Below are 121896 nucleotides of genomic sequence, written 5' to 3' on the forward strand. Positions count from 1 at the left end.
TTGAAATAGATTTGGGATCGGCAAAAACAAGCTGCCTCACAGGTTTTATCTCTTGCGCTCCTCTCTTCTCCGTCTCTCTCTCTCTCTCTCTCTCTTGCTCTCTCTCTCTCTATCTCCACCCCCCTGTTTTCATTTTCGTCTATTTTTTTCTTTTTTTTGATCATAACTGGTTATGCTCCTCTCCTATGCTTTCAGGCGAGATAATTTTTTTCACTCTCTGACCCCTTGTGCTAACCTGGATGAAAGTTAATGGGCCAGAATTAATCTCCACATAATGCAATTAAACTATACATTTACTGCTTTTTTACCCATGTCCTTGGGGAGGTTGTCTAATTTAATGGACTCTTAAAATAAAAAAAGTGGTGTTTCAATTCACAAATATGTAAAAGCACAAATATATAAAAGCCTCACTTAAATGTTCTGTGTGTGCGTTTTAAAGGTCATATGATTATTAGGTCATGCATCATAACAAATCCTGTTAAATGTGAAGTTTGTGACTTGCACAGTATCTGTCATCATTTCCTTGAAATAAACAAGTGACAAACAAAAAGCAGATAGCGGTGATGACGTCATTCTTTCTCATAGTCATTCACTGTTATTTGACCAGACGGGGAATTCCAGTAATGCTTGATTCGCTCCCAAAAAGTGAAGTATAATGTTTATAGTAACAGCATAAAATGACCAAAAACGTATAGGTTGAGTGTTTATGCTTCCACCTTTCTCGATTCAAATGGAGAATACCTTTTAACCAATGCTTCCTTTTTTCTATTTTATGTTCCATTTGCTATGAACAGGGAGGATTAACATAAAACCTTTTTCAAAGTGACTACAAGAACAAATGGTGTATCTGATATGGGATCTCTCTTCTGTTTTCCTCTCTTGTTTGTACAGGAGAGGCATCAGCCCTGCGAGACTATGCAGCCAACACCATGACTGAGTTCCTGGGTATGTTTGGGTATGATGACCAGCAGGTAAGGGATGAGCTGGCCAAGAAGATCAGCTTTGAGAAGCTCAAAGCCGCTACCTCAGACCTCTCCTCCATGAGCAGCGAGGAGGCCTCGCGGCGTGCGCGCTTCTCCAAGTACGAGGAGTACATACGCAAACTCAAGGCCGGTGAGACCCTGCCGTGGCCCATGCATACTTCCCCACCGAAACCAGATGACCTCAACCCCAAACTGTCCATAGACAAGAGTGCTACTATGATCCAGGCCACCGGGAGCCTCCCTGGGGCTGAGGCTCAGATCTACCCCTCCACCCTGGAGCCCAAACAGCCTGGAGGAGCCCAGCTAAGTGCCCCTCAGCCCCCCAACCCTTCTCACATTCAGAACATGGCCACCCGCGCCTCCAAATATGACTTTTTCATCCAGAAGCTGAAGATGGGCGAGAGTCTGCGGCAGCAGAACGGCAACACCTACAAGCGTCCCTCCAAGTATGACCTGGAGAACGTCAAGTTTCTGCACCTCTTCAAGCCCGGTGAGGGCAGCCCCGACATGGGCGGTTCCATTGCCTTCAAAACTGGCAAAGTCGGCCGTCCTTCCAAATATGACGTCAGGAACATCCAGAAGCTGATGCCAGGGAAGCCTGAGGCGTCGCCGATGCCCGGCGTCCTCTCCGCAACGCCAGGAACACCGAGCCCTCTGCCGTGTGTCCCTACTGTGGCCACACCTGGGCCTGGCATTGTCCCGGGACTCACCATGGACCAGACAGGACACTTTGGCTTCAACGCAGCCGATTACTTAAAGTCGGCAGTGTCAAGCTTCTCCAAGACTGACTCCATCACCACAGGCACCGTGTCCTCTGTCAAGTAAGTGTGTCTGAACGTGCTGCATATAAAATCTGTGTGTGTACAGTTTACATGGAGGTGTGTATATGACATATGGAATATAGTATATGGCATACTGGGGAGCCAGATGAAAGAGTGCAATATATTTCTTCTTTAAGGTTGTGTAATCAGTGCTTTCATTGACAGTTATTAAAAGTATGTGCTTATTTAGAGAAATGTTGTGAATTATTGCACCAGTGTGTGATGTATTGGGTCTGCACCAAGTGCTTAGAACAACTCATACCTCCAATCAATAAATTATTAAATCACATAAACCGTCGTTAAAACCTCCAGTTTACAGCTAGACAGTGCATATACCAAGCTCAGATGTCTGTGTACTCCTCATTGATTGTCTCTCAGTGGAACACCTTGCAGCTAATGTGTGCCTCACATACACTTAACTGCCACCATGAGTCAGTTAGCCCAACGCAAAGGTAATTGCTACCTCTACAGCAGCCAACGCGAATGTAGTGTGAAATAGCGCGTGGCGCCCAATAGATCCGCAACATGATGAGTAGCGAAGGCACATGAAGTGTTTACTTGCCGTGGCCCTCCGCCGAGACTGATTTAGCACAGTCATCGCAAAGTGACTGACTTCCCTCCGTTCGGCTGGGGTGTAACAACTCTCCCTTTAATTACTTTGGAGCCGTGTCTAACCTCCCGGCGAGTCACACGGGCTGACTCAATGCCGCCTGCCGAGTGCACTTTAAAGCAAGCAAACAAGGAGTTTGGGGAGCTAGCCCGAGCATCTTGGCACACTACCACCAGGAAAACAGCTCCTGGAGCCTGTTTGATTGGTTTTTGACCTTGTCTCTCGTTAGTCAAGGCCTATCAAAGTCCCTCAGTTCAGAGCCCTCAGGCAGCTCTCCCTCAGGCTTTGGCCTTTGACAGGCTGGGTCTCAGCGTCGCCGCGTGCGCCAGGCTAACTAGCTTAGCTCTGGTGCTCATCGCTGGGGAGGACATGGGAGGGATTGCTACTGTAGAGTGTATGCCAGCGCAGCCTTCCCCTCTGGGCCAGATTAACCCCAGGTCACCCCCCTGTGTGGAGCCTCTCATGAGGAGCTAAATGCCAGCGTTGCTTCTGTCACTCTAAAGGTACTGTAGGACCACTGTCAGTGCCATGCAGAGAATGGCATCCGCAGGTGACACAAGATAAACTGCTCTTCAGCATGTTTACCGTGGATAGAACTACTTATCTACAAGCTCTGTGAGCCTGTAGATCTGCTATTTTTGCCAAATGTTCTGCTGTTACGCAGAATGTTCCTCTATTCTTGCTGAACGTTTGCCTATTATAACAGAATAGCCTATTATACCCAGAATAGGAACGCTAAGGTTCATGTGGTTAAGAGCAAAGGGTCCTCAGAGATGACCAGAAAAGACCTTTTCAGAGCTTTTCTCCCCACATCCCCATTATCCAGTTTTGCATATAAGCACTCACCAAAATACCCCTTAAAAGATTAATGCTCCCTTCGTTGGTCGGGAGACCATGCATCAAAGTGCGCTCCATCGCCATCCTCTGATTCATACGGCATGTGAAAACGCTGTTACGCTGCAAAGAAAATGTATATTGATAGCCCAAAGTTTGGAAGCGCCTTGTAAGTAAATACTGTGTCAGTGTGTTTTTATTAACAACAGGCAGCCCAGCCTCACCATTAATCCTGTCCTCTTTTGTGTTTTTCTGTCGTGTTAGGAACGGCCTGCCACCAGAGAAGCCCGCTGGCGATGACATCAACCTCTACCAGAAATATATCGCCAGGTATGCAAATCTCTCCCTGCGCTGGAAAAATACATCCAACATGGAGACAAACCGGTTTATTCAATTAATGGTGTTTTATTCACGTGATGTAACCAGATAGCAGAATGGTATGAGGATGTTTTGTGTGCTATGAGTGAATTAAAGAAGAGGGGTTGAGTTTAGAGAGGATGTATGTAAAAGAATAAGAGAGGCGAGCAGAGTAATGGTTTGATATGGTGGCGTAGGGTTGAAATAAAAACTCAGGACAGTTGTCAGTGATTGAGACAGAGGGGATATGAGCTTAGAGTCCATGTTCTTCTTGTGTTTCTCAATCAAGGTGAGCAGGCTGATTGATTTGAGAGGCAGCCACTCACACCAACTGGGATAAAACAACAGGGGAGGGTGGGAGCTGAAGGAGGGGGGGGTCTTGCATTTCAATGGACAGTGACACACAACAATCAACGATACCCCCCCCCCCCCTACACACACATACACACACCCTATATTCCAGCTTCATTTGAGCTGCCACTAGAAAGGTGATTATCACTTGTTTGTTTATTCGGTTTAAAAAGAAAGAAAAACCGACATTTGAAAAAAGCCAAAGTGGCTTTGGCGTTAATGATTATTTCTCGCAAGCCGTAACATGAAGGGCACAAATCAAAGCCCTGGCACTGACAGACACAGGCACACACCACATATCCTCCTCTGCACGTGCATGCATGCGTGCGCGTGCACACACACACACACACACACACACACACACACACACACACACACACACACACACACACACACACACACACACACACACACACACACACACACACACACACACACACACACAAACCTCTTCCTTGGACTGATTACATTTTGCAAGAAGATTTAATTAAGGAATTTTTAATGAGGCTTCTGCTGGCACTGCCAAGAACTGTTTTGATATTTGCGCTGCATAATGCATAAAATTTGTCTAAACATCTCGGCAGTTGATGCACGGGGAGGCTGCAGATAAGCCCAGATACAGTTTCAATTTCCGTGTTGGGGTAGGGAGGGTGAAAAAAAATATGTGAGAACGGGAAGAAGAAGAGGAGGGAGGGGAGAAAAAAATAGAAAAGGATGGGCTTGTAAAAAGGGCAAATATGGATGGGTAAATTTGGTGGTGCGGCTGGGGGGGAAGGTGAGGGGTTTAGACGGGAGAAGGGAAGGGGGGAGATTCATCTATGGAGCTATGGCTAATGAGTGCATGCTTACGCTAAAAAACAGCTTTGTAGATCTGTTCGGCTCACCGCCACCACCTCCACGACCACCAGCCCTGTGAGAAGTCTTTATCGTCACATCGCACCACAATCTAATGTTTTAAAGAGCTTTCCTTGGTACTGTTTAGTCGCAGTTTTTCCTCTTTAAATGCTTTCATGCACCCACTATTGCCTCGGCACTTTGATCTGCGTGTCTCTATTGTAACGGGAGATGCGCTGCAATCTCTGTATCGTGGCGATATTAATATTTAATCTGCTGCTGAATAGCAGCGGCCCATTAGGCCCCCTGACGCGGCAAGTGGGAATTGTCCAGAGGCAAATTGATACAGCTGGGCAATGAGCAAAGGGGTGGGCCGCAGTCCCAGGGGGGCTCTGTGTGTGTATAGGTGTGTGTGTGTGTGTCTCTGTGTGTGTCTGCAACTCTGCATAGGCGCATAAAGAGAGGAATAGGGCTGAAGAGAGAGAATATTGATGCTGGGCGACATATGTTAGCTTGCTTGTATGGGTGCATAGACATGTAATGCTACTTATTTTTTGACATTTTCTCCGCAGGAATCGTGCAACCTTCCAAAAATCCCTTCTACATCTACCAACTTGTTCTGAACCCCCCACTCCCCGGCTACACCCCCACCCACCACCCCACCCTAACACACAACCAACTTATAAAAGGTAGTGGATTTGCCATTCAATTAGCTTAATGAACTGGGCAAAGTGATCTGTAAATGTAGCACTGGGATAATCCTAACAGCCAAAAAAAAAAGAAATGGAAAAAAATCTATTACTTAGCCCCTTTCCCCCTCTCCTCTGCTCTTCAAGCAGATGGAACTCTTGGCAGCAGCAGCGCAAATGTTTATTTGTGTGTTTTGAGTGGTAATTGGAGAGTTTTTAACAGTCATCATCGTCAGGCTTATAATCAGGCCCGTAAAACGCAGCCGCGCTGTACTCTCTTTTTTATTTAACTACTGTGGAGCCAAGCTGGAATCTGTCTTTTGGACTCCAGACTCATAGAGTGGTGGGGTTCAGTGGGTGAGTGTAGACAGAGCTACTCCAATATCTCCATAGGGCTAACCTTTTTTTCTGTGATTAATGCACTGTGGTTAACCTGGGAGAACTGTGCATTGATTTGGCATGGTTTTAAAAGTGAAGGTAAATGAAGGAATCATATGTGTGTGTGTGTGTGTGTGTGTGTGTGTGTGTGTGTGTGTGTGTGTGTGTGTGTGTGTGTGTGTGTGTGTGTGTGTGTGTGTGTGTGTGTGTGTGTGTGTGTGTGTGTGTGTGTGTGTGTGTGTGTGTGTGTGAGAGTGCATGCATGCGTGTCAGTTGTGGAATAGGGTTACAGTTTAAGTGTCTCTACCCGTTGCTTTGGAAGTAAATTGAGCTAATTTGGTTGAAATTGATGTGACGGACAGGTAAATTGTTGTGGCAGTGTGGAAAGCAGAAGTTGGCTTGAAGGAGTGCAGTGGTAATAGCAACAGATTATGCACAATAGTCCAAGGTCAGGAAGTGTTTCCTTTGTTTAATGTGGATGTGTATTAATGCCATTTGAGACTTACTGTGATTAAGGACTATATTATGGTGTGGGTATTTGTTGCTTTGAAGTTGAGATGATGAAAATGAATTTTGCACTGTATTTGCTCACTTTTGGTAACTGGAGGACCCTTGACTTCCAACATTATGTTTTATTCTATGCTGTTGAAATTGATTAATTAATGAATGTATTAATTGTATTTATTACTTAATACAAAACTGTAACAGTATGCATACACATGATAACTCACTATGATATTAGCTTGTTGAGCACCATTACTACTTCTATTGTTACTCTCACTTTTTCAGTGAGACTAATGCATATTTATGTTTGCCCTGTGACTGTTCCCAGTGCAAGAACTGTTGCAGTTTGATAGGAGCTGGAACAGTTCTGAGGGGCAAACAGGCTTTTGAAAAAAGCAAGTGTAGTGGAAATGCCCTTGCTCTAGAGAATTAAATCCTGATTGCTCCAGTGGAGTTGCTCTGACATTACCAGGTTAAATAATGTTTAAAAAAGAAGTAAATAAATAAATTAAAGTAACACCATTTAGTGTTTTGTCAACCTCAGTCTTTAGCTGGCGCAACTGTGGAACGTCTCCTGTCACTCTGTTTTCAGGTTCTCTGGAAGTCAGCATTGCGGACACATGTCCTGTGCCTACCAGTACAGAGAGCACTACCACTGCATGGACCCCGAGTGCAACTATCAGGTGAGCAATGTACATTTATATCGTTCTGGAGTAGCTTGCATGTTTTATATTCTCTAGGCTCAGAGGCTGGCAGTTCAGATTCTTTAGGCCTTGTTACTTGTCAGAATGAAAAATGGGATTACGTTGTGATACGGTAAAGTTGTAGCCTCAAGGTTCATCGCCCTGCAAGTGGATGTCCTAAAACCACCTAGCAAGTGCTTAAGAAGAGCTGTTCCGTGATATCAAGGTTAGGTTTAAGATGTCTTCATAAGTCAAGAGTCGCATTCATGGCTATCACAACTGTTGAGAAGAGGACTCGTTAAGCCAAGTAACTCATGGCAAAGGGAAAATGGCTAGACAGTAGGATACATAAATGCTGTATAAATAATGTGTTATCTTTTCATCTCTGGTCACACCCAACAAAGGTTTGTTTAGATGAAAACCTTTATTTGATGTTGGGTTTGCTGAACAGGTTCTGACTGTTGGCACTCATTCGGTTTCAGAGCAAAGGCTTGACCCCCCCCCCCCCTCCCCTCCCCTTTTTGTAAGCTGATTCCGGGCACAGTCAGCCTCTGACAATCAGTCTTTTATTTCAGGGGTTAATGGTAAATATGCTTGAAAGATAGCTCAATTTTTCTAGGTGCTGTTTTTTTTTCTGAAGACATCTGCCACTGCTAGGGGGCCTGGTTTTAATCCCCTTTCACGTTATTAATCTTGTCCTGGTCCCGAGAGTTGTCATGGATGGCACAGGAAGGAGAAAGAACACAAAGCATGTCATTATACAAGGCTCATGTTTGCTACAGCATATGGCGTAAAAGAGTTAGACAAACACGGGTAGATTTGTCGAAGACGTCAAAAATCCTTGCACAACCAGTCCAGAACTGTGCAGGTGCTGTGTTTTGTCTTATGTTTATTTTCCCTCGGTTCCTCTCGATTTTGTGAATTAAGGCATCTCCAACCGTAATCTTTGTCTGCTTCTTATCAAGAGAGATTACCGCTCGATAAATTATGTTTATGTGTCGAGGAGCGTTGCAGATCTGGGGCTTCATTTTCCGCACTTCACAGCTTGATGAGACACAATCTGGGAGGAATGCAAAGGAAAAATCATTTCATGTCATTAGATGAGAGTGTTAGTTCAGGTTATCATGGCAATTTCCACGCTCAAGTCCACATTTCTCACTAGCTTTGTGTCACATGGAAAGCGCAGATATGCTCACGCAACCCCAAGCACTCTGGATGTCAATATAAAAAAAAAATAAGTCGAGCTGAGATGAGCGATTCTCCTTTCAAAGCGATAACTCATGAAATGTTACATGACACACACTCCTGGAATATTACCCCACTGGCAGCCTCGGGCCGATTGGCTGAGTGCGGACATTCTCCTTTCATGGGCCTGTGTGTGTGAGAGTGTTGTGTGCATCTTGCCACACTAGTGGGAATCCTAAAATAAATGTAGCAAGTGGCTCCCAACCTTCATCACCACTCAACTGAAAATGAGCTCTTTTTCCCAGTCAGCTCTCCATGGCCTATTTTGGATGCCACGATGGATCGAATGTACTCTGACCGCGGTTCAACTTATCCACCTTCCTACCTACTGCCTTATCATTGACCATCAGCATCTAGAACCCCAAACCTGGATCCAAGCTCAGTTTTGTTTTTTCAATGGGGGAAAAAACTACTCAAAACGTCATGGTCCTTCATTGATGATTAGTAAAACGCACAATGAAGTGTTTAGCCTAGTGAGAAATGAGATTCCTCTGGAAAAATAAATAAATAAACGCCATTGGGACATAGGCCAAGGGCAGAGGAATGAACAGCTGTGCGGGATTGTTACTTTTTAAGTTGTGCGCTGGTGGAACACACGACACAAGGCAATTACCCTACTTTGTACAGCAATTAGCCGTGTTTTAGAAAGGGTTCTTTCTGATATTTTTTCACTTAACTGAAGATAAATATGGATTGTAGACGGCACTGTCTCATTGATTCGCACTTCTCCAGTTACAGTCTCAGTAACATCAGCTTAAGGCCAATTACAGCCGATTTGGTTGCTGTCGGTCTCCGCAGAGTGACTTTTCTGTTTTCCCCTTCCTGACTCCTGGGTGCAGGAGGGATTTTTTAATTTTAGAAAGATATTCTTTCATCATTACAGCAGAAGCTGGCACCGAAAGCAAGCGTTAATGCTTTAATTAAAAATGGAATCATATCTCAGCGAGGGAATTAAAAGGGAAAAGGTTTTTTCTTGGTTGGCTTGTTTGTTTATTTGTTTGTTTCCGTTGTGTTCCCTTTTCTCCATGCGCACGTCTGAAAAACCATCTGCACGGAACGCTATTTTTTCCAAAGCCAGAAACATCAGAACTGTGATCTTGCATGTCAAGTAATCCATCTTAATTAAAACAAAATATATGAAGTACGGAGGGAATGTCAAATAATAAAAGGACAAGTATTAAGGGAAGGAATGTACTAGCTCATGTAGAGACCCTAGAGGCTCCCCTAAAAAAGCACCAGTTCTCAGATAGATCTCGGACCCTGCATTTGGATCGGTCACTGCTTATTTGAGAAATGCGGAATAAATCAGTCACAACCGAACCTGTCACCTTTAAAGACATCCTGGCCCTCTCTCCGTTGCAATGTGTACAGCCCGATACAACTGCCAACTGGCTCCCGCGCCTTGCAGCTGCTGCTTCTGCGGCGATAAAGTAGACTTGTTGCTGATTCTGTGACTGGTTCAAATAAACAACAACCTGTTGCTGTACATTTTTGTCCCCCCTCCCTGACAGAGGTTTACCAGCAAGCAGGACGTAATCAGGCACTACAACATGCACAAGAAGAGGGACAACTCCCTCCAGCATGGCTTCATGCGCTTCAGCCCCCTGGATGACTGCAGCGTGTACTACCACGGTTGCCACCTCAATGGAAAGAGCACCCACTACCACTGCATGCAGGTAGATTACACAGCCTCATTCATCCCCTACCTCTCCTCATACATTCATACATACACGCAAACACACACACACTCATACACATAAGCCCATGAAGCCCCATGTACACACACACACACACCACGTGCACATTTCACTTGTACATGTGCAAATGCACATACAGTACGTAGACATAAACATATGGCCACTTATCCACAAGTATTACATACCCATGACCCATTGTCACTTATGCAGATCCAAGGCTTCTTGTGAAATGGGATTTTGCAGGGTCATGCATAATTCATCAATGTGCATTCCAGAGCCACAACACAACACCGGATATACAACATAGACTGTGGTCAGTTCCCAGTGGATTTACTAATATGAAACCGAGTGTATTGTCAGTTCAAGCAATATGCCAGTATATGGCTCAGGTTGTATGTCCATAAAGAGACTAAAGCCTGGTTGTGTGCCCATAAAGAGCCTAAATACAAGTCAGTTGAGTTATTGTTTGCGCCAATGACACCATTTAGGGGCAATTCAAGATGGCACGGAGTAAAGCGGAAAAAAAAGTTGGAGCGTTGGAGAGCATCACATAGTTGATGCCAGGGACTGGGACAACCAGGACACTCAGGCATAACACATGAGCTCTTGGATGGTAGAGAGTCACACGGTTTTAAAATACATCTATAAAAGGGAATTGCAGCCCCTCCACTTTTTCCATTAATCCCAAAATGCGTTTTAAGAGCAGTTTCACCCGTTTGGCGAAAGGCGTTCTAATATAAATAAAAGGGGGAAATTAAAAGGCCGAACACACGTGAGGCCACTCGTGTGTCCCCCCACCACCTCTTCGCTCTCTCTCACTCCTTAATTGGCATGGATAAAATTCAGTTAGGTGTTTATATAAACTTCACATTTTTCATCTTTTAGTACCAAGCGGCCAGTTGAAGATTATTCCCCTCCTCCGGATTTGTTTAATTTTTTTTACATCTGCTTATTTTCAAGGTGTCATCATGCCGAGCTTTCTTACTGGCAGGGCAGCAGCCCAGCGCAGGATGACCAGAGATATATTCTTCTTTAAACCCCCCTAACTGCGTAATTGTTATTAAGACGTTTCAGCCCTTGTTTTAACAGTGCCTGAGAACCTGCAGATGTTGGCATCGGCACTCTTGATTTACGGGTGGGGGGAAAAAACCAGAGTGGCATTTTTTTCATTGTTTGACTCAATATGGAGAAGTTGCCCCGTTTGTGCGGGTGAAAAGTGCCAGGGATGATATACAATTGCTGCTTTTAATTCAAACATTTGCAGTTTTTTCTCCCTGTGTGCTGGCTCTGAGGTCTCCCAAGTACAGAACGTTTTAAACTAAAGAACATGACATGTCACATCCAACTCCCCTGCTCTCTTTGTCTGTGTGTCTCTCTCTCTCTCTCTCTCTCTCTCTCCCTTTTAAATGTGTTCTCTCAGTTACAGTAAAGGTTGCGGTGACTTCACTATAACTCAAATATGATTTTTCTTTTTTTAAATTTGCAAATGTACATAGGTAGTTTCAGCCACATGCTACCTGCTGTGACCACTGCCTCTTTCAGTCATGTTCTTCCTTCTTCAGTATTTTTCCGTGTCACAGACTCACAGTCACAACATTGTTTCCAACTCGCAACTTTGACTCATATGACTTGAAACTCTGTGTTTATGAGGTATACAGCCCTGGTGCACTTATAACCGCGAGATTAAGGGCGAACATGAGAAAGCGTCTTAACTGCCAGCCACTTCTAGGTCACTAGCATCATTTTAACCACACTGTACTCATTTCTCAACAGCTCATATACTGTACATCTACTAACCTAAACATGTTGCTTTTCTGTAAGACAGCTATTCTTAAAGCATTCTTAACATAGTGAAGCATTGTGAAATGTATGCCCTGGGACGTATTTTTTTCTCCATCTTTCTCTTCTTTCTTTTTTTTTTATCTCTGTTCTGCAGGTGGCCTGCAACAAAGTATACACCAGCACATCTGATGTTATGACCCATGAGAACTTCCACAAGAAGAACGCCCAGCTCATAAATGATGGCTTTCAGAGGTTCCGTGCCACCGAGGATTGTGGCACCGTGGAGTGTCAGTTCTACGGACAAAAGACAACCCACTTCCACTGCAGGTGAGGGGGCTGAATGTACCTTGATGCTTTTCAGCACCTGTCAGTGATGCTTGGTTTATGTATTGCTGTCCCCTAGTTTGCCTCCAGCTCGATCTACTATCAAGGTTTTTCTCATGGCTAGAACACCAGTATGTAAATCTGAGCCGGTCTTTGCAGCTGTGTCTCATTATGGGATGGATGAATGTAGAAATTATTATTAGCACTTATTGAGGATAGCTTTGGTTAGGTCATCAAACTAAAGTGGTGGAATGTCAAATCCATCAGGCAATGGCTGAAAGGCATGACATTTCAGTGAGTTACTGGTGTGTCACCTAAACCCCTTAGCTATCATTCCTCCATTGAGAAGTATTTGAATCATGTGTCACCGCTTCATGACTAGCCAAACTACTACTTACAGTACATGCTTCTTGTCCAACAATGTTTTTCCCTACTTTTTCTATGCATGCTTTCCTCAGGCGCCCCGGCTGTTCTTTCACCTTCAAGAATAAGTGTGACATTGAGAAGCACAAGAGCTACCACATTAAGGACGATGCCTACGCCAAGGACGGCTTTAAGAAGTTCTACAAGTACGAGGAGTGCAAGTACGAGGGCTGCGTGTACAGCAAGGCCACCAACCACTTCCACTGCATCCGCTCCGGCTGCGGCTTCACCTTCACCTCCACCAGCCAGATGACCTCCCACAAGCGCAAGCACGAGCGCCGCCACATCCGCTCATCCGGTGTGATAGGCCTGTCCACCGCCTACATGACGCACAACAAGGATGACCCCGACGAGTCGAGCAACGATGACCTGATGGACTTTTCAACGATCAGCAGCAGGAACTCCAGCCTGAGCGCCTCTCCGACCACCCAGCAGTCTGCTACCGTGCCCCACCTGCTGGCCACGCACACCACCACAGTCTCATCGCCCTCTCCGTCTGGCCACGGCCTGAAGTCCACGACCTCGCTGCAAAATGCCAGCCAGCGCATGTCCAGCCTCCTGGCACAAGCCCTGCCCAGTAACATGCCCGTGGCCCTCGCTCTGTCCAACAGTGCCCTGGCAGCTTCCAACCCATTCTTCCCTCTCATGCCCAGGCTGCCCCTCCAGCTGCCTCACTCGGCCGCCAGTCTGATATCGGCGGTGTCTGCCGCCTCCCACTCCATGCCCATTGACTCGCTGACCATGGGCTGCTCCGCGGGAGGAGTGGGGGCCGAGGGAGCCATGGCCTCTACGCCGACCACCTTCTCCGCCTCCTCAATCATGGAGAAGATCTCAGCTAGCAAGGGCCTCATATCGCCCATGATGGCCCGCCTGGCAGCTGCTGCCCTCAAGCCCTCCCACCACAACCCAGACACAGGTTAGTCATTTAATTTGGGTTTAGGCTCCATCAATGTGCAGCCACATGGTGATTGGTTTGGCTTTTTCCTACACACACGAGAATCATAATCTGTATTCATTCAACCTTTATTTATTTTCTCGGAAATACATCGAGGGCAGAGCCCTCATTTTCAATGATGCCGAGATTACAAAAGGCATAATACAACATTGTAATAATATTGAAAATAAGAACAGCAGCATAAAACAAGTTATATATTGTGAAAACAAGCAAAGAACAGAGTATGAAAAAAATAATAAAGACATGTTAATTAAAACAATGACAATTTAGAACATCTCCTTGACTTAGTAAATTATACCTTTATTGATCATTTACTATTTTACTCTATACAAAAGTCGATTCTTTATTAATGCTACAATTTGTTTTTACGTTACACCACTATAATGCTGTTGTCGTGCTATTTTCAGTCTTATCCATATGCAAACATAACTCATGCCAAATACATACATTTGTCCATCACTGAATTATGTCAGCACTCAAAGAGAAAGGAAGCCAATTCCCTGTCAAATTCGCATCTTTGTTCATGTACCTACTGCACTCCAGCCAGATCCAAGAGTGCATTCAGAGGTCACCGCTATCACTGTCCCACAGTGGAGAGAAAGAGAGAGAGAGGGAGACAGACAGAGAGAGAGAGAGAGAGAGAGAGAGAGAGACCGGGGCTTGAAAACTGCCGCTTTCTGGCTTTGAGGGACATACTGGAGGCATGGTCCTCTGCTCTGGGCTTGTTATTGTGGTGATCGTTTGTTAGATATCCCACAATCCATTTGCAGATAAATGCGCTGACAGGGGAGAGTAGAGCCTGTAAAAGTCTCTTACGGTGCTCACAGTGCGGGGGGGGGGGGGGGGGCTCCCGGGGCTCGTGTGTCGAACATGTTTCCTCATCACTGGTCTCTTATCTGTGCCTGTGCTCGTTCCGAGCAAATGGAGGTGGAATGAAATTAAGTTCAGAAATTGCTTGAACAAAAAATGTTGCTTTTTTTCTCCCCTCCTCCTTCCCCTCTATGCAAACTGATATAAAAACAGAAATCACTCAGGCAGAAATGAGTCAATGCAACCAGATCTGAGAAAGTGGCTGTTTTTTTGTTTTTTTTTGGTTGCTTCTTCTGTGAAACAGGAACGCACTCGCACACACCTATAAAGAATCATTTAGAATTTTTAGAAACCCTTTGTTTCTCACAAAACACATATTTAATTTAGCGTGAACACACTTCACATGAGCTCCCCTGTTTCATTCACACACTGCCATTTGTGTCTCAGTGTCTAAAAGAGTGCAATACAGATAGAGGGCAGAGGAGTTTGAGGTTTTTGTTTCTCTGAAGTTTCTCATGTTTGCTTCAAACAACATGTGTGAACAGGACATTTGGGGCTAAATCGAAGAGGAAGTGGTTTTCAGCGCTCAGTTAAAATGATGTGAGAAAATTGTCAGTTTGTTTGTGGCTAATTTCAGATCAGGTTGTTTGTTTTATTGAGGAGGGTTGTGAAACTTTGCCTCTAATAGGTGAACTGTATTCTTGTTTGTATTTTCCATCTCCGCTTTCACTGTCTTCTCAGTAGAATTTTATATATTTACTGTATACTGTATATATATATATATACACACACACACACACACACACACACACACACACACACACACACACACACACACACACACACACACACACACACACACACACACACACACACTGTACATATTTTTTTTACCCAGAAATCCATGCATCTGAAGGGTTACTAATTAGAGGCATGGTACAGATGATCTTTCACAAGCTCTGTATCTTTTCCGGAGTAATTACACAGTGGTACAAACATTATTCCTGGATAATTTCCAGAAAGATGCCGCTTTGAGTTAAACTCATTTGTTCTCCCTCATTGGGAAACGGGTGAAAACGAAACATACAACTGTAAAACTGATTTTATTCTACACTATAGTACCGTACACCTTAGCGTGCCAATTTTCTGTTTTTATAGCCGGTTACACTAAGAATTCCATGCCTTGACTTTGCCTGGTGGTTGTGTGTGGAATCATCATATAGTGAGTAGTTGCTCTTGAAATAATGGGCTCTCATTTGGTTTTGCAGTTGATGTAATTGCCAGTGACAAGGCAGGGTTTTGTCTGGCTAGTTAATTTTGGGTGGCCCTTTTATCGGGCCGGGCGGGGTGGGGGGTGGTAGGGGGCTGTCGGCGTATGACTTGGATGGAGACTTAGTAAGCATCCAATGACCTCAAACCAGACACAAGACTGTGTGACTATTCCTCTCCCTTGACCCCACCCTCCATTAGCCCCCCACCCCCCCATCTTCACCATTATGAGACTAAACCGACAATGACACTGACACATCCCCATCTCCTAGCGTTCAGCTGACATGGCCCAAGACTGGCTTTTCCACTCCTATTCTGCCTGATATGTCTCTGGGTCATCTTATAGCATGGGGGGGGGGGGATTTGCATTTCCCCCTACGTAGGCTAGTCTTGTTCTCCTTTAGCAAGAAAAGAACAGGGGCCTCACCAGGCTGAGGGCCAAGGGCACACACTTGGTTGCCCATGACCTTGCCTGTCACAATTCCTCATCACCAGCCCCCCATTTCCTAAACAATATACCCCCAACACCACCACCACCACCACCACCAAACCAATCACGGCTGATGCACTCCAGTCTCCCAATGGCTGAGAGGCTACAGCAGGTTCCTCTGTCCCTCCTCCCTGACTATTATTTTTTTCTATTTTAATAAAACTCCACTTACTGTCTACCAAAAGCCGAGCTTTCTCTGTATAGCCCCAGGACAAATTAATATTTCAATCACTTGGGGATTGGGGATGGTGAGGGTGGGGGCAGGACTCACCTTCCTGTCAGCATTTTCTACCCCACCTCGTTTTCCCTGCCTCTTTATTTATTTAATTTCAGCACTCCTCTCCTCACTTGCGGCGTCCGCTGAATACCTATTCAGAGGAGAATGTGATCGAGAGGTCATGCTATTTGAACCAATCTGATTGGCTGTCAGCTCCAATCTGACCAACATAGCCCCCCCTGTTCCTCGTGGGCATGCTCAGTGGCACTGCCTGCCGTCCGTTGTCACGCCAACGAGGAGCCGGGGAAGGGGTGGGGGGGGGTTGACCAATCTTAGACTGCCACTTTCCTTCAGCATTAGCATCTCACTTAATGACCAGTTAAGAGGCAGCCCAGCAAATGAGTTGTGACAAGTGCTGCAGAAAAAGGAGTCTTTTTCCCTCATATATCCCGCCTCTCAATCACCATTTAAAAGGCTTGACGGCCTGACATAATTTGGCAATAATTATCACTCTGAGTATTCTTTTCGGGCCAGGACAGAAGTCAGATTGGATCTCATCACAGGCTAATAATGCTGACCAACAATAACTTTGTTTTCTCTCGTCTCTCCCCGGTGCGGTCCTCAGGGAACGGGCAGCATATCTCGGCAAGCCGGTTCAATCTGGTTCAAGTGAAGCAGGAGCCAGTGGAGGCCCCCTCCCACGACTCCATGCAAGAGCACAGCCTGGACCTGAGCAAGAAAGACAACAGGTATGAGGACCTGGGGAGTTAAAATGCTCTGATGGAATTTTGAAGACACCGAAAATCACTTCAGTTGCCCAGGACAGTAGCCATGGAAGTAATGTTCCTCATAAAATGAATGACCTACTCACAATGGAATGATCAGTACAGTGGGACAATAGAGAACAATACTGCACACATTTTCTATATTTCTTACTTCGTGTCTAATTTTTTTACTCTCAGTTGTTTTAAATGTACATAGGACTTAAGTAAAAATACATAAAGGAATACAGTAATTAAGAAACCTTGATGGATTATATGTATATTAAAGGACCATTTTTGGCAGCTTATCTGCATTGCTTTGTCAAACCCATTACAGTTAGATAAATTTACATATCAATTTATGATCCCCATCAACATATTTCTCAATTTCTGTATGAGAGGGATGTTTACCTAAATCTCAACTCCAATCTTCCCTCTAACTTACAGCGGATCTCATTTCTTGAGAAGCCAGCATTTTTCTTCTTCATTATATATGCACACCTTCCGTGATAAATAGTAATATTTACTGTTCTCATGCAAATCTTGACTAAACATTGTTCATTTTCCTTGTTCCAGTAATGAATCAAACGGACACCCTGTACCGGGGAATACATCTCTTTTATCCTCGCTTATGAATAAGGTAAGATCCATCCATCAAAGCTTTTCATCCCAAGACAAATTAGCGGGACGCGGAGGGGCCTGTTTGTTTTTTAATGTTTCACCGCTAATAAGATGAGTTTGTATCATTTAAATTTTCCAGCCATTTTTCATACAGTGTAATTTTCACAGCACCTCTCACAAATTAATATAATGAAGCAGGAGCCGGGTGCCATGCCAGATATATAGAGATGTTTGTTTTTTGATGAGCTGTTTTGAACTTGCCGTCCATTTTTTTTTATCCTCCTTTCTCCTTTTTCTTCCCTGGGCTCGCTCTGTATTTATTTATGGAGTTTGTAAATTATTTGATTAAAAAGTCAGCAGAGAAAAAAAAGAGGAAGCCATCACCCTCATTTTTTATCACGGGTAAATGTTAGCGTAGGGATCTTTGAGCGTGTGTGTTTTTGTGAAGATTAAAGTGGACATTGTTTTAATCATACATCTTCTTTGACTGATACAAATGTGCCGGGTGGTTTCCATTACCTTGATGATTTAAAGACAGATCAGCCTCTATTTTTTCCCCCTCTGGATGGCTAACTGGCTGAGCCTCCTCCTACACCAATCTCTCATTGCCTTTGACAAGTGTAGTTGCTTTCCACAAGGCAGTTGTTGAACCTCCGTCCTACAGCTTTCGTTGTAATGTCAGCCGTCTTTTGGGGGTCCGGTTCTGAGATGGCGCAGCACTCAATTGCCCTCTGAGGATGCTTGGCACAATGGCACGTGCTCTTGGCTTGTGCTCAAGGCAAAAGCCCGGATGTTTGTCAAATGCGGCTGAGCTTTTTTGCTTTGCCAAGTCATTGTGTTTGTGTGTGTTTGTGTGTGTGTGTGTGTGTGTGTGTGTGTGTGTGTGTGTGTGTGTGTGTGTGTGTGTGTGTGTGTGTGTGTGTGTGTGTGTGTGTGTGTGTGTGTGTGTGTGTGTGGTAACGCAGGCACTGACATGTGCCTTTGGGTGTGTGTGTCTAGCCTAACCTGTGCTCAGCTGTTGGTTTTCTATGCTTTGTGTTTCTCCAGATGTCACAGGTGAACCCTGCCCTGTTCAACGCCATGAACCTGAAGTCAGAGCTGGAGGCCGGCCATGGATCTGCTGCCTCGGAGGCACAGCAGTATATGTGCCGAGTCATGAAGAGGCCAGACAAGCCCTCTGAGATATGGCGGACATACTTGCGCAGGTACTGAAAAACAACTGGAAGGAGCTTTTTACTCACTGCTAGGCTTTCATTCACTTATCACACTGACAGTAGTGTAGTTATTTCAGTGGGGAAAAAAAGACACAATTACTTGCACTGCTGAAATCGGAAGCGGTATGCCTAAAAGATCTGGTTGAGTAAATGCTATTCTTTGTCACTGAAAAGCCCCACAAAATGAAGAGAATCTTGTATTGCGTTAGGGGAATTTAAGTAGAATGACTTACTCCTGCAAGGGTTTGCTGACACATAAGTGGATTTTCACCCAAGCGCCCTCTTGGTATTCATTATTTATCTGAGTATGAGATGTATTTTATTTACAGCATTTCCATGTTTCTACCTCTCTGTTAAGGTTTGACACAGAGGACTACTGCGAGTCTCAGTGTGATTTTCTGCACAAAGTGCATTTCCATTGTTTGGTGGAGGACTGTGGGGCGCTCTTCAGCACTGTGGATGGAGCCATCAAACATGCTAAGTGAGAAGCAACAGTTTGTCTCATAGCTCGATTACCAGCAATGGCTAATAATAGCACTCTAGAGCACAGTTCAGCTTTTGGCTTTATTGATGAAACTGAAATTGAATTCCTGCACTGTCCTGATTGCACAAAATGTGAAATACATTAAGAGTGTTATTACCAAATGAGTTTTCATACAATTCATTCACACCAACGTTACTAAGACAAAATACAGCTACAGCTACTATTCCTGTACAGCTAGCATTGCAGCGTTTTACTGTCATATGAAGTCATTTCTGATTCCGAGCAGGAAAAAAAGATTCTAGCCTAAAGTATCATTGTGTTTTCCTAGCTTTCACATCCGATCCAAAGTGAAGACGGAGGAGCATCCCTTTGGCGAAGCCAGGGAGTCTAGAAGCGACGGAGCTCTCCTCCAGCCTGCTGCCCCAGTCTCCATGGCCAGCAACCCCTCCATGGACATGGCCAACCTCACCTCCACTGGTGGTTACGGTTCCCCTCCTCCCTCCTTGCTGGCCTGGAAACAGCTGACGGGCAGCATCCCTCACATGCCCGCCTCCATGCCCAACCTGCCGGCCAACTCCCCCCTGGCCACCACCTCTCTGGAGAATGCCAAGCCACAGGTCAAACCTGGCTTCCTGCAGTTCCAGGAAAAGTAAGAGAGACATCCATGTCTGTTGCATGGTGGTGTGCCATTATCATTATTGTTCTTTTTCATTTGACCAAATCTAAGGTTTTCATTGTGTGCTTCCAGTGATCCCTGTTTGGCCACTGACTGCAAGTACTGCAACAAGTTCCACTTCCACTGCTTGTTTGGGAACTGCAAGTATGTGTGTAAGACCGCTGGCAAGGCCGAATCCCACTGCCTGGACCACATCAACCCCAGCAACAACCTGCTCAATGTCCGTGACCAGTTTGCCTACTACTCTCTCCAGTGTCTCTGTCCTAACCAGGTGGGCTATGGCTGATAACTTGAGCCTCAGGCTCTGTGGGCTTGGAGCTGAATCACCAAACTGTCATATCGCAGAGTTTTTCTAAGCATGAAGTATGCTATCTATTAGACCTGTATTTGAGGTTATTTGACTCAAGGCTTTCACAATCGCTTCCTGCCGTCTTCCATCTCCGCTGAAGAAGACAGTCGACTCACCCCCGTAATGCCTGTTTATATGTCAATGATGTCATTTTGACTGCCGCATTCTCCTCTCAGAAAAGGCCAATTTAGCTGATATTACCCAATAAATCATTGTCACACGCACAGTAAACAAGGCTGTCTGGAATAGGGCAAAAATCAGGGGAATGCTTCGCAAATGAAACCTAAATGGCAGCCCCCCGCCTGCTCTGGTGAGCCCGTATTTGGAAAACCATTTAAATGAATTCATTAATGTGTCGAAAATCACCCCTCTCACAAAAAGAGCCCCTCTATCCTCCTCCTCCTCCTCCTCTAGCCTACCCACCTCCTGAACTGAGCGGATCTTATTTGGCCCACTCCTCTGGGAGTCAGGGCCCGCAAACAGATGGCAGTGTACAGAGTAGACATGTTAAGTCTAGACTAAATAATAAAGAATTGTCCTGCTTAGATATACGGGACCCTCCCCAAATGTGCATAAAGGAAGGATTTGGAAGGCATTCAAATGTTTATTTTGTAATTTTTTATGTTCACGATGCAGTAGTATTGTAAACTTTTGACATAATGATCAGATATCAATCACATCCTGACTTGCCACATCTATCAACCTTCAATCATTTAATTATGGTTTTCTACTGTATATTGTTTGTATATTTAAGTATTGGCAAAATTCTAAAAAGGGAAGACAACAAATTCAAAATGTAAAAATCTAGTATTTTGGAGTGCAGATCTCTTTATTTCTTTGTGATCACTGCAACCAGATTACACACCCTATGCTCAACCATTTAGCCACTTAAGCCCTATTTTATACTTAGTCATACAACAGGGTTACAAGAAAATAGCTGATCTCATCTCAACATGTTTGCTTGTAGATACGCTATCTTCGCTGTTTTTGAAAATGTAGATTTATTTTTTAATGTCTGAAAAAGTTTGCCTATAATGACGTCCCCAAAATACGGAGCCAGGTTTGAAAGTGGTTAAATGCATTAATTGATGTTTGTTTGAAACTCTTTGTCTTGTCTTGTCTTGTCCCACTCCAGCACTGCGAGTTCAGAATGAGGGGCCACTACCACTGTCTGAGGCCAGGCTGCTACTTTGTCACCAACATCACCACCAAACTGCCCTGGCACGTCAAGAAGCACGAAAAGGCAGAGCGCCGCGCCGCCAACGGCTTTAGATATTTCACCAAGAGGGAGGAGTGTGGCAGGCCTGGTAAGCACCGCAGACAAAGTGGTTTTCATACTATGAGTTGTCTTGGTCACCCTGTCTTTCCCCACTTATCTCTGTCACTTTTTTCCTTTATTGGTACCCTGCCTCACCCGCCTTCCTATACACACACGCATACGCACGCGCCGCACACGCACGCACGCACGCACACACACACACACACACACACACACACACACACACACACACACACACACACACACACACACACACACACACACACACACACACACACACACACACACACACACACACACACCCCCACACACACACACACACACACACACACACACACACACACACACACACACACACACACACACACACACACACCAGCACCCATTTCTCCAGCTTTTGATAATGTTTTGCCAATTGGGAGATATATGGGCTAAGGGTGTGAAATCAAGAGAGATGTAGATTGATTTTGTGGTGGATCTTCTCTCTATGTTTACAGAGGGAGAGAGGGAGATGCTCCCAGTGTTGGCAAATGCAATGTCACGCTATCAGAGCAATTCACATGGCATGAAACAAGCCTGGCTCATGCACCTTTTGTTGTGAGCAGTACAGTATGTATGCACCTTGCATTCTGTGCCATCAAGTCCCACCGGTTTTCTTGCCTATGTGCTATAATGAACAATAATGTAAAAAAGAAGGGCCATCATATCTAGGCTGTTTTCGTCTTCGTTTTGCCCCTTCCTGAAATGAGCAATTAGGTTTGTGTTTGTTAATTACCTGGCTTGTCTGGCTTAGCCTGTTGTGAAGCTGCACCTCACAGCCTCCATTGCCATCACACACAAATTAAAAGTGATCTCCTTTTTTTCCCTTTCAGGCAGTTACACAAGCTTTTCAGGGCACGCACACACACACAGACACACGCGCGCGCGCACACACAGACACACGCGCGCGCGCACACACACACACACACACACACACACACACACACACACACACACACACACACACACACACAGCAAACAAAAAAGCGGGGCCTAAACAGCTGTTTTTTGTCTCCAGCCTGATCTGCCTGGCTGTATTGTTTGGGTTGGGGTGGGGGGTGGGGGGGGTGGCTGAAGGGATTACCACTGCTAGCACTCGAGTCATAAAGAATTGATGGGTTATACCAGTATCCATGGCAGCAACATTAAACTGAACACAGGCGATGATGTTACCTGGTTCCTGTCTCACAAAGGGCCCTCCATGTTGCGGGGGTTACTGTTATTTGCTCAACTTTGCGTGTTTAAAACATTGTGTGTACAAAAGCTATTTGATGACACAGACGTGTTGTGCCCTTCACTGGGTGTCATGGTTACTGACATGCTAGCACCTGCCCAGCATACTACTCTTTCAATTATTTCTGCCTGCTTTTATATAATGGTATTTGATTAACAGGCACAAAAAGGAACATTCATTTAATTTAAAATCATAAAGCAATTAGAGCCAGAGCGGTTTAAAAACAGGAGGAAAAGAACAGAAGAATATGAAACAGACGATGCCACTGTAGAAGAACAAAAGGAAGCGGCGACAATGGAGAGATTCTGAAAAATGAATTTAATATGGGAATAATTGTATATTTACTTTGGTTTGCAGGGGTGTGTGCATTATTGGCCCACGGAATATGAGAATTTATTTATGTAAATTCCTAATTGAATAAAGCATGTCAGAGTAATAAAAGAGCTCCACAGGTTTAGTCCACAGAAGCCCAGACTTGCTCAGTGTGACACTGGAGTGATCTAATATTCCTCCTACGTGTAACACTCCGAAACACTTTGAAATGCGATCCCTCTTTTGTCCCTGGCCTTGTCAACATGTCAGAGTGGCATCACGACGTAAAACATCTAAAAGCATTTCCTTTTGATTTTGATCTCATCACACTTTGTCACACTGTCACTAACTGAGTTCGGCTGCTTTCACATACAGTACGTCACAGTTCAGATCAGAACGAAGGCTGTGCAGCCAAGTTTGCAGGTTAAGTGTGAGTTGTTTACCGGTGTACCCTTTGTTTCTTTCTGTAGGCTGCAAGTATAACCAAGTGAACAGCCATTTCCACTGCATCCGTGACGGTTGTCAGTTCTCCTTCCTGCTCAAGCACCAGATGACATCACATGCTCGCAAACACATGAGGCGGATGCTGGGGAAAAACTTTGACAGGGTTCCATCCCAGGTAGAGTACTGTGATGCATTCAATCAGTGTCATGCCCATTTCAAAAGGGAGCACTTAGATTGGGTCTTAACCGTATGAACCCTAGTATCCCTATTCTGGGAATGTCATAATAGGCAAGCATTCAGCAAAAATGTAAGAACATTCTGTAAAAAATAGAAGAACATTCAACTGCGTTGTGAGCTTGTAGATCGGCTGTTTTCGCTATTTGACGTACATCGAAGCATATCGCGGTATCGTGGTTAATTTGTTCATTGTACATCAGCAAGAAAAAACAGAGTTCCTTGCACACCCATGACAAATGTGACAGACATGCCTCGTACAGTAAAGTTAGTAGATTCTTCATTTTTCACCATGCTTCCTGTTCTGCGAGTCACGTGTTATAAATAAGAATAACGAGCACCATGGTTGGCAGTTTGTAAAGTAAAAGAAAATACCTGTCATAGCCTGTCACAGCAGTCAACGACAAATGAAACCTGAAATGGCTTTGATGAAGGTTTCTTTTTTATTGTTAAGCTCTGTGGTATGTACAGTATGCAGAAGAGAGGTGTGCACATGTGGTATTTCTTGTTCTATTTGTTCCATTTTGAACATTTCACATACTGTAAGACAAGCTCTTAGGAAAGGTTGGTGTTGTGTGAAGAAATGTTGTTTGCGTGCCTGCTAGGAAACACTTCATTAGTCATTTTGATGGTGACTTAAATCATACGACGGTTATTCGTTCCAAAATACTGTATATCCATTTACTATTTACTCTGGGAAAAAGAACATGATATTCATTGATCAATATCCAAAAAGACACATTGCATGCTTACTATTTTGCAATTGCGGGACTCAAAACAACAAATTTCATTTCGATCAAGTTCAGCACTCATGTTTAACTTTCCTTCCGACAATCCTTGTCATATTCACTGTCTTATATGTGTTTTAAATGTGTTTTAAAGGTAGGGTAAGTGATTTTGTTGTTGTTGTTAAAATAAGTGTTAAATGGCACTGTATTTTAATCATTGCTAGTATGTGTTTGTTCAGTACAGGGGTCTCTCCAGCTCTTTAGTCAACAGAAAATGCATTTTCGGGTTGGGATACAAATCCCAGGAGAGAGAATTCATACAGGATACAGGATAAACAAGTGAAATTGGAAGTGATGACACAAAGAAATGAGCAGACAAACCACAACACTATAAACTTGAAGCTGATAAATGGGTACTCTCTCCTGATTAAATGAAATTGGCAACCCACCTGAAAATGTATTTTCTGTTTATTAAAGAGCTGAAGAGACATGGAGACCCCTGTTACTGAACAAACACTCTATAGCAATGATTACTATCAGAATATAGTGCTTTAACTTTTACCCTACCTTTAATTGTTGCACTTTTTGTAATCTCGCCAGCATTGCAAATGAGGGTAAAACCTCAATCTTATTTTTGAATAAATAAAGTTATCAATCAATCAATCAGTCTGTATGTGTTACAGTTTTCAAATATCTAAAGCTCCTTACGTGACGAATAAACGATCAGAAAATGCGTTGTGAATATTTCACATCAAACTATTAATTTGATAATGGATACAGGTTGATGCTTTTATTGAAAAGCTAGGTGAGAAATGGACCTAATGTCTGACAATAATTCTGTCTCTTTATCGCTAGGTAATATCTGTGTTCTGTGTGGATGTAATCATGACACAAATAGCAGTTAAATTAATTTAAATCAAGCTACCAGTTTTACCAGCTACCTTTAGTTTGCAATCAAATGATATACTATACATGAAATTGAAATGACAATTGATATCTATTCCTTATTATGATGATGATGATGATGATGATGATTACATTAATATTACTATTAGATATACTATATATTGGTACAATCTACAGTATAGTGTATCTGGCTTTGCCCATGCTAAACACACTGTGCCCCCTTATGCCTCCCAGATGCCCCATGGCCAGAGGGGAGATGAGATGCACATGTCCGGCATGTCCGGCATGGGCGGCCCCCACAGCATGACCTCAGGCTACTCCAACATCATGGATGAAACGGATGACTACATGGACTACATGGGGGGCAGCCCCCTGGGCCTGTCCTCTGAGTCCTCCAACCAGGACCGCAGCTGCACCAGCACCCCTGTGGGCAACGAAGGATCCCCTGCAGGTTAGTTTACAAATATAAGTGATATATGGTCTCTTTTTTTTGTGTGTGTGTGTGTGTGTGGAATGCTATTAAATTGTCGCTGTTGGGTGGAAACCTGTATGTCACTATGTCCAAAACATTACTTTTCAGAAAGAAAAAAAACTGTAGTTATTATTTAGTCACAACTCTTGTTAATCATTTTGTTAATCAACTCTTGTTAACCACTTTCACTTTCTAAGTACAAAAACCAAAAAGGGAAAATAGGCGATCTAGTTCAGCTCACAACCTGTCGCATGGTGACGCATTGTAAGCTTGTAGATCAGCTATTTTAGCTACTTTTGCGTGACACTATTGATTACTATTCATTTACAAAAAAACATAAAGTTGAATAGATGCAAGGTTTATGCCCAACGCTGATGATATTGGACCTTAAATGAGTTTAAAAGGTAGATCTAACTAAGAAGTCATTGTCAAAAAGGAAACCGATTTTGGTTACAATACATCATTAGTCAATTAATTTTTCATACGTCATAATCCATGGTGAAATATTTCCAGTGATTGTTACGTCCGTCCAGACGTGTTATCTCACAGGCTATATTCTGCATCATGGAATTTAGTTTAAAATGGTTGGATGTCACAACAATGCCATATTCCTATATTCTTACAGTACACGTATGCATCTCGGAAAATACATGTCTATCTGCTTGGTCAGCCTCACAAACAGTTTTGAGTTATTGCACTGCAAAATTGAAATTTTCTTTCACCCCATAATCCTGTACTGTGTGAAACTGTGATGAAACGATGACATTCAGCTTAATGACTTCTTTAAACACTTTAGAGTGTTAAACAAAGGTCCTATTTCTTAAACCTATTGAACAGACACACATTTTCTTTTTTTCTCAAAATTCATCATTTATTTGATTTTTCACATTTCTCCATTTGTTGCTAATAAAATCCACTACTCTCATCATTGTTGCTTTGGCTGGTTGTTTGGGTTACTTGTCTTGATTGGGCTTCATTTTGTATCATTCTCTTATCTTCCCCCCTCTTTTTACTTCCCATCCCTGTGTGTATGATTGGATCCTTTGTGTTTTGTGTCTCCCCTCTATGTCTGTCCTCCTCCACCTTTCCCTGGTCAACCTGTCTCTCCAGGACAAGGCTACCCCGTCACCACTTCTTCTGCTTCTTCCACCCCTGCTGACACTAGCGCTCCCCAAAACGCACCTCCTCCTCCACCTCCTCCACCACCACCACCACTTCCTACTTCTATTCTTGCCCTTCATCCTGGCTTCCATCAGTCCCAGGCCCCATCTCTCTCTCCCGCTCTTCTCCGACCTCCTCTTCCCTCACTCCCGTACCTCCTTTCTCCATCCTGTCTGTCATACTCTCTGCTCAGCGCCTCTCTGGGAGCCACTCGGAGTGTTGTCATGCCAACCAACACACCAGCTTTCAGCCCCATCATTGCCACTCCGTCTCCGGTTAAAAATGACGTCCCTATAGTACAGGATGCTGCAGGTACTTATCCCCGGTGCAAATCCAACACTGCACCCTGTCATTCTCAATCTGAGTCCAGTACTTTATTCTACTGTCTTATCCAATATTCTATGACAAATATTTTATGGAAAGCCAAAGACTTCCAAGCATGCAAAAACTGAAAACACCTCTTGGGAAACAAATCTAGGAAAAGTGCATGCTTACCTGTGGTGGGTACAGTAACACAGGACAACATGTCACAGAGCGAATTTTATCTAATTACATCATGTATGCGTTCGTCTCACTATAAGGTAGCATTTCACTTTATTGGAATTTACTGGGCTTTGGAGTCAGTGCCGTAAATTCCAGCACCTGTAGTCCCAAAGCCTTGGCCTTGTTTAGCCTCCATTAACAAAGACTGCATCACCGGCCTCTTATTTTAATCACGCCTCAAGTTTTATCGAGGCCTACTGCTTCCTGTCATGCAGAACAGGGATCACATCATTAGCAGTGACCCCAGGGGTGCTGGAGAAGGTGGGCACCCCTCGTAAAAAACAACATGGAGATAAGAGTGGGCAGTTAAGACCAACAGCTCCGCCTCCGTTTGGAGGCGGTAGACACCCTGTAAAAGTGTCATGTTCCTTTTAGCAGCGAAGCAAATCTGTCATTTTCCCCCTCCTTTAATCTTTGTGGGAATTAAGAATCTCACTGCTTACTCAGCCATTAGCCACTTCTGGCTGAGTAAGGAGGCAACTGCTTGTTGTAGTTAGAGTTTGCACTGTGCTCTGATCAGTCATGTTTGTCTGACGTGCTTACTTTTTATTTGTTCCCTATTTTTAGGCAATACCATCTCCATCCCCACGGCAGCTGGCGCCAAGAAACGCTTCTGGATCATAGAGGACATGTCGCCCTTCGGCAAACGCCGCAAGACGGCCTCGTCTCGCAAGATGCTGGACGAGGGCATGATGCTGGAGGGTTTCCGCCGATACGACCTGTACGAGGACTGCAAGGACCCTAGCTGCCAGTTCTCCCTGAAGGTCACCCACTACCACTGCACGCGCGAGAACTGTGGCTACAAGTTCTGCGGCCGCACCCACATGTACAAGCACGCGCAGCACCACGACCGTGTGGACAACCTCGTGCTGGACGACTTCAAGCGCTTCAAGTCCTCGCTGAGCTGCAACTTCCCTGACTGCCAGTTCTCTGGCAACAGCACCCACTTCCACTGCCTCCGCTGCGGCTTCCGCTGCACCGACAGCACCAAGGTGACGGCCCACCGCAAGCACCATGGCAAACAGGACGTGATCACCGCCGCCGGCTTCTGTCAGTTCAGCTCCAGCCTGGACTGCGAGGTTGCCGACTGCAAGTACAAGCTCAAGTGCTCGCACTTCCACTGCACCTTCCCAGAGTGCAAGCACACTGTGGTGGGCATGTCCCAGATGGACTCCCACAAGCGCAAGCACGAGAAACAGGAGCGAGGAGAGCTGCCATCCGTGTCCCCCCACCAAGAAGTGGCGCACCATCTCGGTGGCGCCATGTCAGCGATTCCCACGGCTTCTCTGGGTCTTCCCTCTCCCGTTGGCCTGCATGGAATCAGCCACAACCACAACCACAACCACCACACCAATGCTCCTTCCATGCTCTACCCGCCGGTCAGCATGCACTCTGAGTATACCCACCCATACCCATCGTCTTCACTCAGCCTAGACAGCTCTCTCAACCTGGGCACAGAACACAGCAGCTCCCTGTTCTTCCTGAAGAATGCAGTCGGCCTGGGCCTCAGCGACTCACTGGACCTCAGCAAGAAGATGCACCACAACTCAACCATGGCAATGGCCCATGGTCCAAACCCTGCATCCCCACCGGGGCTGTCGGCACCGCAGGATGACACCACAGGCACGTCTGGCGACGCCGAAGATGACATGTCGCCAGAAGAGGAGGCGAACCCGGAGGAGGAGGAGGAAGAGGAGGAGGAGGAAGAGGCAGAGGAGGACCTCAACACTGACTCATATGAAGATTCAATGCCTGAGCCTGACGGCGAAAAGGACAATGGCGAGAGTTTCGATGCTTCCGTTAACCACACTGACGCTTCCCAACTGGAAAAGGCAGAGGCTGATGACCCATGAAAAAATTATAATAATACAGACTTGTAGGAATTGAAGATGAACCCTGTGTACTAGGAACAAACAGAAAATAAAGCGGCCTCATTTATCATGTTCATAGACACTTCATATGACAAAAAAAAACCCGGAGAAATGACGGCCCAAAATGATTTATTATGATGTTTACAAGATGACCAACATTATTAATTCAATTATGCATTAAAAAAAAATAACGGAGACACAAAGAATTAGGCCCTCTTTTACACACGGGGCAGCAATGTAAACATTTTACTACACATCAGTCTTTTTGTGTGCGTGCATGTTTGACTTAATTTATTTTATTTCTGTTTTCACTTTTTTGTGTGGAAAAAAGAAAACAAAAAGAAAAACAAAATATCTCTATATAATTATATATGTAAGTGTGTGTGCGTGTGTGCGTGCGTGCGTGTGTGTGTGTGTGAGGATGTTGATATACAAAAGGAAATAGCTGGTCCAGTCAATATGAACTGTGGGGCCCTGGTATAAAAAGGGACATGGATCACTAAGGAGAAATTATGAAAGAGAATGTGTTCAAACATTTGATCATTTTTCTGTAATATTATTATTATTATTATTATTATTACTACACATTTGAGAGCAAAGGGTTAGCATTTTGCTTTAGCCTGTGCCCATCTCTCTCCAACGTTTTGCAAGGTATTTATTGTTATGTTCTCAATGAAATGTAGAATTGACCAGTGACTGCGCAGTCAGTCTCAGCTGCAGATGGGGCATCTACTCGCACCTCATGAGCAAGTTATCAGTGTAAGCAGTCCTCTCTGACATTCTGCTAGAACCTGTTCAACTAGCACCAAAAACCAAGCTCTCCCCCAATGTAATTTCACCCCCCCCCCGCCCCCTCTCTTTCCCCCGCCCACCCCTGTTGAGGAATCAAGTTTTGTGTATGGATAGTGCACTTTTCTATTAGCTGACGGTGACGATGACTATAGATACACGGATCATATATTAAAAAAATATATTTTTGTTACCGTTTTGCATCATTGCATTGACCGTTTTCGTTCCATGTTGTGTTGTTAAGTGAGATGCATATCGATTTGTAAGAGGGCGAGGTCATGACTGATGACCAAGTGGGGGGGGGGTCAAATGGACCGGCAGACAGGATGACTCATTCAGATGCGACGTGGGATGATAGCGTCAGGGAGCTTGTGATGTGTTTGAAAATGTACAGACCCAAAAACATTGTTTTTGTTTTCCATTCACTCTGGCTGTGGTTGAGCTCCTCCTATTGTAAAGATGAATTTATGCTCCGTCGCATGACACCATCACTTGATGACAAGAACCGATTTGAAGAGCTGAACTGAAAATCAATTCTTGTCGGCAAGAGACGCCATCATACTATGGAATATAAATTAGGCTTAACGGTTTTTATTTAATATTTATGTGACCTTCCAATGAGACATTTTTAGGGTGTTATTGCACTTTTTAGGTTCATTTTTACCTTCGGAAGAAATATGACATATATCTTTTAACAGGGAATTTTGCTTTAAGATGTTTTATTTCACTTTTTTTGTTTTGCTTTGATGCACAAATAGATGTTAGTGTGACAAAGAACTGTTGTTCTGTGGTTTATTTAAAGACTGGTTTTTATTTGCTTCTGTCATTGGACGGTATAAAAAAATGCAAAAAAAGGGGGGGAGGCGTGCTGAAAATATGGCGACCTGTCAAGAAACACTAATATGAACTGTGATTATAAATCAATTCTCAACAAGATCATGGCAATGCTCAGATAATGTAGAAACTAAATTACCAACCTGTCAAAAACAGAGGTGTGGACGGACATTGTAGGCCTAATTATGAATTATGTCCTGAACTTGGCTTTGGAAATACATCTTCATAATAGGGAAATAATGTGTGTTAGATGATGATTCTCCAGATATTGTTTTGAGAATAAGAAAAAAAAGGTTGTACAGTATTTTCCTCTGTAAAAAAATAACTATATGAACAAAATGCTCTTTGATGAACAGCTTCCTTTAAAAAGAAAACCATAAAAAGGAGAAATGAATAATAAAAAAGTAAAAAATTGAAATAGCCTCACCATAGTTTGCTTGTGTGCTTGGAATTGTATTTGTATCTTTTTAATTTAAAATCCTAATTGTTCCGTCTGTTATTCTGGAAGAAGTTAGCAAAAACAAGTTAGGACCCTGTTCATATACCGTAGCAATGGCACCGGAGATTCTTTGTTTTGTTTTTGTTTTTATTTTTTTACTTTGATACTTTTGCATCAAAAAAAACTTTCCTCTTTTTTGCAGACAATATTTAAAGCTCATACTAAAACACACTGATTTGCATTTCTTCACAGATGTTTCTGATTTATTTAACAACTTGTTTTATTCATTTTTGTCTATGTGATTTTTGCGTGTGCATTTTGTTTTTAATTAATTGGAATTCTTGGTTTATATATATTTACTTTGCTGTGGGCAAGCCTCGTTCACAGACTGAAGTGTCTCCCCGGACTCGATTGCAAGGCAGTGCATCACTTTATTTGTTTTGTTTCTTTATAAATTGACATGGCTGTTGGGCTGGGAGTCGCTGTGCACTTGAAAACCGTTTATGTGTGTGTGTGTGTGTGTGTGTGTGTGTGTGTGTGTGTGTGTGTGTGTGTGTGTGTGTGTGTGTGTGTGTGTGTGTGTGTGTGTGTGTGTGTGTGTGTGTGTGTGTGTGTGTGTGTGTGTGTGTGTGTGTGTGTGTGTGTGTGTGTGTGTGTGTGTGCGTGCGTGCGTGCGTGCGTGTGTGTGTGTGTGCGTGTGTGCGTGTGTGTGTGTGTGTGTGTGTGTGTGTAAAATAGCAGGATTTGTAAAAAGTTGAAAATAAAGAAACTATAATTATTCTAATGATACTGCTTGATAGTGCTTTAGCCTGAGGACAGGTGTGGTTAGAGAGAGGTGCTACTGGCTGACCCAGGTTAACTATCCCCAAATAGATGCAGCAGGGCATGAGGTCACATTGGTCAGGTGGTGTGTGTGTGTCTCAGTGGTACTACTGAAGGGGTTTGACGGTGTGTGTCTGCCTGCTCTCCAACCCCTGAGAAAGAGACAGATAAATGGCCACTGTAACAGCCGAGACCCGAGGAGCTGCTCTGGCTACTGAGAGCTTTTTCATTACATTGTGCAGCTCTCCTCTGCTTCGTTCCGTTAGGGATTTCTTACAGAGAAGGGCTCATCCAATGGGTTCATCCCAGAATTTGAAGCAAAACATAGAGGGAATCAACAATATTTGTTGGAGGAGTGGGGAGGGTGGGGGACCCGAACCATTACAGTATGGTCTTGCCTGAGATCAGGACTGGGACCGTTCAGCTGAGCCTAATTTGTACTTGGTCGTAAAACTTTTTTTTTTTGCGTTTTTCACTTGAAAGTCTGTTGTTTCCGGCGAGCGACGCGGCCGCACAACAAACTATAAATTAGACTTTACAGGTCTGCCACTGTTACCACCAGTACCAAGATAACTTCCTGTGTCTCCTTTTTTCAATGTTAACAGGGCACTTTTATTTTTGTTTCTGGTTGTTTCTTTTTTCACTTAATCCATGTGCTCTGGGTCCTTCACCTCACCCAGTGGCCAGCATGCTGGTTCTGTCTGTCTGTCTGTCTTTGCCCCAGTCTACAGCTGTTCCCGTCCTTCCTCCACCTCCTCCTCCTCCTTGTGATGTTTCTTTAAATAAATAAAAAAAACACGGGTAAAGGCATCACCATCTGTCAGCCAGCTGGCATCCTGTATATAATCTACCAGGAAAAAAAGAGAATAAACATGAAAATTATATTACACAAAAACCAGACGGAAACGACCTCCAAATCCTGCATAGGCTGCTGCCTGAAACGACAGATCGTTTTACTGTTTTAATTAAGAGAGGGAAAAAAGGGATGGTCTAAAAAAGAGTAGGAGGGAAATAAACTAAGATGTATATCCCCTGCTAACAAAGTGTGATCTGAAAGCAGCGGACTGCTACAGTGTAGTGTATAAACAGAGCAATGTTTTAGCCTCTGTGAAACATATTGCACTTTCGGACTATAAGCCATCACCAGTTCGCAGTCAATTTGGCAAGATTCACAACCATGACAAGGAGGCAAATGAGACATTTTGTATGAAAAGTAGACGAAGCAGTTGAAAAAGTAAAGTCTTCTACTTGAATTTGCTGCCCTCAGCACTACTGTTCATGCTATTAATATTGCATATTTCCACTTGGATACAGTGCTGTACGTCTTCATTGTGCTATATATTTATGTTAATCTTTTGTTTGTGCATGTCTTATGCAAAGATTGAGCTTTTCACTCAATGAAATAAACACAAACTGAACAAAACGTAGGCCTGTTTCAATGTTGCTGTTTATTTTTTTAAACACCTTGATTTCACATATGTCAGCGTATAAGTGTATTGATACCATTGAAGAGTTTACATCATACTGTTTGTGTGTGTGTGATACGTGCGTGCAATTTTGTGTCTGGTATGTGCAGGCGTGATGTGCCCTGGGTTGATATGACAAAAACAGGTTGAGTGACGGGTTGGGATGGTTATAAGGCAGCAAGAGAGGGAACAATCATGGCTAGGAACACACACGACAGGTGTGTGCACTGCACATGTGGTCACATGATGCCTATGAGGCAGATTAGGAACCAAACAGATGAAGCTCTCCTTAATGGCAGCTTTTATTAAGTTCACAAGGGGAGCAGGCATGGGGGTGTGTGGGCAAGACGAGAAGCAGGTGCGGCTGGGTCTAGATATTGTACAGACGAACCTGAAAAGATTGTGGTCACTGGAATGATTTATGGAAATTTGACTGTCCCAACCTCATTGCCTGCTTATCGCCCAAGTCTTCCGTAACAGCCATAAAGGAACTACTAGGAAACACACAAAGAAAGTCCCCACCAAGAAATTAGCCAATCACACTGATCATAATATGTTTTAAAAAAATAAATAAAAAAGAGCTAGTGCAGCTGTGTGTTTATTTTGATAAAGGACTATTTGGTTCTCAATGTTATAAGATGTGTTTTTCTCTCTCAGCACTACAGTTAGTCCATCTCTCCTCTCTTCATCATTGCCCTTTGCAATAGACGTCCATTTATCTATTTTTGCATGTTGAAGGGCTTATTTTGGAAAGACCTTGGTCACACGGTTAAAAAAGAGGGCAGTGTGAGAAAGGCCATTGGTAGCAGCTGTTGCTGCTGAGACACCCCTGAGGAAAGAAAGAATTGGACGCACATTCAGCCAATTTAACATTAACGAGACCTTATTGAAGGCAGGGCCATAGGAACATGCAGCTTCTCTGTATGTGGCTATTTATCTATGCAGCTGTTCTAGTGCATTGGGTTAAAGTGAGATTAAGTTTTATATATATATATATATATATATATATATATATATATATATATATATATATATATATATATATGATATGTGTGTGTGTTGTGAGATTGTAGATCTGCTATTTTAAAACAGCCAATGTATACAGGGTTCAAATGGTTAAACTTATTTTGATGCTATCTTACAGTAAATGCACAAAATCTCTGTAGTTGACATATCTTGAGAACCGTCTGACCGACTTCAAACTCGGCACGCACGCCGGCAATGGCATTTATATGCCTGGCCTCGGCGTCAAGTCGGTCGGATAGGCCGTTGTGCAGAACGTGAATCGAACCACTGAGTGTGAATAGAAAAGCTTAGAAAAGCTGCAGCACCAGCAAACATTGAGGATAGGGAGGAGTGGAGTTGAAGAAGATCTATCTATCTATCTATCTATCTATCTATCTATCTATCTATCTATCTATCTATCTATCTATCTATCTATCTATCTATCTATCTATCTATCTATCTATCTATCTATCTGTCTATCTGTCAAATTATACTACCTATAAATTACATATGGTATAACACTTTGTGATGGGGCCTGACATCCCTGTCACAAAGTGCTGTGAGAGAGGTCATAAGGGGTCAGAAGGAGTCAGAAGGGGTCTGAGGGGTTAACTACTACAGTACATACAGTAGCATGCAAACTATTTGGTATGCATACAAAATAGTACTACATAGTATGCACTATGCATACTATAAAGTATGCATAGTAGTATTATAGTCGTACTATGTAGTATGCATACTATGTAGTATGTACACTATGCATACTATGCAGACTATGTAGTATGCATACTGAAATTATTTCGCTTCAGAAAATGACGTTGGTGTCCTTTCCTTAATTTAACTTCCTTGATGAAGCCACGGAAGTGCACTCTTCTTCCGGGATTGGCTCAGTCCACGCGCCAGTCAGGCGTCATTGACGGCGAATTCATAGACTCTACACTACAACTGCCAGTCCGTTACAGAACTTCCAGCACCTGTGTGAGGCACTCTGTCCTCCCAAGTGATGCTGAGGATCTTCTCAGAGGCATCTCATATGGAAGGCCTCCAGACCTCTGAGATGATGGCTGTAGATGGTCCATGCTCCACCCTTACAGTAATGTGGAGATGCATCACTAAGCTGTAAATCTTCTTAATTTGACATGTGTCCGAGGGGGAATGGGATCGTTTTCTTTCAGGGAAAAAGCCTGGCAGATTGGCTGATAATAAGCGGGAATGGTCCTGTGTCGTGTGATGAGGGCTGGAACACAGGAGAGACGGGGTTCCACACAGTTGTAAAAAGCATTCCCAAGAGTATGCACTCACTTTGGTTATGAAGACTGAGGTTGCTGTTCTGGAAAAGCTTCTCCTTAGACAACCAAATTATTATATGTTGAGGCTTGTTTGAGTCAGTTTTGAATCTCATCATCCATTGTGCAGGTGTGATGGAATTTATTGTCGTACAATAAAGTATATAGGGCTTAAGTGGTTAAGAACATAATGTTCTCCAAGAGCTTGTCAATATTGTCCCTGGAACATTGGCTTTCAAAACATACTTGGCTTGAAAACACATTCAGAACATCTTCAGCCGTGTGCTGAACACATTGAGCCAGAGAGTCCTTCTGCATTTTCACTCTGTACTCTGCTTGGCTTTCAAAACATAATTGAAGAGTATGGGATTTGAACACATAAACTCTATGGCCACTTCTGCCCTCGATGACTTACTTGCTGAGTCCTATGTGACGGTGTTACTGTTTGTGTGAATAGTGTATTTTTGTTATCTATAAATCTTCTAAATGTCAAACTCTTTTCCTTGTTTTGTTATGTGCTGTTTGTGATTGTCTTATGCGCCACAACTGAAGATGCGTATGTATTGTGGTCATTTCCAAGTTTGTGTACATCCCAAGATGTCTAATATAATTTCACACAACATGGAAGGAATCATTGAAAAATTACACAAAAACATGGAAACTCCTCAGATTGAAGAACAGATGAGGGAAAAAAAACAAAAATCACTGCAGGAGCGTCTGTGTCTATGGAAGAACCACTATTAAATACATCCACAGGAAAGTATGAGAGGTTGTGTGATGAGATAATTTCAAACATCAAACAAAAGTTGGTCTACAAGATCTGAAAAAAAAAGAAAGGAGAAAAAAAAGGTTTTCCACCCCTTTTATATTTTCCACAGTTAAAGCAAACCACACCAAGAAAACTAGGTTGTTTTTAAGATTTTCAACATAGCAACCGCTGGTAAGAGTGGGGATACTGACTTCAGCCACTATGATTTCATCCATTAATAAATGTATAATTATGTTTTAGGGGACATGTCTTGAATTGTAACATACAACTTCTATATATGCTCACTGTTTTTGAACCATCAGATCTTTCCTTTTGTGTCACACCTGTGCTTTATGGTTCAGGTTGGGTTGCATTTTTTCTTTGTTTTTCATAAACACACCTTACATGCAGGGTAGAGGAGCTCGGAAACTTTTCCATTCAATGTGAGTATTTTTTCTTTCTTTTTTTTTCCAAAGACATCAAGATAAAACATTCTTTTCACAGTTTTACTGGAACATTCTGTGCGTTCATTAACCTGCCATGTTGTTATTCACTTTGAAAAACCAGAATAACTGGATATAATTCTGGCCTGTTCAAACAGAGAAAATGTTGAGCAAACGTCCCTAAAGACAGTGAAAAGAAATCTTTCTGTCAGCTGCAAGTTGTCAAAATGTATCATATAGTTTGCAAATGGTTTCTGTTATTGGTGATACAATATGTTACTGTGGCAACTGTGATGTATAAGTCAGTAGCTTTCATTTTGGGCTTTTATGTGCTTGATCAGACTGAACATGAACAAAGAATTTGAAGATAGGCTACTGTACCTCAGAATCACAAGACCTGTGTTTATTATGTTTATGCTACAGGGATGCAAGTGACAAAAAGGACAATGCAAAGAGTTAAGGCTAAAATATATGTTGTTGTGGGGAGAAGTGCACGTGTCTATATTGCTAAGTTTATATCATTGTCCACTACATAAGATCGTGCAGTCACACTCAGAACTGACCGCGTTTACTGTTTTGGACTTGGGAACAAATATAGTTAATGTGTTCTCCTCAGCTCTGTTTGAGCTGAACACATTTTCAAAAGGGGGGTTGGGTGTTATGTTGCAGCTAGGGGGATTTTATTTGGTAAACACTCAGTTGTCAGCTCACAAACCACAAACACAATCCAATGGAAAGATTAGTGTTGCGGCCCCATAAACAGCTTTTGAAAAGTGAGACACTTGTCAGCCCTGCTACATAAATGTTTACGGAGAAATACCAAACATTGTGTTCTGTTTGTTTTAGTTTGCCTGAAGTTTGCCCATCACTACATATGAGTCATTCTCAGTGTTAAACAGGAGTTTGCCAGCAGAACAAACAACTAGTAGTGGACAGCAACCAGAAACAAGAGTATAAAACAGTTAATCCAGGCTGGCACGTGGCCACATGGCCATTACCCTTCAAGTAGTTTGCTTTAAAAAATATCAGAACAGAGTGGGAGTGTTTCATCACTGTATCTAATAAGTCTTTCCAAAAGCAGAGAGCTTGGAGCTAAAAAAAATCTAAGCGTTCTCAGAGGAGAAGCCGGTGTGCACAGTAACATCTTCATTCCACTCAGTGTTCGAATGTCGGGTCCATTTGGTTACATTTGTACACTCTCCGAGTTAAACAGACACTCTGGACTTTACAGTGTAATTCTCATTCCAGTTGAATTGCCACAGTGCAGCACCACTCACTGGCAGGCAAGGCCCACTGCTTTCTTGGCAAACGGGCAAAGTTCTTAAGTGCTAAGCTGTAAATTTGCTTAATTTGACGTGTGTCCGAGGGGGAATGGGATCGTTTTCTTTCAGGGAAAAAGCCTGGCAGATTGGCTGACAATAAGCGGGAATGGTCCAACATGGTGTTTGTGTCGTGTGATGAGGGCTGGAACACAGGAGAGACGGGGTTCCACACAGTTGTAAAAAGCATTTGATGCTGGCACCCAGCTTGTATGACTCATTGTTACAGTATGTGAATGCTATAAAAGCCAGATCAGAGTGATTCCAGTGTACAGTTTGAAAATGATGATTTTTCTCTTAAAGTGGTTTGAAAATCAGGACCAGACCATTAACTAGCACTTTGCACACAATTGTACATTTTTGTTTCCGCTAATGAAAAAAATAACCTTGCGGAAGGATGAACATTGCCAAAATACCGGCTAGTCAAACTAACTGGAACAAACTGTAATTGTGGGTTAATATGGTCCTGTTTAAGACCAGTTCAAACACTGGATGCCTTTTCCCAGTAGCCTACTTTTTGCGACTAAAATAAAATCATATAATAAAAAGGAGAAAAGAAAGAAATAGTAAAGAAGAAAGAAAAAATCACATACAAGAATAAGCTCTTGGTACATTGCTGAGGGATTTTGTAATGCAAATACATGAAATAGTTTTGGTTGCCTCTTTTTTTAATGGAGGCATATTTAAAATAGATGACAATGACGTCACTACTGAGCAGCTGTGGGGTTGACTTGTTTGGCAAGAGTGGATAGACTGCAATTGCAATAGCAAAGTGTAATGCATATCTGATAGTGGCAGCATTTTAAATATAGCGGGGGGGTGCCTTTAGACCTCTCACCTCCACTATCTCCACTCCACTGCAGGGGGTCCTTTAAGGTCTAGGTCAGGAAATATCAGTTTCGGAATGCAACAGTTAATCAAACTAATCGATTATTAAAAATAATTGATAATCAGTTTTAATAAAACATTTGCTTTTTGGCCATAACAAGGCTTCAGTATTTAATCAGAATAATCGATTTGGTAGATTAATACTTTTTTTTATTTATTACAAAAACAAACATGCTTCTTAATTGTTCTATTAATTGGAAAAGTAATCAATAGAATAAACACTGCGAAAATAATCCATAGATGCAGCCCTATAGTTTGTGGAGTCATGGAGGTTTGTTTTGTGTCAGGTTAGGTTTCAAGTGGTTACATGAAACCTAACGTTCCTATTCTGGGCCAGACATTCGACAAAAGTAGCAGATCTACATTTATTTACCCAGGGTAGTTAGCTGAGCACAAGTACTCATTTTCAGCAACGCCCCGCACTTACAGTAGACACACACAGACAGACACACACATACTGTATATGCATTGTGAGCATATATATCGGCTATTTTCTGCAAAGATTTGGTGTACACTGTAGAGGGAAAAGAGGAGGGGACTAAGTATAGACCCGGGGACCCATGTCAACTATATAGTTTTAAGTGGTTAAACTCCAGAAGTTCTACTTTGCAGACGTCGTACTTTTTTCTTCATCAGAGTGACTGTGAGTATTACCAGCCCCAGTGGCCACGACAAGAGCCTTTAAAAAGACCGGTTTCAGTGTCACAGCTGCGTCCTTCATAAAACGGAGCAGGGCAACAGGTGGGGATGATGTGTGTGCTAATCTTCCACATTATGGTCGTTGATAACGGACACTTGGCAACCAGCTCAGTTAAAACTCAGTAATTTAATATGGAATATATCAGCAATGTGACATTTGTACCATGGAAGAAGCAAAGGTTGGGAAGATTCTGTTGATGCTAATAATAGAAATCCTCCATCATTCACTTTGGGTTTCTGTTACCAAAGGAATTTGGTGAGTGCCACAGCCTTCCAAAACAAGACATTGGGTGACCAGTGGGGGATTTTGGGATTATTTTTTTCTCTCACGCTCCTTCTCACTAAGGGCATGAAAATGTGGATTGTATTTCGCAGTGACAATCCATGCCAATTTTGGAAGACAAGGTCGCACCGACCATCCTTCTTTACCCATCAAACCGAGCACGTGTCACATGGTGGGTGGTAGTTTGGCCCTCTAGGCCGGGCCAGCACAAAAAGTGATTCAACAACTATGATTAGAGAGCTACAGGGTCAAGTCAGGCTGAGACAAGAAAATGAAATGAATGGTGCAGTAACTACGATTTCTTTTAACTGATAAATGGGTTTAAAAGTGTTTAACTGGTAATTGTTTATCCCCCAAAATCCCCAAAAGGATAATTTGACCTTTGGGATACACAAATAAGTCGGTGTGTCCAAAAACGTAGTTACTGCACTTTGCCTTTGTAGGGCAGACTGGTTTTGTCGTCTCACTGATCATTGATGTTGACTTTTTAGACACATTAGTAGCGAGAGCAATATTATCGGCATGTAGTTGAGTGTAAACAATGTTTGTCCTGAGCTGGGCCCACTGTGTACAGTACTCAAGCCCCGGCAGTTTATTGCCACATCAACCAAGGTTGCACGGAATTTGTCTCGACATTAGGGACACAAGGCAGGACATTAGGGACACACAATACATGCGGGTTCATATACTGTAGGTCTACTGTGTCTTCTGCACAACACCACCACTAGAATGCACATTCAAAGCAGAGAATGCATGAAGATGTAGAAAAGGCACAGAAAAAGCTTTGCTCCATCCCCCACCCCACGTCCCGCCCCACCCCATCCCCCGACCCCTAACACACACACACACACACACACACACACACACCCCGTCTCTGTCCCCCCCTCCCTCTCTTGCCTGCCTGGCCGCTGGCATGCTTCAGGTGTTCCACAATCAGGCCCTGTGATTAGTCTAATTTGCACAAGCGTTGGGGCGAGCGTCGCACCTGTTGCCCCTGCGCCGCCTGCAGCCGTGGTCCTTCAACGGGCTGACAGGCCTACAGCACAGTACGACGCCTGGATAATCCATTCTGCTCACAACAGCAGCGCTGCTGCTTTCCGCTGGTACAGGACAAGGGGTCGTTTTTCCCCCCTCTCTTCCACGTTCTCATATCCGCCGCCATGCTTCTGATGGCTCATTACTGGGCCATTCATAAATATTGCCAGCCACTATCCAATCCCCCCCACCACCACCACCTGCCCCCCACACCACCACTTCCAGGGGCTTTGGTGGTTGAAAGATTTATCTTCCTCTTTTACGGCCCACTATTGTTTTCACAAGGCCCCCTCTCTCACCAGTCCCCCACCGACACCTTCTCTTACCTGCCAATGAGGTGAGTAAAGCCTTCCGTCTATCCCCCTCAAACATACAGCCCCCCCCCCCTTCCACATGACAACCTGCCCGTTTATGTTTGCTCCATTTGGATTTGAAACAGGGCCAGGAGAAAATCAAGTGACACGGGCCACACAGCATGGAAGGGAAGGGGGTGGGAAGGTGGGGGGGAATGTGATCCCACTCGATTGTTGAGAGTTTATATAACGAGTGATGACAAAGTGCTTTATGACTTTGCAGTGTTTGCTGGGCCCTGCGACGGGAGGCCTTATACAGGCAAAGCCCCCCGGTGACCTTGACTTGTCAAACGCTCTCATTTTCACCAGGAAGGAGTCAGTGTTCAGCTGCTGTTAAGGACTAGCGAGCAAACTGCTTTTAGACAGTCAGCTACAGCCTCTGGAGGTGACCCATGCTTACCTACGCCATTCACATGTGATTCAGTGAGATATTGATTAAAAGCCCTATATACTTTGTTGTACAATGAAGGGCGACAATAGGCGATCTACAAGCTTGCGATGCAATGCGTTGTGAGCATTCAGATTAGCTATTTTCACTATTTAAAAGAAAACAAAAAACGATTTATACATTTTATATTTGAAAGAAAATATATAATGACATGCCCAAAATAGGGATGCCAGATTGGAAGGGGTTAAAGTATCGGCCGGAGTCAGAAAATTTAGATGATAATAATTTGCTGCATTCAGTATGTAGCACTGCTATAAAAGACCTACAATGTGAAATGTGAAACCACACTACAGGATTTGAAAAGGATCTGAAAACTTCAAAAAGGCTAGCTGTACTGTGGCTGATTTCCATTGCATAAAAAGTCCAAATAAACCTATTCCCTAGGCAAAGAAACAATAGCCGAATCCTTAGCTATTTTCAAATGATATAGCTGCAGTGTGACCTGTTGGTCATGATAACATCAGTCCAAGAATGGATTCCCTAAGAGTAAAGGGATATTTCCAGAGGGGTAAGGCCTCCACAGGCCTCATGACACATCAAATCTGACATCAAAGTGTTCCAATTCCGCCTTCTCAAATTCTGCACGCCACATGCAGCTTATCTCAAAGGGAAGAGGAAGGGAAAGAATTCCACCACCATGCCCCCTTTCTCCGCCGTCTATGACCTTTTCCGATGCAAAGTTTTTAGGGGACACTTCCTTTGTGAGACGAGAGCAGCGCTGAAGTTCTCTGGGAGCCAATGGAGTGGTGGGTGGAAGTTAACCGTTTCCGTCACCTCAGTCAGAGTGATGGAGAAACAACACTGATCCAGGTTCAGCCTTTGAGGGTTGAAAGCTCAAGGAATTAAGGCCCCCACACTGTTTGCCTTGTTGCACTCTCTCGTTTTTTTCCCCTCTCGTCCGCTTCTGATGCAAGCCAGACACTTTGCCTGTGACTGTCACACTTTTAAACTAGAAGATATCCCTTTCTCAACTCTCAATTCCTATCCCGAGCTTCAACACCAGAGTAGTGCAAAAATGCCCTTTTTGTTTTTGTCAATGCTCGAATGCTGCTTCAGCTTTTGGTTCTCTAACTAATGCCGACTCCTGGCATAGGATACAACAAGCGACATCAGTCGACCGTTTGTGCTGTGTGAAGAGTGTGAGTATCTTTTCAACATCCTTACATCCGATGTCATTCCCTGAGCTCGCGACCTCAGTCTGTGTAGTGAGGACAACAAAGTCTGGTGTGTAGCCCGCTTACACAGCATGGAGTTTCAACCAGTAGTGCTCATGCATGCCGTATGCGTTTGTGTGTGTGTGGGGCTAGACAGGCCCATGGTAGCCCTCTGACTGGCTGCAGTGGGCTAACAACCCTTGCATTGATCCAAGGAGACACTCAGCCCTCTAACCTGCTGAGTGCTCAGTTCCAACGAACAATGGAGTTCAGAGCGCGTCAATACACTATCCTATTGAGTGCTCTCCGTTTAGCAGCAAGATTGATGAGGTTAAGGCAGCTAACCAGAGAGCCAAATGGTGTCAAAATCAAGGTTCCGCTTTGGGCAAACAAGTCCTCTGTGCAGTACCAATGTTGGTACTACTTGCTGGGCAATACTCAAACTCGGTTCTGGACAGGAGTCTTTTTTTTATATTTGCAAGTGTGACTTGTGTTTGCAATGGTATGCAAACTGCAGAGGATGTTGACTGGTGTGCCTTCCCTCTAAAGATGGAGATGAGAATGGGAGATTAGGATAGAGGAGGCTTTCTGGGCAGGAATGCATTGCAAATCCCATAAGACACTAAATGATGTACAAGTGCATTTATTACAGAAGGCCCCTATAAATCTAAGGTTGGCCTGAACTCCAGGGAGAGGTTAATGGATTACAAAGGGATGCCGTATCGAACCTCTGAGAAGTTTATACACCTCATCAATATGTGAAACGCTATTGATCATTCAGACCTTGACAAATTAAATTCATAAACTTGATAATGCATTGGAATATTCAGAATGCCCCGGTATAAGAGAAATTGCCATTTTTTCCTATGCAGCTTGTCTAGCATCAGGGTTTATTGATGTGATCCTTATTGGCAAATCCATAGAAAATAGCATAGTGCTTATTCTGGGAAAACAATTGAGTAATATGAGATTTGAACTACAAAAAGAAGGGGAAAAAAAGAGAAAAAAATCCATCGTCTCCTATTCACTCATATTGAAGATGTAACTAGAAATGGGCGCTCTGCGGAGCACACATCTCCGACAGGCTGGGTTGCTCACCCAGGGGTGTGTCATGGGTTGCAGCCGTCAGGAGCCGAGGAAGCTGCGGGAGGATATAGCAGTTCCATGACGCGTTATTATGGATCCCACCGCAGCTCCAGGCAAACCCCGCTGTGATTGGTCAGTAGTCGCTGTAACTGACAGTTCTCATTTTTGCAACTATGCCTAAACCTAACCTTAACCCTAACCTCAGTAAAACTATGCCAACCTCAGTAAAACTATGCCTAAACCTAACCCTAACCCTAACCTCAGTAAAACTATGCCTAAACCTAACCCTAACCTCAGTAAAACTATGCCTGCCAGGGAGCCAATCAGACAGGTAAGGCGGGTCTATATCCTGGAGCGTAGGTGGGATCCATAATCACGTTTCATGACAATGGTTCAACTTTTTGCATTTGGGGAATTATGGGCATCACTTCCTTTTTTCAGTTATTTGAGGGATCAAATCAGTCAACACAACTATGTGGGAACACAACCTGACAGAAATCAGAAAGGGTCACATTAATCTGCCTACAAGATCTCCCTCCAGCGATTCAAATGAATGACCAATGCTTCTTATCAAGCACTGAAATCACTTAACAAGCACCATTTAACCCCCATGCAGAGATTCAGGTGTCACAGCAGCAACAGCAGCCTGTCAGAATGAAACACAGGACAGGAGTTAGGCTACAGCTAAGAGCAAGTGCTCATGCTCATTTCCTGTTGTCAGTCAATAACAAATAGCCTACACAACCTGACAGAAATCAGAATCAGGGTCATATTAGTCTGCCTACTTTCTCTACAAGATCCAATCTCTCTCACACAGCTGATTCAAATATTGCTAATGATCGATTTGAGTACTTTTTCCACCACTGCTGACTTGTACACAACATTTTTGAAAACGGTTATTCGAATAATCAAAAAGAAATACATAAATAAAAAATAAATTGAAATGAACACCCAGAAAATAGCCAAAACTGAGCACATTTCGATCTATAAGGCCAAATCTCATTTGAAAAAAAAAAAAAAAAAAAAAAAAAATATATATATATATAGAGTATATTAAAGCCAATTAAAATCTTTATACTATTGGAATCTTACACACCTGCTCCCAATAAATTACATCACCACAGCGCAAAAGTAGGTCAAATCAACCAATCTCTCTCTCTGGGAGCGACAACGAGAAACAGTGAATGTAGGTTTTCATAGTCATGGTCGCTTGTTTCTCTCACAGAATCTGGCAACACCGAGAGCCCTCGCTCTGTGTTGTTGTCACACTTCTTCTCTGCTACATGGCTACTCCCAGTCAGCCAAAGAACTGAACATGTCCGGTCGGCTCTGGGTCGGCCGAAAAGGTCCCGACGGACCACCCGACAGACCCCTAACCGACTGGACGACGATATCGAACGCTTCCCGACGCCAAGTCGGCCCAAAATCGGTGCGGTGGAGAGCTGGCTTAAAGGTCCCTCAATATCTGATTCAAATTTAGGGTAAATCAGAAGATGTGTTCATCTGCGGGAGGCCCCTCCCGCAAATATGGTGACAATGGTCATGGCCTATATGGAGAGTTTCAGCATGATCCAAGGTAATGAGGGGTGGGGGAAAAACGTTTTGATTGTACGACCTATGGTTCAAGAGTTAAGGCTACTCTCCACCGCACCGATTTTGGGCTGTTGGCGTCCGGAAGCGTTCGATATCGAGAAAAAAATCCATCGTCTCCTATTCACTCATATTGAAGATGTAACTAGAAATGGGCACTCTGCGGAGCACACATCTCCGACAGGCTGGGTTGCTCACCCAGGGGTGTGTCATGGGTTGCAGCCGTCAGGAGCCGAGGAAGCTGCGGGAGGATATAGCAGTTCCATGACGCGTTATTATGGATCCCACCGCAGCTCCAGGCAAACCCCGCTGTGATTGGTCAGTAGTCGCTGTAACTGACAGTTCTCATTTTTGCAACTATGCCTAAACCTAACCTTAACCCTAACCTCAGTAAAACTATGCCAACCTCAGTAAAACTATGCCTAAACCTAACCCTAACCCTAACCTCAGTAAAACTATGCCTAAACCTAACCCTAACCCTAACCTCAGTAAAACTATGCCTGCCAGGGAGCCAATCAGACAGGTAAGGCGGGTCTATATCCTGGAGCGTAGGTGGGATCCATAATCACGTTTCATGACAATGGTTCAACTTTTTGCATTTGGGGAATTATGGGCATCACTTCCTTTTTTCAGTTATTTGAGGGATCAAATCAGTCAACACAACTATGTGGGAACACAACCTGACAGAAATCAGAAAGGGTCACATTAATCTGCCTACAAGATCTCCCTCCAGCGATTCAAATGAATGACCAATGCTTCTTATCAAGCACTGAAATCACTTAACAAGCACCATTTAAACCCCATGCAGAGATTCAGGTGTCACAGCAGCAACAGCAGCCTGTCAGAATGAAACACAGGACAGGAGTTAGGCTACAGCTAAGAGCAAGTGCTCATGCTCATTTCCTGTTGTCAGTCAATAACAAATAGCCTACACAACCTGACAGAAATCAGAATCAGGGTCATATTAGTCTGCCTACTTTCTCTACAAGATCCAATCTCTCTCACACAGCTGATTCAAATATTGCTAATGATCGATTTGAGTACTTTTTCCACCACTGCTGACTTGTACACAACATTTTTGAAAACGGTTATTCGAATAATCAAAAAGAAATACATAAATAAAAAATAAATTGAAATGAACACCCAGAAAATAGCCAAAACTGAGCACATTTCGATCTATAAGGCCAAATCTCATTTGAAAAAAAAAAAAATATATATATATATATTAGTGATGAGCGGGTCGACCCGTAACCCGCGGGACCCGCGGGTCAACCCGCGGCGCGGGTAGGTCGAGTCAGGATTTCAGAGAAAATTATGCGGGCTGAGGGTGAGCGGGTCAGCCGCTCTCCACGAAAAAAAAAAAAAAAAAAACTATTTTGACCAACATGCTTGTTTATTCAGCCCATGACAATGTTGTGCTACTGTAGACATATAAAGGGACTTTGGGTACTTAAAAGAGCGCTATATAATACATATATATATTCCCACCGCGGGTCGCGGGGCGGGTTGAGCCATAGATTTATATATGGGTTCGCGGGGCGGGTTGAGGCGGGTCGCGTTCCGTCGCGGGTTGGGGCGGGGCGGGTCATGAAAAAACCCGACCCGCACATCACTAATATATATATATAGAGTATATTAAAGCCAATTAAAATCTTTATACTATTGGAATCTTACACACCTGCTCCCAATAAATTACATCACCACAGCGCAAAAGTAGGTCAAATCAACCAATCTCTCTCTCTGGGAGCGACAACGAGAAACAGTGAATGTAGGTTTTCATAGTCATGGTCGCTTGTTTCTCCCACAGAATCTGGCAACACCGAGAGCCCTCGCTCTGTGTTGTTGTCACACTTCTTCTCTGCTACATGGCTACTCCCAGTCAGCCAAAGAACTGAACATGTCCGGTCGGCTCTGGGTCGGCCGAAAAGGTCCCGACGGACCACCCGACGGACCCCTAACCGACTGGACGACGATATCGAACGCTTCCCGACGCCAAGTCGGCCCAAAATCGGTGCGGTGGAGAGCTGGCTTAAAGGTCCCTCAATATCTGATTCAAATTTAGGGTAAATCAGAAGATGTGTTCATCTGCGGGAGGCCCCTCCCGCAAATATGGTGACAATGGTCATGGCCTATATGGAGAGTTTCAGCATGATCCAAGGTAATGAGGGGTGGGGGAAAAACGTTTTGATTGTACGACCTATGGTTCAAGAGTTAAGGCTACTCTCCACCGCACCGATTTTGGGCTGTTGGCGTCCGGAAGCGTTCGATATCGTCGTCCAGTCGGTTAGGGGTCCGTCGGGTGGTCCGTCGGGACCTTTTCGGCCGACCCAGAGCCGACCGGACATGTTCAGTTCTTTGGCTGACTGGGAGTAGCCATGTAGCAGAGAAGAAGTGTGACAACAACACAGAGCGGTGTTGCCAGATTCTGTGAGAGAAACAAGCGACCATGTCTATGAAAACCTACATTCACTGTTTCTCGTTGTCGCTCCCAGAGAGAGAGATTGATTGATTTGACCTACTTTTGCGCTGTGGTGATGTAATTTATTGGGAGCAGGTGTGTAAGATTCCATTAGTATAAACATTTTAATTGGCTTTCATATAATCTTAATGTATTTTTTTCAAATGAGATTTGGCCTTATAGATCGAAATGTGCTCAGTTTTGGCTATTTTCTGGGTGTTAATTTCAATTCATTTTTTATTTATGTATTTATTTTTGATTATTCGAATAACCGTTTACAAAAATGTTGTGTACACGTCAGCAGTGGTGGAAAAAGTACTCAAATGTTTTACTTAAGTAAAAGCATCAATGCAATAGATACTTGGATTTCATTGGATCAAATCGACAGGAAGTGGAAAACACACAGCCTAGGAAACAGGTGAATAAAATAGGGCTAAAGTGGTTAATGTATGTTTTATTATGATTTATATCTGCAAAGTAACTAGTAACTAAAGATTTCAAATAATTGTTGTGGAGTAAAAGTATAGACAATTGGAAATACTCCAGTAAAGTAAAAGTACCTCAAAATTGTACTTAAGTACAGTACTTGAGTAAATGTACTAGTTACTTTACACCACTGCACGTCAGTGAATAAAAAACGCTGGGAACATCCCTATTTACGAGCGACTTTGCAGGGAAACAAGCCCAAAGTTTTTTATAATAAGCAGACCTGGCAACGCTGGCAGGCTAGGCTGAAAGTTATAATGCATTAGCACATCAATGGGCACGTCGGCTGACAGACTAAATGCCAACTTTTGCCAACCGAATACCAGTCTGTTGCAGTCTGAAATAGTCTGAACTAGTCTGAAATAGTCTGTTTGGTGGAGAGTCACCTTAAAAGACCGGGGGCCTATTTCACGAAAGCAGAATTAGGGGTTAAGCCTGGATTTAACACCTATCCTGGCTTAATTTAGGATTAGCGATGAATCGGTTTCATGAAATGAACCAGAGTGGTGCAGTGTTAAGCAGAACCTTTTTTGTATTGTTTTTATTTTCTTTCTTTCTTCACCGCCCCCCGGCCTTGCACGCAGAAGGTTCTGAGTTCAAAACCAGCAAGGACATCTTTCCAATTTTTACCTGGCGCTTTTACCAGTGAAAGATTTGAATCTAATCTTTCAGTGAAGACCACGCAAGTGAACAGAATAAGTAAGAACCACTGTGGTGCAGTGGTCTAGATACAGGGCTTGCGTCTTGGTAGCTCAGTTGGAAGAGCTCTTGACTCTGAACAACAAGGTCATTCAATCGACTCCTGGAACTGGCAAATCAGCATGTGAGCAATCTGGCTTCCTGGGTTCTACTGCTGTAACAGGGATAGACTCCTGTGTTCTTGGCTGTTGCTGACAATAAGCCCACTTGTAAAGTGCATGAGCCAAATGTCTTTAATTAACTGGGGGAATGACCCATCACGTTCATGTATGTCAATGTACAAAGCTTAGTGTGCTTGGGTATCCTACATACGTACACCTAGTAACCCCATTCATACTTTAAAATGTTCATCTTACTGTGGACATGTTGGCCTGAAAATGAATCTTGAAATGTTTCATAGTTTTAGAAATATACTCCTTTAAAAGTTCAGAAATGTATAATGGAGATCGATGAGGATTTTGGCACCTAAAAAAAAAACTCAAAAGAACTTTCACCTAGAAACTCCGTTCACAATTTTAAAATTCCACCTTACTGTGGACATGCATGCTTGAGATTATTTCTTTGAAATCATTTGTAGTTTTGCAAATATTTAACTTTAAGCGCCCAATGCATTGTCAATGCGGCAATGGACATTTGAAGGGAAACAAGTACAAACTTTGGCAGGCTACTAATCCTATATACTACTTACACCTAGTAACCCAATTCATACTTTAAAATGTTCATCTTACTGTGGACATGTTTGCCTGAAAATGAATCTTTGAAATGTTTCATAGTTTTAGAAATATGCTCCTTTAAAAGTTCAGAAATGTATAATGGAGGTCGATGGAGGATTTTGCCACCTAAAAAAAACCTCAAAAAACCTTTCACCTAGAAACTCCATTCACACTTTTAAAATTCCACCTTACTGTGGACATGCATGCTTGAGATTTTTTCTTTGAAATCATTTGTAGTTTTGGAAATATTTAACTTTGCCCAATGCATTGTCAATGCGGCAATGGACATGGGGGGACGTGGGAATGACCCATCACGTTCATGTAATGTCAATGTACAAAGCTTAGTGTGCTTGTCTACTGTCATTACCACTAGTTGTGGTATAGACTCTATAGCCGTAGAACCATTTACAGTCACAATCACATTTGTCATTGTGTAAAATGATCTAAAACACAGCATGAGCACTTGTTAGTGTCAGATTACTTTTGGTCAAAGCGGGGATCGAACTGGCGACCTTCGGATCCATACTTCCCCTTCTTAGAAACGCTAGTTTTAACATTTCAGTGCTTTTTGAAAATATTCAGATACATTGGTTGCAGCAGGATTTTACATGAAGCTGAGTTAGAATTGCATCCATTCCCTTGCTTTTTCTCAAAATTTCTCTCCTTTTCCCTTCTTTCTTCTCTTTTTCTTCTTCCCCATTGTTCCCTCCCTTACAATTCCATGTTCACCAGCTTTGGCTCAGTTGGTAGAGCACTTGACTTCAGACCACAAGATCATGGGATTGAATCCCAGCACAGGAACCTTGGCATCTGGGCAATCTGGCACCTAAGGGTCTACTATCTTTTTTCGCCTTTATCATAAAGGTTGCTGGACAATATATAGAGGATGAAATGCATAATTTATTAAATAACATAAAGGTAATACCAAATACATTGTAAAAAATGAGAGACATGACGCTTTATTAGCAAGACTTTTATCTATCTATCTAGTCTTTTATTATATTATTCCTCATTTTGCTGGTTTCCCCTTAAACCCCTTTACTGTTACAGAGTATAACTGCCTTAGAGTCTCTGCTGATGATGTGGCCATAGCTGAATGGTTCGAGAGCCTGCCTGGCAAGCTATAAATACCAGGTTCGATCCCAGGCCTCAGTAATGTGTTAGTGTCCCTGAACAAGACACTTAAAAGAATAGTTCACCCAAAAAATACTTATTTTCTATCAATTACACACTCCATGAAGCCTTGAATTCGTGGAGATTCTTTTGTTTTTGACACATTCCTGACCACAGACTCAGACATATTGGTTGGATGCATGGCGCATATAATAGGCTATCGCATTGTAGATTAGTAGGCGATAATTCCAATATTCACTATACACTCCTCATGTTTAAGCCTAACTGAATTATATATTTATGGACTTGTATATAAATTGTATATATTTTTGGACGACTTGTGCATATAATTTGTCGGCAATACTTTGCCACGCTTTCTCCCTGGGTCCATTTATTGCGGCCGTGTTTCCTTTCTTGCTTATTATACATTTTACTTCCTCTTATGATTCCGGGGAGACATCAAATTTCTCTTTTGGGTCTTGAGTCAAGACCCCGGCTCCCGGGGAGACATAAAATTTCTCTTTTGGGTCTTGAGTCCCGCCTGGGTCTTGACTCAAGACTCTTTTGGGTCTTGAGTCTTGGGACTCAAGACTCAAGACGTGGTTTCCAAGATTAGCTGCACGCAGACATAAAGACACTCCTGCACAGACACACAGAGGCGCAGGTGAAAACATAATCTCCACCTCCTGGCCTGTCAGAGCTAATGATAGCTCAGATTCAAGATAAGATTTATTGAACTTCGGACAATTCAGAATAGATGTAGGTTACTATTGCAGGTCTGCTACAACTCTGTTCTTTTAAATCAAAGCTGAAGACCTTTCGGTTTGCTGCAGACAAAACCAAAACATTCTGCATTGTAAATGTATTATTTTTCTGTTATTTTACTTGCTTTTATTTATATTTTTCTATTGCTTCATTACTCTCGTCATAATGTCTTAATGTTTTATGTATATCACTTTGAATTGCTTTGTTGTTGAAATGTGCAATACAAACTTGCTTTGCCTTGCCTATTGCTCAAATCTAAGCTGTCAAAATTAAATGTGATTGATATTAATCAAATTAATCCTCCTAGTTCATGACATCCCATTTATGGTACTTTAAAAATCTCAAGTTTAATTTATACTCCATTGCGCAAGGTGTTGCTTGCCAAAAAGTCAATGCTGAAGTGTTATTCTCAACAACTTATTTGAAATGAATGTGACCAAAACAGCTAGTGATAAATGGGATTTATTACAATTACAGTATATACATTTCTGGTTGATATCAGACAATTATAAGCAGGGTACAGAGACACTTTAGGACCACTTCTTTTCTACTTCACTATTCCCCCTCATCAGCCAAACTCAGTCGTTCATAACCAAATCCAGTTGTAAACAAGAATAAACAGTGAAAAAACATCTCATTTTACAGTATTATGTTCTATTGTCAAGTCATCCTTTACACAGAAAATAGGCGTTTGACAGTGTGCAGGCAGGGTATACTGTGACTACCGTCACACGCAAGTGTTCAATGTGCCTCTAGTTGTAACTGTACTAGAACAGCATAAAATGTCATTAGAGTTCTCCTCAATCGTGGACTCTTTTCTCGTCAGCTGGAGACCGAGTGAGTAATTCAATATGAGCATTCATTTGTTGGTTTCAGTTTCAATCAGGGGGTATTCACTTTTTTTCAACCCCTACCCTCTTCCGCCTCCACACTTTGAGCCAAGACCAGGCACACCAAAAGAGAAAAAAAAAAAGTTCTGCAACTTCCATCTGTGGCAGCGCTCATTGTTTTTACCACAGTTTAATTACAAAATATTGGCGGCGTTTTGCGTAAAGATTGCTCACTGTGGGAGGCCCCTATATAATTTGGACCGGAGGGTTTGTCACGGAATATAATATAATGCAACAGGGCTTTCGGTATTAGATTTCCGCTTTTAGCCTCCTTGACATTTCAAGCTGCATGAACTAATACATCTGTTATTTGTTGATCATTTGATTATTAACATACTTCACAAACCAAATCAGCTGCCCTGCTGGAGACAGAGATGCCGCTGAGCAGACAGCCTGGGCTTTTTCACCAACCCCCCATCCCCCCTGCCCACGCACGCATGCATGCACGCACACTCACACAGGCATACACACACGAAGGCATACACACACACACACACACACACACACACAGACACATACACACACACACACACACAATTCAGCCGTCAGTGAAAAAGAAAGAGTGGGGGAAAAGAAAAACGCATTTATCTGCCACCCCTCCTGCTTTGAGTGTATGAACACAGTCTGTGACACCGGCATGGAACAAAACCCGTCATCACATTCTAATCTCAAATTTCAGGGCTTTTATTTCACCCAAATGCCACTCTGCTGGCCTTGTGAATTATTGACAGACTGACACCAATGCGAAAGGACACATAAAAGAGGCTAAAAGCTCCATGCCCTGGAAGAGCCTGTCCTCTCCTATTGCCGCCAACAGGGAAGACAGGAGCTGTGCTAATGATTCTCTGGAACTTCATGGTGACTCTGAGGCTAGGAAGCACCTCCGTATGACTCCTGACCCAAAACTGTGGTACACAAGCGGGGTTGGAGACGTGCCATGTACTGTACAGCTTCTTTGGTCTGTCACTACTGCTAGCTCCCTGTATTCGCTGTGGCGCTGCCAGAGGCTCAGCAGCATGTGTGGCTGATCAACTCATGAGAGTCGCCTGAGACGATGAGGTACTTGCATACAGGTTCTTGAAAGTAATTTTTTTTTGTGTGAATATTGCTCGTTCATTTCTCGTTCCTGCTGAAATCCCACATTGTGTGTGGCTTTTCACGCTGAAAAGTAAATTGAGGTAAGCTGGGTGTCAACTAGGTTGCTTCACCCCCTTCCCACCTCTGCTCCTTTTTGCTCTTGATTAAAAGGTAATGATAATAAAAATAAAACATTAATTGGGGAGAGAAAATTAAATGAAAAACAAAAACAGAACACAACCCCCCCCCAAACAAACAAACAAAACAAACCGATAACATGAAACTGAGAATGATTCACTCAAGAGGAGCAAAAGTGAAACCAGCGGGCTGAAATGAGAAGCTGTGTCACAGTATTGTTGACAGTTCTAATCCACCTCGCTCTCATTGCTCGCCCCCTCAGGCCTCCTCAGTTTGTCCACCGGCTCGTTGATCTGTCCATCCCCGCCACGGCGGTCCTCCGTCTGCATGCTCAAGAGCTCCCCTTCCTCCACATGGCTTACATCCTCCTCCTCCTCCTCCTCCTCTTCATCACCATCATCATCATCTTCCTGCTCCTCCTCTTGCTCCTTCTTCTCCTCCTCCCCCTGCACCTCCATTCGGACCTGGTCTTTCAGATCCAGGGGGAGCGTGGCTCCCAGGCACAAGCCGCCGGCGTGTCCGTTGATGCCGACGTGGGCGCCGTCGGGGTCCCCCAGGGCGTCCTGGGGGCTGTGGAGACCATCTTTGATGGGGGAGGAGCAGGCAGACTCATTACTTACGGGGGAGATGTCGCTGCTGCTGTGCGTGTGGTTGACGGACGGCGGGCTGGAGGCTGGCTTCAGGGGGATCTGCCACGATGGGATCTTGGGAACAGAGGGCGTGGCAGGGAACTGCCTCCTGTGTGGCAGAGACAGGACAGGAGGACAAACATGGCTAGAATCAGGCCTGATCACAATGTCACCAAAGCAGGGGTCATCAATGTGTCCGTGGCAAATTTTAGATATTCTTTTTGTTTGACATTTAACATTATAATGTTGCCATTTTGATCATAAGACCCAATTACTGAATGTCAGTCTCCAGGTTTTCTCCAGAATATGTATGACACTGATACTGACACTATACTATATGGCACATTAATTAGGAGTCCACTAGGACGGTGCTTCTCTAACTTTTTTAGACCCCCATAACAAATGGAACCAAATGGACCCGTTAGGGTCCATTTGGTTCCATTTGTGCACTCTCAGAGTTACAGACCTGTAAAGGCTATAGCTCTTTATGTGTTTCTGGTAATATTATTGTCCGCTCATTTGTATGTCCATGGCAAAAATAGAATTTTGACAAAAATGTCCACCACAAGCCAGCATGGCGATGACCCCTGCACCAAAGCATTGCTGTGATCAAAGTGCTTGAAAGTACACAGCATATAATCAGCAGTAACTGGGCGTATTGCGGCAAGACAAAGAGCCCCTGTTCAAAGTAAGATGTTCAAATGAGAACAGAACATACATGTCTTTTTGTCCCTAAATTGCCAGATGTTTGTCACACCTGGTAAAGATGGTCTAAAATGTTTTTAATTGCATCCTCTGCAGCGTTTTCAGATCAAAAACTCAAAGCTGTATCTTAAAAGGGATCATTGCCGACGGACTGAATAACAACAGTTTACAGCGGTTTCGGATCATTTGAAGAGAAGGGGAACCAGCTTAGTGACAGATGGTTGTTGTGATTTACCCCATCACCAGAGAAGTAATTGAGGGAGACAGGCAAAAGTGTAGAAAGCAAATGACCTGAAAGGCCTTACTGCTGATTAGGATGTACAAGACAAACAAAACGTGCTCAACCCTACTGTTCTATGGCAATTTTCTGACTTTTGTCAGTTTTCTGACATAAACCATTACTTGAGGCTTCATTAGCAGCAATGATACATAATCATGCATGCTAATGGCTAGTATAAATCAGGATATCCAAAGTAGTGACAGACGGTACCTGACTAGATTGGGCAACCGAGGCGAAAAGAACGGGAAGAATTCTAATACGATTCAATGAGACCTTTGACAACATGACCTCCTTTAAACCTGGCATTAGCATGCATCTTAAAAATGTAGAATTTTATTATGAAGGTGCGTTTCATATTCATACTGTATGTATTCAGCTACAGTATAATACCACCATTACCTACTTACCAATATATACATATTATATCTTTTTGTATTTGTGCCTCTATTCATTCAGGACTGACTACATAAAGGGTCATACCAGGTTGGAAGGTTCAAGGTTCAAATGTATTTGTCAGCAATACCAATTACAGAGTTTGAAGGTTTTGAGATAAAGCAAAAGTGCCGAAGTTGAGATGAATTGGACATGCGCGGAGGAGGGATGAGGGGCATATTGAGAGAAGGATGCTGGAGATGAAGCTGCCAGGCAAGAGGAAGGCCAAAGAGGAGGTTTATGGATGCAGTGAGAGAGGACTGCAGGAGGTTAGAATGACGCTGATGGGTATTAGCCAAAAGAAGAAGAGTATTTGTACCTCTCTTTCGACTAAGAAATTATGTAGTTGCATTTTAACACTTGTGTGCAATTGTGGTTGACAGCATTGATGTACAATAATTGTACTTTAATATGCCATCTATCACAATTGTACACATTTGTAGCACAATTTGTGAGTTATACTCTCAGGAAGGATGGCGTGCTCATGTCATTGGTACACTATACGGCAGGGCTACTCAACTTAAGATGGCTCAGGGGCCACTCAGCAAAATACCAAAAGTCCAAGGGGCCGCCATAAAAATGACGGTCCTATTTTGGATTTTTCGATTTTGTAACGCACAAGAAAATGTACATTTTGACATCATATTCTTTTCACTGTACCAGTTTATTTTGTGTTGTGTGTATGTCCAGTGGCAGACACCTATCCTGGGCGCACGGCAAAGCCGCGCGGCCGTGAAAATTTGGGGGTCAAACCCCCCCAAAAACCCGAAATGCATAGAAAACTATGCATTATACCTGTAACAACTGACGCACCTGTATGTATGTCTGTCTGTTTGTTTTTGAAAAATGTTTTAGCAACCCATATATTTGAACGGAAATGTATATTTTTATCCTGTGCTTAAAAAAAAAAAAAAAAGGTTTTTTTTTTTTGACCATGAGGGGGCCGCCAAGACGCTGCGATCGGGCCGCATGCGGCCCGCGGGCCGCGGGTTGAGTAGCGCTGCTATACGGTATATATATATATATATATATATATATATATATATATATATATATATATATATATATATATATACATATACACACACACACACACACACACACACACACACACACACTCTGCACATTATACCATATATATGTATACGTATATACTGTACGTATGTGTGTGTATATATATACTAGAGGTTTGTGTGTAATGTAACATAATTTTTTTATGTCATAACCCCTTTAAGGTGAATTACAAAAATGATTACAACACCCCCATTGCCTTGTTTCAATTGTTTGAAATGCATACATACTAGAGATGCGCGGATCGCGGTTTTAGCCGTGGTTGCCGCAGTTAACCGCGGTTTGGGTGGATTCGGGTCAATCAAATATAATTATTAATTAATATCGGATAAACCGCGGGTGAAATATTGCGGTAAATAAATTAATGACATCTAATATATCTATCCATAAAATAGCTAAATCTCTGCGTGCTTGTGTGAGTGTGTAGAGCAGCCTCTGTGCGATGCGATCACAAAATGCATTGATTTAGCCTATGGAATGTCGGTGCGTCTTTCTTTTTTTTAAACCGGTGAGTGCGCTCTGTATGTTGGATGACGCATGTATGTTGGATGCCTGTATGTTGGATGCCTGTATGTTGGATGCCGCACGCAGAGTCTGTATGTTCAGCGCAGCAGAGCAGTGCGCTCTGTATGTTCAGATGTTCACATGAGAGGCCATCCGCGCATCTCTAATACATACCGTATATAAGATTAAGAATGTATGCTTACGTTTTCAGAGGGAAATAATAAAGTAACTGTGTTTGGATCTGTCAGGCACATTTTCAATACCAGGCAAATAATTTGTATGTGGATGCAGAAGACTCATTTGAATACAAAGGTTAATAGTAGGCCTATGTCTGTTTATTTGGCACTGGACACAATTGAGTCAAATACATCACGTTAGACATGGCCACCCGGAGGTTGCCTAGCATTGTCCTATTGCTCAGGGATGTGATCAGGAACTTAAAAAACAAACAAAAAAGGAGGAAAACAGTGTCTCCCGTACCCACATTAGATATACAGTAGACGATCTAGGTAGATCTAGTTACCTGCTGAGCAGTAGGCCTTTCAAAGAAGCTATCTCACCCTTCAGCTCTCCAACGGTCTGACTGTCAAGGATACGGTTGGTTGCAGAGGATGCCTGTGAGATGGAGTAAGTGAGATAAAGGTTAACAACTTTCAACCTGGCGCCCCAATTTTGGGAATGTCACTATAGGCAATAAAAAAAAAAATACATATGAAATTAAAATAATTCATAAAAGCTCAAATATATCTAAGTAGATCTGCTATTTTTGCTATTCGTTGTACGACAAATTATATAGGGCTTAAGTGGTCGCGCACGCACGCACGCACACACACACACACACACACACACACACACACACACACACACACACACACACACACACACACACACACACACACACACACACACACACACACACACACACACACACACACACACACACACACACACACACACACACACACACACACACACACACACACACTTTGTTCAGGTAACATGGATGTTTACAGTAGAAGGTTGTGGACATGTTCCGCACTTCTTTCACTGTTTCTTCTGCTTTCACTTACTGTAATTGTAAAATGAGGAAACAATTTGTACAGAAAGAGAAAAAAAAGTTTTGTTTGAGGGTAAACAAAGGTAAACAAATATAGCAGATGCAAATCATAGATACATGATCTTGTGTAGTCATCAGTTACCATAGTACAACTTCACAATAGTCTGCCTATGAGGCTGCATGTTATGACAGAAAGGAAGACAAACAGTCCCAGTACTGTCATCTTTACGGCCATCATTACTCAAAATGGCTACTGAGAGTGAATCATGCCATTTTTACATAATTTTCCATACCGCCTAGGAAAGATTAGGGCAGGCCAGGAGTTTTGGATAATGGCCTCATCTTGAACAATGGTATCATTCATGAGGGCAGACCTTAACTTGGCAGTTTGTTTTGTTCTTTTTGTCTTTTATCAAAGGTGAGTGTTATCATTGCACTTGGCATAGCATGAATTGCTACAGGGGAGCGACGGCTAATTGTCACATCACGCAAAATATTTGAATGGCAAATTGCCGTTGAAAATCCGTCTCTGTGGACTTTTATTTTTCCGGGCAGGGGCATCAATTGTCAGAGGAAAATATAAGCTGATGTGTGTTTTGACGATAAAACGCAGACAAATGCAAAGGTGATGGCAATGACCTTCTTTGTTAGTGTGCAACTCGCGAGCAAACTCTCCGGGAACACAAACGTGTGGCATATTAAGTGGGCAGGCGATTGAAAATCCACACAGAAAACTCCTCAGTTTTAATTTAACTCTGAGAGCATAAAAATGGACCCGCAAGGACCCATAAGAGAACAGGATTTTACTAGCACATTCTGGTAGCGTGTTTTTCTTTCTTTTTTTTTCTTTTTCCAGACGGCTGATGTTCAAGCTGATTGCACCTGCATTCCTCTATCCCCTTCCCTCAGTCTATTCCTGAAGAAAAGTACAAAGCTGGCTGGGAGAGAGCAGGGAGAGGACCAGGGGGAGGTGAGGCAAAGGATGGGGTGGGGGTGGGGGGTTGTTCTCAGGATAAAAGAAAGCTAAAAACTGTAATTAAGACTCTCCTGACTCACCAGAGGCAGCTTGTTAGGAAGCGCAGACCCCCTATCGAGGGGAGAGGGATAACTCGGACTCTATCGCTTGTAATTAAATCTAAGAGAAATTAATTGAATCACATCTGAAAGGGATCAGACTCATTTACAGTGGAACGAAGGAGGGAGGGAGGGAGTGGAAGGAGAGGAGAAGTGAAAGGAGAGAGAATCGCAGAAGAGCCGGCAGGGTGGAGTAGGTGAAAGTATTTGGCTTCTTATCAGCTCCTAAACCTGCCTGATTAAGACAATGTTTTTTAGAGGTGGCGCAATCGAGGCCTGGTGAGGACACTCTTATTACAGCCTTCACCTCATTAGAACCATTCTAATCCCTCCGCCTCCCCAAGGCAGCCACATAATAAGGCTGGAATCTGCCTCACTCTCATTTTACCTTTGGAGGGGGGGGGGGGAATAATTGCTCCGAGCAATTCCAGAAAAAGGGGAGGACATTGAAAACGGTAGTCTACATGGTTACGTCATGAACATGGCGTAACACTTGACATAACATGAAAATGTGGTTTCATAAAGGTTCATAATAGATTTTTTTTTTGTTGATAGATAGCAAAAGATTGCCTTTCTACAAGCTCACATCTCGTTGCCTTGCAATGCGTTGTGAGATTGCAGATTGGCTATTATATCTTATTATATTATACATAATTCATAATATATTTATAATATATTATATATATATTGGCTTTAAGCAGAGGCATGGATCCAGCCGATCCACAGGTTTGGGCAAACAGAAATCAGCCTCACCTTTATAATCCGTTCTTTCTATCTATCTATCTATCTATCTATCTATCTATCTATAGTATAACTTGTTTGAATTCTCATCTATCTCAAGTATTCTAAACATAATACAAAACAAAGATGGCAGCATTTGATAAAAAATATACAATTATTTAGAAGAGTATTTTAATTTTAATATTTTAAAAGAGGATGTTAGCCTAGCCTGTAAGATTGGCAGTAATATCCTTTTTTTTTTACAGTGTAAATCCACAGAGATTCCTGTTAACTGGTGTAATAGCATTGTAACTAATATGTCTCGGGTGGTTGCCTGGATATGATAGGGGTCAGACCCTTTCGGCTGCTTAACTAAGCGCTTCAGGGAAAAATAAATAAATAAATATATATTACAAGCACAAAAAAAGAGCCTCAACTCCAGCAGCACCCAAGGACGGCAACGCACATCCAGCTAAATGAAGATAAATGCCTATGGACCATTAGCAACAAGATAAGATCTTTAACAAGCCTTGTTTAAGAGTGTCTGAAGGCAAATTAATTCACAGTTACTCTGCCGGCAGACAGTGTGCTTTTGTGTAATGCATGTATATTTATGATAGAATTAGTTTCAAAAGGAAATTCCCAGAGGAGCATTTTTGAGTGGAAAACACTGGTACAGTGCAATTGATTTCAGTCTATTTATGCACTTTCCCACTGGCAGTTCATCTCGCGCAAGCAAAGAGAGGCGGGTTTCTAATCTTCTATGTGCATCCACTAATAAAGAGAACTATCAAGCAGTTGCGACGGCGGGGCAAACACTGTTAACTGGCAGATTTGTAATGATAATGGAGCAGAAATAGACTAGGCTGTTTAACATTAGAGACGAATCAGCCCGAAGCAAATTCATCCTTTAGCCAGCCATTTAACATTTAACAGCAGTGGTAAGAAGCAGCTACACGATAATACTCTTAAAGAAGTCATGATTACAGAGAAAAATGGCAAAAGAGTCAATTTGTCCCAGCCCCTGGAGCCTTATACGCACTGTGTGCGTGTGTGTGTGTGTGTGCAAATGCAAGTCAGGCTGACTCTCTAAACTGACTTCCATAACGAGGTCCCCAGCTTGGGGACACTGTACGCACACAGCAATTCAGTGGTTTCCTAACTATAAGAAATGTTTACTTAGCAGCCGAGGGAACAGAAGTCTCCATGTGTTTTGGGTTAAAGGCACATTTCCGCGTTGAGAGGTGTAATTGCCAAGCAGCGTGGCGCACTTCGAGCGATGCGGCGAGGCAAACCAGAAAGCCACGAACGACGAATGATAAGCAGCTCCACGGCTCCAACATGTGTTTCTAATCACGCGCCCCGGGACCTGAAAACAATTTCCCAATTTCCCCTATGGCCCGAGACAACAGAGGGACCTTACGCTGCCTCACAAGGAAAATTTAAGATCCAACACTATAGCTATAAAGCAGAGTTTATGATTTGTTTAATGGGTGTTTTGATGTGAAATATACTTTTTATACACTGCCGCCGTCCAACAAGGCACTCATGGCAAATGAAGTAGACACTTTTTAATCCAATCTGTGTATCGTGATGAAGAATGAAAAGAAAAACATCCTTCGTTGCTCCGTGCCTTAGAGGTAGCTCATTGTTTAAAGTGGGCCTTGTTGCTTGGCTGAGCGTGAACCTTCAGCATGTTCCGTTTTAAGTCTACGTGGGTTCAATTAGGGCGTTGTTCCCACGCAGACACACACACTCACACACAGCTGATGTATGCCGACACTCCTTTCAAGTCAGTTTAGAGGAACTGTGTGCCGTGTGGGGGAGAACAGCCTAAACGGCGCAAAATGAGCTATGAGTCGTCAGTTTTTGATGAACCTCATCCAGGAGAGAGATTCATATTTTTCTTCCCCGTTTGGGCCAAAGCAGATGTGTTCACATATGTTTTCCTGCAGGATCCAGATGCTATACTCAAACACCCATGTGCTTAACAAGCTGTGGACATAAAACATTGTCTAAGATAGACTCTTTTCCAAAGCACTTTTTTAGGGCCCAGGAGCATAAAGCGATTTATGACTGCTGTTATAAAAAGCAAGCAACATTTCATCCTCTCACTTAAGTTGAGCAGCATTTGATGTGGTGCATTTTAAGACAAGTCCCCTGGACCTAAACTGTTATAATCCTGAGCAGATTATGAACAAGGCCAATAAAAATCAAGGTGAGGATGAGCAGTATTATGACTGAAAATGATGATGCCATGATAAGATGCACCATATTGTTTTTGATGGTGTATAATAAGGCTGTCTATCTTAGCTGGTTATGGGTGATGCAGGAGTTTCCAATACAATTCAAAGAAGCCTGTGGGTGTACTATAGTTAATGGGGGGATTTGACCTAACGACCTTCCTGTTAACGAAACGTTTCGAAACTCATGAATACTCAGGGTGAACAACAGTTCAAACAACAGATCTTAACACGTTTATAATTAAGGCCAGTGTATATGTTTTCACCAGTTTCCAGGGCAATTAATTTTTTTTATGGATAATTGAGTACAAAGCAAAAAACTATATTTGTTTTTGTGTAGCCAAAACCAAGCCCCCAGAACCCAGAGGTAGCAGTGAAGCGCATTGGACATGCTGGCCATTCATAGGTACTGCAGCTTAAAACGACTGGGGCCACTAACATGTAGCCTGGTTCCAGACGAATCTGCCATTGCGAGAAATAAAATGTTCCTTGGCAGATTAGGTCTGGCCTTTCTCAATACAGATTTTATGTCTCTCCCTCCGAAGTTGTGAGGGACCAATCAGAGCCCAGTATGCAAATGTGGGGCGGGTTTATCACCAGAGGCATTTTTTTTATTTGCCCCTCGGAAATGCAGGTTCCACACAGAGATTCCAGACTAATATCTACGCAGTGATATTAGTCTGGCCATGCCAGGCTCACTAACATGAACGAGCGAAAACGGTTTCGACCAATGGGCTCGACTCACGAGCTTGCGCACGGGGCTGCGCACTGAGGTGACGCAAAACGCATCACCTCCGTGACGCAAAACGTGTCACAGAAGCCCCAAATAGGCCCGCCCGTCACATTTCCCAACCCGGAAGAAGGGGTGATTTAGGAGTATGCGCTGGGTGAGCAACTCAATGCAAGTGGATGGGCGGGGATTTCCGGTGCCCTCTCTATTATTTTTAACTCCATGAGCCAAACAGGCAGAATCCTAAAGAAGTACAGCTAGTAGCTTCTGATCCCTGGGAACTGTGAGGTAATGAGAAGAGGGTGCCGAGTTGATGATGAGGTGTTATTGTTGTTACCTCTGCTGTAGTCAGTTCCTGGGACAACTCTCGAATCCTCTGCTGCTGCTGGACCAGGAGCTCCTGGATCGCAGCCAGGGTCTGCTGGAGCTGGTTCACTGTGGACACACACACACACACGCACGCACACACACACACGTTGGATTTCATTAGTTATGAGTACTTCCATAGAATAAAAGTAATCGACATCCCCAAACTCTAACTCTAACCCACAACTCTACATTTCCATTGAATAAAAGTAATCGACACCCCAAAACTAACCCTAACCCACAACACTACACGCTTGCCTAACCTTTAGCGTTTATCCAAACCTAAGTATAACATCTAGACCCGATGCCTAACCCCAAAATACATCCTCCCACAGTGAGGACCCGGCACAATGTCCGCACAACTTTTCATACTCTTCCTACATACATCATGTACAGTATATCCTAAAAATGCTGGAAAGCACACGCGCGCGCGCGCGCGCACACACACACACACACACACACACACACACACACACACACACACACACACACACACACACACACACACACACACACACACACACACACACACACACACACACACACACACACACACACACACACACACACACACACACACACACACACACACACTTCTTCAGTCGCAACAATGTTAGACTGCCAACTTCACAGTAAACTATCTTTTGTCAAATACTTTGACACAAATTCCCACAAAAAGTGCCTCATGTTCCTCTGTGACCCAAGAGTGTGATCCTATCTCCAACATCTTTGTCCTCCACATATAAATAATAAATAAATAAAAGATTGAATACCTACTACTCTTCTCTTAATATCATGTTTTCCTGCCCCTTCAGAGATCAGTTCTGATGTTTGAACTCCTTACTCTCGCAGTTGTTGATTATTTGGAAATGAAGGCTCGTGATACACCTGCACTTGTTCCAAGTGTTATAGGAGCATCAGCTGAATGTCTGTCTAAAATGAATGAAATCCACATGCAGCAGGATTAAAAATATTTATTTCTGACCTAAGGTCTAAATGGGAAACAGAACACTTTAGAAGTGTTGGAGTTAGTTTCATGTCATTGATCAAAGCTATCCTCCAAGAATTGTAATCAAAGCTAATAACCAGTAACTTCAGTCTGAGCTTTTTGGTCACAGAAGCGTTGGAGGGGTGGGGGGCTATTTTTGAGCATAGGATGGAGATATTAATCTTTAGTGTCTGAACTTAAATCAAATAACAGTCTCTAACCTTCCATTATCCATCCAGACACTGCCTTCTAATGCATCTTAAGTCCTTAAACGATCAACAAAGGGAAAAACAAAGGCTCTCATTTGGGAGGAGGCTGCCAGACAAAATGTCCCTCCTAATCCCAATAAATATTGCTCTTTTTCCATTGACTTTGAAGATTGAATTAGTTCAAGTGTTGGTGTTGGAAGAGGGTGTATGATTTCAAATAACACCGGGCACAGTTTGTTGCCCCCTGCTTCCAGTCACACGCGTATTACCAAACAATGCATTAAGTTTCCCCGAGCTGATTGTATTACAGAAAACCAATAAACATTCATATAAATCATGGGCGTGTAAAGTGTTAAATCAAGCCTAATAGGATTAACATCAACATATATTGTGGCGGTCCACTGCTGCGGGTGTTGGCCCCAATGGTTAAAAGCCTGCAACCGACTGGATGGGATGAGAGGAACCCCTCCTTCTCCGATTAACCTGAGTGCAGGACAAAGGCTGGAGCAGGGATTGGAGACTAATGTTTCATTTTAAACACCAACGCAGAGATAATATTTGATCTTTCAAAGGTAATATCTTGAAGCTACACCTGTGTTTAAATGGGTGGAGTTGTATCAATATGGGTGTGGTGCTGAAATGTTTGATCTTTTCATGCTGCTTACGTCGTGCTAAATCTTAGTGAATATGAGTTTGGGCATGGTTGTTGGCTGTGCTAAAACAGTGCAAATGCAAAAATTCACTCATGAAACGTGTTGCCCTGAGCTCCAAAATGCGGCCAGCGTTTACTGTTTGGTGAGGGCGGGCGATGAAACCAAAACCCCTGACCGACCCCGTTTAAGAAGGTGTTACTGACACAGGGCGTGCACACTACACCAAAAGTTACCCTATTAGTCTCAATTGGTGCTTACACTATACCACAGCTCAACATTTCCAGATGTGTGGGTCAATTTGCCAGCCTGGGATGCGGTACTTGCTGAATTACCATTGGCATCGAGTTGTAAACCAGGTTACAGCTTTAGCCAAAACTGTTTACTGCTCAGCTCTTTCCAAGTGCATCCACAAAGTTTTCTTTGTACTGCAGAGACACAAAAATGCACAGCGTCTTACCTTTGGCTATCACAGCTATGAAGCCAAGAATAATGAGGCCAGTGGCTTTGGCCAGGCATGAATCAGAAGGAGACTTCGTAACACTGGCAGGTGTGTGTGTGTGTGTGTGTGTGTGTGTGTGTGTGTGTGTGTGTGTGTGTGTGTGTGTGTGTGTGTGTGTGTGTGTGTGTGTGCGTATTTTGTGACAGTGAGAATCGGAGACAAGCTGAGGAGTGAGGCTCGCAGCTGCTGCGAGGTGGGCCCACATTGTGTATTCAGTAAATTATTCAGTAAATACCTCCATATAATGTACACTACATATGTCCAGGCCTGTGTCTGCCTTTAATGGCCAGCTGGTCACCAATATGGCTCCCACCACCAAAGAGTGCCCAAACAGCCGCACAATTCCATTACAGCCCGGGTGTGCTGAAGTGCTTCCAAGATCCATTCATTAATTGTCCGTGTGAAGTTGTAGGGAAATCATAATGGGAGTCAAACCCCCCCACTTTGGAGCTGGAGCGAGAGAGAGAGAGACAGAGGGGGTAGAGAGAGAGAGAGAGAGAGAGAGAGAGAGAGAGAGAGAGAGAGAGAGAGAGAGAGAGAGAGAGAGAGAGAGAGAGAGAGAGAGAGAGAGAGAGAGATAGAGAGAGAAGGGGGGGGGACTAATGCAGCCCCCATTCAAAAGGATACATCACTTCATTGCGCCCAGCACTAGAGAAATACATGAACTTTAACAAAAGGGGAGTTCAAGCAATTGGCAGCAGCCAGGCGGTTGGTCGCTATTACTCAGTGCAGTGAGGAAAGAGAGAAGAGAGAAAGGGAGAAAGAAAGAGCGAGACAGAGAGAGGAGGAGAAAGAGCAAGAGAGAGAGAACACACAGGGGAAGAAAACACTCAGTGTAATTGTAACCCCTCTCCACAACTGTTAACTACAACAGTCATTAACTACAATAGCAGCTTGGCTACTGCAGTCATAGCAAATTAGTTCCTCACACCGACTAAAGGAAAGACCCTGGGTTTTCAGTCAGAACAGTGTCAGGGTGTCAACCTCTTTCTTTGGTCATAAACTTAAACTCATCTCTTAAAAAAGTACCTCACATCCTCTTCCTCCAAGTTCTTCCACTCCCTGAAACATGTCCCTATATTTATATATATATAACCTAAAACTCCTTCTCTCCCTTCTCTTTGCTTATGTACTGTACCATAATCCCGGGACACAGTTCTCACCTCTACATTAATTTATTAACACAAAAGTCTGCCTTTTTTATTGGATCGTCAGGGGATAACATTCCCTATACCACAAAAGAGACAAAGCAAGAGGAGTGTGTGTTGCAATATATTTATCCATTGGCAACTCTTATTCTACAATTTTAGGATGATATAATCTACCTACTTTGATATACCAAACTACAACATATAGAACATTGTATATTATATTATATTATATTACATTATATTATATTGAGTTTCTAGCTTCTTTTTGCTTAATTCATACTTTGAGTAAACAATGTAAATAATTTGTAAACGCGTCAATGACATGCATATTTTATGACTGCATATTCTTTTTTATAAACTAATCAATTACGTTTCTATAGTGCTGCTTTCAGTGTAGTGCTCCAGCCTCACAGCATCAAATTCCTCGGATGTGCAAACATTCCTGGCCAAAAAAAGGGAACTCTATCTTCTCTGAAGCCACATTTTTGGGTGACACATTGTGAGCTTATAGATCGGCTATTTTCGGCTCGCAGCTATGTATAAATCAAGCATTACACTTCTAGTCTTCACAACTGGCTACTTGCAATGATGGGGATCTATGAATTGAAGCGTATTCCATGACTTCTTGTAAGGGTCTCTGAATATTAGCATCAGCAAAATACATAAATTGTAAAAATGTCCAACAAATATAATGCAGTATATTTATCTTTAGAATCCTACCCACTCTCCCTGCAGTGAGCATAGAAATCCGGTCTATTATCAATAAACAAAACAAGGGTTGTGTTGGCAGAACTCCAAATAAAAAGGGAAAAAGTACAATGAATAGGTGGTAAGGCAGCCAGAGGAAACGTGATTTGCATGGTCGAGGCAAAATGTCCATAAAAGAGAGCATATTTGTTAATCAGATTTCGAGTGGTGCACCTTGCACGCGATCTCACAGAGTTGTTGCCCTCAGCCTACCTAACTCGCCCGGAGTATAATAGGACGAGTGTGATCTGATGAAGTGCCACAAGTGCTTCATTTGCTTCAGTTCAACACTGAAGGGAAAACAACACAATGGGTTTTGTAGTAGCTGATGATGAGATATTGTTGCTGATAAGTGGTACAGCGTGGCCTGAATTACACACTTACATTGGTTCCTTTTAATCCGATCAACCCAACTTGTCATTTCTACCTTATTTTACTTTTATCCACACTGCCGAGGAGACTTTCACTCCCTGCAATGTTTCTACCGGGCTGTATTGCACTGTATGTGCATGTGACAATAACACACCTTGAACCATGATTGTGATTTACATGTATGTTGATGTGTCAAGCCTGGAATAACAAGGGAAAAGCCTTAACATTTTCACTTTGAGCCGACGCTTTAATGGAAAAACGACTTTCAACAAATGCAACGAAAAATAAGTTAGAATTTGCAGATCATCTATCTATATTACAAAGAACATTACAGTGAAGTAGATGGTCAAACCCATGGTGCTCAGAACAGTTTATGATTCATAGAGGACAAGAGATCAGAGAAAAGGTGGTGGTTGACAAGAAGTATTGCATGAAGCTCAAAGTGTAATATCTCCCCTGCCCAAGCAGGCTTTCAAGCTGTAGAAAATTTGGCACTTGTGCGGGACACAGTTTTGAATCCTGGTAGGACATAAATCTTACAGATTACAGCTTTAATCACACATATTTTATGTGTGATATCTTATATATATATGTTTTTTTTTTGCCCTATTTCAGTGTCTCTTATGGGAAGGCCTTTCTACAGCGTGAGGCATTTTAAAACGGTGACTCGTCTCTCTTCGGGTGAAAGCGGACACAAGCTGAACACCATCACTAATGAGAGCAAACTTTCTCCCTCTCTCTCTCTCGCTCTCTCTCATTTACGCCTCCCAGGATGTTTAATTACATTGACGAAGAGCTAGGAATGCATCTCCCTCTCTCCCCTCTTCTCTCCCTCCCTCCATCCCTCGCCCGCCGTCTGACAGCCAGGTTGAGAATCCTCACCTGTCCGACATGGGAGCCGCACCTGTCACTGCGCACTTAATCACACTGGGCCTAGCGCTGAGCTCAGACACCACGCCATACACACACAAACATGCACGCACACCTGCACGCACGCAAGCACACGCACACAAGCACACACACACACACACACTTGCATGCACACAACAAAATTAAAATGAACTTTCTCGCCACCAAGGGGAAGGAGGGTGGATGATGATGGTGGAGGGGTTGGTGCGGGAAGAGAGGGATGGATGGGGGGGAGGGAGAGAGGACAGGGGGGTGGAGGGGTGGGGGGAGGGTGCGAGGGAGGGGGGGGGAGAAAAGTTGTCATTTCCCAACCCCTCATTAATATTCCGAGGTTAAGAGCTTTTCAGCGAAACGTAATTAATTGAGCCCGAGCCTGACAGTAAACAAGCAATTTCAAATTAAAGCGAAATGACAGCAGCGTCATTTGTTAAAAAACGTGCAGGGCCCCCCGATTTTGGCGACAGATAAATGAAGGAAAATGTTAAGGAGGGAGAAAGTGATGAAGATATTAATCTTCACCTGTCTGTGTCAGTGTGCCACTCATCGCCGCAATGTTGCTCTCCATCCTCTGCAGATGCTTCTTGTCTTCTCGGCTGCCCATAATGAGGGGAAGGATGTATTTCTGCAATTAAAAACATGACACGCCATTACACTTCTCTCCACTGGGAAGGGACAGACAGAGGAGGAGAACAGAGGCAGGGCACCTGGGTTTGACAGTGCAGGGTCAGGGACCATGTTTTTATTGGACGGGGGCCTCGATCACCAAAATGATAATGTGCCTGCATCGTTAGTGCTTTACGGCAGCTGGACGTGTGAGACTGATAGAACAGAGGAAGACATGGGACAAACAGAAGTCCAGGCTGGGACAGTGAAGGACAAATACATACAGTAGGGCTACCCTCAGCAGAATAACCAAATGTGATCATTAACAAGGAAAATGGTCCCCTGAATTGCGAGACGGTGTCAGCTTGTTTGTCAGCACTCTGCATTCGAGTAAACAGGAGTGATGTGTGTACCTCACAGCCAAATGAGGATCTTTGTGGTCCAGGGTGACTGTTATCCAGATGACAAGCCTGCGAGTGCACGACGGAATCGTGTCCATGTGTGTGCATGGAGCTGAGCTCAGCACATAAAACCACACCTCACGTGGTCCTGAAGGACCTCTGTGGGGCTCTGTTTCAAAATCTTAAGACTTTGTGGTTTGTGCATTTTTGCTAAATTAAATTTTTTTTTTTATAAAATAAATTCTCTTCTGCCCCTCACAACACATGTTACAGTTCTGAAGCTCTCTGCTGTCGCTGCTGACCCCAGCCGGGTTTTCTCTCCAACTTAGGTGGCGGCTGGTGACACCGGTGCGAGTAATAAACACTTTTTAGAGGAAAAAAGATTAAATGAGTGTCAACACATAGTAATTAATAAGTGGGCTGCTGGGAGTGTGGTGTTTACAAGGCGCTCCATAGCATAAATAAAGTATGGGCAGAAGCCGGGGCATATGGTGCGACTGGCGCTGCACTCCGGTGACATGACAGCAGCCGGTGCTGTGCCCGCCAGGGAATACCACCTCCCAGGTTACCAGCGGCTGGCTGGCCCTGCTGCAAACAGGGACCAGTGGACAGCAAGCGTGTGTGTGTCTCTATATGTGTGAGCATGTTGGACAGTGAGAGAGACAAAAGAGGGAGTGAGAAAACGGAGAGAAAGAAGGTGGAACAGAGTGGACAGCGGGGAGTATGATGGAGATAGAAATTGGTTAGTGATAGACGTACTGTTGTACACTACAGTATTGGCCAACACAGCAGCTATTTTGGTCTTACTTTATACTCTTCATACTTAATACCCATTCCAAGCAGGGCTTACGTTAGCATTTGATGTTCCTTTTGCCATTTATTTTTTTGTCTTATGACAAAAACTGGAAAATGTCATTTCCTCCAGACATTTAGAATGGTAAAAAACACATTGGATATGTCCCGTCTGTCAGCTACGCTCATTATTGTGCAGAAGATGTTCTAATATCAAAACTCAAAACAGCTTCTTTTGTTGAGAAAACATGACCCACCTTCACGCAAACCAAATGCACGATTTTAATGTCATTCTTGCGCACGGGCTCATTGGCCTTGTGGTTAGAGTGTCCTCCCTGGTTAGAGTGTCCACCCCGAACCGGCCGGGTCACACTAAAGACTCTGAAAAATGGAACCCATGGTGCCTCCCTACTTGGCACTCAGCATGAAGGGTTGGATTGGGGGTAAGTGCGACATACCAGCATCATGTCCAGGGGGTGTACTTGTACATCAAGCTGCCTCACGCTACAGTAACAGGAGATAGGCCCCTGCCCTATGGGCCTCATGGCTCGGCAAGGCTTACTTATGCACGGTGAAGCTGTTTAATGTATTTATCAATTAGTGTTCCTTTATTTTCAAACAGTTTTCAGTACAGATTATAATACTATGTTGTGACATATATTGTTAGACTGCATCATTAAATGCACCTGCTAGTCATTCATGCTTTGAAAATAGATATGGCCATTTCCTTTACAGTATATGTCTGGAAACTGTAATCATTCTGGACATTCTGGCTGGCAGTTTAAAATTCTGTACCCAAGCATGAAGTAAGACCAAAATGGCCACCATGTGGTTATGGTCAATATGGGGCTGTTTTCCACCCTATAAGTAAGGCCAAAACGTGAATATGGTCAAAAGAGAAGTGGAAAGAGACATAAAGAGAGATTGCAATGAATGGGGGCATGGGGGAGAGGAATGTAGGAGACCTAAATGTGTCACGTACGGCCCAGTGGCAGGCTATAGACATAGACGTAGAAATAATGGGACATCTTAGGAGATGGCAAAACATCCCATGGGGTCATATAGTACAAATATATACTGTATGCATACACGATATGCATATGCAACATCGAGGTACACGCTTGCGCGCACACATACACACACAGTGAGTGTACTATAAAAGGTCTGCTGTCCGGGGGAAAGAGCTACTGCAAAAAGTGCCGTCCTCCTCTAAAATGAGAGTAATAGTTTCCACATGCCACTCAGAGGCCTGCTAACAGCCACTGAGGGATTAATGTCACTGAGGGACAAGGGGCCTCCCGAGCTCATGTTCAAGGGCTGCTAAGCCCGATAAAAAACCCACTGTGATTATTTTTAGACAGCAGGATATCAGAAGAGGCTTGTGTGCTGCATTAGCAACTTTATTATATATAATTTTTTCCCCCCTAAGAAAAAAAAGATATATACATCAAGAAGAGGGAGGGGAAAATTAACAAAAAAAATAAATAAATAACAGGGGGTCCAAATGAGATCATGCTCTGATGTAAACCAGAGTAAATTTAACAACGAGACCAGAGTGATGTTGTATGGAGGTGCTATAACTCATGATCGAGTGACGTACCCACAAAGCCCACCAATATAAAAGTAATATCAGGGACAGACGGTGCTGACAGTTCTAAATGTACAGTGAATGAGAAATATCAATAGTTAGAGTATAATGAAAACTGTACAAGACTGAAGTCTACTGAGGAGTGCTCTCTGAGGGCCAGCAGAAGCGTGGTGTAACCCAGAGCCGTTGAAAAGAGAGAATTACGACACTCTTTGATCTCACCACAAAGCGTTCATGTGGTTCACGTATCGCGTGTGCTTCATCAACACCCATTATGAGGATTAAATATTTTGAACTAAACAGTCGTGTTTGGAACTACTGGTCGCCCGATGGCAAGTATTACTTCCGCATTCTTCTTGTTCCAAATCAACTGTATGTTGAGTTTGGCAATAAATGATTGAAGATTGAGTATTAAATGAATATTCTCCGTTTAAAACGGAAGTCTGTGTCGTAACTCTCTCTCTCAATAGCTCTGGTGTAACCCAGTGGAGTCATATTGAGGGGGTACTCTCTGAGGGCCAATGGAAGCATGGCAGTGGTGTGTTCTAGATTTTTTGGAGGGTATACTGTAACAATTCCCCCCCAGTTCCTCCCACACGCACGGCACGCACACGCGTATAATTAATTAATGAAAAAAAATGCGCGCACTCCGCACGCGTTTCTGCCCCGCACAAACTCGGCCAGGCCCACTCAGGCGCAGTTTCACAGTAACACTGAGTACACTTACAATATGCTTTGTACTGATTTTCTGCTGTTTCTAATGTTAATCACCCTGTAACTCAACCACTTTGGTAAATTACCCATTTTGTTGAGAAACACTACATTTCACCGTGCTTAAAATGTGAAATGTAGTGTTTCTCAACAAAATGGGTAATTTACCAAAGTGGCTTGCCGTGTTGCCACATTATAGGCGATTCTTCAAAAAGATCTATAAGCTCACACCGCATCGACGCACTGTGAGCTTGTAGATTGTCCGTTTCTGTTGCAAAACCATCGTACGATGAACTACAAAATAAGGCAACACTGCATTCTTTCATATCGTAATATTCTGAATGAAGTCAGAATATTATTTTAAGCTTGATGACAATTTTGGAACCCAGTGCAGAATGAGTGGAGAACAAGTTATGTAACCTACCCTGTATAGATGATGCAAGCCAAAGGCCATGCCCACCATGATGATGGTGAGGGCCCCATAGTCTCTCCATCTGTAGCCTGTGGGACCTGGACAGGAGACAGGGAGAATGAATGTGATGTCCAATTTGTTCTTGTACAGTACTAATCTGCATTTATGTTTCATTACTACAACAGGTATTTATTAGGCAGATTTTGCTTTATTATTGAGATAAGATTGTTGCAGAGAGACAGGACGTTGGGAAATAAGATGGAAAATTGTGTAAATACATTGTAAATTATTTTAATTAATTAAGTGTGTGTGTGTGTGTGTGTGTGTGTGTGTGTATGTGTATATATATATATATATATATATATATATATATACACACACACTTTCATTTTTTGTCTGATTGTTCAGAATCGACAGTGGTGGACCAAGTACTCAACACCAGTATTTGAGTCAAAGTATAGATACTCCTGGTCAAATATTACTCAACTCAACAAAGTAAAAAAAAAATTCTTTCCTTTTGATTATCAATGCATTGCTGTATTGGGGGGGGAAAGGTACAGTACTGTCCTGTCCAGTCCAGTGTCCACCACTGGGAATCAAACTCTGTCCATCTGACAACCATGTGACACAACCATGGAAACAAGTCCCCAGGACTTTTTTGTGTTATCCTTTTAGCCTAAATGTCTGTCTAAATAAAGTAATCAATCAATCAATCAATCGACAGACCATGCGGTCATCCACCAGCTCCCGAATACTGCAGAATATGTTGAGTTTGAATTGACTTTGTTGAATGTTTCAATGCCTAGAACGAGTAAGTGATTTTTACAAAAAAATTGCTCCTGTGGTTTAGCAAACCTGCAGAAAAAGAGGAACTTCTAAAAAAGCTGCAGCCGTAATCCAGAATGGTGACAATACCACCATCAAATATATACCGTCATTTGCAACAAACACCAGTGATGTTATCCGACAGATAAATATCATAAAATGTACATTGTTTAGAGAACTAACTGCCACACTCCATAGACACAAGGCACTTCTTTGTGTTTTTACGACACTGCACTGCAGGAAATCTACACATTAAAATGTATTTGCAGAGAATAAGCAAACAAGCACTGAAAGTCCTGTTCTTACAGAACACATGCCTTTGTCCTGTGCTTCTTTTGGAGAGGGAACAAGCAGAATCTACGTATTCCATAAATCCTCAAGAACCAGATTGGGCGGAAAGGTGAGTGAGTGCATGTTTATAAGTGGATTGTGTCGCTGAGTGACAGACAGTGTGCTAAATGTGTCATTGTGTGAGCTGTCTTCTGGGTGGGCCAACTGTCAGTCAAGGTGGAATTTTCCCCACACATATGAGACGCATTCAACTGAAAATGTCACTAAATAGCAAACAGTTCAGTGTAGAGGAAAATGTAAGAGTTTTTCTTATGTTGACTCCAAGGGCCCCAAATGAATGGGAAATAATTATTAGACTTGGCCATTAACTACTTAAACCCTATATACTTCATTGTACATCAAATAGTGAAAATTGCCAATATGCAAGCTCACAGCGTGTCGCATTGCGAGCTTGTAGATCTGCTATTTTTGCCAAACATTTGCCTATTTCACAGAATGTGAAATCTATTTTTGTTTCCTATGATGACATTCCCAGAGTTAAAGGCTAAAGGTCAAAGTGCACCATTTCTTATTATGATTCTGTTTTTCTATAGGAGGTATGCATTACAATAACAGACACGTTTACCATACGCCTGATTTATACTTTGTCGACCGACGGTGTCGCGCATGGAAAAGAGCCGATCTACAAGCTCGCAACGTGCAAACACTGCCGTATGATGGAGTATAAATTAAGCATTACAGTACATTTTCAAGGTGCAAGCAATATGACTCTCCTCGCTCAAGGGCACATAACAACCCCAGCCAATGCACTTGGGTACGAACCCACAACCTTTCCCAATGAAAATCCTAAATCATCCTGCATTGTCCACATAAATTTGGGTCTTCATCAACATCACGGCCACGATAGATCGTCACCTATCCCTATCCTATAGAATACGGTGCTTCTGCAAGCCCTGGGAGTCCTTGGGGTAGGTGCTTGACCCTGAACAAGCCTCGCCTGTATCACCAGGGGTCTTTTACTTGCTCTCCCCCTTGCAGGACCTTCCATCCTTCCTCTATCTTTCCCTCTTCCACTTCCACATCTTCCCGTTTTTTTTATTTGGTCACTTAAGCCATGGAGCTGTGGTCTCCATCCCCCGTTTTTCCAATCTCCTCTCAAATTTATTGGGTTCAGTGGAGGCCTTCCTGTCCTTCCGCTGCGTGGAAATAGAGATCAGAGTATCCATTACTCCGACAGAGATGGATGCGGGTCCCCGTGCACTGTCCCCATAACAAGGACATCAAAGGGAGGTAGCCCCCTCTTTTCGGCGTGACCCCCCGTACAAGACTCCCCGCTCTCACCTCATTATGCAGCTCCCTTATAGCCGTTTTGATATAAAACCCCCCACTATGGACAGAGAGGCGCGAGTGTCTCTAACTACATGGCCATCCCATCAACATCACTTTCATTACAAAACATGAGATGCCGGGGGAGTCAAGGACAGTGTGGTAATAAATGAGGGTGGAATACATCTGGAATCATTGTCATACGGGTTAAGCATTATGCGGACTTCATTCTGCATTGGTAAATCAGTGGACAGCGCTTATAACCTACTGAGGTAATAAAGATACAGGTTGCAGTGTGAGGTCTTGCCAGGGTGAAACCCCTTGGAAACGGACTGTGAGGGGTGATTGCACAAGATGGAGCCATGACAGTGTCATGTTCACTATATTTGAACAGGATGCTTGCTAAACGATTCCCGATCTATAGGCACGTGTTGGATTATGCAGGACTGTTACATTTTGTAAAGGTTTAGCCATTTGGAGAGCTGATGACAATTCTGTTCATTGTATTTAAAACATTTAGCGGGCTAAGCAGTGAAGAGTCTGTATTTCACTTCATTTATGTCAAGCAAGTTTCAAAGTATAGACAGACATAATTAAAGGTAGATGAGAAAATAACACATTTGATAGTATGCATGAATGCGATAATCATGTACATGTAATGAGCATCAAAGAGAAGATGGTTTGTGAATGTATGGTCTCACTGTGTGCCAGTTGGTGGGCGAGGAGTGGATGCGGGGGTCCCACAGGGACAAGTGCAAGGATCTCCTCTGTGCTGCCGGAACGCTGGATGGCCAACTCAACTTCCTCATCAGTCAACCCTGAAAACAGGAGACACACACCTTCAGTACCACTAGCATGGAGTGGACAATGACTGTCTGCTCACTCCTGTGTCACTGGAGATGGCTGCTGGAGGCGTGGTGGGGAATGAAAGCAATGGCTCCTGGCCCGTCATAATATTTGTGCTATAACATTTCCCATGACCCCCCCCCACCACCCCCAAATCTTCAAAGTACAATTCTGGGAAGCTGTGACCAAAACAGATCTTTGTTTCATGTCCCAGACTTCTTCAAAAAATGTGTCAGTTCTTCAATTCTATGGTGAACTACTAAGTGGTGGAGATCCATCTAAGAATGATCTCACAATGGAAACTGAAGCACGTGAGCCTATTAGCTGTCACCAAAGGCAAAGAAAAATAAGACTGTCCACTTCTTCAGACATATTTCCCAGGTGGAGATTTCATACACCCCAGACAGAGAAAATGCATTATTTTAATTTCTTCATTGTGATGTAAATGTATTACATAATTTTGCAAATGCCAATATAATTTAATCTTCAGATCTTTTTAATGATTTTAGTGATGATTAAATTGCAAAGGGCTCCCTGATGGAGAATCAGAGGGGAGGAGTGAGGGAAAAAAAAGATTTAATATGAACATCTCCTTTTGTGGGAAGATAGTATTTTATTTCAGGCACCATATGCAGCCATTGCTAGAGGTCTCATCCTTTAATGAGGATCATAATCTAAACAAAATAAGAATAATTACAATTACACCCTTATTTATTTGAAGCATAAAAAAAGAAAGGAGGAAGCTGTCAAGAATTATTTAGTCACTCTACATGAATTCCTTTATAAATGCACAGGGGACCCTTAATTTGAAATCAACTGACTGCTGTCAAGGTCTCACTTATTGATACGTACAGTATATATTATGATGAAACATCAGCCTGGTCTATACTGTACTACAAGGCTATAAGGCCCTCTGCAGCTTAAGAGACTCTCTCATGACCATTTTAACATAATTTCCCGGCCCATTTCCTTGACAGTGTTTCCTGGGTTTCCCAGTGCTTCCTCCTGACAGAAAACACCCCTTTGCTGAGAGGCCCTTTTACTTGTTCTGCTCCCATGGGCTTCGGAGAATCCTTTACATGCTCAATATACGCTGCCTACGCTGAGAGGGAGAGCCGCTGGGAAGATTTTGTTTGAGATGTTTGTCACAGATGCCTGTTTGCCAGTTAGTTGTTCTTGGTACTACCTGTCCCCATACCCTGAGAGATCGTCAATTGCCTGTTGGGTGATCTTCATAACACCCACGTAGAGCCTTACACCCACGTGGATTGTTAATAACACGCATTATTGAAACCTGCAGCATGAAATCCCATCCCATGCCAAGTTGAATGAGATTTAAGGAGATGAAAACAATCCTGCCAAATTATTTGAGAGTGCTATGTGAAAAGTCTCACTACCGAGGGTTAATAGGAACATAGTCGAGAAATATGAGTCAAGCTTAAACAGTTGGCATAACCTTCATTCAAATCCACTCTGGCCTATCCAGTCCAAAAGCATGCAGAGATCTTTTGACAATCTCCCACAAGGGCTGATGCCAGAGGGGACGTCCGGCTCGTCACCTATTTAAATGCTTCAAGGACTCCAAATGGCCATGAAAATGGTTGAATAATTGAAGGCAAATATTGGCCAGCCTGTCGTCTACGGCAGGTCCTGAGTGCCAGGAAGTGGCTAGCGCCATGTGCTGAGCTCGTGCAGTCGGGCTGCACTGTTCAATAAGCAATAATGTGTCCCCGGACTCCCGATTCATCTGACCACAGCAGACTATACGGTGGCAGACTATTGAGTGAGACATGTAAGATCTCTATTCCACCAAATGGCAAATAAATAAATAACAAAATAAAGTAGAGACCCCCTTTTTTCCCTTTTCACCTTGAAATGTTTTTTTTATGTAAACAACTTCTAGGGCTAGCATTAAGATTAATGTATGTACATCTTAATGGCTATTCATTTCTTTAATGTTGCTGTTTGCACAGGAGAATAAAAGAAGCTTGCCCCCCCCCCTCCCCTACTGCCCGCCCGGCATCAAAATAAAATACATGTAAATTCATAAACCTGTTTTCTTGTCGAATTACAGCTCACTTGACTAGGTTGCGGGCTCTGATCTGTTTATTGTCGCGGGGAAGACAACAACAAATGAAAGCCCTCTTAGATCCATTTATAAAAGAAACAGAGAACAAGGTGAAACTCAGGTTTTACATATAAAAGGCAAAGAACACAAAAAGGAATTGTGAAATTTATTACGGGTTCCAGAACCTGTGGAATGACCCCCTGGACCCCCATTTCGGATCGACCTGCAGGGAGATGAATTTTTTTAAGACATAAATTACATCTAATGATGACACCGTAAAAAAGAACAATAATGGAAAGCTATTCTGTATTTCATTATACTGTATTATTTGGTGCACCTGATACACGCCGCGCCTGTTTATGAGTCACCGTATTAGCAGATGCTCAGCAAAAGCATTTGCTTTGACCTTGCCATTCTCATTGGGGCATGAAATTACGGTGCTGGCACCTCGATATTACAGCTATAAATACTGTAAACTGCATATCTGGGCTACGTTTTCTATTGTCTTTCAACATAAACCTGATCGGTATTTATTTAAAGGAAAACCCATTGCTCGTCACGTTATTTACGGCTCTATTTTCAGAGCCCCTTATTCTCTGGGCACTTTTTAAGGGCAAAGAGGCAGCGAGGCCCCTACAGAAAATCCATTTCTCCAATTCTGGCACTTCTGAACTTTATGGGTCAAGACCCAGGCCGCAGAGCCAATTATAAAAATTGCTTACTAAAATATTTTGGGTGGTAAAAGGTGAATGCCTTTTTCACTGTCCTCCAAGGCTTGAATTATGAAGTTGCCCTTGAGTGGAAATTACTTACATTTTGAATATCACATTTAAAAAAAGAAAAGAAAAATACATGTCAGGGGTCATAAATAGATGGAGGTCAGTGGGTTATTGAGAGCTGGAAAGCAACTTCAAACCTTCTTCTAATGCCGTGCACTGGCACAGGAGATTCTACATGTCATTTGGCGTGGTACTACAGCTGCTTGAGAATGGCATGCCCTAAATAATGACCACTCTCATAGCGTATTCATTTATGTATTAAAAAAGGCGACTCTACTCTCATTTCCCTGCTTTATCGCCTTGTACTGATGACAAAGTAGGCAAGGCCTGGGCTAGGTGGCGCCGTAGAGTAATTTATAACCACATCAATCCCTTTACCTTCTATGCAGGCCTTGGTCATTGTCATTTTTGTCCGAGAGGTGAGTCACATAACCCCACTTGCAAACAACATCCTATTAATATTGGGGATGATGAACCTTATCCTTCCCCTTACCTTCATACCTAGGTATGGTAATAGGCCATCAGCCCCACCTGTGCTCCCCATGACCCTTGATCACTGGCCCTCTACTCAGGGTGAAAGATATTAGCATTATTTTAAGTCAAGAACAACTAGGACATTCTGATGGGAGAAATAAAAGGAACAAGTCAAACTATCATTTAAGTCTCACTGACAGAATGCGCCGTCTACTATTTATCACACTTAAGAAGAATCTGTTTTTGATAAACTGTACTGTGCTAGGTTATCTGGTTGTCAGCTTTTGGCCAGGACGACATGACATGTTGAAGGATGGAAAATGTTGTTGACTATGTCCTGAGAATTACTTTTTCCCCCGCTTTTGTAATTATATGTGGGATTGCTAATTGTTGAGATTCGAATAGCAGTGCCAAAATGAGTCCCTAAGCTTGTTGAATGTCACATCTGTTAATTGTAGAGGACATGGATGGCACAATTCACAAGATGAGGCAGAAACACATTACATTTCACTCCAACACACTCAAATTTACTTGATCTTGGCAAAGCCCAAAATTGCTTTAAGATGGCACTCTTTGGTAAGACACTTTAAATGCAACTCATTTCCCACTCAATAGCAACACTGTCAACAGTAGAAGGAGGAGGAGGAAGTCAATCTTTGCGTATACATCTTGATTTATATTAAGTTCTATGTGACAAAGTTTCAATATTTTGGCAGTTTATTCAACAAGGACTGGAGGAAGAAGAGAAGCTATAAATATTGGAGTCCATAATTGCCAATTCATATCACGAAATTGACAGCTGGGAAGAAAATAGAATATTACATTTTTCAATGAATATTGAAATAAACCAGACTATTAGGATCTCTTCAGAAAAAACAGGAGATGCAACCAGAGAGACATCCTTCAGTGCAGATTAGGGCACAAATATGCAGGGAAATAATATGCACTGGTGAGATTATTGTGTAAAGATTCTGCAACATGCAATCAAAGTGCGGCCTATTTTCCCCTTCATCAGCTAGCCAGCGTAAGTACTGCCAGCAAGAGGAATCCAATTTAAATTCCACTCTACCGGGAGATGGTATTGTTTCATTTTATGTGTGCTTTGACATTTCTGGCTGTTAATATAGAGTAAAATCCAGAAGTATTTACATAAATATGACATTACTCTGCATTAGAAATTAAGACTGACATATTTGCTGTGGTGGCAGGAAAGGAGTATGAGGATGATTGAGTTTCGGGGTCAAAAGGTTGAGAGGACAGTACGGTACGCTGGGTACATATGAAGAAATAAGTGGGCCATGACTCTTGGTCCGTCACCATGTCCACCGTTATGTCTGACTTTGGCTCAAAGGATGAAATGAGACGGACGATGAACCAACTGTCATCATGTTCTTTACTTATAGCGGGGTGACCAGCTGGGTTCTTCCTACTCTAGTAATTTTACCCACAGCAGAAATCATGGGGGGATCAGTAATAACAGCACAGGAATGTGGTCAATTTAAAGCACAATTAAACTTTGGTAGAGGTTTGGGTTGTGTAGTTACCTTGCCATGATCTAACTCCAAATATTGGCCAGATATATTCAATAGTTGCTCCGTAGATTAGAAATTGATGATCCAATACATTCTCCCCATTTACTTACCTTGCACTGTGAAACGGGCCGAAAAGTCACACTTTTGGCACACAACGCTAACAAAGCGGATTCTGCCAATGTGTAAAATTACAAAACCCTAGTCTGTTTACAAATGACTGATAGGGTATTATTGTCATTTCTTACAAGTGGAATAACAAAACATCCTCTAAATACAAATGCTGAGTCGGATTTTGTAATTCTATACATTACCAGAACCACTTTGTTCGCAAGGTAACTAGGCTAACCACACCTGTAAAGTTTAACTGTGCTTTAACTCAACACCAAAATAAAAATAAATACATTCATAATAATAATAATAATAATTTTGTTTAACTCAAATTGACTTGATATGAATGGTTTGTGAGCCCTTTCTTTTTAAGGATTTGTTTCCTTCTTAACCTTCAACTTGCACAAGGCACTGACAAAATCATACAGCATTGTGACATAACTGCATTGCTCGATGTGAGGCTAAGTCAAAATGGCCAACTGCTGACATGAGGCAATCTGTAACATGTAAGCTCAAAATCAGTCTGGGGCAATGGAATAAAAAGGTCTGAGGTGGTTCAGTCTCCAAACCCTGAGGAAGTCTTGACAGTCCAAGTGTTGGTTTGCTCTCTGGATCACTGTTTCTCAATGTAATGATGAGAGTGTAGACTCTCTGTGTTAATTTAACTCTGAGACTGAACAAATGGAATCAAATGGTTCTCTTTGTACACTCTCAGAGTTACAGACCTGTAAGGGTCCGTTTGGACATCCTAGTGTTCCCCGGACCTGACGTTGAGAATCAGTGCTCAAATATTTTTGCATCAGGTCTACGAGTTGTGTGACTTCGTTTTACTTATTTTACTCACTGTTTTCAGCACCTCCATAACATTGGTGTGCACGCCTCCCTTAGTTTGTTTACCCATTTGAATTAGGGCTGACATCATATTATCATGGGTAGATTGTTGCACAAGTTTACCATACGACTCATTAATCACCCAATGAATACCTCGTCCAGGCAATTTGGCAAACAGCAGGTTGTGCTTAGTGTTTTGTTACTCTATTTTCTCCCATCTTTACCCTCTCTCGCTTGGATCAATGCCCTTATGCAAATAAAGACTTTCCGTTAAGATCCAGAGTGGAAATTACTTTCCAAAATAAATCTGCCATTAAAGCATCATACATATTTCATATACTTAAAGTGCAGTAAGAAGGAACCATTTCTGGAGCTTGGCGGAGTTCAGAACAAAGCTGAAAGTAAGAAGGAGGAAATGTGACAGAGTAGTGGATGACGTCATTCGGTATTGATGAGCCCTTTATCGAATTTGAGATAACCAATGGTGGATTATGAACATGCCTTACTTGTCAATAACGAGACGCAAAGACAGGGAAATTTCAAAAGATATCAAGAGTCATTAGGGCCAGATGAGACGTGTGTAGCAGCAGCCGGCAACCATGGATTTGGTTTCAGGTTACCTTCCCCAGTCATGGAGCTTTTAGGCTCACTTTTCACTGCTGGGCTGCTCTAATGATAGAGGCAAAGTCCCTAAGCTCTGCCGATGAATTAGTCCCCCAAGTACTGAACTGTTTTGTGAAGAATTGAAAGAGAAGCACTCGCCGCTAAGGGTAGTTTATCTGAGGTAAAGCTACCATTCTTTAATCAAAGACCTATTTGAGAAAAGAAAAAAGGCAAAGCACCTTCAGCACAAGTCTCCTCTTCTTTTGGAGCACCAAACAATTTGATTATATTTTGCCTTGACATAAATGAGCCCTGAGAGTGATGGTGCCGTCTTGTAGCCTTATTTTATCAAACGATTCTCTAGTATGTAGAAATAATCTCAATCTCGTGCAAAGAAACTGATGAGCCAGCAAATGTACCCATCCTCCCTACATCTAACATCCTAACCTTCCCGTGTCATGCCTCAAATTTACGACAACAGTTAAATTAAGTAAAAGGCTTAAAATGCTGGAAGGTAATATTGATAATTCCATTGAAAATGCAGAGGGGTTTTGTCAATATTAATTTTCCTGAACCCAAAGGAGCATCCCGACTGGTGGGTCATTTATTCAGAGGGCCTTGAATCATGCACTCTGCAGCTAAATCGACCCATATCTGAGCCCCCAGGGCAAAAAGCTATGGCCACAACCTTTGACCTCTACAGACCAAGCCTCCCAAAAAAGGACATTGGGTGTGCATCTCTGTCCAATCACTGTAAGAGATTTGCATTTAATTGTTTTAATATAGATTTTGTTAATGCTGTTGCAGCAATGCTGTTGCAGCATTAACCATGTGTATATGCTAGACTATTGTAATAGACATTTTATATTTGTAGACTGCAGTATACACCCAGCAAAGACCAACAGTAATACAATTTGAGGGCATATCTTTTTCACTTTAACTCTCACCTTTTTTCTTCAAGAAGGCTTTTCTGGTGGCCAGTGGACTCTGACGTACTTTTGGGTTCTGAAGGAATTTCACAGCCGTGACAATCTGGAAATACACACACATGCACACACACACGCCCAAAAATTGGTTAATCCTCGCAATGAGATAATGTGACAAGCAGTAGACACTACTAGACAGTGTATGCAAGAACAGCAGTCCAGTGCAAAATAACAGTCCAGGCATTCTACAAGAAATATATTCGTTAAAAATCTGGATGAAGAGCCTAAATGGATTCCATTTGACAATTGCTTCAACTCCCCCAGCCGTGAGGAGGTGTAAGACCACCTGACCACTTTCCAGCTAAATCTGGGGAATGAACAAATCAGCAGTTATAAAATTAGCCCATCAAGAGTGCCGGACAAATGGAGTATGGAGCTTAATTTGCTATTACCCTCTTAAAGACAAACTTCCACTCTTAAGTGCGCAGGGGAAGAAAATCTATACTTAATGCAGAGGTGATCATTTGTATCTAATAACTTCTGAATCCTAGGCTAAAACTTCTGTAATTCTTCCAGTTAAAAACGTGCCGTGATCAAATCACCCGGCCTGAAGGTTGTAATGACTTGAAACGTTAATGCACTAGAACGTTAAATGGCATCAGAACATCAGTAGTTTTAAGTGCACAGCGTTCATCGATTCTATTATGTTTTCCTTCGAGATGCACCTTAATTTTCCACCCCGGTATGCATTTCCTAGAATTGGAAGGAGGGAAAAAAATCATCCACAAATGGCATTAAAACATAAATTTGAAGTGGGCGCCACTTCACGGCGCCTCCTAAAATAGATAAACATGAAAGAACACAGAGAAAGGGGAACACAGAAGATGGGAGCGTTTAGATGACTTATTATCGCACCTGTGGTCCCCGTGATTCAATTGTAAAAGTCATCCCTCTAATAGGTTGAAAGGTTTTGATTACTCCGCTTTTCTTTTAGTGTTGAAAGATACAAAGTGATTGAGCACACTGCCACTGGTAATTCGTTTTGGGTAATGCATTGCATATACTATGAACCTGTTTCAATTCAAAAGAATTGCATTTCAAAACTCATCCACGGGGCAGGTTTAGTCTAAAGACTTAGATTATTTTTCTGTGACAAAAGCACCACTATATCAGGGGAGATTGGTAAATCAATCTCGCATGCAATGTTTCAAAATTGACAAGTAGGCTACATCAAGGAAAAAAAACAAGATTATTGACCCATTTCACACAAATGTATGTACAGTTAGGAGCACATAATCAAAATGTCATACAGTTTTCACAGATCTAGGACCGTCACCGAACACTACACTGCAGCACAATTCATTCATACACCATTGCAAAAACAAAAAGGTGAAGACGATTAATTTTATCAAAAGCTACTCTTTCTCCCCAAAGACAGGCCTCCACAAATTATTTAGGGACACAAATCTCCTGTGTCACTGTGACATTACCATGACCTTTGCTGTACATACGGGTTACGCAAGGGGGGAGAGGAATTTCCTGGATCTCTATATGCTGAGGGCTTATTAAAGGCAGTCACCCGGAACCTTCATTGTGACAAGCAGATTAAACCATTTGCATGGTGAACCCCCAACTGATGTTGTGGGCCAACGGATACTGTAAAAACACACACACACACACACACACACACACACACACACACACACACACACACACACACACACACACACACACACACACACACACACACACACACACACACACACACACACACACACACACACACACACACACACACACACACACACACACACACACACACACACACACACACACACACAATATCCCTTTGGTAACAAGACAACATCATTCTGCTCACAGAATAAGCTTTTGCCTTTCAGAGTAGCAAAATGTCCTGACTAGCTGCGGTTATGGCAGCAATAAGCGGATGACAAGCAGGCGAAAAAAATCTAATATAACAATATTCATTCCAGTTAATAGGAGAATGATGCAGGCCCCTATGAGAAGCAAATTACCTAATAGTGGATGAATCTGCTGAACTAGTGATCCTTGTTTACATTTTCCTAAATTGTCAATACCATACTATTGACAAAAAAATTGTGTCAATGTTAATGGGCGTAACTATGACATCTTAATAAAGACCACAGCTAGCTCAGCTGCAAACTAATAAGGCAAATGTCCATTTGGTTAAAATTGTAGTGGGAGATCTTCTGGGAGAGGAAAAGTGCACTTCTTAGCAGATGACATAGCTGCTTTGCGAAACTTCCACCCAGACATCTCAATCAATTATAACCACATTGCACAGATTTCAGTCTTGTCTTGTTATTGACTTATAGATCATCCCTGTTATAGTGTAGGGTAGCACACAATTGGGCTTTTAGGGGGCGGGCTGCATGTTAGTACAACACTTGCACATTTGGTTTGGCAGCATAAAGATCAACCAATATTAATATAATGGATGAGCCCTGCCTTTCGGAATACCGGTACAGTAAATACCTTTTGGCTAGTATAACTATTAATCTCTTTTTTGTAATGCTTCTTGTAAAGATGAAAACTGCTAATGCACCTAAGTGCCTCCATGTTAAGACCGATAATCTTTACAAACCGGATAACCAATAAAGTGTCAGGTAAAGCCGAAAAAGAGGCGAAAACTCAATCATAGGAAAAGATAACATTAACCAACACACTTAAAGAGAGTGAAGTTGATGAGTGGACAAGATTACGGCAATGTTATCGAGTTTGAATTGGACAATGCGCAAAAATGCACTTGTCTCAAAATTACAATCGTGATTTTTTTTGTCCACCTTCAAGTGTGAGCAATGAGTATGAAATCTAATTATGTTCGAACTCCACTGCTGGATGCTTATAGAAAACATGTAACCAGTCGTGTGTTTTTGCTCTAACTAGTAACAGCACAGAAGTATAATATGGCTGTAGAACAAATACCGGTACTTTTCAGCTGTGAAATGCAAGATCGATTTCAGGAAGCGAGTAAAGATACTGACTTCCAACCAAGTGGATATGGCAGTGTAGAATGGAGTTATTTCCTTTAGCTCAGTGGTTCTCAAAGTGGGGTCCGGGGACCCCCAGGGTCTGCTTTAGCTGGTCTCAGTATTTGAAGTTTAAAAAGAGTGAGCGGATGAACTCTGCAGAGCAACTTTTGAACAAAAGCAGATAAAAAGGGATCCCTTCCTCTATATTTCCATTAGGTCACAATTGTGGGGGAAAAAAAGCCATTTCCTGAGTGACAGTTTGCAGAGGGCCAACTTGAGTTAACCCATTCAATCCGGGAACGCATCGTGTCATTTTAGATGTCTTTGGCTACTCAAAAATAGCAGATATACAAGCGCTATGAGCTTGTAGATCTGCTATTTTTTGAAAAATTTTGAGAATGTGTGCAAATCTTTGAATATCGTTTTTAAAGCTAACATTTGTAAAATATTTTGTTCCAGGGACCTCCAGAAGCAAAGATTTGAGTTAAAAATGTTGTTTCCAAAAATATATGTAATTTAAAGATTTGCACAAATGTTCAAGAATTTTCAAAAAAAGCCAAAGTATAACATAATGGTTATAGCTCAAATCTAGAATGACACAGATGCGTTCCCGGTACTTAATGGATTAACTTTCAAGAATGCTCCTTTCACTTTTGGATATCCAGGTGAAAAGCATCCTTACTTACTTGCAGCCATCCAACAGCTATCATTCATAGTGTCATAATGCAGTGACGCAGCATTTTGCAACTCACCTTCCGCTCTTTAGAGCTCGTTGTCTATTTGTATAACTCCGGTCCGAGCCACTTCCCCAAACCAATGTATGGGCCTTTAGATGTGAGCAGTAAATGCATTAACGGCCCAAGCTCCACTCATACCCCATATTCCACTCTGCTGCTCGAGATATATACCGTAAGGCAACAAAACAACGCATATGGGTCAATTCAAAAAGTGAAGAAAGACCCATTCATGTTACATTTTTTGTTCAATAAAAGTTCATTTGCAGGCTTTAAACACTCCCTAATCCAAGCTATCTATTCTACAAAAGGACGGTATGTGTGTACATTTGTCTGCAATAATGAAGACACTCAAGAGTGGATGGTAGAACTCTCAGCCAAGGGGGGCAACAATGGAGGGTCTAAAAGGAAATCATTAGCAAGTATAGGATTCAGTCTCAGTGTGAATCAATTCATTCCAAATTGCCCTGGCCTGTACATTTGTGGAGAAGTGCCCCTGATATAATAACAGGCTGATAGACATGCTAGAAATTACGTTACGCAAGTCTCAAATTCCAGCCCTCCCCAAACAAAGGTTCGGAGGTCTAAAAGAGAGAGAAAGAGAGAGACAGCGAAAAATGAAGCTCTATATTAATTAGGTGCTTTCATGGGTGACTCGCTATCAGTCTGTCTTAAATGCCATAACCCAATACCTTTCTGATACCAGAACCCTGAATAAAAAAAAAGAGAACACGGTTTTAATGCAATTATTGCATTTCCTCTTTGTCTCTTATGTTCTCCTTTATGTGACCAACAGTGCATTTTAATCTTTTAACGAGAACAGATTTAAATGCCCTTCTAATTGTGACATCTTTTACGCCTAATATGACCTTTAGCCGAGGGTGCTTGGCCTCATGGGAACAGATATAAGGAATTAGTGACCCGGAGAGAGGGAAAGTGAGGTGTAGAACTAACCGTTTAGCCAAGCTTTCACGTCTACAGTAGCGCAGACACAGCTAGCGCAGACACCACAGGCTACACTGGAAGAAGCCTGCTTGAGTTCAAACACTGTGATGTGATCTCTGGCATCTTGTTCTGTCCTGTGAGGCAGTGCTCTATAAAGTCAGAGTGCAACAGTTAATCAAACGAATAGATTCAATCAATGATTTAAAAAATATATATATATATACGCATCTATAATCGAATCAAATTAAGTCGATTTTGGGTGTGAAACATTTTAATTTCCCTTTTTTCCTTTCAAAATGTAAATTTGTTTTTGAAAATAGCCAATCCACAAGCTCACAATGCGTCACGGTGTGTTGTGAGCTTGTAGATCAGCTATTTTTGATATTTTTGATTGACACTCTTGTAAGACAAAGTATAAAATAGGGCTTAAATGCTTAATCAGAATATTCCATTTTTAATTAGCCCATTAAAATCTGAGACCAATTCTACAAATGCATTCTAAATCAGTAGTTCTCACACATGTTTCATAAATGTTCTGAAATAGCAGATGTACAAGCTCTTAGCGTGGCTTGTATATCTGGTTTTAATGGGTTAATTTTGAGGTTGATTCATTGATATATAAATAATTTAACACATTTTTAAAGGAAAACACGGCTCTCGATTAGTCGATAAAGTGATAGATAATCACAAAAACAACTATCAAAATAGTTGTAGCCCTACTCTTGAAAACGGCTACTTTTTACTTTTAAGACCATTTCAGAGGAGGGATGACATGCAGCTCACGCAGCCATGAGCCTATGATATCATGAGGTCTGTGGCAGGTCTGTGGCATGCACAAAAAACAAATAACTCGAGAACCACTGGCAAAACTGAGACTAGCTACTTTATGAAGCATTACCGTGAGTGATCTTTACCAGAACCCAACTTTGGCACTAATAAAATTTGATAAAAAAAGGAGTATTGGCAAAATGTGAGGCTTGTCCTGTGACTAATGACAAACTAATACAGTCCTAGTTGTACATCTGTTATAATGCTCTGGGGGATACAGTACAATACAGCACAGTAGGCTGGTTTTCCGAACCGTACAACCCCCAAAATGCGGTTAATCTTTATTGAATGGCCTAACTTCTGAAATTAAAGGTCAGAGTCAACGTTTCAATGGATGAAAAAAGAGGGTCATGGAAACCTTCATTGATGTTGGGTTTAAAAATAACACAGTGCTACATGGTGACAACGTAGCCCCGTGGGCAAGGCTACAAACATGACATCAACAGCATATTACACACGTTTTGCAGACAAAATAGGAAGGAGGGGGGTGGGGGTGGGCGCATGGAAACCAGGTTCTTTTAAGACCATCGCATGTTCAGACCAAACTTTCCATTCAGCAGCAGTTCCCTATCAGGCCTTTCGCCATTAACATGGAAGAGTTGACTGGATCCGTGCTGTTCAACCTTGAAGGATAAAACAAGTGAAGACTGATTAAGCTGGTGAAACTACGTGGATTAGCGAGCACTGAATACTTGCATGCACATATATAATAAAGCCCTGGAGGTAGGCTAATCTAAAAAGCAGAAACAGTATAAAAGTTGTCCAAATCCTTCCCCCTTTAGTATCATTTTAGCACAAATAGAAAACACGTTTTAGCAGCCAAGTGTTCTGTGTGATTTTTCTTAGTTCCATATTGGGAGTTTTCAAGAAAGAATTTTGTGCAGATAAAATCATCACTGTCGGGCAGAAACCTTGTATCTCAATATTTTATCTTTTTATGTTTTTTTTTCATGAAAGAATCCTATGTTATACTTTGTTGTATGACAGTGTTGCGCAAAAGGGTCGGAAATAGCCGCAATCTCACATCGTATTGCGATGCTCACGTTGTGAGCTTAAAGATTTTTTTTGTTGTTTGAAGCATTTTCACCTATAAAGACATGCCCAAAATATGGATGCCCAGGTTTAAAGTGGTTAAATCTGTCTGTGGGTTTTATAAAGAAATGTAAAGTATAAACAAGCGCTTGTGACTAAATAATAACTACATTGGATAAATTTGAACACTCTTTTTTCCATTTCCTGAAAAGCCTCATAAAAAAGATGATAATGTTTTGAGAGATTGGTGAGAAACGAAATGTTTTCCATGCCACCTGCCTCACTGGACCTTTGGCAATTTGCATATCGTCAAAACAGATCTACTGACAATGAGGGGAACAGATGACGGGGGATTAGATACAGTTCAGCATTCAACACAATAGTTCCTACCAGGCTCAACAAAAAGCTCAGAGGCACCCGTCCATGGCAACTGCACACTAGACTTCCTGATGAGCCCCCGCCAAGTGCGTATATCCATTTTGCAAACCGGTTACGCAAAGACCCGCCCCACCCTGCCTCTGATTGGCCAGAGCTTGTTGCCTTGTCAACAACTTGGCAACGCCCCCTTCTGTGACGCACGCGGAACTGCCTGTTAAATAACTCCCAAACCCCTGAAGCACCAGATCTCTCCGTGGCGTGCACTGTTAAGTATTAGACTCCCAATACCAGTGCCATGGGATTGAATCCTGTTTCCACCACTGTTTATTTATCTCATCTAAAATGCGTTGCAAATACATTTCTTAGGGTTAGGTTTAGGCATAGTTTTTGGCGGACCACTCTGCCCACTTGGTGAGAACAGACTCAGACAGACCCCCCCCCCCTCAAACAGACCAGACCCCCCCCCCCAGGCAGTGACAGCGCAGAGCACTATTTTCCACCACGGAGGAAAGCCGGACAGTGCTGTCCTCCTGGAATGTGACGGTGGGGGCGAAGAAGTTCCGCATGCGTCACATAGGGGGCCGTTCGGCCAATCAGAGGCAGGCGGTGGCGGGTCTTTGTGTAACCGGTTTGCAAAATATATATACGCCCGGCGCCAAGTGGTGAGATTAGGCAACATCACTTCAGCCCCTCTGACCCTCAACATAGGAGAGCCTCAGGGCTGCATGCCGACTACTCTGTGCCGAGAACCACTGTACAATTGGCAAACTGTTAATAAAGTATTTAATCAATCAAACTCTCCTCAACTCCCTGTATACACACGACTGCGCGGCCACATTGATTGATTGATTGATTGAATACTTTAACAATTAGCAAAAAGTACAGTGGTACGATTATACAATGATGCTAAAAGGACGACACAATAAGCCCTGAAGGCTTGTTTCTATTGTGGTCCTATGTATTCAATTCATCAAGACAGCTCTAACTGCATCATCTGCCTACAGGGACTGCCTACGGGGAAGAGGTTAGATCACTGACACTATGGTGTCAGGAAAACAACCTTGCTCTCAGCGTCGTCGTCAACAAGACCAAGGAGCTGATCATGGACTGCAGGACGCAAGACAAGAGGGCCAGTGAGTTCAAGATCCTCAGCGCACACATCGTTGAGGACCTCAACGTTGAGGTGCCACACACACACCACACGCGTGGTGAAAAAGGCTCAGCAACGCAAGCCTCTGCCGCTGGAAGAAATTCTGTGTGAACACCTGCATCCTCACGTTGTTCTAAAGCAGCACCATGGAGAGTGTCCTGATTAGCCAGACCGGAATCATGGTGCGATTACGGTGAAACTTTTCACACACATTCTCACTATAGACCAAGGAAGAAATGTCTGGCTAATTTCTTCAAATTGGCCTCATGGTTGCGCTACAACAAGCTGATTCACCTTTTGGCCTATAACTATTGAACCGTCGGCAAATCCCTGTATAGGCCACGCCCATTTCCACTACTTCTACAGACTTTGTCCAAACCTCGCTCAAATTGATACACCTTATGTCTGTAGTCATGTGATCAAGATCTATCTGTCAGATGGTTCAGATTCTATTCCCACTGGATATAATTGGCTTTCAAAGTTTGCAGGAGCGGCCCGTTTAAAACAAACTGCCACAAATCCTGAACGCCTTGTCCGATTGATGGGAAACTTTGCACACACACTCCCAGTAGTCCAAGGAAGATCTGGCACACCAAATGTTTCAAATCGGCCTCACGGTGGCACTATAACATTCGCAACACAGCCATAGGTAGGTAGGCAACCCGGCCTGGTGGGGATCTGCGCTCTGTGGAGCGTACTTTTCTTGTTTACCCAATTTTGTAATTGTGTGATATGACAAGAAATTTATATCTGTATCCGAATCATCTAACCTTCTTGGACCCAAGTGAAATATCACATATTAACTGAAATCTACAAGAAACATATAAGTATCCTAAAATTTTTTTTTAAATGCCCTGAGAGAAACAGATTACAGTTTAAGCCAACATTTCTCAAATGTGTAATTGTGAAGTGTGGTTGTCTACACCGCAAACTATTCAGTGTTAATTTATCAATTTGTAACTTAGAGTGTACAAATGTAGCCAAATATATCAGTAAGGGTCCATTTTGATACATATTCTCTACACTCTCAGAGTTAAATTAAAACTCAGGATTTTGCAGAGCAGGGTCGCCCTACTCCTTGCTAAACTACAGAGACAGATGACTGTTTGGATAAGGACATCCCCACAGGGGCCTTGTGAGTCCCGATGACTAAAGAGAGCTGCCTCTGTCAGTGACACCTCACTTTCACTCACTTTAGCCAAAAAGACTGGCTTGTATAGCCCACAAATTCCTTTTAATTCAGGTAAAAGGCCCAAACCATGGAGGCTGGGGCCGCTCTGAGAGATAAGGGTCATCAGAGATTAAACCGTGGCACTTTAGCAGTGAATGGGGGTGGAAGGGGGGGGGGGGGTGGCGAGGCAGCGGTGGAGCACAACAAACTACTCAGCCACCCACAAAACATTCCAGCCCCCTTCTCAGCTGCAATCCAGTAATGGATACTTCCTCGGCTCCTCGATTGGTCAAAATGTTTTCATACAATAATTTAATTCAGAAACACTTTTACAAAGCAGGAGTAATCAATTTTAATTAGTTGATTTTTTTTTTCATTCGCATAAAATTTAATGTACTGCCATCGATCTCCTTTGTTCTTTAATGCAGTGCCTCTTTCCTGTAATTCGAAGCTTTTTTTTTCTTCTTTCTTTTACAGTCAATGATGACATTCGGTGACAAGCAGCTCCATGTGCCCGTTAGTACTGGGAAAGAGCATTACCAGACACGGCGCACTTGCAGTGCAACTTCAATTCAGTAGAATGCACCTAAAAATGCCTTCATAATGTGTAGGAATTCAGATTCATTATTATTAACCACTTTAACGCTGGCATCGCAATTTTTGGGCATGTTAATATCGATTTTTTTTAATAAATAAATACAAGAATTTGAAAAAAATAAGAAAAACATTTTTTGAAAGTTTTTGTGGCTAGGTGATTAACACAAAGATTTACTCTAAAATCAGATGACACTGTTTGATGATACAGTAGCCTAAGTGATATACAATACAATAACTTGTAAACAATACTGTTTAAACTTAAACAGTAAGTTTAAACAGTTTGTAACATACATGATTGAATGAAAAATGTTATGAAAAAGTAACTAAAACTTACATATTTTAGAGAAATTTGAGGATGAAAACAATTGAATAACAATCACATTTTTGTACAAAATACATATTGCAATTTGGACAAAAACGTACGTAGATAAAGGAAAAATGTGTTAAAGTGCCTCTCAGTTTACATTCTGGAAAAACAATCTAACCAGGATGGCTAGTTTAGACTTAAGAAAAACATCAATATTGCAGGAACAATATGAGCTTTTAGCCTCAGTGAAGTAATTCATATGGATTAGTTCTTTTCCAAGTACTTTCGTGAACTGAAAAGAAAACCAAAAACCAGTAATACTCTGAACGACATGTAAACAAAGCACAAAGGCATTCTTGGAGCTGCCATCGCTCAGTAACGTGTCCTTCATATCATCAAGTCTCCCCTGGCCTTTCACAACCAATTACTTGATTGAGGCAAAATGCAAGCGGCACCAGTAGCGAACAACGTGGAGCTTGTGTCCAGACGACGCACCACAGAAGTTCTGTTGTGGTGACAGGAGAAGAGCCGCCTTCGTCTCAAGCAACTTACAGTGACAAGCCTATCCCTCTACGTTAAGCCACACCACTCCTCTCAGTGCAACACCCACTCACAAACATACACACTCACGTGCGTGCCCCCCCCCCCACACACACACACACACACACACACCCACACACACACACACACACACACACACACACACACACACACACACACACACACACACACACACACACACACACACACACACACACACACACACACACACACACACACACACACACACACACACACACACACACACACACACACACACACACACTTGCAGGAAGCCACGGCAATAGGCAAATGACTGAGAGCTTGCAGGGCCAAAGACGCAGCAAGCTGGCATCAGTTTGGAGTGCAGTCATCCCTGTCTGCCAAGATGTCTAATCAAGCTACAATGGAGAGGCCAGTGACAATAGGGAGAGGTGTTCCTTCTATTGATCAAATGATTCCTTCTCGAGTGCACTGTGACACAGGATGAGAGGATGCCCACAACGACAAGCCAGACAGATTGTGACATTCCGGTGACATTATAATCTCGCGTCAACCCCTCGCCAGTCAATAGCCTCAATGCGCTAATCGTGCGTCTTGGATCAACAATTTCATGGTCTTCAAAGGGGGGTTAGGAATTGGTAGCATGACCCCTCCACAAGGGGTGAAAAACCCCTCTTTCCTCAGTGAGTGCCACAGAGAGAGGGAGAGAGAGAGAGAGAGAGAGAGAGAGAGAGAGAGAGAAAGAGAGAGAAGAATGTTGGTGAGAATGGCTAGGCATTTTAAGGCCTGGGCAGTGCCAAAGAAGATTAACATCGCCATCTACTGGTCAGGAGGTGGTAGGGTGGCGAAGCGGAGATGGGGAAGATGGAAAAAGCCTGACAGCTAAGCCAGGCACTCTGCCTCACACTGAGACCTGTCAGAAACATTTAGACACAGTTGCCAAGACAATGGGCCACACATCTACAGTGGGGGATAAGGCAGTCTGAAATCACCGTAACAGTAAGGGGGGGGGACTTAAGACAGTAGACCTCCTCTCAGTTTTAGTCAGAGGTATCAGGCAAAGTCTGTTTCCAATCAGCACAAGTGACAGAAAAATATTGGCTTTTTTTTTTCTTCTGGGGCCTCCAACTGCCAGTGAGGATGACGTGTCTCATGTCAAGCCTAGGATTACGACAGGGGTTCCCAAACGTTTCCATGCCAAGGACCCTCAAATAGCCATAGCCTCTGGCTGCGGCCCTCCTGTTGCAAAACGGCTTCAAATAAATAAATAAAAAGGCCGATCTACAAAGAGCTTGTAGATTTCTTTTTTGCTATTTTTGAATACTTTTGAAGAGTTTTGACAATAATCACAAGTCCGAAATGGAACATGTGACAAACTGGTTTTACTGAATTGTATTTTACTTGAAATTAAAAATATATATATTTTTCTCTCTTCATCCCATCGTCTGGGAACGTCATTAGGATCAAACATGAAGTCCTTCTCTCTCAAACCTGATTTGGGGCGTCATTAAAATATTACATTTAATCAAACCTAACTTGATAAATAAGGTTTTCTTTTATTCCAACTGAGCCGGATTTGAATGTAGGGAAATGTGGAGATTAACCCATTCAATCCGGGAAAGCCATTTTGGATTTCTTTGGCTATTAAAAAATAGCAGATATACAAGCTCATAGCGCATGCAAATCTTTGAATATATGTATTTTTAAAGCGAACATTTGTAACTCAAATCTTTGCTTCTGGGGGTCCCTGGAACAAAATATTTTGAGATGGGGGGGAGTCCGTGGACAAATACATATAATTTTGGGTGGTCCTTCACATGAAAAAGTTTGAGAACCACTGATATATATAGCAACATAAGTAAAGAAAACAAAAACAAAACTGTTAGGATTTAGAAGACATTTTGTATAATCCCCAGAAGCAAAGATTTGAGTTAAAAAAATCGTTTAAAAAAATATATATATTCAAAGATTTGCAAACATTTTCACGATTTTTCAAAAGAAATTGCAGATCTACAAGCTCGTATGAGCAATTTTTGAATAGCCCAAAGTATAAAATAATGGTTATAGCAAACAAAAATATCTAAAATGACACATGTATATGCATTCCCGGATTGAATGGGTTAAAATTTTTGACGCTCCTTTTTTCTGTACCTGGATCACCTTTTCCATCGAGTTCAACCATATTTTTCAGGTTTTACAACATACTTAACAAAACAATGCACTCACTGTGAAGAACGTGTATGCTACGGTGCTGTCAACCAACTATTTTCACTGCAGCCATAGGCTATAAATCAGAACTATCATATCGTTGCTGTCGGGCAGAAACATCTTATCACCATATTTTAACTTTTTTGTGTTTTTTCGTGAAATGAATGCCAGACTTGATCATACTACAGCATCACACAAAACTAAAAGCATCAAAAGTAGCAGATCCACAAGCTCAAAATGCGGCGTGACGCAACACGTTTGAGCTTGTAGATCTGTTATACTTTTGCTACTTTTGAATTTGAGTCCTGAAAAGTAACAGTTTTGGACATACGAGGCTGAGAGGTTTCCACCCGACAGAGACTATTTTTTAGCTGTGTTATAAATCAAATGAATTAGGTTCTATCTCTTTTTTTCTACAATATATCCATTAGTACTATATTGTACTATTCCTCTTGTGAGTGCCAAAAACTACACAGCCTGGATCTACGCCTCTGAAACAGTAATATTATGTACATAATATATATATATATATATATATACACGGTACATAGTCTTCATACTCTGTTTGACCTTAACAAAGCATTAAAAGATGAACAGGAAATAACAAAGCCATGATCATAACGACATGCTGTGTGTGTTGCCACTACAGTACATGGCGTCCATATGCGTCTTGACTGTGCAGCAGTCAAAGCCACAGGGCAAAGTTCAGCATGATGTTAACGCTAAAACAGTGACTCTCAACCCTTTTCACGTGTCATTTTTAGATTTCTTTGGCTATTCAGCTTTTTTTCTTTTTTCGTGAAAATGTGTGCAAATCTTTGAATTCATATACATAAAATAATTAAAGCAATCTTTGCTTCTGGGGATTCTACAAATGTCTTCTAAATTCTAACAGTTAAAATATATATATATGTTGCTATATCAGTGGTTCTGAAACTTTTTCATGTCAAGAACCTCCCAAAATGATATGTATTTGGTCGCGGACCCCGCCCATCTAAAAATATTTCGTTCCAGGGACCCCCTGAACGAAATTTTTAACTCTAGATCTACAAGCTCGTAGTGCCGCACTATGAGCTTGTATATCTGCTATTTTTTTAATAGCCCAAAGTATAAAATAATGGTTTAAGTGGTTACACACAGATGCTTTCCTGGTTTGAATGGGTCCTCCAGTTTGATATGCATTAGGCCACACAGACCCATATTTGATACAAAATGTCAATTTCACTCCGAGTGTGAGTGTACACTCTCAGAGTTACAGACCCGTAAGCATCCGTTTGTCACACAACTATCAATCATCTAGCTGGGGACCCCCTTGGAACCACCTCAAGGACCCCCGGGGGTCCCCGGACTCCACGTTGAGCATCACGTGCTGTTGAGAGTTGCATGTTTAGGTTTATTTATTTATTTTCTTACCGAGGCTCCTCCAACAACAGAATGAAGAGCACAGGCAGGCGTCCCATGGCGAGCCACTGTAATGTCACACAGGGTGGCGTGTTACAGCAAAGGGGCTGAGTTGGCAAGCCGCTCAGCAGCAGACGCGCACCTGTTCTGACATTCTCTGTCGACCTTGACACAGAAAACACATGACAATGCCACTCTCTGCATTTCAAAAACGCACAGAGGGGCGTTCGACAAAGCCCCTCAACTTCTCCTTTTCTTCTTGCCCTCCTCTCCCCTGATACCTAAAACCACTTTCCACAGCATGCATGGTGGGAGGGGGATAAAATGTATGACATAATATGATAGGAATAGCCAGGGATGGACGGGAGACAAGTCACATAGTGATAATAATAAATGAGGAAAAGAGTGATGGGGCGGGTCATATTTAGATTTGGGTGGGGATGGGGGGGGGGGCAAGGAGGATGTGCAGTATTGCCGTTGACTTACAGGCCACTGACATCTTATCCCTAAGTTATACTCCGTTCCTAGGACGGTGTCCGCCGCATCAACGGCAGATCTACAAGCTCACAACACCGTTGTACGAGCAAGTATGAATCCGGTTTTACTGAGCGGCAAGTTGAAAGGTTCACTTGCTCTTTTGTGTCTGCAGAACTCTGCACACAGCAAAATCCTACGTGTCAATTTTACTCAGAGAGTGTAAAAATTGACCTGTAAGGGTGCACCGTCTCCCGCTACTCCCTTCCTGTACATGTTCAATACAAAGCCGCTCCGTGTCCGTCCATCAGCTATTTTAATCAAAGCGTGTCGGGCTTAAGACAGATGCCAGGAGAGCTGCAAAAGGAAAACAAATGCAGTCTTCCTGTCAATCAATCCATTAACAAGAGGACGACAGCCTTGGCGTTCGTGCCAGGAAGGGGAGCCAGTCCAGGTGTTGGATAATTGCCGGTTGTGCCAGTGGCTTGAGCAATGACTACTTTTTATTGTGCCAGCCTCTGTTTCACTGCTGGTCTACACTTGTGCCCCACCTTAATGATAGCTGTTAAAGCTACTCTTTCTGCTGCAGACTGCCTGCGGACACAAAGAACTTGGCAAGGGTTTCTCCCCCATGCTGACTGTAGTGGACTGTGGATGAGGGTATAGATGTCCTATTATTTTCTCTTCCCAGTGCAGCTCAAGGTGCAAGAGGAGGGTGCAGTTCAAGAAGAATCAGTAAAAAAAAGTGTCCTTGACAAGACGCATCCACACCCTGGAACGTGTGTTTAAAAAAGCAAGCCCATGCATTGTCTGTCTGGCATACAGTATTACACAAAGATCAGATATAGCCATGTGCCAGAAATGCCTCAAGTCGTTCTTTCTGTCAGGACACACTCCTTCAGGAGCAGGTGAGGAAGGCGTCATTCCAACAAGAAGAGGTAAACCGAGGCCTAAAGCTTCCTTTAGGCCTTGCCAGATATAACAGATTTTCAAACAAACAAGTGGGTTGGGAAAATCTGTTCTTTTCGGCAAGCGACACCATCGTACCACAGAGAACAAGTTAGGCCCATACCGGATTTGTACTTGGTTGCGTGGCAAAAATAGAAGATCTACAAGCTCACAACCCATTGCAGTGTAGATCGGCAATTTTCGGTGCACGACACCGGAGTGTAACTAAGTATAAATCACTCTGCAACTTTTCCACACAACTCAAGACAGGCTCAGAATACCTCACAGTGAGTGCACTACTCTATCACACTCCCAGCATCTACAGTATGACTAATTAAGGTACAGCATTTTAGCTTGAGTACTCTATTTAGTAGGATTTTAAGATGAATGATCGCTGTTTCTATGTTCTTAGTCACTTTCATTGAGGCCCAGTGAGTAGCCCACTATCTCTTTTTTTCCTGATTCCCATGATAAAGCCACAATCACAGGGCGCCACACACAGAGAAACCCTGAAATCCCATTAGCGTTTTGCTGTCATTATTTTTCATCAAACGCAGAAAACTGACGCGTATTAATTAATATCCATTACTCGTTTTTTTTCCTTTTCACCCCTCTAGGAGAAAAGACATTGGGGGGGGAAAAGAAGCAATTAGCTTAACAAAATAATAAAAAAAAATGTTTCAGAAATCCCTGATAAATGTCCTGTAAGGTCCCGTCTAAATGTAAGAAGTGTAATACATTCTTGCTGTCATATTCCATTAAACTGCTATTACAGTCTTGATAGAACTATTAGTCACTACATTATTAATAACATTAATGTATTTACGTTTTTGGTGTACAAGCCTGCTTTCATGCAATAATTTATGAACCCGTCTTCAGATATGTTATAATGTTCTCCATCTAGGCTCTTTTGTGTTTATTATTGATTGTGAAAACAGTCAGAATTCCAAGTTATCCCCTCCATGCCCCCAACCCCCTTTGTCTTAATGTATTGGAGTGGGCTGTTTGCATTAAAGGACTGAAATAAAGTGCATTTACATCTGAAGCATAACTTCATAATTTACATTCCAACATTTATTAGAGGTGACAAACGAGCATTTGGTCCACTCATGCTTTTCCACAATGCAGCACTCATTCAATCCATATAAATTACAGCTCGGGTAGTGAGTGCAAGTGCAAATTATTTTATTATATTTATGCATGTATGACTCTATAGGGGGTTACCAGTGCAAACAGGGAGTTACTAGATTAGGCCGACTGTGGCTAACAAAGCAGCTGTGAAGTAATATGACATAAGGGATTGGACCAATCAAATTTCAAATTTATTTTCAATGTTTGAACCTAATTAAAATATGTACAATACAGATCCTAGTGGATTTTTATTTTTATTTTGATATAGTATTTGTTTGTGATAAGAATTATTGGGCTTGCACATGCCATGCACATTGACTACAAAGCCATGCACATTGACTACATGAACAGTAAGGCTGAAGATAATTCCATGATAGCTAGGTTATACAGGATAATTCTGCATACATAGCTGTTAAGCGTTATTGTGCTTATCCGTATCCTTAGCTAGTCCTAATATTATTTCATTAAAAGCCACTAGCCTAAAAGGCAATTTTATATTGCATAATTAGACGGGGCAGAATTTTCAGAAGAGTACTGTAGTTACAAATACACTGAGGGGATCCCGGCATTTAAACAAATATCTGGCGCTGCAGGGGAGCTGGCAGACAAATTAACAGCTAATAACTTAGTGGGAAGCAAGATATAAAGAATAATAACGTTCCCCTAAGTGTCAATTACTAATAATTTTGTTCTTTGAGGTTCCACACGTCTGAAAACAAGATGGGCAAAAGAGAACCAGAAAAAAGAACACAGTATTCCTCTTTTCCCACAACTCTACATGTCAAAACGATGTCTTTTTATACAACTGATAGATTATTTTCTCGGAGAGAAGAGAACGTGGCTTGAGCAGGAGGCTCACGAGGATGGTCTGTGCAAGGCCTCACCTGCTACTGATGACACTCCTGCTCATTAAATGCCTAAATTGTAATTAAAATCAGAGGATATATATATATATATATATATATATATATATATATATACAGACATACATACAGTATATACGGTATATATACACTGTACACAATCACACACACATAAAGATGCTGACAAATCAAAGGACCTCAGTACCTGAATTACCATAGTCATTTACTTATTAAAGCCAGGATGCTTCCTGTCAATCAAGAGCCATCACATCCCCCCATTTGCGGCGGAAAGCCAGCGTAATTGCTTCTCATACTAATCAACACAACTTGTGTAATTATGCCTTGAAAGTGACATTGGAGGCTGAGAGCGATGTGAGCAGTCCTGACAGCGGAGACATCTCAGATTCATCGGGAGATTTCCATGTCTCGCTTGTTGAGGAGACAAGCCACTCTCAGACCCAGTTACCCGCTCCTGCAGTTTACGTCCGTAAACACAAAGAAAAGACAATAAATCAAGCCAGAGTAATTACAAAGTGGGAATAGTGAGTAAAAAAGGAAGCTCGGCTCAATAAGGCTTCTTTCCCAAGTATATTGAGGTAAGAATGACTGCACTGTAATTAAACTGGTGTCGTATTTCTATCATTCCTTAAGTAAACATATTATGACAGTTCACTAAATTGTGGGAGAATAGGAAATTACAGCTCGGTTGCCATGCAGTTCACATTAATGTACTTGCCGAGATAAAAATCCCTGCAGATAAAGTCCTAAGTATTCATTAAAGTTCATTGAATTCTGCGTAATCACAGACTTCAAGCATGTCTCCAACATGAACTTTCTTTAAAAGTAGCAGAGGCATTCTTTCTGCGCATTAGAAGACTCTATCCAAACCAAATTCCCAGGCAGCATCTGTCACTAGTCACACTGTGGTTAACCGAGGAAGGTCAGGGTGAGGTCAAAACTACTACAACAAATCAACACCCAAGGTCTGCAATATGAGACACTATCTATACATACGTGCATTATTGACACGTCCTGGTGACAGCTAAGTATTTGGATCCCATGGCAACTGGTGGGTGTTTCAGTAAAAGATGTGATTTACCAAGTTTAGGGAACAAGCTAAAAGCAGTAAAGCACTGTTGCGAAAGGGCTCAACACTGCCTCAAAGGAGCTGTCAAACACAGATCTAGTCCGGCTACAGCACATGAGGCAGAAACCACAAAATAATAAAAATTTGGGTTGGACTCATCTCTGCTCATCATTTTCAAAGAGCTGGGTGGAACCATCAGGAAAAAAAAGTCACCAACATCAAAAGGAATTCTGGCATGTGAGGAGAAGAGAAAAAAAAGCATGTTTTCATCTACAAACAGAAATGAATACGAAAGAGATTTATGGACCATAAAAAAGTTCAAACGATAAAAAAGCAAAACTCCTTGTGTGTGTGTCATGCGTAACTCATGACCTCCAAGTTTTTGCACATGTTGAAGACCAAGTCGAGAAACGCTGTTTTGTGGCCAAACGATGAGGAAAACCAAAACACTTACAGTCAGAGAAAATAGAGGCTTTTACAGGAAAAGCATGTCTGATTCACTCCCTTCCGCGCTCTAACTCTAATGAGTCAAAAAGTGTGACCTGCACTTAAACAAGAAGTCAAGGCTGGAAGCTGTAAACTCATTTTCCCCGCCCAAGCCAGCAAACGTCGGCAGGACCTGGGAGATGTGCTCCAAGCACGCACGATAAATCTGACGTGAAATCATAATCATAAAAGCAATTAGCTGACCCTGCGCCACTCGTCCTTGGACATGACAGTGAGAATTCATACGGAGTCCTCTAAGGAGGCGAGTTGCCGGGTTGGGCGAGGAGGCGAAAAAGTGCAACACAGCAACAATAAAATGGAAGGACCTTCTTGTATCATTAACTACTGAAACAAACACAGCTCACGTCGTGCGACAAAGCGACACACTGAGAAACAACAACAGAAGTGTTGCTTACGCATCTCCCAAAGAGAAAAGGCTCCACAACAGGCCGCGCTTGACGATAGAATGTGGTAAAAGAAGTTTATGTCTTAATCTATAGGCCTGCTTTAGGAAGGTCAGTGGGGGGGAAAAGGAAGATGTCATTTTGCCAACCTAATAGCTCACAGAGCCATGTGCTGGTCTACACACTCTAATGTTCACATAATTGAAAATGTATCAATCTGCAGTTATAAATATATATATAATTCAAAGCACTGCTGCCTGTATAGGCAGCTTTCCTTTCTAGCTCTGTACAGCATATGATGTAGGTATAGGTTTACACAGTAAACCATATGTGAATCTATTCACCTGGTAACGGCAGGAACAGATTGATCTGACTTTTCCCTTTCAAAGTTAGTATTGAAGACGTCTCACGACGCGACGCAACACACACAGACACACACACACACACACACACACACACACACACACACACACACACCATCACTCCCTACCTAGTAATTACAGCAAGGCCGAACTAGTGGCTGCCACCTAGTGACCGTCTTCTCCAATAATCATGAAATATCTCTATGGCTCGCGCCCCCACTCCAACCATAACTCTCCTTTACTGCGGACAGCTCCAATAAAGGATTACAATTACAATTAAAGTAATGAGCAAAGACGGGGAAAAAAAGGAAAATCTCAGGGAAGGTTCCCTTGACTAACTAAATGGCAGCCTAGTTTCTTGACAGAATGAAGCTACCCAACCAGACTCATTACGGGCTACCATTTCTTATTCTGCCCAAGTAATTAATTTGGAGCGTGTTGAAACCAGGAGTCCTCAAAAACCAAAATAATATTCTTAGAAGTGATGTATGTGAAATGAATGTCAACATGAATATGTAGTAAGAGATCAACTTACTCCGTTTTTTCAGGCGGGGATCTTTTTTTTTCTTGAAAAGATACTAAGACTGAAACGACAGAAAGAGTCTTGCTCAAGCTACACAAGCCAAAGTATTTTGTATTATGAGGTCCCCGAAGTAACCCAAGCCCAGTCGTTTAGAAATGATATATGCAGTGTGTGTGTGTATGCGCATATATATATATATATATATATATATATATATATATATATATATATATATATATATATATATATATATATATATATATATATATATATATATATATATATAATGTTAAAGAACCCGAGTTTGTATATAAAAATGACTCCCATGGGGGGACCGTCTGACTTCCTATCAATATTGTGTTACATTTGCCTTACACCCACGCAAAAGAGGGAAAAAAATATCTCTTTTCAAAGCTAACATGTGAGCAACATCTGTCGGCCTGGGACTCAAGGGATGTGAGAGAACAGACGTTGGGGAGTAAGAGGTAAAATGAGGAGAAAAAGAGCTACAGAGCCAAAGGGGGGCAGCAGCAGCAGAGGGTTAGGCAACCCGTCCAATGCACCTACTGTATGCCACTGGCTGTACTGTTAATGTTGGCATGGCCTCAACCAACAAGACATCACCCCCCCACCCCCTCCCCTGCACTTTATACACCACCTTTTCCCTCTCCCTCTCTCCATAGTGCAATGGCGAAAGCAGAGAGAGAGGCTACGGAAATTCGGAGACTGCTGAGCCAAAACAGATCACTTCAAAGCGCCTTATTTAACGCTTGCTAAATTTTTCATCACAGTCGCTTAATATCCTGGGGAAGGGGAGCTTTTGAAGTTGCTGTGAGACCGGGGATGTTCTTCTAGCGACTCTTTTCCCCCTCCCATTACCTCCCGCCCCTCTGCTCCACCAAAACCCCCAACCCTAAACACACACACACACATACTGTACACACAGAGTACACAGAGTGCAAACTACACTGATGCACTTCTACACATAAACCCATGCACTAGCTTCCGACATGGACAAATGCAACCTTTTTTTTCACCTGGTCGATATTTCAGTGCACTGAGAGTAAAAGGGGCGGCTCAATTCTGCCAGGGGTGCCCTGTCAAATTAGAATTTGGCGGGGTGCTGCAGACCCACACATCATGTAGCCACGCGATCGCACAACTCAGTATGCAACACAGACAATCTGGTTCTCATTTAACAGCAGAGGGTTATGCCTCTTATGCAGAATGTTCAGGGCTAAAATTAGGGACAAATTGACTCAGGAAACTCACCACTGTGAAATTATTGGGCCCGATATTAGCACACAGTTGAGTTTTGAAGCCTGTGTGCCTCATGTTGAGTTTGAGCTGTCTTACCCCAATCAGGCCTCGTCTTTATTTGTGCAACAAATTTTTTTCCCCTCAAATATCATTAAAGCATTGACACTGAGAAGGAGATAAAGACAAAGCGATTGGTACTGGAGAGCTTAAGGTGAATTGGTGGGGGGTACCAGGATGGAGGCTGAGGCGGTGACGTGGCACCGAGAAGGATCACAGAGATTAGGGCACCGGCAAGACAGAGGGAGGGGTAATGGAGATGGCAGTGATGAGTGGTGGCGGGTGGGGGGGTAGATGCAATGTAAAAGGGTAGAGGGTGAGGAGAGAAAGCAGCCCTGGAGGCAACAGCAGTGGCTGGTAGGGACTGGTACATCAGTCAACCAAGGAGCATTCGACATCACAAGCAGTCTCACGTTTCCTCTCTTACTGCACGTCCAACTCTGCCCCTCTTGACCTCACGGGGGCAGTCGAGGTAGAGATGGCAGTGTGGGCCCCCAGAGCAGGGCCGGCTTGCCACCAAGGACAGGCCACGCTGTGCGGTGAGCCTGGGTCTGCTGATCAGCGCGAGGTGAGTCAGAACCTGTTAAGATGACTGGTGTCCCCAGCCTGACACATAGACGCGCCTGACGCACACGCACGCGCAAGTGCCCGCGTGTTTGTGCACATAAATGTTATGCAAACGCATGCCCTCACACGCACACACACACACACACACACACTCTCTCTCTCTCTTCCACGCTCCTCTCGCCAACCCCTGCCAGCAGTCCCTTTCCTCTCATCCAGATAAAATCCTTTCAGACACAAATTTCAATTATTCACCTCATCCAAATAATGCCAAGTGACAAGAATTATCCCTACTGTAATAATCCACTTAACTGGGAAAGAGCAGCTCATCAAAAAGAGAAAGGAGAAATAAAGGGGAAGGAGGTGGGAGAGTGGAGGGGGACTTGTCAGCCGGTCTGGAATCAGGACCTTCATAACAAGAATTTCTTCCCCTTTTTGAGGAGGCAGTCTTGAAGCGCACTGGGATGATGAAATTGAAGTAAATTGAAAGAAAGCCTCGGAGAATGCTCCCACAATCAATAGCCCCAGGATTAAATTAGCCTTGGCATGAAGGGATGATGGGGGGAGAGTGAGGAGTGAATGGTGCTGAATGACATTGAGACATGTACGTAAGCGGAATAATACACGGTAAAAATCCTCAGTGTTAATTCATCCATTTGTAAATCTGAGCGTGTACAAATGTAACCAAACGCACCCGCATTGTTCCATTTGGTCACATTTGTACACGCTACTTGTTAAATGAGCGCTGAGGAGTTTACCGTGTACGGCTCTCTCGGCTTTAACCTGGATCTTGTGACCGCACGCAGTGAAGATGACTCACCTGAAAATGTGTTGCGTTCCACTGAACAATAAGACATGCTTGGTTTACGCTCCTTGTCACCACATAAGACAGTGCATGTACTGTATTATGCACATTTTTCAAAAGGGATTACCGTTAACCAACTGTGTTAACTGACTCATACCAATAATCTGGCCTCTTTAAATGCACACTCACATACTACTTGTGTACTTGCGCAGTCTGGGGCTCTGCAGGGCCATTTAATCTGAACAAAGAACAGTATATACTTTAAAATTATTCAAACAACTTTGGAAGCGCGGTGACAAAGACAGTTCAAACAGGTCTTTCTACAGTACAGTACATGTTATTTATTCTCCAAAGACAGGGGACATGAAGTAGCCCCTCATTAGATGGCTAGGAGACGTCAGTGTGGTGCCAAAGTGACTGCCAGATAATTGGAAGCCATATACACTTGATCTTAAAGGGAACTACAGTACAATCACACATCCAATCAGCCAAGGAAATAGAAAGTAGTTAATCGACAGCATGATTAGGAACTTCTAAAGTAACCCGATAACATGTAGTATATTGTCGCTGTCGGGTGGGAAACCTTGTATGTCCAAAACCATTACTTTTCAGGAAATGGAAAGCGGAACCTGTGTTCCACTGGATCCAATGTAGTTATTTAGTCACAAGCTGTTGTTGATGCCTTTTCATTGGTTAAATATTTATAAAACCCAAAGTAAAGACAGACTTAAACACTTTCACTTTCAAAATGTAAAAAAAAACAGGATCTACAAAAGCAGCATATATATATATATATAGATCTGATATTTGTTTTGCTACTTTTGTGAGACACTGAAGTAGAGCATTATATACATAAATATAAGCATACAAAAAAAAAAGTTTAAATATCGAGATACTAGGCTTCTGCCAGACAGCAACGATATACTGTATGCCATTGGTTTTGAACAGTTAAAAGTTATCGTCCCTATTTCTGAGAATAAAAATACATTTCCGAATTATGGTTATTAACATTACATGAAGAAGAATTTGTATGACTTTACCTATGGGCATATTTGAGTTCAGATAGTATTATCATCATCAGTAATGGGCCTTTATTAGAGGGACCTACAATGCTTGCTTCTGCAAGTCAGAACTGCATAGCCTGATCAATGGCGTCTAGCTCATTAGTTCTCAAAGTGGGGCCTGGGGAGCCCCAGGGGTCCTTGGGGGGGGGGGGGGGGGGGGGTACCAGGGGGTCCCCAGCAAAATGTGTTAATACACGTCACAATCATTTTAACCACTTATAACCATATTTTATACTAATCAAAAATAGCAGCTATGAGCTTGCAGATCTGCTATTTTTGAAAAATCTCTGGCACAAAATATTTTTCAGATGGGGGTCCGCAGCCAAATACACATCATTTTTGAGAACCACTGGTCTAGCTAAGCAGACTTGGCTGGGTTAGCAGGTGAAGCCTTACCAGTGCGTCTCTGGGGGGAGCCACTGTGTCATCTCCAGATGGAAGGCCCGGCTGAGGAGACAAACAAACAACTGCATGAGATCGCCATCTACTGGAGGCATGGAGGATGTGCTGGTCTTACTATTATGACAGCAGAGCCGTGTGAATTACATCCTGTAAATCAATACTTAGCATAACAAATCAAAAAACAGGGTGTTGTTGTTTTTTTTCCCCATCTAGATTTAAGTGCTATTAATGCTAATAACAATTATGTACAGTATATCTTTCTTCTGACATTTAATCTAACTAATAATGATATGCCTACTCAGTTGCACTACACGTCCAGTAGCATGGAGGTACAGTACAGAAACATTTCTAATAGCGTAGTCATTAAAAACCAATGATTCAAAGATAGAATTTAATACATTTGTTTCAAGTCAGCGTAGAGGGGAGAATATTGTCAAAGCAGACATAGTCTGTCACTGTGCTCAACATGTACTGTGAGGAACATAACTAATATTTTTGAACGATCAAATTCAAGATAGGTCACTGAATTATGCAGATGTTCATAATGTACAGTAACACTACTGGGTGTACAGCTAATAAATATGACAATGGAGGCCAGGGGCCAAACAACCGATGCTCCAGTGTAGGCTGAAAGCATTCTCATTTTCTCATGCACTGGTTGATGACTTATAAATATTGATTTGCTTACTGGTAATCTGACAGTGGAATGTCACGAATTGGGTTATATTAAAACACACACAGTGACATACCTGGCTTACACAATATGCCACTCATCTGGAGGTCAAGCCCACTAGATTCAATGTACCTGGCCTTGTAACCTTTTTATTCAGTGTTTTTAACTAGGTAGCCTCATTCTGAATGCAACATACAGTGACAACCAGTGGTGGAAAGTAACTAAGTACATTTACTCAAGTACTGTACTTAAGTACAATTTTGAGGTATTTTTTACTTTAGTGGAGTATTTCCAATTTTCAATACTTTTACTTCTACTGCACTACATCTCAGAGAATAATATTGTACTTTTTACTACAATTACTTGAGTTGAAAACATTAGTTGCTAGTTACTTTTTATTATTACAAAACATACATTAACCACCTTTTTAAACTTTGGCTATTTTAAAATAGCAGATCTACAAGCTCACAACGCGTCGCTTGTAGATCAAAAGATTTTAATACATTTTATACATAATAATACCTTGTGAAATGAGACATACTGCATAATGAGTACGTTCTTCTACATTTGGTACTTTAAGTATATTTTGAAGCCAATACTTTTACTTAAGTACATTCAGAATACCAGACTTCTACTTGTAACAGTGTATTTCTAAATTGTGTCATTGATAGTTTTACTCAAGTAAAAAATGTGAGTACTTCTTCCACCACTGGTTTTTAGCCTAATTCTGAATGCAACATGCAGTGACAACCAGAACACCACTGAGCTAACATATTAATGCATTATTCATGTAGCATCCAAACAATACGTTATTGGCTAGATGAGATCGGATGAGATGTATACATGGACCTTTGTGTCAGGTTCTAGAATTGTTGAGACAACACATGTGTTGACAGTAAAAAAAAATCCTCAGGATCATTATGGAGAGTGGACCCTGAACAGTGAACATGGTAACCTGCAGTATCATATGGGCAGGTCTGGGCAGGCAGTGGGCACCTCAATGTTAAATTGGCAATCTTTTTCCAGAATGTGAAAGAATAATGCATAAAAACATTTATGATATGCATGCTTTGGAAAATGGTCTGAAATAACCTTATTTTTCAAAGCATACATTTATAAGTTGAAGTTATAAAATCATGTGCATGATTTGAACATTTGACATTTTTAAGGTCTAATATTTTTAAACAGTTATTTTCAAATCCTCTGTTAATTTTTCCTTGTAACTCTGACACATGTAACCAAGTGGACCCCAAGGGCTGCCAACCCTCCTTGGTTCTGCAGTAGTTTCCTTGATTTCAACCACATCTCCTTGATTTGCTATCAAACTCCTAAATTCACCAGAACACAGGAAATTAGTCAAATTACTTCTACTATGTACACTCAGAGTTAGTTACATTATTAACACTCGTCATTTCAAAGTGTAAGAAGAGCACTGGCACGATCAGTGACTGCAGTTCAGGCAAGCAAGCTAACTCCGACCTTTCCTCTGAGTGATATAACGTCACAGCATGGGAATTACACCACTAACGTTACTTTTGGTAGCGGATATGTCTACGTTTACTAAACACTACTGATGTTGCACCCCCTGCACCTCCACCTGTCAACACCACAATACTGGACAACTTTTTTTAATGTGCTGCTGGCTAGCTTGCTAAACTTAGCTAAACAAGCTAACCTGTGTATTATTAGCTAGCAGATATCAACACATTACAAGCATTGTCGATCACTAGAATCGGGTGATCGTTTCAAGGAGACAACTTGTCCTCTGTGGTGGGGTGTGTGTGAAATGAAATGTCAAAGGAGCATAAATGTAGTGCTAGACCTTTGTTGGAGGCTCAGGTTGATCAGTGGATGCCATCTTTCTTGCTGAGTTCCTGGCCGCTCCAGATCTATTGCTTTTCCCTGACCTGAACTCATAGCTGAACTTAGACGATAAACAAACAAGACAGGACAGGTGACTTGTTTGTTTATTCGCCGAAAAAGTCTTTCAGTATAGAAGAATGAATGCTAAAGTAGAATATCACTCATTGCGTTTATACAAGTGCTTTTTAAACTTTTTGTTTTCAAGGCACACCAATGGACTATGCAGGTTCTCAACCTTTTCAGACTTGCGACCCCCTAAATAATCATATTTGAACTGGGGACCCCCACCCTGACAAGCACTTGGAATTGTAGGAGTTGAGGCATTACATTGTTTGACTCTGTTGGTTCCACAGACAAATATTGTGAAAATAGCAGATCTACAAGCTCACAAGGCCTCGCAATTTTTGCCCCTTTCTTATATTATTTGACAATTTGGCCTATGTTTGACCAGTTTTTATAGTATAGTTTGTTGATTACTTTTGATGCAGTAATGGCCTTTTTTCTTTTCTTTCTTTCTTTTTTAAGGTTTTTAAAAGGTCTTAAAAGACCTTAAATTGTCACTTCACTGTCATCTGGGGAACCCCCAAAAATCATTTGGGTCCCCCCCCAACAGGTTGAGAACCACTGGACTTATAACAGCACACCAGTGTACACCTTTTGAGAAGCACTGTTGGTCATTCATTCTAGTTTTAGTTGGCTAGAGCTGACGTACCAGAAAAAACTACATTTCCCATGATTCCATAGACCAGCCAGCGCTTCCGCATTCGAAATTGTCAAGAGTAAAAGCCATAACTCTATGGTTAAGGCTGTGGAGTCTTGCTTTATACATATCTTTAGCTTTTTGTCCACGTTATAGTAGGATGACAGAAGTTAAACCTTGTAAGGTGTGTAATTTCACACGACAAAAATCCTATGGATTGGTCGTGCCCTCTTTGGACCAGCTGAGGATAAAAGGTGAGTTAATTTAGGAAGGCTAACGTTGACGTTAGATGAAGAGATTGAGGTGAGGACTGCATGGGACTGGAGATCTTTTATTTTAAGGATAAATGTACGTAAACAGTTCACTTTATATGTGCACGAAACAGCCGTTCAGTTTTCATTGGTTTGTAATGCTTAATAGAGTTACAGCTAGTTTTAGTTTGTAGAACTTATCTTTTCGATGAGTTATTGCTCTTTATCAAAACCTCAATCCACCCTATGTTTAGCATGCTGCTATACAATTTAAGCTTTATCTATATGTTAAGTTAGTTCTTATATAGAAGTGTGATACTGCTATTGCTACATTTCCGTGTTCAGACTTGTTCAAACTCATACACATGCATCATGCAAGACCTCCCCACCTGTCCTGTTCATACCTAGAATGCTACTCACCAGGCGTGGCCCATACAAGACCTTTCATGATGAAGGCCTGTGGGCCTGTCCTGAAAAAACATCATATTCATCCATTACCTGAAATCCTATTTTTTAGAGCAGGGGTCTTCAACGTTTTTCAGGCCAAGGACCCCTGTTTTAGAGCAATTCTTGAGAACCATGACGTCCAAAATATGTCACTTTTTTTCTGTGTTCACTCACTGTAGTGTAAATAATTACTCATTGGGCTATAACTCTGAGCAGCAAATATATGGACTGAGGTTAAATACATTAACCAAACTGTGTGCTATAAAAATTGCTATCACGTGATTCAGTCATATTTTATCATCAATGTTCTTCCCACAGGATGTGAGTTCCTTGGTTTCAGCCCTGATGCCCCTGTTTCAGTTGTCCTTGAAGATGATGGGACGATAGTGGAGGATGACTCCTACTTTTTGTGTTTACCCAGAAACACGAAGTTCATGCTCTTGCAAAAACAAGAGTCTTGGTCGCCTGTTCGCAGAAGTAAGAAGAATGCCCATCTGTGTGACTTTGTGTGACCACATTTCTATATGCAGTGCTCTTTAAAAGTCTTATCCTTCCATTGTAGTCGATGGTGGTACTGCCTGGATGGCCAGAGATTCTATGCTTTTGGAGATGGACGGTGTGGACGGCTCTGAACCAGAGCATTGGCAGATACTGGCCCAGCAGCTGAAACAGGACCTCGCCAGTATCATCCTTATGTCAGAGGCAGACTTGCAGGTATCTGGTTCAGTGGTATATAACTAGTAACTACCACATTCAGACAACTTTAGGTTACATCATTTAATGGATATTCTTGGGCCGTACTATTTCAAAAAGCCAGGACAGCGAACATGAGGAGAAATGGGAATAAGTGGGCACTGGGCAGAGTGGAGTTGTGGCATGCAACACATGGGTGCAACCATGGCACCCCTAATAGATCACACCTATCCACTGCCACACAATCAGGGGCTGTGGTTATTGCTTTCCATACAGTATGATGGGAAGGATTGGCCTCATCATTCATCTGGGATTATCTCTGCTACAGTACATATACTGTACATGCATAACAAATAGATAGACCAAGCAATGATGCACAGCTGACCAGTGCAGAACATTGCAGTGCAGGGGAGAATCTGGAAAAGACTATAAGCTACATTCCTATTAGAAATGCTATCAGTCATAATGTGCCTACTGGGGTGATAATGGATCATTATCCATCATACAATTTTCCTGAATTCTATACATTTATTAAATAAAATACCTTAAGTGAAATAAATCTGTTAACAATAACAAGTGAATCGTCCAGTAATTATAACAGCAAGATAGTACTTCTAATTTATGTTCCAACCCCAGCCATCACCACAGTGTGTTATTACACTTTATGTACACCCTGGGTTGAAGTTATAGTGTTGTAACTTGTATTTATTTGACCAAAATCAAATCAAACCATGATCAGCTGCATGTTTGTATCACTTGTGTCTCCTTGCTGTTCCAGATCTTGGTTGAAAGATCTGTCCCTGAGCTGGCCTCTGAATTGGGCTTCCAGCAGAAGAAGGTCCAGATGCTTCAGGAGACCCTCCTGAGGGTATTGGACCGCAAAGAGGAGGAAAGACAGTCCAAGGAGCTGCTCGAGCTCTACCTCAGGGCTGTAGAGAGAGAAGATGGAGAACAGACAGAGCCCAGGCAGGATGGTAATAACTCTGTTACATACATACACAGTAAAATCCTGAGTGAATTCAAACTCAGTTACGCACCGAATGGGAAATTCTTGGCCGAAACCGAATACCGAATATAGGAAACAGTTGGCCTATGGAAGAGAAAGTTGTGAGCCTCTATAGAAATGCCTAGCATATTCTTGTAAATTTACTCCATGGCACTACTAGTTCCTGAAGAATGTATGGTAAACACGCCTGGATTTGATCACATAAGTCAGTTGCTTATTCTTAGTATCAGCTGAGTAACAAGGGCGTTACTATCTACTATCAGCTCCCAGTACTTACCTCATGTCTAGTTACCCAAGCCATGTTACTCATATGCCGAGTTGGCGGTGCCCAGGATCGAAACCAGAACCTTGTGATTCACTGGTGAGCAGCACTATACCGACTGAGCTAGGCAGCTACACTTCCCAGCATCTATTCGATCCCTTATACAAACTGTCTTCTTGGCAGCTGTGTGGGCCTATAATCAGTATGCTTCAAATTAGCACACCGGTGATGAGTTATTTTTATTTTAAGGTATGTGTTGTTGAACAAGCAACTCCAGTATTAATGAAAATACTGGAGTTGGAATCATGATTAGATTACTTGCCTTTACTTCTTTTATTTTATTCAAACATGGAATTTTGATCATTGCCATTGTGAAAGTAGAGCTCTGACACTAGGTGGAGCCATTGTTGCAAATGACACCGACTTCAGATACTATCATACTCTTATAAACTAGGAAATAAACACATTTTATTCCATACAGTGATGGATGGTGACATGGATGTTCCAGACGGGACAGAGGTGGACTCGGTGTCTGGATTTATGACTAGAACACTGATGGTGCTCAAGGGTAAAACAAGCCCGGAGACCAGACTCTCATCCGAGGAGCTGCAGGTAGTTCACGTTGATATACTGTCGCACTCACTGAATAATATGACAGTTTTTACCATTTAAACATTCTGGCTCAAACATATTATGCATCCATGTTCAAAATGTGCCCAATTTTCTATTTTATTTTGTCACTTTGATATTATAATTGCACTTGCCAGTGAGGGCAGGCTACACTGATGTGAGTTTCAAAGTAAGGCTGCCGCTGTACATGTCGTTATAGCCTGGGGACTGTGCCACTGTACTCTAGCTCTCTCCATAGTCTGCAGTCTGGTTCAAGAGGGAGAAAATTAACATACTGCGACATGGTCAAGCTGTTGATTTTGTCAGTAAATAGCAAAACAGCATGCACATTTGTTTTTTTGCCTTGAAGTACCCTATTAAATCAACAACAAGCTATTTAAAAGTTGCCTCATGCGCATAATACAACACTTCAGTAGTGAAATCATTTTCATTGTGTGATCTAAGGACAACTACTGTGGCTAATCGTGAAACAGTCCAATACATATATTTTCTGGGGTTTTCATATGGGGTTATCATTATTTTAGGTACTATTCATTTCCTGTTTCTTATATGTTCCTTTATCCATATAGTCCATGAGCCAGACAAGATTTCATTATCGAAAGAGTGGGCAAAACCATACCTATATTAAATTGTTCATAGGGTCAATACGAGTAAATAAATATATGACAACCTCTCCACTGGAGCAGCTTTTTCATGGTTATCACACATTTTGTTATTTTCCCCATACGTACATGACAGGTGAAAAAATGACAACATTTAAAAAAGAGTTATCATAATGAAACTTCCTGAGTTGATTACTTACATGAAGACAATGATTTATCGTATTACAAGTTTTCTGAAATTGTATATTTAAATATGCAAATTGGGCATTAGGAAAGTATGCCCGAATTTGCATAACTTTCCAGAATCAACATTGGAACATTGGACAAAGCCAGATAGAGACATTCTTATTTAATTTTGTTAAGATGTTGGAGTCGAAGGTTTTTAACGAGGGAATATTCAATATCTGGCTCAATTTTTGGGCTCTGGCTCATGGACTAAATGCTTAATTTGCATATTTAAATATACAATTTCAGAAAACTTGTAATACGATAAATCATTGTCTTCATGTAAGTAATCAACTGGGGAAGTTTCATTATGATAGCTATTTTTTAAATGTTGTAATTTTTTCACCTGTCATGTACGTATGGGGAAAATAACAAAATGTGTGATAACTATGAAAAAGCTGCTCCTGTGGAGAGGTTATCATATATTGATTTACTCGTATTGACCCTATGAACAATTTAATATAGGTTTGGTTTTGCCCACTCTTTCGATAATCATTGCTCAATTTTGGGGCTCTGGCTCATGGACTAATAGTGGCTAGCCCACTAAAACAAATCTAAAAACAATGTAACATCTGTCCTTAAGTGGGAAATAAAATGTAGTAATTGAATATTAAGGATAAGGATTCCAGTGAGAGCTATTTCTTAACTGTAAAAAGGCACAAGAAATTATTCTTTACAACCAGCAGCAAATGTGGGTCCTAAAACTAATTAACATCCTGATGAAAATCCTTTGGGAATTGAAATGTTTCCTAAAACTAATATCCCACACCCAAAAAAAGGAAAACTCTTAGATTGATTATGTCGACAGTTTTAAGTGGAATCACTGCACCCGTGCTGGACCACTAACCTCATCCACATTCCAGGTGTTCAGTATAAGACTCTGTCCTATCCATCTCCAGATGGTGGTGGCCAAGGGGCCTGCGGTCATGGCGCAGGTGCTGGGCTGGAACGCAGAGAAGACATCGGGGCTGCTCCAGGCCTGTGACGCTGAGCTGACCAGAAGGCTCCAGCAGGTTCAGGTTATGAACTCTCTTAACAGCCAAACACAGCTGGCCAGCAGCCAGCAGCAGCCAGAGGAAGAGAGTGCGGAGGATAGCCATGACACATCAGCCAAAGACAACGAGTAGGACAAGCCTTCATGTGAGCAGAGACTGATAAGTGTACACGATAACCTATTCTCCTCATCACGGGCAAATAAATGGGCTTTACACACTGTTTTAGGGATAATGTCCATAATGCTGGAATCCACGAATGCTGATGATGTCACCACTTACATCATACTAGCACAGTATCAAATTATTATGCCACTCACCTATGCAAACCACTTGAATTCTATCATCTCACAAAGGTGCAGAATAGCACAAGTATGATTTGCATAAGTCATGTTTATCTGGGTATGTTGGACTGAACCACTATTGTCCATTATGCGTCTTTATGTTAATGAAAATGTGATGCTGTGGGAAAATTGCCTTTAAAAAGATCCTTGGCAAACTTCTTTTCGTAATGGTTACTCACAGAAAGGTCAGGCAGTATGTTGCCACAATTTCTTAATAACTAAGATCGGTTTAGCTAAAAAGGTTGTTTTAGGTCAAAATGTTTTTTCCCTTCTTTTTAATTAGATTGAATGCAGCAAGCAGTTAAGTGACAGTACAACTTCCAGCTAATGAATACAATTGTTTGGTCCTGTTGCTGATAATATTGCCATTTCTATTTTAGATTTGGAGAAATTTAATGTAGCCAGAGTGACAGAGTTTTGTTTTAATTAAATAAAAGGCCAAAGCCCTCGATTCATCATGCCCTGGCCTATAACCTTTCCGCTGCTAAGCAATGAGATTCATTTGTTCTGATTACTGTCTTGAAAACTATAACCAAAACAAGTCTTGAATAGACAGTATAGTTTTCTGGTAACACAAAATTAATGTTTAGTAGATGTTAACTTTGCTGGTAGCTCTTACACTTTCATCTTAATTCAAATTGACCTCTTTACTCTTAGATGTATATTGGGATTATATTTAGAATCAGAGTTTAGGATAAAATGTCAAATTGTCTGTTAAAAAAACATTTCCTGGAGCGATGGTGGATGCCCCAAATCCCATTCCATCAATCTCCCAGCATGAGCACCAGTGTGGATGTCCACACACTCAATCCACAAAAAAATATCCCAATAATTTTGCTGGATGTAATTCGTTATATTTGTGCTTTTTGTGGACACCCAGACACACAGATACAGAGATTCCGTGAATTAATAGATATCTCAAAATGTTCAACTACAGAAGGGATTTTAAATGTATGAAATGTCTCAATCTTGTAGATTCAATATTCTATTGAAGCCATACTGTGTAACATTCATTTCAGTGGTCTTATTTTGTTGACACCTACTGGTAGCTCTTTATCATTACTGCGTTTTGAAGAAGGAATGGTAAAAGAAAATGCTCTAGGGTCCTCCTAACGCTCAAGGATATTTAGGAATGCAACAACAACGCATCATCATAAACTGTATTTATTAACGCTACAATACATAAATAATGTATTTATCTGTCTAAGTCAATGTGGTGCGAGTGTCGGGGGCTGACACTCGTTTAGAGAATTTGCCAAAACACTTATGTGGAGTGGCTGTGAAAAATATATGGCTTTAATAGAAACTATAACGATACATACATAATCTGAATACAGAAATCTCTGTGTGTGCATCTGTCTGTGACCTTTTTATGTCCAAATATGCAGATCCCGGAAAAGTTTGTGCATCATAGATGACTGACATCATAGACTGGCCTCTGACAGTACTCTGACAACAGATAGTAGTGCACTAGTTATTATTATACAATGTAATTGTGCAACCCTACATCTAGGCTCCTGAGTAGTGAGTAGTCCCCCCAGTTTAGTGTTTGTGCCAAACTGGATGTTGGCAGAGCACTACTGTGAAACGGAGTGTGGAAGGAAGGCCACAGGCAACATACGACTGACAGTGACCATTTTTTGTAATACACTGATAAGCCAGCACTTGTCAAACTTGACAAGTGTAGGGATGAGGCACTACACTTTTCCACTATAATTTTTTACAATTCAATAAACATAGAACATGTTTAGCTTTTTTTTTGACTGGTCAAAATGTTCATCTTGTTACTACGCTTAATTTTTTACTTTAGGCAGCATCTCTTCTCAGGGTGTTTGATACCGAAACCATTCAAACCCTTCCAACTACCAAATAATTTTGTATTTTATACTACAATCATGTACTATGCCAAGTTTAGTACGCTCTAGTAAGCTCTAGTACAAATTAACATTCAAGAATAAAGAGTTGGACAAGAAATGTTAAGTCACTTATAAGACACAAATACATGCTGCATTTATTATGGCTCATATAAATCACAGAGTATAGCAGCCTTACCCTGCGAGAGTTGTGATGTAAGACTGTACAAGGGCTGTCTGTCCATGTGACATAAAAGGACTTGCACTGCAGCCATTGTTTTTTGATTATTCTCTTTTTCTTCTTTCAGGGAAATTATCCTTTTGTGTTTTGGTGAGATTGCGATGTCACCACAGCCATGAACTTAACTTTTCATTAGGTCCAATGCACGAACCACTGTGTGTTATGTCAAACAGGCAGAGCCACTGACACGTTATTTTCAGGTTCACTGACGCTCTATACTGAACCTACTATGAATTCAATTGAATGCTTAATGCTACCGTTTCAACTCTACCCCCTCCCCTTCATGAAATCATTGTGTACGTGTGCATGAATTGTTTACACGGGAAGTTGTATAATGTTCTTGTACATATATATATATATTAAGTATTTTTCTATATTTCTATTTGTTTTAACAAGCGGTGGAGTGGGTTTGACAGCAATAAACTGGTCTGCATGCTACCCACAGTGCTGTAGTCGCTTATTTTTCCAGTGTTCGCACCATCCTCAGTCTGAGTGACACATAACATGGTTTCTAATGAGGGGAAGCTGGAGGATGCTTTCATGTGCTGAAGATGTTTCTAGGCAATAGATGACCCAACTTTTATTTTCACTTACACTGTAATGACCATGTACCACTTGTGTGTCTGGGAGCTCATTCTCTGTGTAGAATGGAAGGAAATATCTTAAAAGGAGCCTCTTGAGTTGCTTCCTGCCACGGGAAAATACACCATTAATAAAGGGGAGGCCTGTAATATTTCTGATACCATGAGCAACAGCATTATTGTCACTGTCCGACTTGTTATTGTCGGACCTTGTATCTCGATATTATAATTTTTTTTAATAGATCATTGGTCACACCCTATCTTATACTTTTTTTTATTTTTTAATAAAATAGCAAAATTATCCGATCTACAAGCTCAGAATGCCTGGTTGAGAGCTTGTGGATTTCAAAAGATCTGCAAAATCTTCGCCTATAATGACCTGACCAAAACAGGGATGTCAGGTTGAAAGTACCATTAAAAGGTATTAGAGCTTGCGACTAAATCTCATGAGACCCATATACAAATCTCCAATAGATCCATTGGATTTTTATTTTTTTGGAGGACATACGATTTTCATGACAGCGACAACGTTTCTTTGCACATGTCAAGTTCTCACTTGAGATGAATGACTGAACAGCGACGGTCACGTCGAGGCAGTGCATGCAGTCTTGTGGCTGCATGCACCTGCTTGCTAGACACGTACCAGAGATGATTTAATAGGCTTCATGGTGTGCGTAGTTCCTGTGGCATTAGGCTCCACCTAAGCTGACCACCAGAGGGTAATGCTCAA

At 42.3% G+C, this 121896-nt stretch overlaps 3 protein-coding genes across 7 annotated transcripts in view; 2 read left to right on the forward strand and 1 right to left on the reverse strand.

The window, feature by feature from the left end:
- casz1 (castor zinc finger 1) overlaps positions 1–32245 on the forward strand; it is a 205264-nt gene extending 173019 nt beyond the window's left edge. Inside the window, exons 6-23 of one of the 5 annotated variants that reach the window (XM_080445076.1) lie at positions 892–1804; positions 3513–3578; positions 5363–5479; positions 6954–7044; positions 9801–9965; positions 11923–12095; positions 12551–13431; positions 16882–17005; positions 17594–17657; positions 18686–18843; positions 19211–19333; positions 19665–19985; positions 20085–20283; positions 21497–21668; positions 23696–23846; positions 25771–25988; positions 27120–27482; positions 28281–32245. In XM_080445076.1, the coding sequence (XP_080301202.1) occupies positions 892–1804; positions 3513–3578; positions 5363–5479; positions 6954–7044; positions 9801–9965; positions 11923–12095; positions 12551–13431; positions 16882–17005; positions 17594–17657; positions 18686–18843; positions 19211–19333; positions 19665–19985; positions 20085–20283; positions 21497–21668; positions 23696–23846; positions 25771–25988; positions 27120–27482; positions 28281–29566 (5585 nt within the window). In that variant the 3' untranslated portion in view covers positions 29567–32245. The remainder of the gene's footprint in view (positions 1–891; positions 1805–3512; positions 3579–5362; positions 5480–6953; positions 7045–9800; positions 9966–11922; positions 12096–12550; positions 13432–16881; positions 17006–17593; positions 17658–18685; positions 18844–19210; positions 19334–19664; positions 19986–20084; positions 20284–21496; positions 21669–23695; positions 23847–25770; positions 25989–27119; positions 27483–28280) is intronic. The other 4 variants (XM_080445075.1, XM_080445077.1, XM_080445078.1 and 1 more) reach the window with 4 other exon arrangements.
- A 20723-nt stretch (positions 32246–52968) lies between these two features.
- On the reverse strand, positions 52969–112360 carry pex14 (peroxisomal biogenesis factor 14). Its single transcript, XM_080444199.1, has 9 exons — positions 112299–112360; positions 109798–109848; positions 85087–85171; positions 77600–77716; positions 74469–74554; positions 70469–70571; positions 64393–64490; positions 58755–58846; positions 52969–55348 (listed from the first exon to the last, which is right to left on the reverse strand). The coding sequence occupies exons 1-9, from the start codon at positions 112332–112334 to the stop codon at positions 54838–54840; spliced, it is 1179 nt and encodes a 392-aa protein (XP_080300325.1). The 5' UTR covers positions 112335–112360; the 3' UTR covers positions 52969–54837.
- Positions 112361–113105: 745 nt separating this feature from the next.
- Positions 113106–121320, forward strand: dffa (DNA fragmentation factor, alpha polypeptide). Its single transcript, XM_080445106.1, has 6 exons — positions 113106–113293; positions 114056–114214; positions 114300–114451; positions 115209–115404; positions 116180–116310; positions 118055–121320. Exons 1-6 carry the CDS (start codon positions 113200–113202, stop codon positions 118280–118282), a joined length of 960 nt encoding a protein of 319 aa, XP_080301232.1. The 5' UTR covers positions 113106–113199; the 3' UTR covers positions 118283–121320.
- Positions 121321–121896: the final 576 nt, after the last annotated feature.

Source organism: Gymnoscopelus braueri (assembly GCF_963280865.1).
Source record: "Gymnoscopelus braueri genome assembly, chromosome: 12".
NCBI classification, from domain to species: Eukaryota; Metazoa; Chordata; class Actinopteri; order Myctophiformes; family Myctophidae; genus Gymnoscopelus; species Gymnoscopelus braueri.

Coding starts and splice junctions, on each gene's coding strand:
- pex14 (XM_080444199.1), bottom strand. CDS start 112,334: ATGGCATCCACTGATCAACCTGAGCCTCCAACAAAG. Junction 64,491..70,468: donor TGGCACACTGACACAGACAG/GTGAAGATTAAT, acceptor GTGTGTCCACAG/TGAACCAGCTCCAGCAGACC. Junction 55,349..58,754: donor AAAGGCCTACTGCTCAGCAG/GTAACTAGATCT, acceptor TCTGCCACACAG/GAGGCAGTTCCCTGCCACGC.
- dffa (XM_080445106.1), top strand. CDS start 113,200: ATGACAGAAGTTAAACCTTGTAAGGTGTGTAATTTCACACGACAAAAA. Junction 113,294..114,055: donor GGACCAGCTGAGGATAAAAG/GTGAGTTAATTT, acceptor TTCTTCCCACAG/GATGTGAGTTCCTTGGTTTC. Junction 115,405..116,179: donor GACAGAGCCCAGGCAGGATG/GTAATAACTCTG, acceptor TATTCCATACAG/TGATGGATGGTGACATGGAT.